Source organism: Gymnoscopelus braueri, assembly GCF_963280865.1.
Source record: "Gymnoscopelus braueri genome assembly, chromosome: 21".
In the NCBI taxonomy this organism is placed as follows: domain Eukaryota; kingdom Metazoa; phylum Chordata; class Actinopteri; order Myctophiformes; family Myctophidae; genus Gymnoscopelus; species Gymnoscopelus braueri.
In genome coordinates, this window is record NC_137623.1 from 33,092,070 (window position 1) to 33,236,248 (window position 144,179).

Genomic DNA, 144,179 nt, shown 5'->3' on the forward strand with positions numbered 1-144,179 from the left:
GATGTGGTTTGTCCCCAATGCCCCATGATAACAAATACATCAAACTCTCCGTCTCTCCTGGCATTTGAGCAAGAATCCACTTCATCACTGCAATATGAAGAAATCATTACTCTTCATCAGTAAACCACATTACCTTCCATTTGCAGCATACTCATCAGTAGACAAACTATTGACTTATATTGAGAATAAACTCAAGTAAAACAATTGTATTTGTTTCTTGTTTTGTGGATGTGCTTTGTGTTACTACCAATTGCATGACTGATTGTCTCTTTGACCTTTTGCCCAAATGAATGTGTGTGTGTGTGTGGCAGGCTGTGCAAATCGCCTACTTACTGGGCTGCTATCCCCGTTAATCTGAAGGCACACCTGCATCTGTGCAGCATTAGCCTGCCCCAGCGCGTCTGATATCTGGCAAAGAGGGGCGGATTCAAAATCTCTGCCGAAAACATCTGTGGGCTCCGATTGGTTCACCGATCTGTGCACCCGCCCCGCGCCCCTCCTCGCCCCCCAATGTGCAGCATTGAGAGGCCTGACGTCACACCATTTTGAGCGACGCCCACTGCACTCTGGTTGGTTGGGGAAATGAAAGGTTGACTCCCACTTCCTATGCCAGAAACGTCAACAGCTTGGTCCAGGCTTTCTTTTTGAGCAAAAATAAAAGCCTGGAGATCGAGGCTAGTGCAGCATAGCCTCTACAAATACATGTATTTTTATTTACTAATGCCAAATGCAAAGTTTAGCCACTTCAATTGCATATTTTCGTAAATTGTTGTTCAAAACGGAGCACTCCTGCAGTCTTTGGAAGTCAATCTTAGCCAATCAGGATGGAATATGAAAAGACCTGTTTCGTTTAATGACTATAGAGATACTGTGTACTGATTTGCGTGACGTTTGGACAAAATCTGTAGGAGTACTGTCAATTATTTTGGTGCTCCTGGTGGAGCTAAAACAACACCATATGAAAGATTTGCGGCAGAGGTTCTGAATTGGCATCCAGGGAGTGTGTGTGCAGTTTCGCTGCGATCAAGCCAACAGTGCCGGAGATTAGCTGTTCACAGACGGACGGACACACGGTCACACACACACACACACACACACACGGACGGACTGATGGACGGACAGACAGGGTGCAAAACATACTCTCTCGCCATGCCTTCCGTTTTCAGCTTCACCCAGAGTAATGCCCACTGAGGAGCATGGAGGGGGGAGCAGTTAGGGGTTAAGTGTCCTGCTCAGTAATTCAACGCATTGCTGAGGGCTGGAATTCAGATTCTGGAGAGCGTTCTTAAGGGCGCTCTAAACATTCAGCTAGGGCCACCCCTATACTGATCCAACAATGTCACTTTCGGTCAAGAGATTTGGAGTAGAGAGGAAAAAAAAGGAGAGGACCGAGTATAGACGCCCGGAGACTCTGGTCAATGAAGTATACAGGATTTAATTGGTTAATAAGTCGTTTATCTTGTCTGCTGTACTTTGGAAAACCAGAGGCCTGTACAAAGCAGGATTTTGTTAGCAATGTAACTTCAGATTTAACCCTGTTTTTTTTGGTTACAACAGTTCACTTCTTACCAGGGTACAGCGTAGGGTAACTTTTGTTGCACAGGTCCAGAGCAGGTTATGTTTGAGATAATAGATCAATGTGTATAAAATGTGCCATCATCACTCGTGTGGCTTTAACATTGGTGGCCAATTGATTTGTGTGGCGCTAAAGGTCTTTCAAAGTCAACGGGTAATATAATACAGCCCTTCACTTTCCCAAAGTACCAGCACTTGTCTATATATTGGCAGAATCAGCTTTCTTCACATTTGGTCATGTGGTAAAAGTGTAATTTTGAGACTGCTTAACCAACAGAAGCAACTGAAGAAGGTGCATTGACTATTGTTGACTTAACATAGCAAGTGGAACCTGTTACACCTAGATCATACCTGTACAACCCAAATTACTACCAACATCTAACATCACTTTAATCAAAGCATTTCCATCAATGAAAACAGTTGAATTACCAGATAATTAAAATAAACATAACTTGAATTGGAAATTACCCAAGGAGGTAACAATTCGTTTCCCCCCCCCCCTGCTCTTGTGGTAAGATGCCACCATTGATTAATGTCTTAATTATTGCTTAACACTTGGTAAACATGTCCTGAGAGCGTGGCTGTCATTGCTGTGTTTACGGACATGCCTACTTCCCAAGGTTAGTCCGTAAGTGGCTGCACATAATTAGCAGGCCAGAAAGGTTTCACACGCACACAATTATGCAGGCTCCCCTATCAAGATCAGCAAGATTTCTGCAAAGCAAAATTGTTGGCCCAGAGAACTGCAAAGGAACACCAGCAGTGACAGCTCCATTTCCATACACGTAAACACCCCTGTAGAACAGACTGAGATGCGGTGCATTGCAAAAGCAAGTGTTCTTAATTAAACCACACATTTAATATCGGTTCATAATGCCTAGCAACAGTTGTGTCTAAGGGCTTCATAAGATAGTGAGGCTGCTGAGGCACATTTACAACGAGGAGCAAAGGATGCGTTACTTGTGTATTTGGTTGGCTACTTATTTACGTTACCCTTTGTGTGCTCGCTTCATTGTTCTCTCAGAGAATCGTATGGTCTCTGCAGCGATCAAAGGGGTGATTTAAGGATGCTGTGGGGTTATTTAAGGATGCTGCGACAATATGTCTCTGTGTGACTCGATAACTAAGTTGCCAATCACAAACTCTCATGAGCAACAATGCTAATATATAGGCTCTGTGAACTGTTCAGTCTATTATAAGGGAACATGCTGCATTACCTAGTCAAACATTAATTAATCTTGAAGAAGGCAGAGCAAATTTAGCTTTGTCTTTTTCAAGATTTCACACTGAGTGTAAAAATAGACCCAAATGGACCAGTCAGAGTCAAACTAACACTGAGGGTTTATGTTGGGGTTAGCTCATGCTGCTCATGATGGCATGAAGAGAGCTGTATGTCTTCCAGTACACGCAGATACACTCCGATCATTTGCTAGTCTGTCCCGCTGGTGCTGACATCTCTGTTTGTACCAACTCCTGCCGTTAGACAGGGTGAATCATCACTGTCTGCGGCAATGTTGAGATTTGAGAAAGGCCATGCTACAGCAGGGGTGCATGGTGGTCCAGTGATCACGACGCCCCCCGACTGTTAGGAGTTCAAACAGCACATTCGACAGTGGCAAGCTGCCCAGTCATGATTGATATGATGCGTAAAGGGTGAAAGTGCAGGGCAGGAAGGGAAGATTCCCGCATCTAGTCAGTCTCACAATTGGTACATCGGTGAGTCAAGGAGGGAGAGAGAAACTGACAGAGCGAGACTCATACATCTATCTATAAATTCCGGGAATCTCATATGTACTGTACTGCATGTCTGTCTGTATGTCCTTAGCATATCTCAAGAACCGTTCATCTGATCAACTTCCCACTTGTCTGTCGGGTGTGTGGCTGAGGACACAAGGTAGTGCAGTGCCAAGTGTGAAGTCGATCGGATGAGTGGTTCGCCACAACGTTGCAAGCAGCCATCCCGCAAGTCTCGACAAGCACTGTCCGGGGCAAAGTAATTGGCCCGCTGCGACCGGGCACCTCAATAGTAGCCTACAGACAAAGACAGAGAGGTAGAGCCTACAATAATATGTGTTTTTTTTTGTTTTGTTTTCGTGCAACACTGTCATACGACAAAGTATAAATCAGGATTAAGAGACAGAGAGGACCACACTGAAAGAGAATTAGGGGATTAGGCTACTGACTGTGAACAGTATAGCCTTTGTGTTGCTCGTAATTCTTTCTACCTTAAATGTGTGTTCTCAGAACAGGAGACATTTAGCTGATGGTGCAATTCTGCAACCAGTCCTCTCGGGAAATGCATCTACGTCTCGGCTCGTCGGTTGTAAATCAACTCGTTTCTGGAATAATTTCTCCCCTTCTGGAGAGAGACTATGCTGTTGCATGGTCGGGGGGCTTGGAAAAGAGACACGCACAAGCAATAAAACAATGTGTCAACTGGCGGAGACGATGATAAGTGGGGATAGGAGAGGGGTTTAGGAGCCTGTGTTGTGAAGGTTGGGCTTAACAGGTGAATTCATTGCAAAGCTTGAGAATTTGAAGGGGCTAGGTCATTGGTTTCCATCCTCATCCCTCATTTGCCCATCACAGCGATTTCCAAGTAGGTGTGTGGAAAGTATTCAAAAGTTTGAGAAGCCATTATAAAGTACTGGGGAAAGCCCTATGTCCTTCATGTTTTATGCAGTTGAACATTGGCATACCAGTGAGGAATAACTACTCTTGAGTCTGTGTTAATTATTTCCCAACATATGACATGTTGAAGAGACAAAATCTTCAAGTCCGACCCGGGCCGCTGGCCTTGTGGTCCGGGCACCTAGGCTCAAAAGTAGCCTGACAGCGCACCGCAGGTTCGAGTCGCGTTCCTGACAGTCTTTGCTGCATGTCTCTCCCCCAATGTTTCTTGTCCATCTTTACTACAAACAATAAATAAAGGCAGAAATACACCCCAAAAAATGTTACCACAGAAATGTAGAAAGTATGGAATTTTGAAATTATAAATGTGGAAGAACACTCAAGATTGGCTGGACAAGACTACGTGGAACCTGCAACCCAATGTTATTTCTCAACAAATCAGAAAGGTAGGCTTTGTCCAAGTGTGGTTTATTTAAGAAAAGAAAACAGTGTTTATTACATGACTAAACTGTAGTATTTAGCCCTAAATTATCCTTCTTTTTTTCTTTCTTTTTTCACCCTTTTTTTTTGTACAAGTCTAGTAGAAGTCTATTCACAGGGCCCACCCATACAACAGGAATGCCCATTTTTCACGTGGATCTCGAATAATAATTACAAAATTCCTCAAGTGTCTTCAAAAAAATAAAAAATACAGTTTGATGATTTAGAGATAAATAGATAAATACGCAAACAGATCCAAATCAAAGCTCAATCAACCAATAAATAAATAGAACAATAAATAACATTCATAACCTCTTTGGCCAAACATCGGCCACTGCACTGTTTCCACAGAGTGGAAGTTGGTCGGTCGTGGTACACATCTCGACCAAATCAGAGCACAGTATGCTGAGTGAGCATTCAGCTGACTTTTGGGGGTTCCAAGAGATACAATATGGGATATGTTGTCTGGAACAGCAAAAGAGAGAACAATTATATTGAGGCACTTTCAAGGACGTCCAAGGAAATGGCGGCATTTCCTGTTTTTGTGTGTCTGTCATTATTCCCCAGGTAGAACATAAGATGATACATGACATTCAGTTGAATGCTAAATGGCTACCTTTAGAATCAAATCACATAGTATTCCTAGTAGTAGCGTGTCTACTTACCGTCCGCTTGTACAATCACAAGATTGAGTGTGGGAAAAAAGTACTAGATGCACCAGAAAATGCTAAACCAAGGAAAACATGCACAAAGAAAGCTGAGAGATTGGGGGGGGGGGGAATAAATAAATAATAATAATGGTAAAGTGAAAATGCTACTAGACGTGTTTGACCTACCGAAAAATAAACATTGTGTCACAATCCAGGTTCTGAGTCTACAAACAAACGTCATTGCATGGTGTTGTCCCCGGTTGTTGTCGACGTCACGTCGGACGACCGGCTTCGCTCCGACGCCCGGCTTCGCTCCGACGCCGTTTCCCCAAATATCCCCGCCAGGGTCTTAAAGCGTGGCCCCCACTCTGTGAGATAATCGTAGTTCTCCTCCGGGTCGGTGGCCAGCGACTCGATGGAGCTGAGGGACTCCGCCACGGAGCCCTCGCCCTCGTAGGCGTAGGTGGCCAGCGAGTCGTACGGCGGCGCCGAGTTGTCCACATCGTGCTCCTTCAGCCGCTGCTCAATGAAGTCACGGATGTCGGCGCTGTGGTTGCTCTCGTGGGAAACCGGGGGAGGCCCCGCGTGACGCTTCGCCTCGGGTTTGACGTCCCTCCGGCACAGGCCCTCCTTGACCTCCACGACCTTGGGGTTGCGCAGCGTGCCCATGTCGAAGGCGTGCGTGTCCTCCTCGCCGCCGCCCTCGTCGTCATAGTGGATCACGTTGTCTCGTATGTCCTCCTTGGACGACATAAGGCTCTCCTTCTTCTTCTGCCGTCGCAGGCCCACGTAGAGGACCACGATAACTTTGGAGGAGAAGAGAGTCACATGTCACCACAATGTTTTATGTGCATTATTCACCTCTGTAAACTTCATGCAATTTGTAACAACTTATTGTTCTTATTAAGTCTTTACGTTCCTGAGATATGACTGATTATGTAATTTAGACCTTGAACTTAATTTTGATCTTAATAATGTCTTCAGGGCAGCCTATTGATTGAAGTTTAATGTCGAGTTATTACTATGCACGCACGCACGCACACATTCACACACACAATAATAATACACATTGATCTGCGATACAGGGATACAGAGCAAAGTTACAGAGTGAGCTGGCGTTTCTGATTATTTCGGATTATTTCTTTTTTCAGGGTCTCTGTGTTCAGACATCGTCGCGCATTGTGAGCATTGTGCAATGTGAGCTTGTAGATAGGCAATTGTAGCTATTTAAATAGGCCTTAAATGGCTTCATCTTCTGTTTGGGTTGCAGCTGAGATTCAACTGGGTATAATCCTTGTACAAATGTAAACAGATGTTTTGGATGTGAATGAGCTGATCTTCAGTCTGTGTAATAGAAATGACTAAACACTAAATAGTGCACATATAACAGTGCAGGACTCCACATGGCAACTTAAAGCAAGAAGATCCTGAACACCAATCCCGAACGTCCAAAAATATGTAGGTAAGTATGAGTTAGGGTTAGGTTTAGATAATGTGCAACATTGGACCACTGGTACTTCAGAACAATGGACCATCAGACTATGGCATGGAACAGAAAATCCTATTGTGGCGATAGGACTTAAACCAGCCCAAAGCAGACACAGGGATGCCTACCTGCTCAAGATGGCCAATACGTTATGGAATGAGCTACGGTATCAAATGCCGCACTAAGATAAGATCTCGAGGGGGCCAAGTAACGCAGCGTTTCCAGTGTCAGTTGATGTCAGCGGACTATTCATCACTCTGAGGAGGTCAGTCCCAGTACTGTGATGACCTCTAAAACCCCATTGAAACCAGGTCGCAAACAGACAATTGACACTACATACATGTCACTATTAATGTATGATTTGCATTTTCATATTTTGTATTATTGCTGACATGTTCTCCATCTTACCGATTACACCTAAATATGTGTAAACTAGACTAGACCACCGGTATGGTCCTTTGAGTACACGTCAAGTATTCTGCATATCCTTTAGGTTGTAAATCCTCTACAGTAGGCCTATATTGCATACAATATATAAAAGTACTGCACATACTGTAGCATAAATCATGGGCATTTCTTGGTCACTGGCTACAACACAAGCACACAATTCATTCCATCTGTGATAATGTATTGCTGATGTGTCTAGGAGACAGAAATAAAATAGCAAGTACTGGCTGCACTGCATAGTCAGACATTGGGAAATAGAATACTGTAGACAGCTGTAGTGAAAAATGCAGTTGTGTGGATACACCAATTCAACAGTTTTCATTCTGCTGTGGAATATCTGGTTTAGCTCCAATCCCAGGGGCTGCCCGAGGTTGTGCATACTGTACATAGCACCAGAGTAGATTAGAATAGAGAATAGATATTTTCAATGCATAATCCTCTCTCTCTCTCTCAAGTTGGTGTTACTGCCATGCGAAACATACATTTACATTGCCAAAGCAAATGTCAAATAAAATGAACAAGAAGCAAATGTATGTACAAGAACATAGGCCTTTACAATAGAAAATCTCTCTCTCTCTCTCTCTCTCTCTCTCTCTCTCTCTCTCTCTCTCTCTCTCTCTCTCTCTCTCTCTCTCTCTCTCTCTCTCTCTCTCTCTCTCTCTCTCTCTCTGGTAAATACAGAAAAAATAATATCCCCGTTGTCTTCAGTATATTATACAGTATAGAACTCTCTAAGAAGGAGAGCAAAGGGGAGAATACCCAGACATTATTCAACTGAAAAAGGAGACTGTAAATAAATTCAGATAAATAAAAAATAAATAATAACTAAATGCATCAAGTAGGCGACTTCCTTCCTTTGTTCTTCTCTCCCTTCCTGTTTACCTTCATTGCTTTCCTTCTTTCTTCCCTGGTGATTTGATGTACGTGTAGAAAGTGTGCTAGCTCCCCCTAGTGGTATGTATCTATATTTCAACATGAGGCCATTTTAATGGCAACAACACCACTCCAATATGCCCCATGTTAACAGAAGTGGCTCAGAAATTAAATGTTCTCAGACAGTGCTAGTTCCTAATATCTCCAGCGCGTAATTCTATATATTTTTTCACACTCTTACGGTGTGACAATTCTGAATCAGCCTCAGGTGCAAGGCATGTCTACTAGATCCCCTGAAAATGAACTAAACATCTAACAAAACCACACTAACATTACCTTCATCTACAGCAGTGGTTCCCAGGGGGACCCCAGATGATTAGCTTAAAGGTGTAGTCCACCCAAAAAAACGACTTATTTTCTATCAATTGCACACCCCATGAAGCCTTGAATTCATGGCAATGTTTTTGTTTTTGTCACATTCCTGAGCCAATAATTTGATGACCGGAGGAGTCTCCGGTTGATAGAAAATAAGACTTTTTTTTGGGTGAACTACTCCTTTAATGTGCAACATTGTTTTCTCACTCAACAGCAAACAAACTAACATACAGTATAAGTGTATACAGGATATCTGTACATTTCTAAAGTGACAATATAATGACTTTTAAGAACTTTTGAATGCCAAATTGTCAAATATTACGTGAGAAAGAGGCAAACATTGTGAAAATATGTATCTGTGGAACCGAGTCAAACTAAATGTAATGCCTACAATTCCAAGAGCTCGTCAGGGTGGGGTGGTCCACAGTTCAAATATGATTATTTTGGGGGGTCCCGGCCTGAAAAGTTTGGAAACCCTTGATCTACAGCATTGAGGTTGCGTTTGTGGTTACATTTCTTTAGACATCACTGAAATGATCAAATGTAATAAAGTATATTCAATGTGTGCACCATGGGCGAGCCACACCTATGCAATGATATGAAATTATATGTAATAATGGTGTGTGTGCAGTCCATGGATCACTATGGAGACCATAGATTAACAGAAGGCAGCGAGTGCCCTATGGATGCGATGGAATTGGGACAGGGTTTCCATGGCCACACACTGAGCCGCCTCGTCCTCAAGCACTCAAGAGGTCACGGTCTTACTTAACCTATGCTGTAAAATATAGGAACCTTCTTCTTTTATTGATCCAAGCGGCGCCCCCACACACAATCTTCCTCAAACGGTGCCATAAATCGACATTTATGTCCTCCCCCACCATGCAGATGAGGGGGGCCTTTAACAGCAGGCTGGGGAGAAGAGTTAGCGGGGAGTTTTACAACCGTGACCTTGTGGGAGGAAGTTAAAGCTGAAGCCCTCGGAGGAAGGTGGGCGGGGGAGGGGGGGTGTGGATAGGCTGCACTTTACGGGGCCAATAAGGAGATGCGGCCCTCCCTCCAATCTACCACGGCTCATCGAGTGACAGAGTTTATTAAGTGTTTTATAATCAGCCACAGTTCACACCTCCAGGGTAATGCCAGAGGCACCACAGTCCATTATTAAGTGACTGTTTGATGTTTGGAGTGAGGAGTCACTGGAGGATTTTAAAGTGATTTGAAATAAAAAAGGCGTGACCCTCGAAGTGACATAAATATATTTCCCCCTCCCCAAGTGATATTGTGTGTGTGTGTGTGTGTGTGTGTGTGTGTGTGTGTGTGTGTGTGTGTGTGTGTGTGTGTGTGTGTGTGTGTGTGTGTGTGTGTGTATGTGTATGTGTATATATACAGTACAATATATATGTGTGTGTATGTCACACACACACACACACACATGTAGAACTAATGTTAAATTCAGTCTGTGAGCTTCCTGACGGTCACTTTTGAAAAGAAGTGTGTAACGCACAATTAATTAGTTACAATTTTGTAGGCTACAATATTTTAATCATTCGTATTATTTTAGTTATTTCTTATTTTTTTGTCCTAAAGTGATTGTATTAAAAGATTGTGTCTGTATGTACATGGTTAACGTTTAACCATTATTATTACATTATTACCACTATTCCACAGTGCATCGTTTTCACATTGTCAAAAATTTAATTAAGCCAACATCTAACTTTTAATCCAGTCTTATCCTCTGTTCTCATTCCATCAGCATCCAAACAGATCCGCTTTAGTAAAAATCTGACTTTGTGTAGACACTAGTCGGTCTTCAAAATAAGACTTGCAGTGATAATGTTATGTGAAACATGTAGTATCATGATTAGTCACAATACAATAGTATTATTGAAGTACGCCTATACTAGAAGTCCATAAAGTCTCTATCTCTCTTTCATAATGACAGTTAGCCTAACAGCTTTTACGTGCATTACCAAAATGTTATTTTACGTTTATAGCAAGCAAAATCCCTCAGACTATGACCCTCCCCTGTATTCCCTCCAGCGGACTGCTCCCATTAATATTGAAAGGTCCCTAATTGCTTTGAGGAACAGTATGTCCATAATGGACTAATACAGTAGGCCTAAGCTGTATACACAGATATAGGCGTGTAGACCTGGTTTGCCTACATTTAGGCCACATTTAAGGTGAATATCGACATACAGCATTGCATGCAGTTTATTGTCAGTAATTCAGTTAATATTACTACCATGGCAACTCACCCAGTAGAATGATGATACACAGGAGGATGGCGATGAGAGCGCCAGTGCTGAGGCCCACCGGGAGGAAGATGGCTTCGGCGCTACATGTCAGGAGAGCCCCGTCGGCCTCGCAGCCACACACGCGGATGGTCAGCGTGCCCGTGCTGGTCTTGAGCGGGTAGCCCTTGTCCTCAATGACCACTGGCAGGAAGTAGATCTCCTGGGACCGCCGTCGGAAGCCACTCCGTTTGGTCACAATGCCGGCAGTGTTGTCTAAACGGGCACAAGGGGAGGTGCAATGGTTTGAGACTTAAACCAACGCAAGGTGACTTAAAGGAACTTCCTGAATTTCCCGGCACTTATTTAAAGCAAACTTATTACACAAGAGGGTGTGCGTTACCGTGATTATTGGCACGACAGTGATGCGGTCAGGAATGAGGCGAGTTCCGCAAACATCACTGAAGTGCGAATAATCACGGTAAAGCCACCCTTGAGTGTAACAAATTACGATTATACAACAGTTACCATCAAAATAAAACATGTTAAATTGTTATTCATATTGTGGGGGCATTTTCCTCTCAAAATAACAACCTTTCTGCAAGTGTTATCTCTGTTATCCTGGAAATAGGCTACATGGGCTCTGACAGAGACAGAGTCCCTGTTTACTCAGCCAGTCCAATCAGCGCAAAACAACTTTCTCAAAACTGTACACATTGACACGCTCTTCAAACACTAACCTCCTCAAAACCCCCAAGACCAACCTATTCCATGGGCGACCGGGCCTTCTGCTCGGCCGCCCCCGAACTGTGGAACAGGGCGTTCCCTGCCCACCTGAGAGCACCACAGTCTTTTCTTTTCTTTTTTTAACATAATCTTTATCCCACGATTTTTTTAACCCATTTTTTCACCCAGTGCCAATTGCCTATTTAATCCTGGGCGCTACACTCCCTCTGCCAGCCTAGGGAGAGCTATACCAGATATACCAGTCCTCGTAAGAGCAGTGAACAAGGAAAGACTGCTTTCATGTATTATACTCCACACAAATGAAACAAACTTCAGGACTCTCTGAAACTGGTGCGATTGGTCTCAATTGAGACATTTAGGGTGCTTCTCGAGGACACACTACATAGTGACTGCACCTGCTTCATGTAACTCTATGTTTATTTGCATCTGTGACACTGTAATATGATTCAAATGTTTGTTATTGTTTTTCATTATGTATGTATTGTATTTTATATGCTGTTATCAGGGCGTCCTTGAAAAAGAGAGCTTGCTCTCAATGGGCTTACCTGAATAAACAAATGAAAAAGAAAGAAAGAAAAGAGCCCAGAACTGAGCTCATGCCTCCTTCAATGCATGAGGGGGTAGCAAGCCGCTTCTTATCACCTGACAGGGGGGAGTTTCCCCTGTAGGACCTAGCTCGTGGAAGGAACACTTTATTCCAACCAGTTCCTTTCCCCTCCATCAGACGCCCCGGCTGACCAGGGGGAGGCAGTATAGTGACCAGGATTACTGCATGTTTTTTGTGAGGGTACCTACCCTAGGGGACACGGGGAGAACATGCAAACTCCACACAGAAAGGCCCTTTCGCCAACCCCACCTAGGGTATGGGCACTGATGACGTGGAGAAGAGGACACGCCCCCAGCGCCCGCAGCGTCCCCAGCGGGAATCAAACCCAGGACCTTCTAGCTGTGAGGCGACAGCGCTACCGACTGCACCACTAAGACATGAACTTAAGACAGGACTAAAGACCTACCTTTTTAACAAAGCTTTTTTTTTTTTGCTACACTGGTTTTACCTCTAGGCTTTATGCCCTCATGGTTTAAATGTTTTGTTTCAGCTTCTTAGATGTTTTTTTGGTGTGATGATTCTTTTTTTATGCAATTTCTTATTGTAGCACTTTGAGAGATTTTCACAAATGTAAAGTGCATTATAAATAAAATCCATTATTATTTATTATTATTATCATAGAGAAACAAAACTTAACAGTTAGCTCAATCTCATTGTAATTAAGATATTCGATAGAAAAAAGGAAACAAATATATATATGCCAGATTTAGCTACTATGTACAGTGTGCAAACTGATCAGCACAGTTGATTTTTATCTTTTGATTTAGTTTCATTTGAGAACGGCTAGGTGTGCTGTCATGCTCGTTTCACGGGTAGAGAGCCTATTTCAACCAGTCAGATTGCTTGGTCGGGACTTCCTGTTGTATGGACCTTATTATCCCTTCAGGGATCTTTTGTTAGTTGAGTGGCATGAAAATGGGACACGCGGTACAAGTAATAATTATACAGCTGTAGCTAGAATAATACCAGCAGGCAGCCAAAAATATCAGATTACAATTGCAGGAACAGAGGAGGCACGGTGGCGCAGTCGGTAGCGCTGTCGCCTCACAGCTAGAAGGTCCTGGGTTCGATTCCCGCCGGGGACGCTGTGGGCGCTGGGGGCGTGTCTTCTCCTCCGCGTCATCAGCGCCCATACCCTAGGTGGGGTTGGCGAAAGGGCATACTCTGTGTGGAGTTTGCATGTTCTCCCCGTGTCTCCAAGGGTAGTTAATACCCTCACAAAAACATGTAGTAATCCTGGTCACTATACCGCCTCCCCCATGACAGCCGGGGCGCCTGATGGAGGGGAAGGGAACTGGTTGGAATAACGTGTTCCTTCCACGCGCTACGTCCAACAAGGGAAACTCCCCCCTGTCAGGTGACAAGAAGGTCAGTTGGCTCTCATGCCTGAAGGAAGCATGAGCTCGGCCCTGGCCTCCCTACTGTGGGGGACTGCTGTAATGCTGGTGTAGGGCTGGTGTAGCGCCCAGGATCACTTAGGAAATTGGCACCGGGTGAAAAAAATGGGTTACAAAAATCGCGGGATAAAAAATTTAAGAAAAAAAACAATTGCAGGAACAGTGATGGCAGCAGCGTCAGCTGAGCTGTGTAGTTCACTATTGGTCTTTTACTTTCCTTGGGACAAAGGGAAACTCATACAGACCAACTCTGTTCTAGACGGCAGGCAGGCACCTTCAGTGCCACGACGTAAAAAAACCCCACAAAGGTGACAATTTGGGCAGGCAGTCAGAGAGGTGTGGCGAGAATTTGACAATGCATACGAGGCAGGTGGGAGAGTGTCAGGTCGGAGCCGCCCGCTGCTGTCTGCCATATCGGGGTGGTCTGACCCTGTCGAAGCAGGTTTGTTCCCCTGACAAGGCCAGGCACTTGACAGAGGGTCACACGTTTTAGCACATATTGCACAACCCTCTCATTGTTGTTCGTTCGCTTTGCCTGCAACCACACACACACACACACACACACACACACACACACACACACACACACACACACACACACACACACACACACACACACACACACACACACACACACACACACACACACACACACACACACACACACACACACACTCCTTTCTTCCCTCATTTCTTTTTATATTTCCTTCTTTTGTGTGTTCTCGCTCTCTCTCTTTCTTGATTGCCTCCCTACTCCAATTTTCTCTCCGCCTTACTCTCTCGCCACAGGCTGAATCTGTCACTCTGGAGCTCTCTCTCTCTCCCTCCCTCATTACTCGTTATCACTCGTTCCCTTTATCTCCTGCTTGCACTGAACCTGTCCTTCTGTGACCCCCCAACTGAACCTGTCCCTCCAGAAAAACATCCCATCCTGCCAGGGCTGTCGGTGGGCACTGCTGCCTGTTGTGATAGTATACCTGTCCCCAGGTGGCAGTCAAGTCAGTGATGAGGAGAGAGCGAAACAGTGCGTTTCCGAAAAGGTTTGAAAAGAAGAAACACACATCCGAGGTCGAAAACTGCCCCTCATCAAGGTTGCATAATGCAATTGGCTTCCCCCTCAGCTGCATCCTGTCACGTCCCACTTTCCATTACGCTGCTCTGTGGGGCAGACTTCAAAGGAGCCTATGGGCCTTATTACGGGACGATGTATGATCATATGCTTATTAGTCATTTGTCCTGGATGTGGTGCTGGTGCATTGCTCCCTTAAACTGTGAGCCTCAAACCATACCTTGAAAATAATGGACATTGTCATTTTCCTGATTATTCGTTTTATTATTGTTTTATTTCCCCCAACAGGGGTGTGCGGCTGTGCATGTGTATTTCATACTGCTAACCCTTTTTTTCTCTCTCTTTAAAAAAAAAGAAATACGAGAGATTTACAGGGAAAATATTCAAGAGAGAATCCCAGGAACAAACTGGCAGGTACAGTATTCCGTAAACTGTTACAACAAAAACTGTCAAACTTATTTGAATATTAAGTTTGGCATGCCATGTATTCCAATTTAAAACTAAACTTGATTGAACAAACATGTACTGTATTCTTGTTGATTCGGGGCAAAACCACAGCTTTGTAGCTGAGCAACCATGCAGTAAAACAATATGGATATTCTATAAATTAAAACAGTGTTTGTAACAAAAGAAGATGACTCACTCCCAAAGTCTCGGATGGTGAAATTCTTGTTTTTCAAATCATCCTTCGGCGATTTAAATGAGAACTGTTGGCCGGCATTTGGTAGATCTTCATCTTTTGCACTAAAGCTCTGAATCACCTATAAAAAAAGAAGAAAAAAGGGGGAAGAAAAAAATAGGTTGAACATCTCTCATGCAAGACATCAACCACATCAATATTCTGATATACTAGGGCAGGGGTCTTCAACAGGGGCTCCGGGACCCCTAAATGATAGTAGAGTTACTACAGGGGGTCCGCCAAATAACCACTTGAACCCATAGCATCTCTATTCTGAGGAGAACTTAAGCTGAAAATAGCAGATCTACAAGCTCGCGAGTGAGCATGTAGATAGGCTATTTTCGACAAAGAGGTTTGGTGTAGAGGGAAAAAAGAGAAGACCAAGTACAGAGTGAAAGGTCAAGTTTACTAAGTATTGACAGTGTAAGTGTTTAAATGTCTGAAAATACACATGAATCCAACATGAACTGATGATGCTGTCAAACAAGTCTATGAAGCTATCTATGGAATCTGTGAAAAAGTTTAATCTGCAACACAATTTTATACAATATGTAGTGGGGGCGTCCCTGCTTCATCTCTCTCTCAGCTAGGTAGTCCTTTTGCTGAAAAACATTGAAGACCCCTGTGCTAGGTTTGGGGAAAATAGGTGAACATTTTGTCAACATACCCAGGCTCATTAAAACAGTATACTGATAATGGAAAAGCTATGTTACCTTACAGTAGCCACAAGGTCCTATCAGAAATATAATATCATGGCTCATTTTAAGTTTTAAGTCTCCAGCAATTCAGAGTCAGTTGACAGCTGAATGCTCACTTGAATTAAACAAAAAGTACTATTTCAACCTTTAAGGAAACTTCAAATATTATCCACATATAAATAACATGCCTTTGTTCCTGGCTGCAGACAGAACTGCGTACACGTGTGGAATTGAAATGAGGGGCAAAGCAACTGTGGATTTTCTACACACAGTCTAGTACCAATATTTATTATATATTTTCTTTTTCACTAGGCAGAGGAATATGAGGACAGGAAACTTGAAAATAATATGATGCAGCATAAGTTTGACTATTGATATCAACATTAATAGTTACACATTGTATCCTATCCCAGGCTTTTCTTTTATAGAAATACTGTTTTTCTTACGCCCCCAGTCAGACTCCCTAGAGACTGAGAGAGATCCTCTTTGGTTAAAAACAAAACAGAAAAGCATTTAGTTTGGTCGTTTCTATCTTTGGGGTAGGCCTATTCACTCAACATCATCACCAACTACATGAAATGATCATTATCATCACTGGCTGCTTACTCCTCTGAGTCACTTCCACCCACTAGATACTATCAATGCAGTTAATACTTTACATCAACCCATCAGTCCATGCAGAGTAATGGAGTTGCTGGATGTTGTCAACAAATATAGTTTGATGGATCAACCACTTACACCGAATAGACTTTGTTGACCCGAGTTCCCCAGGGGTCTACACTTGGTCTGCTCCTTTAACCCCCTCTACTCCATATCTCTTTGCCGAAGATAGATGATCTACAGGCTCAGAACATTGGCTTTTGAGCCTGTAGATCAGCTTATTCCTGCTGAATGTGCACCTCATAGCAATGCTATGGTTCATGTGGTTAAATGTGTTCGGAACTACTTCAGCTTGCTGAAGTAGTTCAGTAGTTCAGGTCACGACACAGTGTAGAGCTGGCCAGATGTAGGCATTTATAATACATCAGCTACAGGAGCAGAATTGGACCAGCGTTTCCTTACCAGTGTGGACAGACACACATGAGAAAACTAAGAAAGAAAAGTCTAGTTTGACCATGAATCATGATATACAGTAAATAAATGAATAGCGGGCAAATTCTACTAAATTGAAGCACTTTTGCTAACTTATTTTAAATAAATTGAATGATTGACATCTGGCCATTTACTGTATGTTGACATGTCATGGCATGCATTAGGCTATACATTTTAGATTAAAACTTGGATGAGGTGAGTTGAGAACTTTCTGAAGTGATCCTTATATTTTGTACACAAAATGTACTATCATAATGTGTGCGTGTGTGTTTTTTTTAAAATACTTTTTTATATGCTTTTCCCACAAATTAAAATGTTTTTAAACAGAGGCGATGCATGGTCACAGGCCACTGAATTCAGTCGGTAATGTGCTCATCTACTCTCGTTTCTACTCAGGTTTTCGCCTCCCGGCAATTTCATGCTCTAATGTTCACCTCTGCCATTTCACATTCATACAGGCTGTCCCATATAGGAAGGTTCCACATCTATCTGTGACAATGAGGGTGTACTCATTATTGCGGCATAAAAAAATGAATTAGGTCGTTTAATACTTAGAAGGAAAACTAGAAGGAAATGGATGAGGATATGACTGTTTCCAATGAAATGGGACACACAATGGATAGTGTCCATCCAACCACACTTTTTATATAATATGTATAGGTACAGTATAAAGTAAACGGTATATTCAGCTCTAGAATAGCACAATAGAAACCACATCTTTTGAATACATCTATGAAACACACTGTAACATCAACATCTATATCCTATGTATATATTCTGTATAACATCATTCTTTATGTTGTACCATTTTGTCTAAACTCTTAGTATACAAACAGACAATGTACAGCCATGTTATGCTATGTATGATTTTAAGAACTGTAATCATTCCCATGCCAAGACCCTTTTGCACTATTGTGGAAAACAATGGAAAGATAGAGATGATTTTGACACTTTACTTTTTATCACATTGTTTTTAGATTATGAAGCTATTGAAAAAGACTATCTCAATATTAGTTGTTTGCATATTGATTATTACAACATATCATACATTTTAATGATATATATATAATATAATTACAGATATCATAGCCAATACATCCCCCAGAACTAGTGTACTGTATATTGTATGCAACTTGCAACCACCAGACCGGTCACATAGGATAGGACTATTAGAACAATTGCATTTCCCATGTTTAAATCCTAAACTTTTACATTTCAATGTGCCACAGTTCAATGTAGCCCAGTTTGATGTCCCCCTTCCCCTATCTCTGATTCACTCGTAAGAGGAATCAGGATACAAGCCCTCATTGTAAACAGTATAAAACCAGGAAACGCCACGCTGCGTATACGTGCACTTTATCAAAGCGTCCCAGTTTGAACCCGGCCACCTCCCCCTCTAGACACTTTTACATGGAAACATTGCCTGCCGTTTTATCTTGCTTGGCTGGATCTCGGTTATAGATTACTTTCCATGGGAGGTTTGTGCCACAACATGGTGTGCTTCAAAAACAAGGGTTTTTGTGTGTTTTAGAGCCGCGTGAGCACAGCTAATCACCAAGGGAGACTTATGATGGCTTTTTCTTTTTACAAGAGAAGACCCGCACTCTTTTATCATCCACCAGCTGTGTGCAACACATGGTGGAGTCACACTGTGGAATCTTCTGCTCTGAAAACATGACGGGGAGGGCGTTCTCCTCAGCACCACAGAGCAGGAGAGGAGAGGAGAGAGGCCAATAGGGGAGAAAAGGAAATGAGGGCAAAAGGAGACAGGAAGAGAGAGGATGAAAAGAGGAGACACAAGGAAAGGAGAAGTGAGTGAATAGGAAGGACAAGAGAGGACAAGATAGAAAGGATGAGCGATTAGAGGGGAATGAGCCAAATAGGAAAACACTGTCTGCAGCTGATATAGGTTCCTTCAGAATAGCTCAAACGGCATCTGAAGTAAGCTTTAACCCATTAAAACCGACGAAGCATCTGTGTCAATTAAAGTTTAGCTATATATACAGCAACACATTTTTCGGAAAACTCATAGGATTTAGAACAGTGGTTTAGAACAGTGGTTCTCAAAAATTGCAGATCTACAAGCTCACAGGGCTTCACTCTGTGTCGCACTGCGAGCTTGTACATCTGCTATTTCTTTTATAATTTTTGAAAAATCTTCACATTTTACATTTTCTTAACACAAATCTTTTCTTCTGGGGTCCCTGGCAAAATACATTTTCAGATGGGGGTCCGCGGCCAAACATATATCAATGTACTGGGTACTTGGCATGAAAAAAGTTTGAGAACTACTGACTTAGAAGGCATTTGTAGAATCGGGCTAAAGGTCTTAATGGTTTAAAAGACAGTTGTCAAACACAGTGGGCAGGCACAAGACACAGACGTCGCTATGATCACATCCCGGCGTATCCATGCAGCAAACGGGCTGAGGACATTGGACTCCCGGCGAGCCGTGCTCAGTGTAATGAGGAAAACCCGCAGCTATTTGATGGACCGCCAACGGAGCTCTGCGCTCCAAAACGGCGGCTGCATATAGATGCTGCTTAATGGGCTAATTTACAGGCACAGGTGGTTTACGCTATACACAGCGGGGCAGACACTCCACCGCATCCCAAATACATCATCCCGAAATATACTGTACACACAGGCTGCCGAGTATTACAGCCCCTCCCCTCCCCCGCCCACACTCTAACTGGTGAGTATGAGCTCCATATAAAACAAGTCATCGTTCACCTGAAGTATAGACGGCTGTCTCCGATTGCAGAGGTCGTCCTATACCCAGAGGTCATCTTGCTATCATGTCAGCAGGACTGTCACGATTATGACATTTTACCTGATGATTAATTGTGAGTCAAATAATTGCGACTTACGATTTAATTGTGTTTCTGCTTGGCTTTTAGGCGTCATAAACAAAAGTTGCACAGGGCAGATACGACAAATAACATACATAATTTAATTAATTTAGACTTAAAAAAATCAACATTAATAGTGGACATTTCCACTATTCTTGAAAATGTATGAATAGTTTTAACATGGAAATGATTATGACGATTATGCAAAACATAATTGTGATTATCTCAAATAATTGCAATTAGGCAATTTTACTTTACTTGAATATTTCCATTTTTTCAATACTTTATACTTCTACTCCACTACATCTCAGAGGCAAATGTTTAACTTTTTACTCCACTACAATTATTGGACAACTTAAGTTATTAGTTACTTTGCAGATTTCGATTATTATTACGAACCGCATTGACACGGAAGCTTTCCCGGATTTAATGGGTTAAATTGTTGTGGTGTTTTTGGCAACAACCATGAAGGATGGTCAAATGAGGTGGCGGGGTAGCTTATGTTTTGTCGAGAGACTGTCCTTTGACCTGAAAAGTCACAGATTAACTTCCCCAGCAAAAGGAAAAAAAAAATTGAAGTGTACAACCCGGCTTGACGTGTCCTTGAGCCAGACACCGTTGGCCCTGCCAGCTGTTTGTACACTGCCCCCGTGTAGAAACCACTGCGCTGACATCGGCATTTATGTCAGAGAGTACAGTGCGTGTATTTCATAACAACATGGGTAGTAAAAATGTTCCCACGGTCGTTTGTTTCCGTCAACCCCCGCACAAAAACCCCACAAGGCTACAACTATTCCCAAATAGACATTTCATGGCCACTCTATGATTGGCTTACGCTTGTTTTTCTTTAGGCTTGTTTTTTTCTTCAGTGGTGGAAAAAGTACTCAACATTTTTACTACTTTAAAAGTATCAATACTCCAAATCTCCAATATAGAAATAAAAAGTAAAAGTCCGGAATTCAAAGTGAGTAAAAGTACAACATTATTGGCATCAAAATGTACTTAAAGTCCAAAAGTAAAAGTACTCATTATGCAGAATGTTGCATTTCAAGTTTTCAAATGTATAAAAATCTTTTGAAAATAGCAGATCTACAAGCTCACAATTGTGAGCTTGTATCGGCTATTTTCAAATGGCCAAAATGTATATACTGTAAGGCTGAAGTGGTTAATGTATGTGTTGTAATAATAATAATCAAAATCTATAAAGTAAAGTAAAAGGTTTTCAAATAATTGTAGTGGAGTAAAAGTACAATATTTGCCTCTGAGATGTAGTGGCATAGAAGTAAAAATACCTCAAATTACTTACAGTAAGCACAGTACTTGAGTACATGTACTTAGTTACTTTACACCACTTGGTTACTTTACACCACTGTTTTTCTTGACCACAATGTTATATTACATTTTTATAGTAGGTTATTTAGCTAGGTTCATTGTTTACCTGTATCCTATAGTTTCAATGTAGCCTACAGATTATTATTGTGTTAGTAATTGTTTAGACTGATGCTAGGTTATTGGTTTACTCGTGATCCTAGTTTACTGAGGCACTACATTGTCTCTCTGCATTTGATGCATGATTCCTATGTTGAACAGGTAATCATTCATACATTCAAGTGGTCTGATTAATAGATGTGTTTGATTTTGAAACAAGAGCCTTGTTGTGTTATTTCGACTTTTTTGGTTTAAATCAATTATTATATAAATGTTATTTCATGGTCAGTCACTTCATCCTGGTGCTGCAGCTGTAGGCTATCCACAAGTTTCCCAGGGCGTTATGGGCATCACTTCCTGTCAATTTGATCAGGTATCAAATCGACAGGAAGTGATGCCCACAACGCCCTAGGAAACTTGTGGATAATAGTTGGTCAAATATTAGCCTTGTGCCTATGCACACAGCCTGATGGATTAAAATAAGCCTCCTGCTGTCATTTGTAATTGCTGAAGGATTGATCGCTTTAAAATGCTAAACATGTTTAATATGGCTCTGTTGCACTTTGTGCTCTAAACCAGAACTGAAATGCTTGCTTCTGTAGCCATCTGTTTTTGTTTTTAAAGAAACCTTTATACAGTATATAAAACAAATTGTCAGATAATTGCTATATTATGCTTGTTGAACATTTGACATTAAGGCCTAATTTCAACAAATGCTATAAAACTGTGGATATCATTATTGCATAAACAATAAGTTGAAGAGTACATTTTGCAGGGTTCAAATCATGTATACTTTACATTATTTCATACCATTTTTCCAAAGCATACTTTTATTATTAACTTTTTCACATATTGGAAACAATTGCCAATTTGCAAAACATACTGGTGTATGGTTGAAGCATTGTATTTCCTTGTGATTATTGTATAATTAGGACTTGTTACACCCATGTTACAGAAGTGTAATGCAGTAATGCAGGTGTAAGACCTGTTGTGTTTGTATTGTGTCATATGGTTTCAGGTACTGTATGTGAATCCGCAGCTGATAAAACTCTTAAATTGACTTGACATTTTCTCTTAGCTGTAGCCAAACTACTGTCCTGACTTTTATTATTACTGCTGTTCCTGCTGTGACACCTGAATCTCCCATGGGGATTACATTACTTTTTAAGGGACTTCAGGGCTTGATAATACTGCTTGAGGCACCCCAGAGAGCCTATACAGTTGTATTTCTGTAGGTTTTTACATATTTGGTGAGAGGAGAGAACTTTGTGATGACTGATGGGGCCAGGAGGAGAGTTGTTGATGTGGTTGATTGGTGATTTGTGTGGTTTATTATGTCATTGGAGATTCATGGCTTCTGCATCATAATCTGAACAGCGACATCAACAAGCTGCTGATTAGACCCTAAGTGATTGTATATCAATTAATTACGTGTGAAACCTGTTCTGGGCAGAACAAAAGGAACCACCAAAAAAAACTGTCCCTCTATGGCCCTGGGGCTAAGCCACTGACCTAGTTGAGAGCTGCCTCCGCCCCTGCTCTCCAGCTCTTTATTAATCAGAAAATGCATTTTCCGGTCGGGATACCAATTTTATCCAATCAGGATAGAGATACAGGATACAGATTAAACAAGTGAACTTGGAAGTGATGACACAAATAAATGAGCAGACAAAATAGGAACTGAAACAATATCAAATTGAAACTGATAAATGGGTACTCTATCCTGATTGGCTGAAATTTTGCAACAACACATTTCTATTTTGGTGATGGCTCGTTAATACAGGTTGGCGATTGTCGCTTCATCACGTCAGTTACAATCGCGCTCTGTGTGCATGTACTCATCACACAAACAGCAGTTTCAATGAATGTGAATAAATTGCACAAAATAAATGCTGTATTCTGGGGGAAACTTTCGCTGAAAATAGCAGATCTACAAGCTCACAACGTACCGCCACGTTTATCGGGCTATTTTCAGCGAAGATAAATTATTTAATGTAGACTGAAAACAGAAAAGTCAAGTAGTATAGAGCCCGAGGGTCTCTGGTCAACCAAGGATAGTGTTTAAGTGGTTACATTGAGTAACTGGAAAGACATAAAAAGGGGAGGCAAGCATGAACATACCTGTCCTATTTTTGCATTTTCACACACAAAGGTTTCATGAGGGACGGCCAGCTCTGGAAAGTATTCGTTGATGTCCAACACATGAACAGTAACGGCCACTCGACTGGTCAACACTGGACTGTCTGTAAGAAAAGGATATTGAAGTCGTTTTATTGTCATGCTGTATACAGACACACACACAGCATGCACAGAGTAATGCTTGATTTGTACTTGGTTGCGGACCACGTCACACAGAGAAAATAGCTCATATACAAGCTTACAACGCTTCACATTTGTGACGTTTTGTGATCTTATAGATCTGCTATTTTCAGTGGGTGGAAGCGGCGTGCACACTACGTATAAAACATCCTTAAACAAAGTGCAATGCAATACTTGTATGCTGTGTCCTCCAGATATAAAGGGTGAATAATAATACAAGAAAATATAATAATAATAGCATAAAACATGACATCGAGTTTAATAATTGTGTGACCTCCCTATCTAATGTTTAGCCATCAATAGTAAGTTAGAGTGATAGCCGAGTTTAATAATTGTGTGACCTCCCTATCTAATGTTTAGCCATCAATAGTAAGTTAGAGTGATAGCTAGTGTGCAGTTTGTGAACAAAGCCACACAAATCACAATGCGGAATTCACTGGCAAAGCAGGTTGGCTGGATCTATCCTCTTTAGCACTTTTTATAGCGTGGCTCTGTAGGAGCTGAGCTGTCTAAAAGAGGGAAGGTCTGTGAGTTTGTCTGTGTCTGTCTGTCTGTCTGTCTGGCTCTCTCTCTCTCTCTGGCTGTTTGCCCTGGACTGTGTTCTGCATTGTAAAATAAATACAAAATAAAACAAACACACCAACATCTCTTGCATTACGTTCCTCTGATCCTCAAATATATAACAGATAATGTAAACGGCCTTGACCTTGATCGTGCCCTTGACTGAATTGACTTTTCCACCCCAGACGTTAAGCATCTCTTCGAGATTCACACCAGGATTCATGAAACATCACTCAGCCGCTCTGGAGTTTACAGCGCTCTGCCACTGCTGCAGGCAGGGTAATGACTGGTGAAACCTTATTACACTGTACTACTGACATCAGGTGGATATCCTCAGTATTTACATTTTAAGGGTCGACGTTAGCAGATAGTAAATTGAAGTGTCCTTGAGTAAGAAAGTCTGCACACCTCATTCAGAATTTCTCTAGATAGGAGAGTCAGCTATATGGCTGGAAACCCCCGAAAATTTTAACAAACAAACAAGCAGTGTTGGAAAGTAACTAAAGTAATATGTAACTTAAAGTAATATTATTACTTTTTTCCAGTAACTAGTAAAGTAACTAATTACTTTTGGCAGGGAGTAATAAGTAAAGTAACTATATTACTTTTTAAACAAGTAATATGTAATAAGTAATATATTACTATGTTTTAGTAACTTTTCCAACACTGCAAACAATCAAACATTAAAGTACCCACCCCCCCCCAACAACAAAAAAAATGAAAAGAAAAAAAGGCAAGGTATAAAGGGCTGCTTAAGTGGTTAATGCAAACACAGTGTGTGACTGTATTATTAAGCGATGATGGGAGGGACAGTGAGGTAGAGATGAAGCATCTCCTCACGACATTAAACCGTTCACAGCGTCCCTATAGGAAGAGTACAAGCTATATATATTTTTTCAGGTGCTGTCATGGGGCTGTAGCTTTAAGAAATGCATCCCATATATTATTAATTACAGAACTAGAGCCTCCCGGGAGCTGCTAAAGCACAATTATACACGTACACTCCTACCAACGTCGGAAAATCTTCCGGTTTGGAAAGGTTCCCCCGAACTATAGTGTGGAGAGTCAGGACACCTGGAGGTGCACGGAATTCCGAGGAAAAGTTCTTGGACCGCCGCTCTCGAAGCCTCGGAATGACGTCAAGTTGTAGTAGGAATTAAGGAGTAAGTCAAAACGTACTGATTGTTTGCAATGACTGTAAGGGGGAGATGTTCCTTTCCTTGTGCCAAAGCCGAACGCAAGGTACACTTTATGGATTTGATGCGGGACTAAGGCTCTATAGTGTTGAAGGGCTTAGTGTGCACTGTGCGTGCGTGCGTGCACGAGGATGCATGGGCGGTGTGAGTGTGTAGACTCGGTGGGTGGTGGAGGACGATACAGGGGACAGTTGGGGGTGGGTGTATGTCTGCAGCTCAGCCTCACAGGGGATTGGAGATGCAGCCATGCCTCAGTTGTCAACCTGTCAGTGACCTTGATAGAAAAAGCAATCTTCGACACTGAGGTAAGAAAGAAAAAAAAAAAGACGGACAGAGGTTTTCCTTTTTGGTGCTGTGCACCAACTGAAAGACTAACATTGATGTGAGGCAAGAAAAAGTTGTTTTTATTTATTTTGGCATCGCATCATCATATTTTCTGATCTCGATTTTAAACGGCTTAACACCTTCTGGGTCTTCAAAAAGCTATAAACGCTGTCTTTGAAAGTTACAGCTGTTTAAGATAGCTGGGTACAGCGGGTTATCTTTCCCATCATCCTCTATCAGCTGGGCTCCTAAATGGGACAGCTCATCTCCATAAGTATCTGCTGAGGTTGCTTGGCCTGTGGTGAGTAATATATCTTTCACTCCACTAGATGGAGCAATGGTATAGTGGTTTTATTGAAATTATACTGGAGTCAGCATTTCAACAACACCATTATGCTCGTTTTACTTTATTGACTCTGTCCAGCATTGCTTGAGTGGTCAACCCTAAATATGGCTGTCCGATATGGCTTTTCTACTGGATGTAATGCGATAATTAAATTGTTTTTATTGAAAACCTTCCAGCTTTTTATGGCATCAACCACAGGCCTATTAAAAAGGCTGCAGACATGGGGATAGAAAGGTACTTCAAAGTGTGGACTCCATGAATTGATGGTGTAATTAAAAGGAGAAGTTACATTACACACATGCAAGCACACGCACACACACGCACGCACAACTGCACACAAATATGCACAATATTGGCGAGTTTAATTGCAATATTTAACAAATCAAACAAACCATCACCCAAAAAAAACATTCGGCTACTTTTTTTTCCTTTCCACATTATGGTTACATATGTGCATCTCCTTAAAAGCACCACTGTATTTCAAACCCCAAAAGACACTGTTATTCGTACAAGTACAAGTCCTCCAGCTCTGTATGACTGCTCTGTGTCGTGAGTCGTGACACATGGTGCTCTAGCTTTGCTGCATGGCTGCTCTGTGTGTACAGCAACACGTATGCTTCTCCCTTTGCTGTATGACTGCTCTGTGTAGAACATCACACAGTTCTCTCTCCCCGTGCAGCATGACTTCTCTGTGACGAGCATCACACGGCGCTCTCCCTTTGCTGCATGACTGCAGTGTCTGGCTGTGTCTCAATAGGTGGCTTTGTGTGTGCAGCTCTGAGATACAGGCTGGGGTCTCCAGACTCAGAAAAGGCACTGTGTACTGTAAATGACCACACTAGGAGGTGGCTTCACTGTCACCCAGTATTTTCATTCCAGTGGGGCAATAAACAAAATACATGGGGGAAAGATATTGTTGATGAGGATTGCGGGACATTATTATTCCATGACTTTGCCCTCTACTCAAACGAGCCATTATTAATGTGGGCTTCACGCAGCATTGCGTTTGTATATTGTTTATCCGTTTGTTGCTCTTCATGGTTTGAAACCTGCTGCGTGGGAAACAGAGACGACACCCAGCCATACAAAGTTTTAAATAAAATAAGATAAAATACAATGTTTCACAGGAGGATCCATGACAGTCAGCCAAGACCCATAAAGGGAAACTCTGGCAAACCTCAAGCCAAGGTCAAAAGAGAATCTGAAATCAAACGCTGTGCAATGAAACTGCTGGGTTCTGAGTGAACATATGAAAAGATGAGAAAGATACTCTCCCTGCAGGTATCACTGCACCATGGAGTTCATCTGATATATATATTTTACCAACTAGCCCTGTATTTGTTTGTGGGGGTGTGCGTGTGTGCATGTGTGTGAGTGTGAGTGTGAGTGTGTGTGTGTGTGTGCTGCTTACAAGGACAATGGTCTAAAGGAATGCTGGATCTGGGCTTGCAAGTGATCCCGATCGGAAGCCAGTGTGGGCAGGTTGATAAGAAAGGAGGTTAAAAAAAATGCACATGGGTGGGGCTTGGGGCCACTGATACGGCCAGGTTTGCACAAAATACAGTCCTGCTGTGAGCCCTTCGTTGCTCGATTCATGTGCCAGGCATGATAGGCTCAGCCATCGGCCCTTCGCCACCACTGCCATCATCCCTCCTCCTCCTCCTCCCTATCCCAATTCCAATACAACAAACCACCAACACAAAACACACACACTGACTTTTGACTGCTTTCCATGAATTTTTCCTAAACTCTAAAAGTTAACCATCACCACTATGCTTAATCTTAAACCTAAAATGTTCTCACTTTCCATAATCTTCCTAATCTTTCTATCCTGATGAGGACAATTGATCTCTCACACACACACACACACACACACACACACACACACACACACACACACACACACACACACACACACACACACACACACACACACACACACACACACACACACAGTACAAGTGCATACATATCGAGAACAGTATTTAGATTTCATCAGCCATGACCTTGAGTGGAAGTGGCTAATACTAGTTTCCAGGGCGATAAAAAGCTTCAAGTTTTGACAGGCCTTATTTCACAGCCAGCCCTAATGAACACACAGAGTGGGTAATTTTGATTGAGCACCAGCCAGCCTCCAAGATAACGACTTTGACGGCTCGTAGCAGATCTGACGACTTGATGACGATGGATTCGCTTATTTATCTGGGAAATTTGCTCCACTTCCTTCATAAAAAGATAATTAGCTTGATGATACATCTTAAAGTCACAGCTACACTATTTAAAGCTCACTCTTTCTTGGCATTGCTTCACACGTCTCTGCCTGGCGGGTTCTGCTTTGTCAACAAGCTCTCGTCGAATGTTTACTGCATCGCAAGGAGGTGGTGAAACAAGAGACGCACCACATTGACATTGCTTGGGGGGAGAAAGCAACAACTTCTCTTATGTTTTCCTTTTATTTAAATTGTGTTTTTTATACTTATTCCTTCATTAGGGTACCCTTTTATCTTCTGTGTTAGAGATACTAAATGAAACCTTTATGATTGCAATTATGTACGTACATGTTGTTTTGATCAAACCTGTGGAGAAGAAGCTGTTAATAATTCAAGCAGGGCAGGGTCTAATAACAGCCGTAAAAATAGGCGTGGCATATTTGGACAGACAGACAGACAGACAGGACCACAATGGAAACAAGTCCCCAAGACTTTTTTGGGTTATCCTTTTGCTTTTAGCCTAAATGTCTGACTGTACCTCAATCAATCAATCAATCAATCAATCAATCAATCAAAAACAGACAGACAGACTGCACAGTGAGACGTTGTTCTAGATGGCGGTACAGACAAAGCAGACAATGTCCTGAACGTAAACCCTGCAGGAGAGTCATCATCATGGTTTATACTTTATGGTCACCCATAAACCTTTCCAACAAAATGGGATTGGAGTATTGACGTGAGGTAAGAGTGTATTAAATCCGTCATACAGATTACGGTGGACGAAGGACAATAACACCTACCGTGTACATTCATCACAATCGATGATGTTGTCATACTTACTAAGTTTGGTTGCCACGATGGAGATATTGTGCTGGGCGATGCTCTCTCTGTCGAGGGGTTCATTGGTAGAGATGGTGCCCTCCACCGGGTCGATGTCAAAGTAGCTGTCCAAGTCACTCTTCCAGTCAATGGAATACCTACACAGAACATTGGGTTAATGGCAGCCATTTCGCGCACAAACAAGATAATTAAACCAGTGGTGATTTCCCCCCTGGGACTTGTGCATATGAGTTGAGGTGTAATATAACGTGGCGTCGCCTTCATTATTCACTCTGAATGGCAATTTCAAGGAAATATGCTGAACTTTGCATATACTGTACATACTCTAGTACTGCGGGCACATGCACACACACGCATGCACGCACACGCCTGCACCCACCCACGCACACGCACACACACGCACGCGGCAAACGCTGAGTAAACGTTTTGCCAGGAGAACATAAATGAATTTAACACGCTACTGTATCAAACAGTATCAATCTCTCACAAGCTACAAACGACAAAGAACGCCAGACGGATGGTGCGGCACGTCCTCTGTGAAATGTGGCCAATACCCCAAAGCTGGACCATAAAACACTCGTCACAATCTTGAAATCACGTGGCATACCACATCCCACACCATTTTCGCTGTTTAAGCTTAAAAGACAGTTGCTCATAAATATGTATGGTGTATGTTTTTTTTTCCTTCACTACACTGCCTGTTGCCCAACCTGAGTCAATCATTATGAGACCAGAAGTCCAATGCAATATTCATGAGAAACTCAGCCTAAGAAGACCTCAGTTCCATCCAATTCTACCATTTCAATTTCCAATTACCCGGGTTCATTCTTTAACCCTGTTTGCTGGGGAGTCGTGAAGCCGAACATGATCTTGTCCAAATAGCTCAGTGTGAGTGTCTTTGATGAATATTACACAAAGGGTTGAAAGGGTCGATACATTGAAATTCCCTCTTCAGGGCGGAATGCAGCTTTTTTGCGCTTCAGGAAACAAGCCTTGTTTCATGGGGTTTAGTTCGAAAATGGAATTCTCAAATACACATTGATAGGGAAGGTGGTCTTGTATAGATCAAGAAACTGTCTAGGAGCCCACACACCACAGGTCTGATAACTCCAGTTGCTGTTACTATGACAACTCAATTTCCCTTAAGGGATCAATAATGGTCTATTAACTCATTCAGTGCCACATGACGTCTAAGACGTCACGTTTTATCGCCATTGTTAAGCCCTGAGCGCAGTGGCGTGGGAAGGGGGGGGCTATGGGGGCTGCAGCCCCCCTGGTGATGGGAAGAAAAAAGAAAAAAAAAAGAAAACTTTTTAATTTTAATTTTAATTTTTATAATATATATATTTTGGGAAGACCGCATGGCTAATTTGGATCATAGCGGTCTGTTACGGTCATGGATGAACTTCAACCTGGTGTTTGCACTGTCTTTCTGCCTTTTTGTGTGGGGAAAAACACAGAAAACCCCCCAAAAAACGCAAAAAAATCGAGTCCCCCCCACGCACAGCCCCCCTAGGTATTAAGGACTTCCCGCGCGCCTGCCTGAGCGCCACGTGACGTCTAAGACGTCATGAAAAAAAAAAAAATGAAAAAAATATATTTTCTTTTTCCTTTTTTTTGGGGGGGGGGGGAAAAAATGTTCACAACCCAAGATATCATGATTTGAAAATGTGCTGCTCCATTCACTCTTGTTTAACTTCTTACTGAAAAAGGCTGTATCTCGGCTCCTAAGCACTTTTCTTTTACAATGAATTTTTGGCTCTGGCACTGGGACAACACAACCAGAAATAAGTCTGGCACTGAATGAGTTAATTTCAATCTATAAATGCACAGAATCTCTGTGTGTATCTGTGTGTCCCCCGCATATCTTGAGAATATTCCGACCAATCGACTTCAAACTTGCCGTGGGTATCGCCAAGGACTGAGGGATTGATGGTTGTATAGAAATCTATATTGACAAATCTCAGTATCTTGTCTGTATGTGTGTCTGTATTTCAATGTCCCATTTTCTTCTTCTTATCATTTTTTTTGTTGTTGTTTACAATAGAGGACAAAATGCATTTACTCAATACAATCTCCATATTTTAAAACAAGATAAAAGACTACACACATCAACGACTTAAGTACATCACAAATCTAAAGTCTGCCTCAGCATGCACTGCCTACTGTAGATATGAAAATTAATTACCGTGCTATCTACTTGAATCATAATGTGATGTCAGGCCACTGAACATTACTGACAGACTTTCGTGGTGAGAAAGTCAATCTTAGGGTATTTAACACTCTAGCAATTGTTTCTAAGACACTACGGTTTTACATCCTCCCAAATGTCTGAAAGTTAGTGACCTCATCGCTTCTAATAGACTGTGCGGAGGCACAATCTCTCAAAGTGGTGTGAACTTTAGGGCACTTAGAAATCAGTCAATGATGCAGTATTCATGATGCTATATTCTGTTTGCTTCAGTGACGGAAAACAATGCATCGTCGTACTAAATATCCTTGTCTTCTCCAAGTGTAAAAGCATAATTCCCTATGCATGATGGGTCATTGGGTCTATTGCTGTATGGGGAAGAATGCGAGGCCAATCTCGGATGGCACAAAAGAACAAAGTCTGCTGTTGTACTGATGAATATTTTACATGCTCGAGTCACAAGTGGGGAAACACACAACAAAGTAAATCAGCTTTTGTGTTTTACAAATCTCTTTCTTGTCCATTCTGTTGTTTCCTCTGTACTATTAAATATTCATGATAAAACAAATAACCCATTCTGCAACAGGTATTTTTTCCATTTGTGTCAAGCTCTCTGAGTGGGGTGGAGAGTACTCAAATGCTTTAAAACAAAAGCCAAAGGATTATAAAAACAAGAACATGCATTTTTTATCATATACCGTTTCTGCATTTGCAAGTCTATTGTTGTCTTCCACTCTATATGTATTTTAAGGCAAGTACACAGGATTACGTTTGTGTGCACGTCAATGCGTATGTGAGAGAGAGACAAAGACGGGTACAGCGGGTACTCGCAATTTGTATCGTTCCCGACTTTCATCGTTCGCGAGCAGGCCAATTTCCAAGTATATGTACACATAAGTACCTGACAGGGCTGCTGCTGGCATCCAAGTCCTGGGCCGTGACGGCACCAATGATGGTGCCGGCGCTTGTGTCCTCATACACATCCATCAAGTAGGCGGGTTTATTGAATACTGGGGGCTCATCCACATCCAAAACGTTAATCTTCACGGTCGCCGTGTCTTTGAAGGCCCCGAAGGTTTGGAATCTCGGGTCCATGTGAGCGTTGGAGGCGTCCACCTTGAAGGTGTACGACTTCTTGGTTTCGAAGTCCAACGGCTGAGGGGGGAAAAGAAAACAAATGTGGAGTTTAATAGTAGGCCCAGTAATAAAAGCACCGGAAAGATACTGTAGATGTAAAGATGTAAATACTCTGTTGTGCAAAGAACATATTTTCAAGCCAGTAACATGCAACACATAGTTAGCTTGAAAGTTACGCTTTCTGTATTAATAATTAATGAATAATAATGTTTATTGTCCCCAAAGGGATATTTGTTTGTTCAAAAACACAAAAAAACAACACATAACCAAATAGCACAAAACAACATATCACCAAGACAACATGAGGTCCCCCACTGTAATAACCTTGAGGAGTTCTCAGTTGACTTCACACTGCACCACAAATGTTTACACTGACCATGTTCAGGAAGAATTATAATAAATAATACAAGTCAGGTACAGAGTTTTTGAATAACCCTAATACCAAAGGTCATGCAATGTTTCATTCCATGTATGTATTCAATTCAATTCAATGTATTATCATCCTGCATTTCATCACCCACACCTGCAACCCAGGACCTTACAAAAAGGATGGAAAGTGTAAATGTGACTTTTATTTATTGGAATGCCTGAGGGCAGCATTTAATTACATTGGTTATCCCGGCCGTCCAATCAGTGCCCTCAGAAGGCAATCCGATGAATATAAGTCACATCTGCATGGAAAGCAAGATTAAGGTGTACAGTAAGGTGTAGAATGACATGCCAGATGTTTCAGAGTTGTGCCATTTATTCATAATCCAACACCGTTTACAAACATTTCCTCATGACAGTGGCTATAGCCTCTGTAGGGCTGGCAGATACAAAAACAGACCCCTCCCATTTCCTCAAGCTGGTACATATAGACCCTGGACTATACCACCACCTCCACAATACAGGGCACTGTCAAATTCCTAACTCTAATACACCCTTCAACAACAACATCTACAGACACTCAATACCAATTACTAATACAAGTAAAATAAATAAGTCAAAGTAACCAAAGTAAAGAAATACCAAACAAAAACCCAAACCAACAAAAATCCTCCAACCACACGCCTCTGTCTTCCCTGGCCCCAGCGAGCTCAGACGAGCGAGTTCAAGTTACGTCCTGATGGGGACAGAATCGTAAATCATGTTTTCGGGTGAGCGTTCTTGTATTCGGCACAGTTGCCAATCAAAGTGACTACTTTGACTAATCACAGCGCGTCTTTTTCCGGGACTTGGAACTACACTGCCGTAGACAGTATTTACGCTCCTGGGCGTACATTCCCCTGAAACCCCCGTCGCCAGGAAGCAGACCTCAAGAGAGGCATTATTAGTTGGATGCTCACAATCACAATACAACATAACCCAGTAACAAAAATAAATCATGTATTAGGCACTGCTAACATCACCACAGTCAATATACATATACGTTTTTCACCTTTGTTCATCAATGCTTTCTCATTTGCTAACCGGTAAAATGTGTGCTTGCAGGGAGTTACTGTCTGTATACTGCCATTCATTCTCGATAAATCAGACACTGTTTCTCATTTATTTTGAAAAGAACATAAGCTAGCTCCATGGTTGAAACACAAACAAGCACAGCTAACTTCAGTTGGTAGCTAGCCTCTGTAAAATTATCACATTTGGAGATTGTTTTTCCTCCAACTTTGACCAAACTGAATATTTGGCTGAAGCTGCCCCCATAAAAGTACTTGAATGGTCTGCCAAAGGGCGAATCAATGTGAAGGGTTGCACATAATACATAAAAGACAGCCAGCAGAACCAGAGCAAATTTGATGCCCTCCCCTATACTGTACCTCCGTCAGTGTGTGAGAAAAGTCAAGTTGTAGATTTTGTGGTTCAGTGAAACTTCGCCCTTGACAATAGCTCTCAGAACAACAGCTTAAGGGGTGTTCTACATCCTCCGCCTCTGACACACCGGCTCAGAGTCAATTAGTCAAAGGCGAGGGGAGGGATCGGCGAACCGGCCCGCATCTGCAACGGGTGCTTGTTCTTCTGCCGGTCTCCTGCCCTCTCATGTGTGACCAGGCTGCGGTTGACGAGCTTGCGCTCGGTCATGCTCCACTGACCACGGAGTCACATGAGAGACATTCCTTTCTGTGTATTTCAAATTGACTAACACACACAACCGCTGTGGCAGCAATGCTATCTGTCCAAGCCAGGCCCGTTTTGCTTCTCCGGCATGTTAACAGCTGGTGAGAGCTTAGCAAAAATATTCTTATTTCAAGAGATGGTGAAGGCAAGGGGAGAGGTGTGCGTGGTGGAAGTCACAGGAAATGGGTTATTCATGTGCGTGCACAGTTTAAAATGACCACCCTACTTGTAGTTTGAATGCATGCACATGGATTAAATCCAATCGGATCCAATCAGAGACCCAACACTTGAAATCATGATGGGGTGGGGGAGAGTGGGGGCAGTCAGGATTTCACAGCAATTGCAGATGTTACTAAAAGCCAGTGCCTCCCTTCCATCTCTTCTCTGTGGTGTTGTAGGTCTCTGCTAGAGCACGTGTCTATAAAAAGTAAAGGAAAAATGTGAATCTGAGTCAATCTGAAAGCAATCATTGACCATCAACCACTGTGACAGTTTTGATTACAGTGCACCAGATACAACTGAGTGGGCACAGCAATACAATCCTTCAACAGGAAATACACTCTGCACTCCTTCAATCTCTGGCTGAGAGGAGACCAAACTCCCTTCATCCAACAGTCATCCAAAATCCTAAACTCAGTGTGGATACTCGCCACACGCCAATCTCTGCGACCATTACCGGAAAGACTTCACACCGACTTCAGGCTTCAAAGCAGCCTAACAGCAAGCTGTATGGGAGCTTGTTCGACATTTCAAAGTTTCTTTCTTTCTTTTTTCTTTCTTTTTTTCAAATAACTTACACAACATCTAAAGTCACCTTGTAGCTACAAAAACAAAAGAACTCCAGTGTATCTTGTGATGCTGACATAAATGCTGGCTCTGTAATCAAACACCGAAACATTTCCTAATTTCAAATACCCACAAAGTGAAAGCACATTGTGTGGGTATTTGAAATGAGGACATTTTAATATTGGAAGTTGATTGAGATTTAGTTTTAGTCACATTTTATGCGTTTGATGTTTGCTTTTAATTCATGAAATCTAGTTTTAGATATTATTGACAGGTAAAATTATACCTAATGGAAACAAATAATGATGCTGCCTCCGCCTGTCCAATCTTTAACTATTAGTTACTGTGTGCAGTTTGTGCATGAAGCCACACAAATCACAATGTGGTGTTCAGTGGTATAACCGCACTAGCCTATACAGGCTGCTTGTGTGAATGTCCTGTGGTGACGGTCTATTCGGCCAAATAGAAATACTTGAAAAAAAGTGCCTCACAAGAACAATGTTGGTGTAACTAAGAGATTCGCTGGAAGAAAGTATTTATTACATGCATACATTTTCAAATATGACCCAAGTTCCACACTCTTCTTAAGATTCACTTTCACTTTAAGGGATATTTTCAAACATGTTGGGGTCATTGTAACATCTACTCATCTACGCTTATGTGAGCACCCCAGACAGTTTTTAAGTTGCTTGATTCAGTATTTGGATATTTGATATTCGTTTTAATAAGACATGTCCGCTTCATATATAAATGTATATGATTGAGTTTTTTTCCACACACAAGGCCCTGCTATAACTAGCATGGATATTTAGCAAAAAATATGTTTTGCGAAAATATCTGTTTAGAAGAATATCCATATATGTGTAGTCAAGTCTGACTATGCCTGGCACATTTATTAATTTATTTTAGGAATTCCACTAACGATTGTTAGAAAACACATTAGCCAATGATGTGCTGGAACTCACCTTGCAAACTCAGCAAAACCATATATTGCATGCTAATGATTGGTTGATAGGCATAACACCTCTTTGACTACCAGAGTATACAATTTGCATAATAAAGTGTTGGCTGAGTCAGCTGTCCAATCCATCTGACCTTTATTTAATTTGTTGACATAAAGGAATTCAAATATTGTATAGAGTTCAGTTTTAATGTTTTATTTATTTTTACAGCGATACAGCAAATTAGATAGCGTCCCTTTTGCGTTGCGATATAAAGGTCACACAATAGGTGGTTGTGTGAAAGTGCAGTGTTTTGGGTAAGCAAGAGAGAAATAAAGAAATAAACGGAACGACTATCATGGCGTGCTTGGAGCCCCGCATGCATGTGCAGACAGCAATGCATAGCTCAGCTGAAACATACACAGGTGGAGAGCGAAGGCAATGGCACATACTGTAAGTGGACAGCAGGAGGCGTACACTATCGGCCTCATTAGCCACAGTCTCACCATGGGAAAACGTCGCTCTCCAACTCCACACATCATTACAATTAGGATGGAAGCCCAAGCCCTCACCTCCATCCGCCACCTCTCCCCAGTGATAACCACGTCTAATCTTCACGTAATTGGCTAGCCGGAGATGGAGACGTGCTGAGCTTGGCATACACTGAGTGCTGAGCAAACACGAGGAATTAATTTCCTAAATGGCCCAAACATTTATTTTGGAGAAGAAGAAACAAAGTAAGTTCATTGTTTACTCTACAGTATCTATACAGCAGACTGCAGCCTGTTATGGTGTTTCTCTTTTGTCAGTCTTCAGTTGACACTTTCTTTTAATTGTGTGCCAATTTATTTTAATTATGAGGAGGGTGCTTCACTTAAAATATCACCATATCTTTCCCTATACTTATCATCAAACACTTAGTTCTATGGTCCAAAGTCACGTCAGCCGACTCACTGTTCCATTCATTACTGCTTCTTCCTTGTGCTCGATCCATTTCATCCAGTCTGGTACACGCAGTAGAGCTTTACAAAAGCGTCAGGCTGTATTGAGGATCTTACATCTGCACGGCCAAGACGAGAAGCTCTGTCCCGTGAATTATACACCCCTCAGCTCCTCGGCAGATGGAAAGGAGAGAAGTCATTTTGAACCCTACTGAGGGATAATTCACTATGATTAAATGTCAGGTGAATCCCTCAGATTAACATAGGTCTTCTGGCTGAGGCAGGGGCAAAAATGAAGAATGTCAAGAGCTCCGGTGCCCTTTATAATTTGTCTGACTCACGTGATGCACCGAAGTACAGTCGCAGTAACCGGCGTTAATGTCTCTCGCCACAAAATCCTGCAAATAGGGTTGGAAATGGGGGTGATAAAGGGGTAATGAGAATTCCTGTGCTAATGAGAAGTGTGGCTAATGTGTCAATTCTTGAATTAGGGGAGAAAGTGAATCAGATCTGGAGGTCATATCTGATGGTGGCTGTCTGACTACATGTGTAATTGTACCTTCACTCTGAACCACTTATTGGCTATACGCCACGGACTGGTGCTGCATAGGCAAATATTACCCATTAGATAATGGCTTTTGTTAGTGCCAATATAGTTATGTATAGCCAGGTGTATCGGAGATCTAGCCCCTACGTTGAATTTAGATGTCACCAGAAGTATTGGTGGAGATCTCCGATATGCCTGACACTGAGACTAGGGCCAATGTGTCTTACCACTGAATCAATCATTTCACTCTCTCCCTTAAACATGGCATTGTAAAGCATAACGTATATAATACATAATTTGTTGTAATGGATATTGGATAAATGGTGTGTAACTGAATATCGAATCTCACCTTCCTATTAGCTATGTATAAACCACATGCAATGAGGACAATGAGTTTTGTAAGTAAATATCACCCATATCCATGCATCCCATTGGTCATAGAAAAAGAGGCAGAAAAAACGTTTGTGTGAGTCTTGAGTACACCAGATCGAATGCAACTCCTGTCATGTCTCACATGTCTTCGCCCCTCTCTGCCCTTGGTCTCCGGTCTCTATACAGCACACTCTCAAAATGTTTTGTCTACTTGCTTTGTGTCAGTAAGCAGGTTTAGTCATTTCAAACAAAAACATGTTCTCCGCCAGGCCGAAAGGCATGGCGAGAGAGTATGTTTTGCACCCTGTCCGTCCGTCCATGTGTGTGTGTCCGTGTGTGTGTGTGTGGGCGTGTCCGTCCGTCCGTCTGTGAGCAGCTAATCTCCTTCACCGTAGACTTGATCGCAGCGAAACTGTGCACACACACTCCCTGGATGCCAATTCAGAACCTCTGCCCCAAAATGTTCACAGTACTCCTACAGAATTTGGCCAAACGTCACGCAAATCGGTACACAGTATCTCTATAGTCATTAAACGATGCGTCAAATCATGAACACAGCGTGCAATTTTGCACGTACATTCCCACTAGGCCGAGGAAGAAATGCTACTTGAACTTTTTCAAATCATCCGTTTGATTTTTCATATTCCATCCTGATTGGCTAAGATTGACATGTAAAGTTTGCAGGAGTGGCCCGTAATGAACAAAATGCCGCAAATCAGGAACGCAGTGTCCAATTGCCGTGAAACAAATGCCACCCTTTCAACATTGCCCTATTATAGCGCCACCAGGAGGCCGTTTATTACAAACAAATTATTTCATCACGCAAACCGGTACACATTATCTCTATAGTCAAGTGATCAAGACGGATCCGTCCGATTTTTCACATTCCATCCTGATTGGCAAATTCTCTGAGGAGCAATTTTTTTGAATTGATGCAAGCACAATGGGTTCTACTTCAGCATGCAATATTTCCTGTGTGTGTGTGTGTGTGTGTGTGTGTGTGTGTGTGTGTGTGTGTGTGTGTGTGTGTGTGTGTCACATACCCATAGACATATTAATTAACCAAAACAATTTACATGAACTTACATTTAATAACTAGATTTACATATCAATGAGGAACTGTCCCTGCAAATAAACTGGTAGAGTACCCGTTGGATTTACCAACCCGGGGAGAGAGTTGACTCAAACATGGCTTGCTTCGCCATTCTGTGAACTAACGTTTTTCCACTTCATTATACCCAGACATACTATACCCAGACAAATTCCAGTATATCCTCTGCTGCGAATTTTATCAAATCCTATATGCAACAATTAGGTTTGAGTTTCATCCCTATTTGACATGGTGAGTTCCTTCAGCGACGAGGTCACGTACAGTGCCACTTCAGTGTGTAGGCGCTTCAGCTTGTGCTGATTGTCCAGCTGCAACATTATCCACAGGGCTGATATTGCAGCTGACCAGCCATTGGAAGCTTACAGTATCACCCGCTTGGCCCTTTAAGCACTTAAATCCTTAATTGACCGGGGTTCCCCAGGGGTCCGTACTTGGCCCTCCTACTCTACATCAAATCTCTTCACACAAAATTGCTATTCAGCTATTTTTGCTGAAAGTTTGCCTACTTTGACATGCCCAGAATTGGGATGCTAGGATTCAAGTAGTTAACCCATTAAGACCGGGAACGGAACGCATATGTGTCATTTTAAGAAGTCTTTGGCTATTCAAAAATAGCAGATATACAAGCTCATAGTGCGGCACTCTGTGCAAGCTCATAGCGCGGCACTCTGTGCCGCGCTATGAGCTTGTAGATCTGCAATTTTTGTTTAAATCATGATTTTTTTGCAAATCTTTGAATATATATTCTTTAAAGCGAACATTTGTAACTCAAAAGGAGTCCCTGGAACAACATATTTTACAAATGGTTGCTTTAAAAAATATATATTTAAAGACTTCCACAAATCTTCAAAAGATTTCAAAAATAGCAGATCTACAAGCTCATAGTGCGGCACTCGGTGCCGCACTATGAGCTTGTATATCTGCTATTTTTGAATAGCCAAAGAAATCTAAAATGACAGAGATGCGTTCCCGGATTGAATGAGTTAATCACCCCTCATCCAGGCCCCCAAAAAATAATGAGTGCTATATTGGGTGCGGGGTGGGGCATTTATCCTGAGCAAGCACACATTCCTAGCAGCCTTGGTTGATAAATGAATGAACTATTGAATATTCTGTCTCATGGGCGAGCGAGTCATTTGCCATTCTCTCTTAATCATGACCTACTTATCCAGGAACTGTCATGTCACATAGTTAAATATTACCCGCATGTCATTGACATCCACAGTATGCTTGGATCCTTGACATCCATACATGCCCATAGTTATAGTCGTGGAATTACACCTCCTCGTTATATATAGGGCCAGTGATGGAAGTACTCACGTGTTTTACTTAAGTAAAAGTATAAATACTGCAATGTAGATATACTCTGTTACAAGTAGAAGTCCTGTATTCAAAATGTACTTGAGTAAAAGTACCAAAGTATCAGCATCAAAACATACTTAATGTACCAAAAGTAAAAGTACTCATTGTGCATAATGTCCCATTTCACAAATCAAAATAGCAGATCTACAAGCTTGTAGATCATTTTTCAAATGGCTGAAATATATAGGGCTTAAGTGGTTAATGTATGTTTTGTAATCAAAATCAAAATCTACAAAATGATTAGTAACTAGAAAATGTGCTCCTCGGAGCACAAGTCTCCGCCAGCAGACCCGTGCTATTTTAATAGCACGGGTCGTCTTGGTAGAACGGGTCGTCTTGGTAGAATGCGCGTGGTTTTTGGTGTTCTGCAGGGGCGACTGAATATGTAGTGTCTGCATCTAAAAAATATTCTTCTTGAAGCAATGTGTCATATGGGAGTCGTCGTAATTGACTGGTTTGTTCAAATGCTTGTCTGTCTTCTTCATCTTCATTGTCTTGAACAGTTTCAGCAGTTGATTGGTGTGTTTGATCTATGTCAGTTTTCTCTAGTGCTACATAATGTCAATGGTCAATGATCTATGTCAGTTTTCTCTAGTGCTACATAATGTCAATGGGACAATGACTTGGACTAGGGACAATGACTTGGACTTAGCTCCCCCTCGGACACACCTGTGTACTACAAAATGTCTTTTTGTTGCACTCCCTCATGGAGCTACTTGCGGATTATACTAGGGTCAGTCCACCCTAGGTGGACACGCACTGACCTTTTGCACCTTAATCCCATGTATAACGCACTGACTTTTTTTGTCTTTTTTATTGTGCTCTTTTTTTCTCTAAGCACCTTAACGTCCATATGTATATCATGCACAGTAGAAGTATAACATGCACAGTATACATACATTGCTGCTATGCTCAGGCACCTTAGTTTTTTATTATCTCAGGTACTTTGTAAATATGTAGATAACTTGTCTGGCCTTCTGTTGCTCTCTTGTTTTGATCTCCTTCCCACTTGCCCCCCACCCTCTTCTTCCCCCCCCCCCCCTCTTCTTTCTATGGAAATTAACGTTGCGATGGGAACGATGTACAAAAACGAATTTCACCCACTTTTTACCTTGTAAACCTGTGATGTGACAATAAAACTGATTCTGATTCTGATTCTGATTCTGATTCTGATTTGATCAAGGTGGCCAATTGTTACAGTATTAGACCTTTGGCCTTGTTGTGGGATCAATTCAACTCTATAGTCCTCTTCTGTGTTACTGTTGTAGATGAGTATGCTTTCTTAGCTTTGGCCTTCTGCGCCTTTGCTTGACCAATGTTAGGTGTTCTCAGAGGGACACACACACAGCACGGACGGGTGATTTGTACTGGAAGGTACTGTTCCAATCAAGACTGATTGATCCTGTCTTACCTCACTTCAAAAAACATAAATGGCTTTTTGAAGTGACACTTTTACATTTTATTTCGTCATGCGTCCCTCTAGCCAATCAAAGGCATTGGTGTCAACATATTGACAACGTGTCACGTGGAGCTTGACCAATGTTAGCTTGGCTAGGAGGGAGGTGAACACACGGCGGGACGAAGCGAAAACATACTCTCCGCCTCCGGCGGAGACAACTATAGTTTTCCATGTAATTATAGTTGAGCAAAATAACTAATATGTGCCTCTGAGATGTAGTGGAGTAGAAGTTAAAAGTATTGAACATTTGTAAATACTGAAGAAAGAACAAATAAACCCTCACAATTGTACATAAGTACAGTACTTGAGTATATATACTTAGTTACTTTCCGTAACTGTATAGGGCACAACCACAACAAGGATGAACGTCAGCCGGGTTGGATTTGTTAAAAGAGGACAGGCCCACTTCCTCTGATGTCAGCGGTGGTGCTCTTCAACACCACAACAAAACATGCTTGAAATTCTAGTTGTGGTGCCACAGCCTTTGATATGTAAATGTGCACCTTCATTGCACTAGCAGTCATGTTGAATGGAGGAACCAGGGTGCATTTTTGGAGGGGGTTCCAGGGTGAGGTGATTTGAGGTTCTAAAGATGATTTTTGCAAATACATAACCAGAGACTAAAGCATAATTTATACTTTGTCTTGCAACCATGTCGCCAAAAGAAGCAACATGATCCATTTTTTGAAGTATATATTTGGTTTAACAGGGTTTGTGGCAATCTCATAGGGAACACTCCTGTGCATATTCTACACACTGTATTTGACACAAAATGTTATTTGAATGTGTGATGACAGGAAATACAAGACATATTTGTCATAGATTTACAATGGAAAAAAACTCAAATGTTACTGCAAATATATTGAGCAGAATTTTCTTTCTCTCTCTCTCCTCTCTCTCTCTCTCTCTCTCTCTCTCTCTCTCTCTCATCTCTCTCTCTCTCTCTCCTCTCTCTCTCTCTCTCTCTCTCTCTCTCCTCTCTCTCTCTCTCTCTCTCTCTCTCTCTCTCTCTCTCTCTCTCTCTCTCTCTCTCATCTCTCTCTCTCTCTCTCTCTCTCTCTCTCTCTCTCTCTCTCTCTCTCTCTCTCTCTCTCTCTCTCATACAGATCCCAGATCAACGTCCCCAGACCCCTTGTATTGAAATGTCATGAAGATGTTTTTATTTGATTCATTTTCAAAGAGGAAGCAGGATGGTATGTATTTTTAATAGCCTCTCTACTTCTTATTTTTTGTGAATGTGCATGTGTGTAGAGTTCAGTGTGATGATGACATAGCCTTCTCTTCTCTCCAAGGGCCCTCTCCCTTCCTCTTTTACTCCACTAATGAGGGGGACTCTCAGCCACCAGCACCAATGGGTGGGTCTAGTTTTCTCCATTTGAGGAGGCTTTATCGTGTCCGAGCAGGTCATTATCATGCTGATTCAGCTGTTTCTGCTGAAATGCAGGTATTACCCAAGGTAACAGGCTGAAGATTAAAGAGGGTTAGGAAAACAGTGCCGTTTTAATCTTTAACGTGTCGGGGCCTTAAAATCTCATTAATTTTGGTGTTGTATATTTACAATACCACTTATTAATCATTAACACCCACTTGTGTGGTTTATCCTTTGAGAGCTCATCAAGGCTGAGCTAATAAGGCATAATGCGGCGCGCACCCCTCTAAAGCCTGATTTCGATTTTGTTGTGCAATCGGTGTCACACACAGAAAACAGCCAATTTACGTTGATGGGTCCCATTTTGTACCGTTTTCAAATGGATCTAAATTGTACCATTTTCCATTTGTATGTCAATATGGTTAAAATTGGCTGTGCCTCTAGGAGCCATATTGTTTTAGTTTCTGCCTTTTTGTTATGATTTCGCTTGTCCTTGTAGCAGCCATGGGTCTGAACTATGGGCTACAGAACCCCCGTATCGCCAGTCTGTGTTAGACTGTTTAACATTTCTTCCCCTGGAATTGTCTGCCACACGGTTTTGTTGTTATAAACATTGTGCACAGCATAATGTCACCACAACCCTGGTTGCCCAGGAAACGTAACAAGTTGAGTCATAACTGACGCTGACGTTATGACGCCAGGCGTAACCCCACGTCATACTGTATGTATATTACTCTGTATCTCTGTTAGAAGAATATATCTGGAACCATATGCTTTTCCGACGCTTGTAAGATCTCTTCTCAGGAATAAACAAAAATACAAATAACAAGAAGTTTCCTCCGTTTATTGATTAAGGAAATGAATTAAATTAATTCCTATCTGACCGATAGATATGGACTGGTATTAACTGGGGGAAAATAATTCTAACAAGCTCACAAGCGATATTAACAAGTGTGACACCCATGCATCTAAGTATGACTCAGGCTCCATTTTTAGTCTTTTCACTGCAACTCCCACACACGATCCACGTTTTTATTAAAGTTTGATTTACAGTCAAATCAAACATCTTCAGCCAAAGAATGACCACATTAGTTCCAGCAGTTGTGCGCATCAGCTCAGACACCAAATTAGTTCCGGAACGCCAATCTCAATCTCAATGTCAAACGTATCTACCGGAAATTCCTTGCGGTGGGCCGTCACGCGCCATCAGCGACTCAGTGGTTTAGAGAGGGAGGCCCAGGTCTAATAATCTCTTTGTCGGGAACCGAAGCAACTTATACTGCCGCCGGGCTGACTGACAGATCAACGAGATTCTGCCACATGGGAGATCGCTAAAGACAAAACCCCATCGTGTCCCCCACCTGCTCACTGCCGTGACATCACTGGTCAATCGAGCGGCGAGCACAACGAGCATATCATCATCACACGCATGCTTTCATGATCCACAGAGCTGTTTGATGTCCCATCACATTCCAGGGATGGGAGGGGGGGGGGGTCCTCTTTAAGGCCTCAGGGCGAAAAGGACGTGAACGCTAACTTGCTCGTGCTGCCATCAGTCACTTTGGTTAGTGTCCTCGGCTGCCTCAAAGATCCCCCCCCCCCCCCCCCCCCCCGCCACAGCTCACTCACAGAGATGTGCTGTCCTCACTCCCACTGCTGCAGTGGAGAAGTCGCAGTATACTGCTCTAAAGGGGACAGTGGGTTAGGTGTCAGTGCTGACACACTCTTTGAACCACTTAAACCCTCTATTAGTAAAAAATAGACCTGAGTCACCTGGACCGTTTTTTTTCCCCCGTCTACAGCAAATCTCTTTGGCAAAAAAATACCCGATCTACAAGCTCACAACGCACCGCGAGGCGTGTAGATCTGCTACTTTTTGGCGGTTCAAGTGGTTAATCTATTACACCCCCCCCCCCCCCCCACACACACACACACACACACACCTCGCCGGGCCTCTGGGGAGACCGGGCCACCCTATTGACTCCTGAGTTCAAATCTTCTCTCGGTTTCGCCCTGCTACGTCTTTTCTTTTTCTATTCCTTTTATTTATTGAAGCACTTTCTGGATTTTTGCACTTTTGGGCATGCACAGGGCAATATGCTGACGGCGGAAAACGCCAGCGCATTTGTCAATGAGCAGGGCACGGGCAGGCACTGAGATTTACATGCGGCATGGCAGCCACACACACACACACACACACACAGACGCGCGCGCGCGCACACACACACAGAGTTTATGCATGCAGACACAGGGTGATTTCTGCTTGGGTGTGAAGTTATGTTATAAGTCTGTGTTAGGAGCTCTGTACCCCGTGTTGTTTTGATGCATGTTCTGCTCCTCACTTCTCCTCCTCCTCACCTCCTCCTCCATTTGGCCTCTTTCCACAGCAGGACCTAAAATAACTACTGTAATTTCACCCCCCTGCTGCAATGATCGACTCACCTCAATCTATAGAGCAGCTTCAACCTCCATCTCTATGGCAACGCGGAGACGAAAGTTCTGTTGGCGAGCAGAGGTCTTTGACACCATTTTGTTGAATCGTGCCGTTATAGTATGTCGAATCAAAAGCAATTGCTGAAGGAAAAATCTGTTTTATAAAGTTCACAACGTGTCTCATGAGCTTATAAATCGGCCAGTGGTGGACAAAGTACTCAGATTTTTTAATTAAGTAAAAGTATCAATACCACAATGTAGAACTACTCTGTTGCAAGAAAAAGTTCCGTATGCAAAAGTTACTTGAGTGAAAGAATAAAAGTATTGGTATCAAAATGTACTCAAAGTACCAAAAGTAGAAAGTATGCATTAAGTTTTCAAATCTATAAAAATCTTTAGAAAATAGCAGATCTGTGAGCTTGTAGATCAGCTATTTTCAAATGGTCAAAATGTATATAGGGCTGAAGTGGTTAATGTATATTTTGTAATGATAATCAAAATCTACAAAGTAACTAAAGTTTTAAAATTGTTGTAGTGGAGTAAAAAAGTACAATATTTGCCTCTGAGATGGAGTGGAGTAAAAGTAAAAGTACAGAAAATAGGAAATACTCAAAGTACCAAAAAATGTTACTTAAGTACAGTACTTGAGTAAATGTACTACACCACCACTGTAAATCGTCTATGTCTGTGATGCCGTCATACGGTGGAGCATAAATTATGCATTACACAGGCATCATGCACGCATACGATCCACAAATCTGCGAACGGATCAGTGAGCGGCTTTGTCACCCGTGGTCCATCTTTACGAGAAGCCCAAATGCCACGGGATTGATTCCCATCGATGGCAACGCTGCCTGTCAAGGTGTCATTTGTGCGTAGGGTGGGGCCTAGGGGCCGCATAATTACAAAAACCTGTCCCGCTGTCAAAGTGTCCTTGAAACACAGAGCCAACTACCTGATCACAGACTTTATGTCCCACTGGGTGAGAGTGTCAGCTCGTCTAGATCGCTCTGTCCCCCTCTGAAGAGTTATTCAATTCCCAAGCAAAAGGAAATCACCTCAATCTATAGATTAGTTTCTAAGCTCTTCTCATGGCTAAATTAAGATGTTATGCTAGTAGAATAAAGTATAGTCGACAATGGAACCTGAAGCATTTTATTGTGTCATTAATACAGATATCCAGAACCCAGACACGAGTCACGACTCTGGTTTGAATTTCACGACGCTAGTGTGTCCATCTCTAACGGCGCGTCCTATTGATGTCTGTTATCTCTTTGAGACGCGATGATCTTGAAACCACAGCCTTGTCCCGCGTGCAAATGTCTCCTATTGCTGTGCCCCTGTTCTTTCCTGATAGCCCACATCCAGTGGTGGACAAAGTACTCAACCCCAGTACTTGAGTCAAAGATACTCAAATATTACTCAACTACATAATGAGTGAAAGTTGCTCCGTCAATTTTGCACTTGGGTGCTGGAGTACTTGCTTTTAATAATACGTGAAGTATTCAAAGCATTCAATTGTACGTGTTTTCTTCTTCTTTTTTTAATACTTAAGTATTCAAGAGTACCAGGGCCTTAAAGTCCCAAACTTCAAAGGTAAGCTCAAAACGTGACGCATCGCGACTCATTGTGAGCTTGTAGATCTGCTATTTTCACTACATTTGAAATAGGGCTTAAGTGGTTAATTTATATTGTACTTTTTCCCTTCCTGGAAATGTAGTCGAGTCAAAAGTACAATATTTGTCTATGAAATGTAGTGGAGTGAAAGTAATAGGTATCCAAAAATCCCAAGAACAGATACTAACAAAATGTACTCGAGTACAGTACTCAAGTAAATGTGCTGTTGTTCGTTAATGTCCAACACTGTCCACAGTCAAGTTAGTGGTGTTGGGGTTAGCGGCCTTTTCATTACCAGTAGGAGTTGCCAGTGCAGAAACATGGACACAGTCCCCTGCTGGCTTTCACCCACATTGTCAATTAATGTTGGTCGGAGCACCCGGCCAAGCTGGAGGCACTACTGCAGGGGAATTGAACCCAGGTCTCAACAACCCTTCTACATAATTGTGAGCTATAACATATTGTTGCTGTTTGGGTGGAAACCTTGTACTGTATGTTGTTACTTTTCAGGAAATGGAAAAAAGAAATACCTGCGTGCCACTGGATCCAATGTAGTAATGATTAGTCGCAAGCTCTTGTTAATCCTTTTCACTGGTTCAACCCATAGAATTAACCACTTCCAGTTTAAAAATGATAGCCAATCTACAAGCTAACAACGCGTCACAATTCGACACGTTGCTAGCTGTGCTAAGTAGGTCATTCATTTACGAAAAGCATAAAAAGTTGACAGAGATACAAGGTCTCTGCTCCCGACAGCTAATAATGTTCTGTGTGTCCGGTATGCACTTTGCTGGTTGAAGGCTACAGTTTTTCTAAAACTAATACCGTGAACATATTTGACAATAGAGGTCTGATTCTGTCATTTGCAGGCAATTAGTGTGATCTGTGTATTGAATGTCTGCGCTTCCACCATGGCCCACGCCTTTGACTAATGGCATAATGTTATGAGAAGTGCTGTCCAATAATCTTTAGAATTGTCCACAGAGTGAAGAAAAATGTTGTTTTGCTTGCTGGGTGAGTTATCATCACACAAATAGGAGCCACATTGGTAAACAAAGAAAATAAGTCAATGTTAATTAATTTAATCTGTTCTTGTCTTAATGCTATTTTTCTTCTAACGAAAAATATTATAAAAAACAAACAAAAGATAAGCCCATAATTTAATTAAACTTTCTCAACTATGCTCCACTTTTCAAGGCTATGTGCAGATCATTTCAAGTGTTTGAAGGCAATAACAAGCAGACAAGTTAATTTGTCTCACTAGACGCCTTAACAGACAACGTCACACTGCTAAGAACCAGTATGCGCGCGCAGGTCGGCAGCAAAAGAACCTCTCATAAGATGCAATGTAAAAGTGGTCACAGCCTCACATGTAAAAATGCATCCCATCAAACTTTCAGATGCTGTTTTTCTCCCAGTATGGAGGAAGAATGCTTAGGATTTTTAATGTGATCTCTCGCTCTTGAAATATATAATCCTTGGTTTCTGTTGTGTGTAAACAATAATAAATCAAAGCAGTTGTCCCCCAAACCCCACCTCCAGTGGCTGTCATAAGACTGGAGGGAGCGCTCTATGATCATGGCACCAGAACCTGCTTGGCTCGCGCAGCTGCAGCCCGTCAAGCCTAATTTATGCTCCGTCCCGCGAAGGTGTTGCGCGCAGAGAACGGACGAGAATAGCAGACCTTAAAGCTCACAGAGTTCGCATCCGCGACGCGGTTGTGAGCTTGTTCGTCAGCTGTTCTCGGTGCGCATTACCGTTGCGCGATGACGTATACATCTCTCGCCAGGGCGCACCTCACTAGCCTACACACAGAGGAGGTTGAATGAACTGAAACCAGCGCACCCCAAAACAGGAGGTTTGGGGATCTGTTGGGAATTTATTACATGAAACAGTCACCTGTGCGTCCAGTCTCAATGTTTGTAAACAAATAATTGGTCTATGGGCAGATGTTTCTCTCTTTTCTGATATCATAACCCAATATTAAAGTAATACTAGGTAACGTTTTCAACAAAACTAAAGTTAAATTGTATATCTTTTGTGAGTGGCGAAGGTTTCACAACACCCAATCCATGAATTTCACCCCCGGAAGCCTTTTATTTATATATTTTCTATTGAACGCTGTCGGGGGGGACTTTCCTGGGAAAATGACGTCATCTGTGTTTGGCCAGGAACTACCGCAACGGTTTCCTGTTTGGCCAGGAACTACCGCGCTAATAACAAAAAGGAACCTCGCGCTGATTTGAAGAGAATGTAGGATTGGAAGATCGAAAAAGAACAGAAAAATAAAGCACAGCTCATGGTAACTAATGCTCCACTGGCTAAGAGAAACGATCCGCAGATAGTATAAAACAATTAAAATAACGCTTTTTGAAACGCTTCCGGCTTCCGGTGAAAACAAATGGAATTCTGGGTAATCGAGGACTACGGAAATTGTATGCAGTGACGGTAGTGACCAGCAGAGGTTGCTAAAAATCGTTATTTGTACAACTTTAACAATAAATAACTTTACATAGACCTGTTTTAACTGATTACCGGTAAATTGACTTACGGTACCCTAAATGCCCTTATGCCACTCTAAAGGAATTTGTGGCGAGCCGTGTCAAACATCTACAGCATGTAGCCTATATTAACCGTACACTTGGGGGTATTCGGTTTCTATAATGAGATGGTCCTGACTCCTGTATTTAAATGGCTTCCCATGGATTTAAGCCAGCGAGTCTAACGCCGCACATGTTGTCATTAAACAAAGTCATGTGGAACACATTTCATAAAAAACGTAGCAGGCAAGCGTGTCCTCCCCCCTGTGTGCTTAGAGGCGCTGGACTAGACGAGGGGACCTGCACGTGGACAAATTGATGTAAACAATATTTAATCTGACTGTAAGCCGTGTGACTAACACAGCCCCGGGATATCATGCTATATGGTCCTGTGTGTGTGTGTGGGGGGCCATTTTGATCACCGTGTGTGAAGCTGTGTGCGTGTGAAGCTGTGTGTGTGTATGTGTGTGTGTGTGTGTGTGTGTGTGTGTGTGTGTGTGTGTGTGTGTGTGTGTGTGTGTGTGTGTGTGTGTGTGTGTATGTGTATGTGTGTGTGTGTGTGTGTGTGCACGCGTACACATTACATATGTCTCTGTGGTGGAATCCCGTGGTGGATGTAATCTATTGTCTCTCATAATCTTGTGGGTTGCAGATGGGATGTAGAAAGACCCTCCCCTCCTCCATCCATACCCAGGCTTGCTCCCCGTTCTACTATATCCACAGACAGACCATCATCCTCTGGACCCATTATCCTGACTGATCCTCTTATCACAGCGAAACCTTGCTGAGTCCTTAATTTGGGGGTCTGGCAAACCCAACAACCCCCCCCCCCCCCCCCAGAGAGAGAGAGAGAGAGAGAGAGAGAGAGAGCGCGTCAGAATGGGTGAAAGGAGGGCACATACAGTACCACATAAATAAGGCATCTGACCTCGGTTCAAATCCGACCTGCAGGCACTCCTCTCTCTTCCCCCTTACCTTCCCTGTCTCTCTCAGGCGCGCAAATCCCGGGGGGGACGGGGGACGGGGGGGGGTTTCGTACCCCCCCTAGCTGAAATGCCCAAAATAAATCTTATATAAAAAAAAAGAAAGAAACAAGTAGAAAGAAAGGGAGAGAGGCACACCATTGAGAGCGGCAGAGACAGAGAGACATTATCTAAACAGATTCTGCTCTCCCCCTCCCTGGGGGGTGTTGGGGGGAGGGTGATGCAGTGGCAATCAGAAACAAGACAAGTTCCGGGGCGGGGGCGGGTCCAGCTTCTGGAGAAACACAGCTCTTCATCTCCCCAGTACCTACAGAGTTTCTCTCTCTCCCTCCCTCTCTCTCTCTTTCCATCACTCAAGCCCACGATGATGGAAAAAAAGTACCCCCTTGTCTTACTTGAGTAAAGGTAGCAATACCACAATGTAGAAGTAAAAGTCCTGTATTCACATTTTACTTGAGTAAAAGTATAAAAGTATTGGCATCAAATTGTACTTAACGTACTCATTATGCAAAAGTACTCATTATGCAGAATGTCCCATTTCAGGTTTCAAAAAGTATAAAAATATTTTGAAAATAGCAGATCTACAAGCTCATTGTGAGCTTGTAGATCAGCTATTTTCAAATGGTCAAAATGTATAGGGCTGAGGTGGTTAATGTTTGTTTTGTTATAATAATCCAAAAAGTAACTAGTAACTCAAGTTTTCAAATAATTGCATTGGAGTAAAAGCATAATATTTGCATCTGAGATGTAGAAGTAAAAGTATTGAAAATAGTAAATACTGAAGAAAGTAAAACGTACCTAAAAATTGTACTTGAGTACAGTACTTGAGTAAATGTACTTTACACCACTGCCTACAAGCTCACAACATGTCGAGGATGCGACGCGTCGTGAGCTTGTAGGTCTGCTATTCTCGGCCTCTCTCGGTGCGAGACACCATCCCGCGACGGATTATAACTTAGGCTTCAAACTACTCACACTTTATTTTCGCTCCCTGTCACTTTTATTCCCCTCCTTCTTTCACTATTCTTTTTCACTTACCTCCCCCCCCTCACTTCCTCACTCCCTCTACCTTTCTTTCACTCTCTTTCTCTCCCACACATCATCCTTTTCCACAACTCAGCAAAAGGTTTGAAGGTGGGAGGCACTTGTCGTTTTAGTAAATTGCTCTAAAGCAGCGGTTCCTTTTCTGGAACAGGGCCGGCGTTTGGAAAATCTCGCAAGTATCCGCGTATTTATTTTTCTAACACAAGGAAAACTAATTTTTCAAGATTTTAAAGAAAGAAATACCATGGCATTTGTTTTACATTATGTTTTATATCGTCTCTTTCGGGTGGAAACCTCAAATGTCCAAAACGGTTACTTTTCAGGATTCAAATTCAAAGTATCGCTTTGCGCCACGTTTCAAGCTTGTTTATGTTCAATAACGTCTTAGTAGTGTTTGCTAATTATTTGGGGGCCCACTTGCGATATCCTCAAGACCAGGGGTCTTCAACAGGTGCTCCGGGACCCCTAAGGGGTCCTCAGAGTTACTACAGGGAGGCCTCCAAATGTTTGTGTGATATTTTTTTTACATAACCACTTGAACCCTAGCATCCCTTTTCAGAGCACTTTAACCAAAAGATAACAGATTTACAAGCTTGTAGATTGGCAATTTTTGGCAAAGAGGTATAGGTGTAGACTAGAGGGAAAAAGGAGCAGATCAAATAAATTGGAAAAGGTTTAATCTGAACGAAATTGTATACAATCTAGAGGGGGTCCCTGCTTCATCTCTTTCTCAGCTACGGGGGTCCTTGGCCTGAAAAACGTTGAAGACGGCCCTGCTCAAGACCCAACCAGTGGGCCCCAGCCCACAGAATGGAAAATCACTGAATTACCCAGAAGGTCCCCTGCTGCCAGTAGCTTTGTGCAGCAGCGTCCACGAAAGGGAAGCATCCCCCCACAGCCCCATTGTTGTAATGGCAGCATATCAAAGGCTGCAAGTGAGACAATGGCGGCGCAAAAAGATGCCTCCTCGCCCATCTATCTTGGGTATTCGCCATATAAACAAATAAATGTCCTCATTTACATCATAATTGTGCCGGCGTCGCATTCTGTGCCGCCATTACTCCTCGTGAGAAGGTCAGCGACGAGTGATGTAGGGGCGCAGACGGAAGTCGGCGCACCGTCGTCACGCAGGCATATACTAAATGCGTGCATGAATGCGTGTGCGCACGCACACACTCGTGCAGAAAATGAGGAAAGTACACATGTTCGCACACGGAACGTTTAGTGTTGCATGCACACGCACAAGAGCATGCACACACACACTCACAAGGGAGTGAGGTGAGGTTTCATATCGTTGTTGTTGTTGGGCAGACAACTCCTATCTCCATATTTCAACTGTGTGTGTTTTGTGTAAGGTAAGTTGATGCCCTACTTTGTCGTACTACAGTGTCACACAAAAGTAGCAAATAATAGCCAATCTACAAGCTCAAAATGCACAGCGATGCGACCTGTTGTGAGCTTGTAAATTGTAGGATGTTTTGCTTCTTTTTTGTGAAAAGTTAAAAGTGGTAAATGTTGAACAATGGAAAGATTAACAAGAGCGTGTGACTAAATGATAACTACATTGGATCCATTAGAACACAGGTTCTTTTTTTTCCATTTCCTGAAAAGTCTCTCTCTCTCTCTCTCTCTCTCTCTCTCCTCTCTCTCTCTCTCTCTCTCTCTCTCTCTCTCTCTCTCTCTCTCTCTCTCTCTCTTCTCTCTCTCTCTCTCTCTCTCTCTCTCTCTCTCTCTCTCTCTCTCTCTCTCTCTCTCTCTCTCTCTCTCTCTCTCTCTCTCTCTCTCTCTCTCTCTCTCTCTCTCTCTCTCTCTCTCTCTCACACACACACACACACACACACAGCTGAATCTTTTGGGGATCAAAGCATCCACACTTTGAGTGCTACAGTGTGGCAAGTACTAAAAATGTGTCCATTAATGAAAACGAAGAAGGATTTGCACGGGAAAAAGAGAGAAAGGAGCGCATCTGTTTGGCTGGAGTAAAAATCCTCAACAAGGTGCTCTTTGGTACAACTGGGTGACAAAATTGATTTACAAAAAAGGGTTAGAGACCAAGGCACTCTTGTGGAAAAAATTTAAAGCCCTTTATAGTCTGGCTAATGCATGGCAAGAATTAAAAAAAAATACATCAATGTCTTCATCAGGGTGACTAAACAAGATTGCGGAACAAACATGGCTCATTAACATACAGAATTGGTGACTAGTAGGCAGGCTACCCGAACCCGTGTTGCGGGTCCCGACTCCCCATCTCTCTTCCCATTTCCTGTCAAAACCCCCCCCCCCCCACAAAAAAATGTAGAGCCTTACAAAACCCACCATGAAAACCTAACCTATACCACTTAAAAGAGAAAAAGAAACAAAAAGAAAACGGTAAACAAGAAAAGGCTAAATGTTTTACATCACTGCCTTATAATAATAGGTTCAGTAGTAGAAGTGAGGATAGTCAAGCACAATATACACAAACAACAAAATCTCCAATACTATAAAAGAAGGATTTGCATTCCCCAAAAGAACATTTAGAATGCACCAGAAATCCACTGAAAAGCACATCCCTTTACAAACGGAACTGTTAATGTAAAACATTACAGTACGCACTGCATAAACATTGCAGTAAGCACGCACTGCATACAAAATGAGATGGAAACTGAACTACACTTCCAAACCACTTGTCCACTGTACCAAGACATCAATAACACAAACTTCCCAGAAGTTCCCACAGATTACAATCGCCCCTGGACAGTTTGAAAACATGGCTATTGACAAAAAACTACCATATCTGCTGGGTAAAGTACAACAATGTGCAAACACAGCAGCAGGATGTGTGAGCTGTTGTGATGGGAGAAGAATGTCAAATGGAATACAACCACCTTAAAGACACTAATTGTGTGCATTCCTGCACTGTTTGCACCGAGTGATCTGGGTAAATAGAAATACTGACACGAGACTTGAGACACCTTGAGACTTTTGTTGCACACGGCCCAATAAAATCATGAAACTGAGAAAACAGCCAGCAGTCAATAAATATCCTTTTCACATAGTTTCATTTACCTCTCGTTGTCAATGCAGAGGAAGACCCATTAGGTTGATATGTGTCGGTTGGTCTGTCTGGGAGAGGTAAATAAAACTATGTGAAAAGGACATTTATTGACTGCTGGCTGTTTTCTCAGTTTCAACGTTTAAACATTGCATTTGAAATAAAAAACGCTGCTATTTGTGCACAGTTTTACACTAGAGCACACCTACATTGCACCGCCGGTTGGACTGTTATGCCCACATTATATGGAGATCTCTGTATCTGTCAGTCCATGTCCCTTTTATGGCCATATATGGAGCTGACTGTTTTGTTTGCGCCTGATGGCATGACGACACATTGAGGTTGGACAACACACTCCATAATTGGGCATAGCTGTATTGGCAACGCCTTATATGTTTATGGCTGAGTCATGGTGACATGAGCGTGACGACGTGGTCCGCCCACCAACCCGCCGGCCAATTCTCTCTTAAGACAATTTTAATATAGGATAGGATTTAAAACATTTGTCCCAAAGGGAAGTGCATGCAAAACGCTGAAATACTGCTGCCATTTGTTTCAAAAGTTTATCCTCAGCTAACCTTTCCTACGTGGATGTATAACTATTTCTGACAGCACATGCACACATGGTTTTGTAAGATAGTTTTCTCTAAGTTGCAATGTATCACAGCTCTCTTTATACATTTATTTATTCAGATTTTAATTGCACATTATTTTGTGCAATTATTTTGTTTTGATTGTTTTGTTCCATTTTTGTTTTGGCAATTTAACGTATGTTTTCTCATGCCAATAAAGCCCCTTTGCAATGCATTGAAATGCCGAGAGAGAGAGAGAGAGAGAGAGAGAGAGAGAGAGAGAGAGAGAGAGAGAGGCTGTCTTGATATGTAGTGCGCGCCATGGTGTTGCGACATACAGTAGTGTGAACCAATCAAATTAACTATGATTACGACTATAACTAGTAAGTAGCCTTGGAAACCAATGTTTCCCGAGCCATAGGGGCAGGAGCCTATCTCCTGTTTCTGTAGCGTGAGGCAGCTTGATGTACAAGTACATTGCGCCAGCCAAGCTGTCCAACCCCCTGGACATGACGCTAGTAGTATGTCGCAGGGACCCAACCCCAATCCAACCCTTGATGCCGAGTGCCAAGCAGGGAGGCATTGGGTCCCTTTTTTGGGACCCGGCCGGGGGATTGAACGCCGACCTCCCAATCTCAGGAAGGACACTCTAATCACAAGGCCACTGAGCTGGTTACGACTATTACTAACTAATGTATACTTAACTATTGAGAGGAGAGGAATGTCTCAGCTTCCCCCAGCTACCACACACACACACACACACACACACACACACACACACACACACACACACACACACACACACACACACACACACACACACACACACACACACACACACACACACACACACACACACACACACACACACACACACACACACACACACACACACACAGTCTCACTATATTGTTTGAACCATCCTCAAATATAAATACAAAGTCATTAGGGTCTCATTATACCATTTGATGCTGGTTTGAACAGTCCTGAAATATAAATATGAAGTGCAATAGGAGGAAAGTGAAATACAGAAGCTACCGTGTTGTACGTCCACTATGCAATTTGAACATCCAATTTCCTTTCCATTTCTAAATTAAGGTTCTGACAGGAACAGGTGCAAAGCAGTGCACAGATCTTGCCAAAAAAAGGAAAGCAAAAGTAGTTTGAGGTGGGGACACATGCAATTCACTCAAACATAACATTGACACTTTTTTTTCACTAGCTTGCTCGCGCCGCTGTATGTCATGATGACCCCCTATCGGGATGATGGAATAATGGGTCCTCGGACTAATGGGCAGCCCCCACCGTCAGAAGCAGACTGTAGAGCTCCGTGACGCACGGGGCAAAGTCAGCTTCTGTCGAATCAGCGCTGTTCGAGTTGCTTACTAATAGGCCTGGAACCGTATCTCATCGGTCCTCGTCAACGTGCGATGTGACAGGAACATTTCATCGTGTCAACATCCGACGACAAAACGGACGCCGCATGGTCGAATCCTGTCCCGACTCATCACCCGTATGACACGGCACATGCATTGCAATTATATTTTTTTTACAAGAAAGGCACATTCTCCACTAGAGAACTGCATGCTTTAACTGTCTCTACTGTAAAAAAAAAATAAAAAAAGACAAGAGTGTCCTATCAAGAATAATATATATAATATACTTAATGGCATACAACCTATGACTACTTAGACATAAAAGGTGAGACACTTTTATGTTTGGCTTAAAAGAGATATTTGACGTATGGAGGATATGCATTTTTCATTTATGTGCACTTCAGGTTCTTTTGTTCAATATATCTTTGAAGTCAAGACAGCAGATCACTTATCTTCCCAGAATAAGTCATTTGAAGCACAAATTAGGCTTCAGGAAAACCTGCCACTTCTTGAAATTCATACTTTTTTTTTGGTCCACCTTTTGTGAGGAGGCATTTTTGATGATGTAGCCATTGCGTTATGCAAAGTTAGCTTTGCTCTGCCATTTCCTATTGAACCTCTCACCCTCCCGCTAAGGAAATGGCATTTAAATTCACCACGGGGGGCCACACTGCTTTCTGCAGAGAGTGGAAAGTCAACGGGGGGCTCAGTGTGGGAGTCAGTGTGCTAGGCACTGCACCGCATGAGGGTAAAGGTAGTTAAGGCAACTTGTACAGTGTAAAGGACAAACATTTTTGTCGCTGTCGGGTAGAAACATCGTATGTCCAAAATCAATACTTTTCAGGTAATGGGAAAAAAAAAGAACCTGTGTACAAATCGATCCAAAGTAGTTTATTTAGTCACAAGCTCTTGTTCATACTTTTCATTGGTTCAATACAGTATTTATAAAAACCCACATACTGTCACACTAAAAGGGAGATGCCGCTCATTTTCAACATTACACTATGTCATTATGCCTTAGTGGTGTTGTGTGGAAATAAAGGTCCCCACTTCTCAGTAGCCTATGGAACTGGAGAAACAATATGCGGGGTCATGTGATCAGTGATGTACAGCCGGTGTATTCTCTGGCCTGCCCTCTAGGCTGTCTCATACATAGATATATATAAACTAGGGCTGGGACTCGATTAAAATTTTTTATCTAATTAATTAGAGGCTTTGCAATTAATTAATCGCAATTAATCGCATTTTAATCGCATATACATTTTTGACCTGAGAACAGTGAAAAGCAATTTTTTCAAATGGATTTTGGCATACGTCTTTAAGTACATGTACTCAAGAAGGTATTTGGTATGAGGTATTTGCACTTGACTCTCGAGTATTTCCCATTTCTAATACTTTTACTCCAGTAACTCCACTATATCTCAGAGGCAAATATTGTACTTTTTACTCCACTACAATTTTTTTAAACTTTAGTTACTAGTTACTTTGCATATTTCGATTATTATTATAAAACATTACAGTAACCATGTGAAAATACTAGCAGATCTACAAGCGCAAGGCATTGTGAGCTTGTAGATCTGCTATTTTCCACCACTGGAGGCTGGTAGAGTGTGTTGTTGTTACTGTTGTTTTATAGTAGTTTAATTAATTATTCATAAAAATCGCGCGCATGTGATCCGCACCGCATCGTGGAATCCCCCCCCCCCAGCGCACCGCCGCCCCCCCCCCCCCCCCCCCTCCTAAACGGGACAAACGCGCGCGTAGGGGGGGGCATCCATTACAGATTCTGATTTGCCCAGCCAACATTATCAAGCAGGCATCATGTTTTCATGCACTAAGCTGGCTGCAGCTAACTTTATTGTTGTCTGTCATGTCTGAGAAGTGAGCACCACCGTCTGTTGGTGCGCTGTAATATCGGTCCGTCTGAAACTCGTGCAGTGAGAAACGTTCCACGGTGCAAAAATAGGTGCGATTAAAATGCGTTAATTTTTTTTACGCGATAATTTTTCTGCAATTAATTGATCGAAATTAACGCAATAAAGTCCCGGCCCTAATATAAACACTAGATGACTCACCCGCGCTGCTGGCCAATGGAGAACGACGTTGCCACATGGCGGCCATCTTGCAACAGGCATTCATACCATTAGGTCTATGGTGCATGTATAATTGAAATAACCATAGCGTGCTCAATTTTCATGGTTTGGTTTGTTGTAAACACCAAAGACGTAGTTATGATACTGCATACTTAATGTTATTTTCATATAAAATCCATGATTATAATTATAAGCATGCAGTATCATAACTACATCTTTGGTGTTTAGAACAAACCAAACCGTTTGAAAATCGGATGAAAATTGAGCACGCTATGGTTATTTCAATAGTACATGCACCATAGACATAATGTTATGAATGAATGTTGCAAGATGGCCACGGTTGAGCTACGCTTGCAATGCCCCCTTGAGCCATCTAGCCTTTCTTATATATATCTATGGTCTCATAGACTAAAATGGAGAATCTCATCTCCAACTGAAATGGCACTACTTGAATATAACATTAAGACTTGTTTCAGCCAATTCAGGTGTATTGTGTACAAGTGCCTTGTGAAACAGAATATATAACCATTATAAACTACTTTAGGATTTACTCGCAAAGCGGTTATTAATTCCTTCGCTCGGAGATTAGAAACGCGGAAATCAAAACATTTCTAAACAAACGGCACCAGAACGTCATCATTTTAAGCTTGTTTAGAAATGTCATCAGGTTCACAGCACGTCACATTGCGACGCGCTGTGAGCTTGGAGATCGGCTATTTTCCCTATAGGGCTTAAATTGTTAATTAATGATGTGTTTTTGTAAATTTGGGTCCCAGGAGACACCAAACGGGTCTTGAGATAATAATAATATCTCACATTTATATAGCGCTTTTCTGAGTACCCAAAGACGCTTTACATGTGTGAACATTTTTGGGAACCCCTGCTTTATATTACACATTGCTGAATACCAGCGTCAACGCCTGCAATCTTTTTAGGATTAGATGCACCATTTCTCAAAAGATGGATCGCTTCATTTGGAAACGGATGTCTCCGTTTGTAACAGGACCCTCTCAAGGAAAGTGTTGCACATATTACTGAGCACTCTGTCCTTGGAACATAGTCATCGATATCCACATCTCATCCACATCACCGGGCAATGAGCCAAACGGCTCCTCAATGCCCAAATACAGCAAAATGGAGCCGTATTGGCTTCTCTGTCTGAGGTAGTTATTATTTTAGCTCTTTGATATTGGATGAGTGATCTTTTTTTAACCTTTTTCTCTTGCATTTTTATGCAGTAGAGGTCGGTGTAGTGTAGAGAGACAGAAAAACCAAGGGCAGAGGGAGATAAGGAGAAGAGACATGCGAGACAAGAAAGCAGACATATTCAAACCTCAGTCCCCGGGATTCACAAGGAGCATAATGGTCTGTGCAATAACTGGCAGAGCCACCAGGCACCCTGGATGACTGATCTTATGTCATTGCCGCAAGAGGCCCAGCCAGTGAGTGAGAGGAGCTCAGAAACAAGGGCAATTCTTTTGTGGGGAATGGACAAAAAATACATAAAAGATGAAAGGATCAGCAAGCTACAGGGTTTGTGGCCTCCTTGTATTATTGACAAACAGTCAATAAAACATGATGATAAAGGAATTCATGACTGTGCATGTTGTGAATGTGCAATAAACAGTTGTGCAGCTCTTGTTTCTGTGGTTGCAAGAGAGAATAGCTTGCACATGTGGGTATGTATACGATGTGCGTTTCCGAATGGTGCATCCACCAACAATAAAATGCACTCACACTCAGGTGAGTGCATTTGAGTGCAGGTGGTTTATCGGAGACGATTGAAGTCAAAAAATTTATTTTGTAAACATTGTTTGCTAACTGGGAGCCAATGATCAGTTTGGCAGTCTTTGTTCAAGTTATAGCAGCGTAGTGGGGTGAGCTGTGCACAAACGTCTGCGAGGGATAATAACATTGGCAGCATTTTTGCACATCTTAGTGCATCCTTTCCCCAAATGCAGTTTTGGAGTCATGCATTATTTAAAAAGAAAAAAACTATTTTAAATAGAGCCAATTGCTGTTTTAAGGACAGCAATTAACATATATCTGTGGTTTAGAAATCACTTTCACTGACTGGGCCAATTATATTTTAAACATGTTACAGCACAAGCTAAACATATTATTTGTTTGTTTGTTTGTTTGTTTATATACTGTACTGTAAGTGCAGTTGAGAAACTCACTTTTTGCTCTGGAAACATAGCCTGCAGTTAACGATTTAGATTATTTAAAAAGAAAAAAACTATTTTAAATAGAGCCAATTGCCGTTTTAAGGACAGCAATTAACATACATCTGTGGTTTAGAAATCACATTCACTGACTGGGCCAATTATATTTTAAACATGTTACAGCACAAGCTAAACATATTATGTGTTTGTTTGTTTGTTTATATACCGTACTGTAAGTGCAGTTGAGAAACTCACTTTTTGCTCTGGAAACATAGCCTGCAGTTAACGATTTAGACTATGTCTTTTTATAGCTTGGTTATTTAGTGGATGAACACTCACTGCTATGGCTTCGACCGCTGTATTCTATTTGTCTCCACTAAATTTAGCCAGTGACTGCAGAAGGCTTTCTTCCTCCTTGCCAGCAAATAAGTGAATATCCCTGGCATTTAGCCATAGACAACAACGAAATTAAATGACACCATCGCCCTACAAGGCCTATATTTGGATAAAGTGGTGTTAATAAGAAATGGGACAGATCTGCTCTGTGGATCAAACAAGCCATATTCATATCCAAACACTCAGGGCCTTTCTGCCACAGGTCACTTTGCCCCGGGTAAATTAATCCATTTGGCATACTGAGTGTATGGCATAATAAATTAGCCCCTGGCGTGGTCAGTGTACAGACTACTCAGAGGCTTTTAGCGCATGCTTGTCCACAGCCCACAACTGTACTTTAAGGTTTTTAAACCTTTAACTTTAACCCATTAAGACCTTGAACGCATCTGTGTCACTTTAGATTTCTTTGGCTATTCAAAAATAGCAGATATACAAGCTCATAGCGCGGCACCGAGTGCCACGCTATGAGCTTGTAGATCTGCTATTTTTGATAAATCTTGATTCTTTTTTTTCTTTTTTTCAAAAAACTGTTTTTAGAAAACATTTTTAAGAATTGCCTCAGGTCTTAATGGGTTAAAGGACCCCCAGAACTCTGAGAGTGTACAGATGGAACCAAATGGACCCATAAGAGCACAGGTGTGCATGTCAAGGACCCCCAAATTGTGCACCCCCATTTGAAATGTTTTGGTGCCAAGGAGAAAATATTTGTCAACGCTCTTCAAAAAGAGCTCATGTGCAAGCTCACAATCCATGCATATTCACAGGGATGTTGAAATGTCCTTTAGCATGACACTCAGCCCTTTACGTTTCATCCACTGCTTGTCATAAGGGGCTGCTATAGAAAGTGGAATAGAAAAAAATGGCCCCAAAGAGACTGTAAACCATAATCAGAGGATAAAGGCTAATCCGCAGGCCATGAAGTGGTGAAGGTTATGGTTGATAGCCGAGACAAAGACTATAAGCTAGGACCTTGGTTCTCAAAGTGGGGCCCGGGGACCCACAGGGGTCGAAGGGGTACCAGGGGGTCCCCAGCAAAATTTGTTAATATAGTGTCACAATCATTTTAACCACTTTAACACCATATTTTATAGTTTGGCTATTCAAAAATAGCAGATATACAAGCTCATAGCGTGGCACAGAGTGCCGTGAGCTTGTAGATCTGCTATTTTTGAAAAATCGTGAAAACTGCAAATCTTTGAATATATATATGTTTTAAAGCGAACATTTGGAACTCAAATCTTTGCTTCTGGGGGTCCCTGGAACAACATATTTTGAGATGGAGGTCTGTGGCCAAATACATATCATTTTGGCAGTCCTTGACATGAAAAAGTTTGAGAACCACTGAGCTAGGACATGGAAATGTTCAACCCCGTTCCCCCCTCCCACCGCCCAGGGTGGTGTAAAGAGACAGTGGCGACAACAGAAGTCCAAAATACTTCACGTCACTCATGTAGACAGTTCCCGGAAGTCCTCTGGTGGAATTTGAATGCACTATACAGAGAGACAGGTCATTTGTATGGAGTTACATTTGTGTCTTTATTAACCAAACAAAAGAAAAACATTTGAGAGAGAAAAAATATAAACAGAGCAAAGAATAGTTTTGAAAGAAAATGAATTAAAAAAGCAAGCAAAAAATAATAATTTGTAAGCAAAGGAAATTATATAAACAGAACAAAAAATATTTTTAATTAAAACAAATTAAAAACGCAATCAAAAAAATATATTTGCAAGCAAAAATATAAGATTTGAAAGAAAATAAAAAATAATTGAGAACAAAACTTTTAAAATTCAAGAGTAAAAAAATAAGGAAAAACGGTTTAAACTACATAAAACAAAATACTTAGTAAAATGTTTGGGTAATAAAATGTGTTGTGCTAAATAAAATGTTTTTAATGTTTTTTTTCCTCATTTGCGAATGAAAGTAGTTTTTTTCTGATTGCAAAATGCCTTCTCTCTCAAAACCTATGTCTTTGGTCTCAATTTTTTTTTTCTCTCTCTTGGATTTGTTTGTGTGAGGGGTTAAAGTTCAGAAGGCGGGTCCTACGCTGATAGATGTAAGACACCTCTCCATTGGTCACTTGGAGTCTGAGTGACAGCTCCCCCTTCCTTATGTAGCTTGTTGAATGCAGGGATGGAGGTGTGTTACGGCCAGCATGGTTTTTTGATTATTATTATTATTAGCAGTTTGCAAAAAAAACTAAAAAACATGAAAGTATAATGCAAGGTTCTTGTGCGCTTGTAGTTCGGCTATTTTCACAATATTTATCTGTGGAACCGAGTCAAACTAAATCTAATGCCTACAATTTCAAGTGCTTGTCAGGGTGGGTGGTCCCCAGTTCAAGTATGATTATTTTGGGGGGTCCCCAGTTCAAATATGATTATTTTAGGGATTCACAGCCTGAAGCACACTATCAGACGAAACGTTTCCAAAGCAGTCTATCTGGAATGGGCCTGGCCAATAGGCCAGTCACTTCAGCCTTGCCTTAATTAGAATAACAAATATAACATAAAATAATGTAGCTTTATTTTATAATTTCAAAGGGTTCCGAGGCTGTGAATCCCTAAAATAATCATATTTGAACTGGGGACCCCCCAAAATAATCATACTTGAAGTGGGGACCACCCACCCTGACCCAGGCATTAGATTTAGTTTGACTCAGTTCCACAGATAAATATTGTGAAAATAGCCGAACTTCAAGCGCACAATGCCTTAAAAAGGTCTTAAAAGTCATTAAATTGTCACTTTAGAAATGTGTTACCCTGTATACACTTATACTGTATAGGTTGGTTTGTTTACTGTTGAGAGAGAAAACAATGTTGCCCATTAAGCTAATCTGGGGACCCCCTCTGAGGGTCCCGATCCCAAGTTTGGGAACCACTGGCCTACTATAACAGTAACAACAATACAACAATTTTAAATACAGATCACAAACTGTAAGTAGAACAGAAACCTAACATTAGGGAATCATCTGAATTGCTAATAGCCTAAAATGAATAGTGTAGCGTCCAGAGCTGGAATGGAGCTCTGACCTCAGTCCCAGAGGACCACAATGGAAACAAGCCTTTTTGTGTTATCCTTATAACAATCATTGTACAATTGTACCTCTGTATCCTACTGTTAATAAAGTATTCCATCAATCTGTTTACTCAAACTGTTTACTGTACATATTTTTTTTGTTTTTGTTTTTATGATGTTTTGCATAGTAGTGTATATCTGTCTGTCATTAAATGTCTCTATGAATTGAGTACAAAGGACCCCAATGGAAACAAGTCATCTTTCTTAGGTTTTAAATACTCTTAGCTGACCTTGCATTATACTTTCATGTTTTTTAGTTTTTTTTGCAAACTGCTAATAATAATAATAATCAAAAAACCATGCTGGCCGTAACACACCTCCATCCCTGCATTCAACAAGCTACATAAGGAAGGGGGAGCTGTCACTCAGACTCCAAGTGACCAATGGAGAGGTGTCTTACATCTATCAGCGTAGGACCCGCCTTCTGAACTTTAACCCCTCACACAAACAAATCCAAGAGAGAGAAAAAAAAAATTGAGACCAAAGACATAGGTTTTGAGAGAGAAGGCATTTTGCAATCAGAAAAAAACTACTTTCATTCGCAAATGAGGAAAAAAAACATTAAAAACATTTTATTTAGCACAACACATTTTATTACCCAAACATTTTACTAAGTATTTTGTTTTATGTAGTTTAAACCGTTTTTCCTTATTTTTTTACTCTTGAATTTTAAAAGTTTTGTTCTCAATTATTTTTTATTTTCTTTCAAATATTATATTTTTTTGCTTGCAAATATATTTTTTTGATTGCGTTTTTAATTTGTTTTAATTAAAAATATTTTTTTGTTCTGTTTATATAATTTCCTTTGCTTACAAATTATTATTTTTCGCTTGCTGTTTTAATTTGTTTTCATTCAAAACTATTCTTTGCTCTGTTTATATTTTTTCTCTCTCAAATGTTTTTCTTTTGTTTGGTTAATAAAGACACAAATGTAACTCCATACATTTGTAGTCAATAAATGCATTGATTTGATTTAGATCAATCAAGATCAATATGTTTTTTTGTATTAAACGTGCTAAGATTTGAGTGTGAACAGCTAATGTTACCTGCCTTGTTGACACAATTTTAAGCCAGCGTTACCTTGTTGACTTGGATGATGAAAATGTTGCTGTTATCTAAGCTTTTAAAAGTGCACCACAAACTGTCTGTTCTGCTAAAACTCTACTGCTGTTTACGGCTAATTTCCGGGAACTGAACCAAAGCTCCGTGATCCGGAAATGCCTGTTAGAAAAAAACAGAAAAATTGTCCACTGTAGTGAACGTTGTTGTCGCCACTCTGTATTTACACCACTCTGGGGAAAATGAATTACAGTCGCGCTCTTCAACGAATCCTGCCGGGGCATCCTGATGAGAACACTTAACACCTAACTGCTATAGCAGCGCCGGGAATAGCCAACAGTAGAACACTGTGGTTGTACTGGTCAGCTCCCAGGTGTGAAAGAATGGCTGTGAAGCGGGACGGCGCTGTAAACACCAGTGTGTGCTCAGCAAAACTACGGCTAAAAATGGTTTCGTAGAGTTGGCAGTCTTTTACCAGCGGTTCTCCGTTTTTTTTTTTTTTTTTTTTTTGTTTAATATTTTTATTAGGGAAAAATTAGAGTACATAATTATGGGTACATAGGTACAGTTGTATTCCCTTTTTTTTTTTGCTTTTTCCCCCCCCTTTATCTCTGTATACATGGGGACATAATGATAGTAATAGAACATTTGCATGGTATAAGGGTTTAGACTTATGTACAATAAAACAGAACAGGTGAGTGAGAGTAATAATACAACAAATAACATAAAAAAAAAAAAAATGAATAAATAAATAATAATAATAATACAAATGTATGTATATATGTATATATATGCAAGGAAATAATGAGTGGAAAGGATAGTAATAGAATCATCCTTAAAAATAAATAAAAATAAAATAAAGACAAGGAATGAAGGGATGGGAAAAGAGGGGGGGGGGGATTCAGTCAGAAGGTAGTGTTTGTAATGAATTGAAATAATCAATAAAAGGGTTCCACTTATGGGCAAATTTAGCAGGGGTGCCGTTCACCGAGAAACGAATCTTTTCCAATTTTAGAAAAGACATGACGTCCTTTAGCCACATAGAGATGGATGGGGCCTTGGAGGATTTCCATTGCAGTAAAATGCGCCGTCTTGCCAGGAGAGATGTAAAGGCTATTATGTCTAGTTGTGTGGAATTTGCCTGGAGGGGGACACTTGAGACCCCAAATATTGCTATGAAAGGATTTATCTGTATTTCAAAGCCAAAAACCTTTGACAGGGTGGCAAAAAGTTCGCTCCAGAATTTGTTAAGTATAGGACAGAGAAAGAACATGTGGCTCAGATTGCATGGGGAGGCATGGCATCTTTCGCATTGGTCTGTAATAGATGGGTATATCTCGGATAGGCGGGATCTAGAGTAGTGAACTCTGTGAAGTACTTTAAACTGTATGAGTTCTAGTCTTGCACAGGGAGTACTTGATCTTATTCTGTTTAAGGCTTCATTCCAGCACTGGTTAGTAAAGGCTACACCGAGTTCCTGCTCCCAGGCCGCTCGGACCTTGACAGCCGGTTGGTAGTCAAAGGACATTAGTTTCTCATATATGTTAGAAAAGAGGGATATCTGGTTGGGTTTCAATGTCAAGAGGTCTTCCCATTTCTGAATGGGAGGGGGAGAAGGATAAGAGGGAAAAAGGGAGGAGACACAGTGTCGGATTTGAAAGTAGCGGAACAAATGCGATGTGGGTAAGTTGAAGTCTAAGGATAACTCCGCAAAACTATAGAACGTACCGTGTTTAAAGAGGTCTCTGAAGCATTTGATTCCTTTGTTCTGCCAGGCAGTGTAAGTAACATCTTCAAAAGACGAGGGAAATAAATGATTCCTCGTTAAGGGCATCAAAGAGGAGGGGGAGACCAATTTGAAATGGCGCCTGAATTGGAACCAGATCTTAAGCGTGGAGCGTATAACAGGGTTGGGTGTAATTTTGGAGGGGTTTATTGTTAATGTAGAGGAGAGAAGAGCCATAGGGGAAGGCGAGGAGCTTGGCAGCGCCTCAAGCCTGCACCATAGAGTCTCTGGGGAATAAAGCCAATAAGACAGTTTTTGGATCTGAGCTGACCAGTAATAGAGCATAAAATTGGGTAAGACAAGGCCACCGTTGAATTTGAATTGTTGCAATAGGGATTTCCTCACTCTAGGTGTCTTCCCATTCCACAGGAAGTTAGTAATGATTTGATCCACAGATTTAAAAAAATGTTTGGGAAGAAACAAGGGGATACACTGGAACAGAAACAGAAATCTGGGCAAGACATTCATTTTGACCACGTTGATTCTGCCTATCAATGATAAGGGCAATGAGTTCCACCTCTGTAAGTCTACTTTGAGTTGAGTGAGTAAAGGGGCATAGTTGGCGGAGTAAAGAGAGGTTAAGGTTCGTGTTGTGTTGATCCCCAAGTACCTAAACCCTGATGGACTGAGTTTAAAGGGGATCTCAGATTGTGTGAGTAACAGAGCAGGTGGATTTATGGGGTAACATTCACTTTTAAGAACGTTTATTTTGTAGCCTGAAAAGGAACTGAATGTGTCCAGTAGAGACAGGATCGGCGGGATGTTAGTGAGTGGGTCTGATATGTATAAAAGCAAGTCGTCCGCGTATAGTGATAGTTTGAGCTCAACGCCAGCACGGCGGACTCCACAGAATGACGGGAGTGATCTTAGGGCTATTGACAGGGGTTCGATGGCCGCGGCGAAAAGCAAGGGAGATAGGGGACATCCCTGTTTACAACCACGAGATAGTGTGAAGTAGTCAGAGTAGGTGTCGTTGGTGTGAACGCTAGCTTGAGGAGAGGTATACAGAAGCTTGATCCAGGATATGAATCTGTCTCCGAGTCCAAATTTGTGGAGCACTGCAAAGAGATATTTCCATTCGACACGGTCGAAGGCCTTCTCTGCGTCGAGAGAGATGACTACTTCTGCTGTTGAGGGGGAGTGTTCAGAATATATGACGTTAAAGAGGGTGCGGACATTAAAGAACAATTGACGTCCCTTAATAAAACCATTCTGCTCCTCCGATATGATGGTCGGAAGGATCGATTCAAATCGGGTTGCTAAGGTTTTGGCCAAGATTTTTACATCTACGTTCAGTAAGGACAGAGGTCGGTAGGAAGCACAGGAGGTGGGGTCCTTGTCCTTTTTTAATAGGAGAGCTATGGAAGTCTGAGTTAAAGTTTGGGGCAATATACCAGATTCTAAAGATTCGTTAAAGACAGAAATAAGTAGAGGGGCTAGTTTGTTAACAAATTTTTTAAAAAACTCAACAGAGAATCCGTCAGGGCCGGGAGATTTGTTATTTTGCATCGTTTTTATTGAGGCTATAATTTCTACCAAAGTTAAAGAAGTGTCAAGGTGGTCAGCTGCGATAGGGTCGATGGAGGGAACGATTAGATTCTGAAGGAAGTTAGACATGACTGTGGAGTCTGACGGTGATTCTGATTCGTAGAGTGAGGTGTAATAGGTCTTGAAAATCGAGTTAATGGTGTTTGGGTCGGAGGTAGGGTTACCAGTAGAGTCCTTAATGGTGGAAATCAATCGGGAGGAGGCTTGTTGTTTCAATTGGTGGGCTAGTAGTCTGCTCGGTTTATCGCCATGTTCATAATAGTTGGAGCGCGACTTTAATAAGAGGCGTTCCGCGTCTGCCGTAGCGGTTCTCCGTTTTGACTGCTGGGTACAACGGCTGCTGCTGGTTTTCTAAGCCACCAGGTGTTCCCAGGTTATAGGATTAGATGACTAGATGAGCTTGTGCCCTAGGTCCAGACTGTCCAGCGGTCCATTACAGATCTATAATACATAGATACCATACCCTAGGTGGGGTTGGCGAGAAGGCGTTTCTGTGTGGAGTTTGCATGTTCTCCCCGTGTCCCCTAGGGTAGGTACCCTCACAAAAAAACATTTAGTAATCCTGGTCTCTATACTGCCTCCCCCTGGTCAGCCGGGGCGCCTGATGGAGGTACGCTGTGTCCTACCGGGGAAACTTTCACACATGTTTTTAAAACTGTCGCCTATAATGACATGGCCAAAATAGGGGATGCCAGGTTGAAAGTTGTTAAGTCTGTGTCCGTCTTTGGGTTTTATGAATATTTAACAAAGGAAAAGTACTAATAAGAGCTTGTGACTATTATGATAATAATATTTATACATACATTTCCTGTTTTGGACGTATAAGGTTTCCACCTAACAGCATTTCACCATTAGTCCATCCATGCACCACTTAAGTATTCTATTATTGCTACTTTCGATTTATTTTTATAACTTTTTTGTGATAGTTAAAGTGTGTCTGTGTGGGTTTTATACATATTGAACCATTGAAAAGTATAAACAAGAGCTTGTGACTAAAACAATAACTACATTGGATCCATTTGGAACACAGGTTATTTTTCCCCCCCATTTTCTGAATAGTAACAGTTATGGACATACAAGGTTTCCACCCTGACAGCCACGAAAGAGTAACTTAACAGGATAACAACGGGGCTTCCGGTTCGTACCCTTTTCAGAAGGATGATCCCCTCTTGGTTGTGTTCGTTGGTGGTAATGTCAAACATGACGCCTCCGTCACCGGGCACGATGCTGTACTCCACCTCTGCATTTCTCCCGATGTCCAAGTCGTGGGCTTTGATTCTGCCCACGGCGGACCCCACCGTCGAAGACTCTGGAACTCGTAGGTGAAAGAAACCTGCAACACAAACAGAGAGGAGATTGGACTCATTTGTTATCTTTGTGTTGTTGTTGTTGTGTTATTCCCCAAAAGGAAACGAGGGTTCATTCTCCTGACAGTTTAATGTATTGAGATAGATTGTAACAAGGCCAATAGGGAGACTGTAAGGGGCCAGCCAGCCACACACAGAGGCAAGTAGGGAAAAAACAGCATACAGTACAGATATAGTTGACTGGACCCATGACACCATCAACTCCATGAAATCAACCGTCAGGGTAAAATGCTCATTAAACACATAAGGGCATCGCCCGGATCGCTGGCGTAGCGGTCCGGGCACCTAGGCTACAATGTAAGCCCGACAGCACGTCGCGGGTTTGAGTCCCGATCCCGACGGCCATTGCTGCGTGTCATTCCCCATCTCTCTCCCCATATCCTGTCAGCCTACTGTTCTATGTATAATAAAGGCATAAAAAGCCCCCCCAAAAAAAAAAGAAAGCATAAGGGCGAATATATAATGAATAAATGAATGGAGGGAAAAATAAATGTATACATATTTACATAAAGAAATCTTTTTTTTTTTTTCTCAATTTTTATCCCGCGATTTTTGTAACCCATTTTTTTCACCCGGTGCCAATTTCCTAAGTGATCCTGGGCGCTACACCAGCCCTACACCAGCGCTACACCAGTCCCCCACAGCCTAGGGAGGCCAGGGCCGAGCTCATGCTTCCTTCAATGCATGAGAGCCAACTGACCTTCTTGTCACCTGACAGGGGAGAGTTTCCCTGGTTGGACGTAGCGCGTGGAAGGAACTCATTCCAACCAGTTCCCTTCCCCTCCATCAGGCGCTCCGGCTGTCATGGGGGAGGCGGTATAGCGACCAGGATTACTACATGTTTTTGTGAGGGTATTAACTACCCTGGGGAAATCTACATTTCAACACTGCACAGTTACCATCAGAGGAAAATACTCATTAAAATCATAAGGGCGTACACAATTACTTGTGTGAAAAAAAAAAAAAAAAAAACATGTACAACACTGAATACACAAATTTATGCAAAGGTGCACATTGCACAAATGGAGGTAAATGTGCCGATATGCCCAAGCACAGCTAGACTGCACAGAGACTTCTAGCTGGAGGTACGGAAGCTGGAGTTTGAATCGGAGGGAGACTTGTATGCCAGTGGCGGCCTCTGCGCACACGGCTTCCTCCTGCTGTTAGTACCTACTTTCTGTGAGTCTGAAGCAGATTAGTATTTTAGTGCATTTGAGCGTATTGCCTCTAGTATTTTAGTGCATTTGAGCGTATTGCCTCTGCACTTCAGTGGCCATATACTATGTATCTTCGAAACCGTTCAAAATCCATGGTTTAAGATGTATAGTGTCAGCCCTCCCCCTCTGGAGGACGGTTTGAAATATGATCAAATGAACAGCTAATTTTCATGCACTTAATTAGTGCTTGAGGCATGTAGACAGAAGTTTACATTATCATAAAAAGTAGTCCATTTTGAATCACTGTGGGAGTTGAGCATACTTGAGGAGCTCAAGGAAGGTTTAGCTGAATGCATTGTGTAGTGCAGTGGTTCAGGATCAGGGCTCATTTGAAAATCTCCAAAGCGTCATCATAATTGTTGTACATGATTTAGTTTTTATATTAATGTCATATCATTAAAATCTTAGCGTTTTGCAACCTATTGTGGTTCACCTACCATTGATTCCAGCTGATGAGTGTGTTCTCACACACAGGTCTGTATTCACTGCACCGCTCAGTGAAAAATCTATTTCTTCCCTCACACTTTCTTCCTGCAGCTCATAATGCTACCAAAGTCCCCGCCTCCACCAAAAGGGGACCAGGAATGTTATTATTGTCGCACGCCGCAGGGCATGTTATTGAAAATTATTTGCAGCAGCAGTCTTCTCAGACTGCAGGTCAGCCACAGGGAATTGTGCTAATTACTTGAAACAGATCCTTGTTAAGTCTTTGATGTCAGTTCTGATTCTTGTTTTAACCACCCTGATATACTTTGGTGTACGATGAATAGCAAAAGTTGCCGATCTACCAGCTCACAATGCACATCGTTTTTGACAATCCAGCCCATCACTGTCGTGTTGTCAGCATACTTGGTGATGACGTACAGTAGGAGCTGTGTGAGGCTGTGCAGTCTTATGTGTACAGGGAGTATAGGAGAGGGCTCAGCATACAACCCTGAGGGGCACCTGCATTAACTCTTTGACTGCCATGGATGAGCTAATTTGTCGGATGGTACTGGTCCACAGTGCCACAGACGAGTTGGGCGTTTTCAGTGGTTTTCCACCAGATGGCGGTGTTACCTTATGAATGATGCTTTCACTGCCAGATGATGTCAGAAAAAAAATACGGCTTGGTTACTTCCTGTTTATTTCCTGTGGAAAAATGCCTATATCTGCGTTCCTCTTGCGTTACGGCCAAAACAAGGCACATTCAACAGGCTACAGCTATGCAATGCATTATCGCGAGCGGATATTCCGCCCCCCCCCCCCCCCCCCCCGAGACTCGCGTGCTCCGTGCGGACAGCGATCACGGAAAATATTCCATGTTTTTTCAAAGGTAGGTAAAAACACTTTTCGCTGGCACTGGGGTGACACTATTACACTTTTACTCTGGCAGTTAAAGAGTTAAGGGTCAGGGGTCTGATTTGATGTTGCCCATTCTAACCTCTTAGTAGCAGCTTGTCAGTGAAGTCCAGTATCCAGCTGCACACGGTTGATTGCAGGCCTAGGTATCTGAGCATTGTGTTGAATTTGGCAGGAACTATAGTGTTGGATGTTGAGCTGTTAGTCCACAACGGTGGTGTGAAGAGCCATTGCAATTACATGGCGGATCTGTTTTGAACAGTATGCAAATCGCCATGGGTCCAGCAAGGCAAGGTAGCAAGGAACAGATGTAGTCTCAGCAACCTCTCAAAGCATTTACCGTCAATAGAAGGGAGGGCGACAGGTCTCCAGTGGTGCAGACATGATACCTTGGGAGTGCTTGGAGCACCGGCACAATGGTGGACATCTAGACTGTTTTGGTGTATGCGGGCATCGAGGCTGCGCCAGCCCATTGGATCGAAATTGAGACCAGCTGGACAGCCGATGGGATTTGATCCTCCCACTGCAGAGAGCCCGGGAACAGTGTGGCATATAAGAACCCGTTTGAAAGCATCCAAACAGCAGATTAGATTCATTCATTACCAGCAACCTGACACGAGATGGAAATTTCTCTGCGTCTCTCATGTCACCCCCCCGAAGATGGCAGGTTGTTAGAGTTGAGGCATCTGCTCATTGAGGAGTCATTAGTTCTGTGTTGTGCATATGGGGCCGGATCATGTGTGCGGGTGCAGCTTCGTTGCTCTGCGGCGGTAAACCTTGTATCTCCAAACCTTTTAGTTGAGTTTTCTTGTAAATGACTGCCCTACCTTGCAGTGGTGTAAAGTAACTAAGTACATTTACTCAAGTACTGTACTTAAGTACAATTTTGAGGTATTTGTACTTTACAGGAGTGTTTCCGATTGTCTGTACTTTTACTTCTACTCCACTACATCTCAGAGGCAAATATTGCACTTTTACTCCACTACAATGATTGAAAACTTTAGTTATTATTACAAAACATACATACAGTAATCACTTCAGCCATTTGAGAACAGCTGACCTACAAGCTCACAATGCGTTGTGATGCGACACATTGTTTTTAAATCTAAATTTGAAAACTTGTGAAACGGGACATTCTGCACAATGAGTACAGTCTACTTTTGGTACTTTAAGAACATTTTTGATACCAATACTTTTGTATCTTTACTCAAGTAAATTTTGAATTCCGGACTTTTACTTGTAACCGAGTATTTCAGAGTATTGATAATTTTACTTAAGAAAAAAACATCGAGTACTTTTTCCACCACTGCTACCTTGTCGTATTACAGTGTCACACAAAAGTAACAAAAATAGACGATCTACAAGCTCACAACACAAGCTTGTAGATGCAACTTGGCATCACAATGTAAGTACCAAAACTAAAATCTATAAAAGTAACTCGTAACTATAATTTTCAAGTAATTGTACTGGGGTAACACTGCACTGGAGAAGTATATAAAGTACTGAAAAAAATGGAAATTCTCGAAGTAAATAAAAGTGCCTTAAAGTAAAGTACAGTACTTTAATGCACTTGTAATGTAATTTTCCACCACTGCAGAGAGATTCAGTGTAAGAGGCAGAGAGATGAGGGACAGAGAGAGAGGGAGAAGCAGAGAAGAGGAAAGGAGGTAAACACAGGCCATGTACCGTCTACCTGTATGTTTACATTCACGGAGGCTCTCCCGGTGGCTCCTGAAATCAACCCAAGAAGAAGAGGAATCGAGGGCAACTGTTTCGACGTTGCTTCCCTCTAAGTCTGCCTCATACACTTTTGGAATACGGAAGAAAACCTGCACAGACTAATTTTTGTGCTGAGTGCGATATAATGTGCTTTCACAGATGAACAAGTACACTGAAGAGGCACCGGAAAGTTTCGGGGTGGGGGTACCTTGCTACGTGACCGTACAGGAACCAGACAACACGATTAATCTTGTTTAGTGGTTTAGATGAAAATAAAAGAGATGAGATACAGGGTTTTAGTACACAGACTCGAATCTTGTCTGCCGTACTGATACTGCTGCCTACTGCCACTGCCTGATAAATGTTCAACATAAGCCACTGTTGGTCGGGAAAAAGTCTAAAACCATTACTTTTCATGATAGTAATCATGAAAAGTAATGGTAGAAACTAATAACATTATTATTAGTCAGAAGATTGTTGACACTCGCATGACGGAGAAATCGCTTGGCCAGATTCCGAGCTGACAGTGAAATGCAAATGATCCCATTAACTTGAACAATGACGGTCTCCAGGTGGGAGAAAGGGTGAGAGCGGTCTATTTTGCCGCTAATTAACGTCAGGGATGGTATGATGCCTAATTTCATATTTGGAAAACGTTTCAGATGGGGAAAAAAACTGATGATTTGAACAGAACATTTTGGAAAAGTCATGGAAGGGGAACCTTCCGAGAGCTTCATGAGCAAAGATAATCAGCTTCAAAATCTAAAAACTGACTGCTTAGACACCCAAGTGTTAATACTTTTCAATACGAAAATATTTAAAAAAACAGATTGCAAGGTCACAATATATGACACTATGACACGTTGTGAGATCGGCAACTTTTGCTATGGTTTTGCACAACACTGTCATACGAAGTATAAAATAGGGCACGAACCACTCCTGTACTTGGCCCCCTCATTTTTTCCCCCTCTGCATCAGATATTTGCTCTGGAAATAGCGGATCTACAAGCTCACAGCTTGTACACCCGGTATAATTGTTTGTGCACTATACTAATATTTGCTATTTTCACTGTCTATTATGACAGTCCAAGAATACACTAGGGTTCATGTGGTTAATTAAAATAATATGATACAAGGTTTCTGCCTGACAACCTTGGTATGCTTAATACAAAAAGTGAGCCAATGAGCGAAATGACAAAACCCTCCGTTTATTTACCCAGATAGTGAGATGCAATCATCGTAAATAAATAGGTCCCTCTGCTGATAATAATGCATGATGACAAATAATAAAAAGCAATTACAAATGAGGGGTACTGATGGATACCCTTGTAATTGGATGGTGTTTGCTGTCTAATATGTGATGTAGCAACCAGTACACAGTTATCAACGTTATTATGAAGGGGGAAAAAAAACTGGAGTGAACACAATATCATTACAATTTAAATGAGCACATTCTAAATGATAATTTTATTTTCATTATCGTTTATGACAGCATTTCAACCTGCTGAGTACAGTGGTATGCACTGTAGCCAGAATGCACATGTTTGCCCTTTGCAGAATTGCCCGTTATTGAAAGTTGTAGAATATTTTTTAATACATTTAGAGAGGCCAATTTCTACCCCTATGTTTACCCTATCCTTCTTCTTTTATTTTTTTGTCATTACGCCAATCAGCCCTTGCCACACATTTCTGTGGTTTGCCACTGCTGTTACAAGCGCAGCGACAAAGATCGCCAAACTTGGTCAATTGTGCTCGATCTCTCAGCAACCCAGGTGCACCGCATTACTTCACCCCTGGGCCACACGGGCGCTTATGATATACAACCAATTGTGTATACTTTACAATGGATCAAACCTTTAGTCCTCTCTTTGTATTGTACCTTCCCTTTGTTTTAGTTTTTTGCAGTAGTAACTTCCGCACCAATTCTGTTCACACAGGGAGACAGAATATTGCAGCTACCATGATGTTGGAACACAATATAAATAACAAAACATCATTGAGTGATACAATATTCCTTTAATGTTAACATTGTCATTATTATTGTCATTATTATTGTCATTATTATTATTATTATTGTCTCCGCCGAAGGTGGAGAATATGTTTTCGCTTTGTGTGAGCAAACATTGTTAGCCAAGCTAACATTGGGCAAGCTCCACGTGACACGTGTCAATTTGTTGACACCAATGCCTCTGATTGGCTAGAGGGACGTGTGACGAAATAAAATTCTATAAATAGGTGTGTCACTTCAAAAAGCCCCTACTTTTTGAAGTGAGGTAAAACAGGATCAATCAGACTTGATTGGAACAGTACCTTCAGTAAGTCCAAGTCACACGTCTGTGCGTGTGTGTTTCCCTCTGAGAACACCTAACATTGGTCAAGCAAAGGCGCAGAAGGCCAAAGCTAAGAAAGCATACTCATCTACAATTGTAACGTAGAAGAGGACTAGAGTTGAAATGATCCCACAACAAAGCCGAACTCTTAATACGTGTCAATATGTTGACATCAATGTCTCTGATTGGCTAGAGGGACGCATGACGAAATACAATCCTATAATAAAAAGGTGTGTCACTTCAAAAAGCCGTTTACGTTTTTGAAGCGAGGTAAGACAGGATCAATCAGTCTTGATTGGAACAGTATCTTCTAGTCCAAATCACCCGTCCGTGCGTGTGTGTGTCCCTTTGAGAACACCTGACATTGGTCAAGCAAAGGCGCAGAAGGCCAAAGCTAAGAAAGCATACTCATCTACAACAGTAACACAGAAGAGGACTAGAGTTGAATTGATCCCACAACAAGACCGAAATCTTAATACGTATTAATATGTTGACACCAATGCCTTTGATTGGCTAGAGGAATGCATGACGAAATACAATTCTATAAATAGGTGTGTCACTTCAAAAAACCGTTTACGTTTTTGAAGCGAGGTAAGACAGGATCAATCAGTCTTGATTGGAACAGTATCTTCTAGTCCAAATCACCCGTCCGTGCGTGTGTGTGTCCCTCTGAGAACACCTAACATTGGTCAAACAAAGGCGCAGAAGGCCAAAGCTGATCAAACACACCAATCAACTGCTGAAACTGTTCAAGACAATGAAGATGAAGAAGACAGACAAGTATTTGAACAAACCAGTCAATTATGACGACTCCCATATGATAGATTGCTTCAATGTAAACAGAGCATTGCTTCAATTAAACAGAGCTAAGAATCTCTGATTAATTTCATTCTTTCTTTATGATTCTTAGCTCTGTTTAACATACACCTTTTTATTTAACTAAAATATATATCTTTTACTCTACTGTATCTCATTAGTTATTGCTATGATAATATAATTGCTATAGTCTGCTGGCGGAGACTTGTGCTCCGAGGAGCACATTTTCTAGTTATTATTATTATTATTATTATTAATTAGTCATATTTTTCCTTCCCTCAGAACACCTCACCTCACTGATTTTAGGTGATAGAAATAAATTACCAACAAAAACAGATCATGGGCCCGGGCCACTGGTGTAGCGGTCCGGGCACCAAGGCTGCAATGCAGCCTGACAGCGAGTCACGAGTTCGAAACCCGATCCCGGCGACCTTTGCTGTTTGTCACTCCCCATCTCTCTCTCCCCATTTCTGTCCTATCAATAAAGGCATAACAGCCCAAAAACTATTCTAAAAACAAAAACAGATCATGGGCACTCACTTTTGGAGAAGCGGGGCGGGTTGTCGTTGACGTCGCTCAGGGTGATGTTGATGGTGGTCGTCCCCGCCAGCCCTCCCAGCTGACCCCCCATGTCCTTGGCCTGGATCAGCACCTGGTACTGCTCCTTGACCTCGCGGTCCATGTTGGGCAAGGCTGTCTTTATGACACCTGACCAAGCAGCCCGAGAGATGAGGGGAAGCAGGTGACATGAGAGAGAGAGAGAAAAAGAGAGAGAGAGAGAGAGAGATACAAACAGAGAGATCGGGTGAGCATTAACACTCTTAACCCTTTAAGACCTGAAGCCGATTCTACAAATGTCTTCTAAAACCCAACAGTTTTCTGAAAAACTTATGTTTCTATGTCAGTGGTGCTCAAACTTTTTCATGTCAAGGACCCCCAAAACTATATGAATTTGGCCAGGGACCCCCAGAAGCAAAGATTTGAGTTAAAAATGTTCGCTTTAAAAGAATATATATTCAAAGATTTGCACACTCGCCGTGCTATGAGCTTGTTTATCTGCTATTTTTTAATAGCCAAAGTGTAAAATAATGCTTTTTAGCTCAAATCTAAAAATGACAGATGCGCCCCAGGTCTTAATGGGTTAACCATGTGTACATTAGCCAAAAATTAGGTGATCCACAAGCTCGCGACTCGTCGTGAGCTTGCTGTTTGTCTTGGGCTCTGTCCAAGTACAGAGCCCACCCAGGTCCAGTTATAACTAAGTCTAGAGGATTTAAGTGGATAATGCTCCTGGAAGATGTTTAGCGACACAAAATGACCAATTTGCCGTCAGAGCCCAGTCAGAGATCGAGGGCCACCTGCATCAAGGAGTCCTGACCGCTGCACTGCTGAGCCACGCAGAGGTCATCGTCAAACCCAGAGACGCTTGACATTCAGTAGAGGAGGCACCGTAATGATTCACTTGAGGATCAGAGGCCCCGGGATCAGACAGCGTTTGTACTGCAGATTAATAGCTAGGTCATTAGGAGGTTGCTCGGCTATAAAAAAAACTGTGGAGGGAGACAGCGGAGGCACGGCCTGCAAGCCAGACCACCCCCACACATATTCACACACGCACAAACGCACTTACTCCACTTGTTCCTCGTCCTCCACACGGCGATCAAATTGTGTTTGATCTGCCCCAGTGTGCAAATCTACAAACCTGTTCTTTCATGGCAAGAATAACAATAATCTCTATACCTATATCTATCCATCCGTCTATCCATCCATCATATATTCCAATAACCTGTTCAGCCCCTATTAGAGGGTCTGTTAGAGGTCCTGCTCTACTGGTTCTTCAGCTTAGTTTAGGCACCTTTAATGGTTAGAGAGCACCATTTCACAACAAATGTATACTGTAGCAATACATCAAACAAAAACATCTATGGTATAACACACTACAAACACAAATCTAATCATGTGGATCTCGAGATCCACCATTTTTCATAAAGTATAATTATGTGACGAGACAAATTAGGGGAGGTACCTCAGTGACCAACTGGAAGCGTGCACAAGAAATGTGGCACTGATGGTGCAGTCAGTCAGACAGACAGACAGACAGACAGACAGACAGACAGACAGACAGACAGACAGACAGACAGACAGACAGACCATCTTCTAGACGGCTCGCCCTCTGGGGAGCTACGCCAGAGCACATCTCTGGTCGGAATTGGAAGTCCTCTCTTTCTCTTATGATTGCTTCCTTTGAAAACCTCTGTGAATGTCACCGCAGCTAAATTGCTGCTAGCCATGATATGCCAATTTAGCCGCTGCCGCCGCGGTGGGTTTCTAGTTGCCGTAGTCTGAGAATGTGCCAGCAGTCTCCTAGCAGCAAATGTACAGAAGGTCACTGACTGGGGAGATGGCAACTCGCTGCCTGGACACACGCTAACACATGGAATGCTGGCTTATGAATACAAACTTCCAATAGAGAATCCAACCAGGCACGCGTCGCTGAGTGTCAAGTGCTTCATTCACATTCTGCCCTCTTCCTTTTCCCCACTTTTTTTTTTTTTTTTTAACCCATTCAATCCGGGAACGCATCTCTGTCATTTTAGATTTCTTTTGGCTATTAAAAAAATAAAAATAAAATAGCAGATATACAAGCTCATAGCTGCGGTGCCACGCCACGAGCTTGTAGATCTGCTATTTTTGAAAAATCGTGAACATTTTGGGCAAATGTTTGAATATATATTTTTTTTTAGCAAACATTTGTAAAATATTTTGTTCCAGGGACCCCCCAGAAGCAAAGATTTTAGTTACAAATGAGCTTTAAAAATATAAATATTCAAAGATTTGCACACATTTTCACGATTTAAAAAAAATAGCAGATCTACAAGCTCATAGTATATCTGCTATTTTTGAATAGCCAAAGAAATCTAAAATGACAGAGATGCGTTCCCCGGATTGAATGGGTTAATACCTGTTTTCGGGTCAACAGAGAAGTATGGCTGGCCGTGGAGGATGCTGTACACCACCCTGGCGCTGTTGCCGTACGTCGGGTCGTCCGCATCCGTAGCCGTCACTTGCGTCACGTATGTACCTGAAATTTGGGGGGTGGGGAGGGGGGGGGATAATGGGAGGCAAAAGGGTTGTGTTTAGTGTCATGTCATGACTTGTTTCCTCAGCAGTCTGTATAGATGTGATAAAAGGGAAAGAAAAAAAATCCTTGCATTTCCAATTCTTTGTGCATCACATCAATGCAGCATCGTCCTGTGTGAGCCCTTTTCAGACAATGGTTAGCATTCAAAGTGGAAAGACTGTTAGGTATGGCCGCATTGGCCGGTAATGGAGTGTAAGAGGACAATAATATTTAGTAGAATAGCTTTTGTACTTTCCTGTGGTATGTTTTGTATATCATTGCTTTTGTACTTTCCTGTGGTATGTTTTGTATATAATTTATATTAGTAACATTATGTGGCTGTTGGTGGGAAAAAATCAATCAAGGCCAAAAAAAAATGCTCCCTTTGCCGGCCAATTCATTAAGCAATGTTACCATTTAGAAAACAAAGAGCCATGGTGAGCATAGAAGCAAGATGGCAGCTTTCCAGCCCCCGCACAATAATAGGGACAGTAATTACTTGTTGTCCGTACGGTTCATCTCCCTTTAAACTAGCTGGCAATCCTGAATGCAACCGTTTTTTTAATCCGCATCCTCACCATTGTATCAGAACTTTGACAAACAAACTTTAGATTTCGGGAAATTGACCAAAAAAACGGCAGTGTTCTGAGCCAGAATAACTGGGTTCATCATTGCGAAGAACCCATGAGAGCCCAGTTTTGCAGTTGGCACTGCTAAGATGACGGCTGGGCAGGAACTCGAGTGTCCCAAAGCTCCCATAGTCAATCCCATTAAATACCTGACCTACTAGGCCAAAAAGCAAGAGAGAGAGAGAGAGACAGAGCAAAAGAGAGAAAGAAGATAGAGGGGTGGAGAAGGAGAGATACCAACAGAAAGATTGGGTGAGCATTTAACGCTCTTAACCACTTGAACCCCAGCATCCATATTCTGAGGGGGCGAACATTAGCCAATTATAGGTGATCCGCCAGCTTGTGGATCGCCTATTTTTGGCGAAGAGAGTTGGTGTAGGTGGAGAAAATCAGTCCCAAGTACAGAGCCAACTCAGAGAGCAGCTTAACCACTCGAAACTATGGAGTCCCTGTTCTGGACATTTAATAATAGGTGAATTCACCTTTGGTCCGTGTGAGCTTGTAGATCTGCTATTCTGGGCAAATAGATTTGGTGTAGCTGGGGGAAAAAAGGATAGACCGCTGGGGGACTCCGGTAAACTAAGTATATAGGTTTTAAGGGGTAAAATTGCAGGGTTTCTAGCCTGCTGGTCTCCTAGACCCTCCGTGTAGGGATAGCATTTAGATGGTCATTGCTGCATTGCAGTAATCTCCCAGTTGTTTGTAAAGAGCTAACATGGCTTTGTAGTCTGAGCAGATGGTGACTGTTGTGTTGAAACATTAGGTTTCAGAGATTAGAGTCTAAATCCTCCTTAACCAAGCCACACGTATGCACAATAAGGCAGACGGTAACAGCACAGACCTGCAATGTGTGCAGTTGACACATACTTTGACATAATTAATCGAATGCGTAATAATGGTAATCAATCAATTAATCAAATATATTTGTTTAAGTTATGTCTCAAGACAAGCTTTGTGTAAAAGTATAATGCTATGGGTTATCAGTTTGACATAATTAATCAAATACCTATTTGTTTAATTACGAGTTATGTCTCAAGTCAAGCTTTGTGTAAAATTTATATTGCTATGGGTTATCAGCATTCAGTGTGTGAGATGCAAAGAAGGCAACTCTTTGGAGTCGGTCTGATTTCAATCCATTTCTCTGAGGAAGGCCCTTTCCGCTCCATTTGTCTCATTAATGTAATTAGCAGCGATTCCAAGTTTTTAAGCACACACTCCATCACGGCAACGAAGCACAATTTATTCTGCCCAAATAATGAGAGAGAGCGTCATAATTCTAATATACACTCCATTTAACCTCCACTTCAAGAGAAATCGGTTCATTTGGGTTTTTTGAGTGTGTGTGTGTGTGTGTGTGTGTGTGTGTGTGTGTGTGTGTGTGTGTGTGTGTGTGTGTGTGTGTGTGTGTGTGTGTGTGTGTGAGAGAGAGAGAATTGGAGAGCCCACGTACAGAGCCTGGCCTGTTTTGTTCCTGCCTCTCTGCCAGTAATACTCTGGAGAGGCCTGATTTGCAGTTCTCTTCTATGAGAGCTCTCATTGCCATTCAGATCAAGGGGGAGCCATACACCCAGTGAATTACCTTGATCTGCCCTCCCCTGGGGGCGGGGGCAGCATAAAGACAAGCCTGTGAAATATCGCCGCAGCACTCTGAGCATAACCAGCCTCTGTGAAAAGTGAAATCAAGCTGAGTGATTCCTGATTTACACTTTGGTTGCGCACCGCGGTGCTACATCGAAAATATACGATCCGCAAGCTCATGTTGCAAGCTTTTAGATCGTCTGTTTTTGGTGTGCGAAACTGACGCGCAACTAAGTATAAATTGCCCTTAAGTGCAGCTGCTTTATATATCCTGTGTGATGCCAGTCCTTCTCTAGTCCCGTTATTATGTTTACGTGCTCCAGCTGGACATAGATGTAGATTTCATTGAAGAGTTGATAGCCATTGTGAAATGTATTGTTTGTAAGTTACAGGAGCGCTACTGGTATCCCTCTGACCACCGCTCGTGGAAGGGAATACTGTTCAAGAGAGAGGAAAAAATATATCAAAAGGGCATAAAAAATCCAGGTCCAATCACTCAAGGTGGATTTTGTTAAATTGTATTAAATTTGGGCTACAGCCATTAAAAAACACCAATGCATGTCGGCTTGCACCTTCTTCAGGGTGTGATGAGACAGATACATTTAATAAGGGCCTTTTACCTACAAAATCCACCTTGAGTGTCTGGACCGGGACCTTTTTATGCCTTATTGTTTGTTTGTTTGTTTGTTTAGTTGTGCATGGATGCCGAACTTGCACTTTTGCACCCTTCCCAGGCTGCTAGAATGCTGCTATAGAATTACTGAGGAGCGGAATAAAAATAAATCGTCCTCTTATGTACCTGTACACAAGGAGCAACAGTAAACACGGCCTTGAACCGTGAACCTTGCCAGACAGAAAAGCAGTCTTCCAAAGAAGGGAAAGGAATATATTTGCAAAAGTTTTATTTCTCACTCAGCAAAAAGACATGGTATGGACACCTACTGTGACTGAATGTTGTTTAATTTATTTACTGCTAAATGGTTCTGCCATTTAGCAATAAATGGCAGAACCATGCACGATGCAACGTTCCTCTTCTACCCCGGATTTGAACCCTTTTTCCTGCAAGTGCTGACATTTTTACCATTGAGCTTATAGAGCCTAGAGAGGGGATAAATTGAATCTCAACTAGCAGGTAAACATTTGTGTCAGATCGTGTGGCTAGGAGAGACATGACCTTTGACACAATCTAAATGTCTCAATAGAAGAGCAGGGAGACAAAGTACAACCACCCCAATTGTATAAGTTACTTTGTAACATACTTGATACAGATTGGACAAAATTACACATTTTCTGGTTCCACTCCAAAATAGTCAATGCATTTTCCCATTGACATTTCCAAAAATACATAGTATATCATATAATTAAATATAAAAAAAGAAATAAATGTTTTATGGTCATGATTCACCAGGACCCTGGATGGCTTGATTCTAGGCTTAAATGAATTGATATAAATATTTTTGGAAATGCCAATGGGAAAAATGCATTGACTATTTTGGAGTGGAACCAGAAAATGGCCGCCACTGCTATGCCCTATAGTGCTGCTTTAATGCAGGCTGGCTGGCAGGCAGGCAGACAAGACAAGACAAGATACTGTATAATATAAAAGACTGTATAAAGATGACTTAACACCCGACCTGGCCCTCTGCGTCTGTAGTGGCGCGCATGGTTTGTAGGCCATCAGTATGGCCCCTACTGGCGCATACACAGTAACGTGCACGTGCACTCACCTACAGGTGACATCTCCGGGACACTGGCAGTGTATGGCCCCTCCAGGAACTTGGGCTCATTGTCGTTGATATCCTGGACCTTGATGACGAACTCCGACTCGGGCTCCAGGGGCCTGTTGGTGTCTATGTCGACGGCCTGGGCGCGGAGCGTGTAGTAAGGCTTCTCCTCCCTGTCCAGGCTCCTTAAGGCATGGATGTCCCCCGTCGTCTGGTCGATGGTGAAGATAGAGCCGGCTCCGTCCCCTGACAGTGTGTACTTCACCGCATTTTCTCCGCCATCCATGTCAGTGTGCAGCTGCGAGGCGAGAAAATTCAACAAAACAAGCATTTCTACTTTAATTGAACACTACAGTAAAAGGGGGACAGGTGCAATTGAGAGGAGTGTGAATTGGCTAATTGGCTGAGACACTGGGAAAAGACGGGTCAAGTCCACGCAATTGACAGAGATAATGACTGGATGAATGCAGTGGGGAAGATCTTTAATGAAGCACATTGCGAGGAGTGTCGAGCAGAAGCAGAACGAGCATCAAAGAGCAGACTCTCGCCTCAGTGGAGACGTGCAAAAACCAAGTTAGTCATAAAGAAAAAATAAAATGATCAGATGTTCGAGAGCGTTTTGCACATTAATGAGGCTAAATGTGTTCATAAATAATGTATTTTCCCTGTGCAATTACTGTTGCCGTGATAGCCGTTCGACATTGCAGTCTAAGCGCACCTCCAAAATCGCTGTATTATGAGATTGTCCCATGCTGTAACAAACCTCAGACCAACACATTCAGGCCTGAAAGGTTTTCCACAAGAATCACACTACAATTTCAGGCTGCTATGCGGCCTTCAGATTGAGATTTTCCTGAAAATCTACAGCTGATCAGAGCACTATATCAATGGGAAGCTTGGCCAATCAAATCACGTTTGTGACATTTTCCGTAACATCTGTTGGCCAGTCATGGTTGTAAATCATGGTCATGAAGATTGACTCAACACGTCATGGCTCCAATGTGGATCTCGGACTGGACTTTATGTGGCCAGTCTGTGACATCACTCATCTATGTGTCAGTCTATGATATATCTCTGAGTCAGAGGTGACATCATAGGGCGGGGGGGTTAGGCATCGGCTTCCCTGACTAGCCAACCCAACGACTTCACAGATTGGCACATTGACCTTTCGCTACGCTAGTGAGGCTGCAGTCGTCGCAATACAGAAAATGTCTGTATGTATCTGTGTGTCTGTCTGTCTCCTATGTATGCCCGTGTATGTTATCAACACGACTTTGATTAATTGATTGAATATTATATTAGTAGTTTACAAAAAAAAGCAGAGGAAAATACAGTTTAATACACGGTCTGCTAAGAGGATTTTAAACCCAAGAAAGCCTATGGCTTGTTTCCATTGGGGTCATTTGTACTCAATTCATTGAAAATCGACATCAGCAGTTTTTGCTGACATCAGGGATCCCTGTACCTCCATATTTGTTTGACCGCTCGTATGGTAGTCAGTACCGCACTGGGTACTGTGACAACAGGTACAACAAGTATAACGCATATTGACAAAACAGGTGGGGCATGCATTCCCCATCTGACATTCCTGACTTGCATCGTTCCCGAGTAGGTAGGTGCCCGTTCATAATTGGTGATTGTAATATCCAACGTTATTAGTGCCGTGGTAACGGGTACCGTATGGGGTACTATAACAACAGGTATAGCGGCTATTGCATAAGTGGGTGGGGTATGAATTCCCAACTTGCATCGTTCTCAACTTACATCATTCCCAACGTGAGCATTCCCAGAGTAGGCCGGTGCCTGAAGGGTTAGTGAAATGATTAGCTACAGACAGCTACTAGCCGCTTGCGAAGCCAAAATGTGTCAGGTTGTCAGAACTTGGCATTGGCTCCAATGTGGATCTCAGCCTTTATGTGGCCACTGGCCAGCCTGTGGTGTCAATTATCTATGTCAGACATCTATGATATATCCATGTATGACGCAAAATTCGGGCAAGGTTTCAACCCGAACAGAGCCCCTTTGACTTCCATAAAACAGGCCTACTGATCGGTCCAGTGGGTTGTGAGATTAGACAGACAGACAGACAGACAGACAGACAGACAGACAGACAGACAGACAGACAGACCGACCCTCTTCTCGACGGCTCAACTCTGAGGAGCCGTGTTTTACTTAAGTAAAAGTATCAATACTGCAATGTAGAAGTACTCCGTTACAAGTAAAAGTCCGGAATTCTAAATTTACTTGAGTAAAAGTAGGAAAGTATTGGTATCAAAATGTACTTAAAGTACCCAAAGTAAAAGTACTAAAATATTTGAAAATAGCCGATCTACAAGCTCACAATGCGTCGCGATGCGACACGAGATTGTAGATCTAAATTGTAGATCTAAAGTGGTAAATGTATGTTTTATAATGTGATCATTTATATAGTAACTAGTAACTAACGTTTTTAAATAATTGTAGTGGAGTAAAAGTACAATATTTGCCTCTGAGATGTAGTGGAGTAGAAGTAAAGGTATTGGAAATTGGAAATACTCAAGTAAAGTACAAATACCTCAAAATTGTACTTAAGTACAGTACTTAAGTAAATGTACTTAGTTATCTTACACCACTGGGAGCCACGCCGTAGAAATAAATACACACTTCATCCGGCACAGGAGGAAAGATCTGCTCTGACCTAGATCTAATGCACACTGCAGCTTGTCCCCGTACGGCATCTAAAATGAACACTTCCCCGGCCTGTAGCGGTCGGTACACCTGTTGACACGACACACTATCTAAAACCCTTTCAGATATTCAAGGGAGGTAATGCAAGGCGATGGCGATGGTCACCACATAGGGATTTAATCCCTCTTTAATTCTTTATTGAATTCATGAATATCATAGTGCAGAGAGAGGCATGAAACAGATTTAGGGGGTGCTGAGGTGTCATCTCACTATCTGCTTGAACTACCCATGGCACTCTGAGATGGATTCCTTTGTACTTCACTTCAGTGGGGAACTAAAATGAAATACGTTCTTTTGCTCAAGAGAGACAAGAGGGCATACAGTATACTAAGGAGTGTGCTGCACGTCTTAAACAGGCACTCAACTCTAAGGACTGTAGCTGACCCCATGATTTAGCCTACTGTTCTATGACCATTCAGAGCAAATGCAATTGTCCAATTAGAACATTGGAGGTGCTAATATGTATTCAGTGGTTTTGGAGGGCACTCTGAGGAGAGTAGGAAGAGGACAATTACATTTTCTTCCTTACGAGCTGGAAAGTCTAAGGCGAAGTAAGTGAAACAGTAAAAATACAAAATGGAATGAATTATCCCATCCGTTCTAGGTCATCACTCGTGTCCTCAAGTAACGACAATTCAGTACGACATGAATTGGAAAACGATATTTTTTAAATTGCATCACTTTGCACCACCACCACTAAAGTTTCTCCCATATATTTACCTGCTGCACTTTTGCCCGCAATCTGTTCTTTCTTGTTTCTCCATTCGCTATTAGCACCCACGGGTACACTGACCTGTCCGCCCTTAAGCTAAACACATATCCTCATACATTTTCATATATATACACTGTAAGAAGCACACTAGACTGGGGAAAACTGCATATTTGCGCCTGCTGTATCTTTCTTTGACTATGTGCAGTAAATAAGTCAGCAACATTATTGTGCCATATAGCCTACCTTTACCTTTATCTTGTATGCACATTTTATTAACTATTTTATCAAATCTTATTCTTTATGTAACACTTTAACTGTGTCATAGGAACCTTGCCCAACATATTTTCACCCACTCCTTTATACTTTGTGAGTGAACTTGTGATGTGACTATAACGCTGAGGTGTGTAAATATGGCACATCCCAATGTGTCCATTTAGATGGCTCTATAGGCGTCACACCTGCGATGCAATTGCACACTTTTGCCTGGCGTTTTTTGTTTGTTTGTTTGGCCATACAGCCAATTACGGACATTTGGCCAACCCACCAGGCTATTGGAGGTAAACAACAGTATGCACGCAATGCCGTGATGCTTCTGTCACTCACTGCTGTCAGGCTGTTTTGATTATGCAAATCAGATATGGTATGAAATGGCAGTTTAACTAGTCATGTCAAACTTGTTGTGCGATGTGTCACCTAAAATTTGTCATTGTACATAACTAGATTAATTCGAATACATTATTTTGCTTTTGTGTATTAGTTTTAGTTTGATATACAGTTGACATCCACCAAGTTGGACATTGTCCAACAATGTCATTTTTTGTTGCACAAAATGAAAGGGCAGAAGACTTATTCATTTATCGAGCCAAGTGGCCATGTACTTAACTGGTCTTAGTGGAGTTATAGTTATGGGCTTGCTTGCTAGCCCTTTGCTTTGGAAGGAAAAGCTAGCTTGCATTCTGTGATCGCGATCATTATATTTTATAGCACTGCATTAATTTTGTTATTGTATTAACGCTGTGTAGGAGCTCATTCAAAAACATTAAAGCTATTTGATTGAGCTTACACCCTGTAAAGGAAACACCCCACAAAAGTCCCCAAACTGTCCCAAAAATGCCCCAAGGGCCCCCCAAAAACCGGCACACGCTGGGTACGCGCACACATCATTTCCTTGCTAGAACCCCCACACCTTTGACGCCCCCTGGCTGCCTCCATCTTGTATTCAGAGGGACCAACGTATGAACAGATCAGGCTCCAGTGTCTTACTCAAGTTCACTTTGAAAGGAGACCTTTGTGTAGATTGCCACACTTTACATGGGTAGTCAAACTAGCTAATCTAAAATCCGTAGTGTGAATATAGTTCTGAGAGCTCAGAGATATTACTTTAAAGGTTGCCACCCACACTGCTGGTGGAACGTTTTGTTGAATGAATGACTTTGTTATCACAAAAGGAAATATAGTATGACACTGATATTATTGCACTCTAGGGGCTGGCAGAGCGGTGTCGTGCTTATATAGGCTGTGATGTTACCAGGATGTCACAAGCTAAAGCAAGTACTCAGATATTTCACTTAAGTAAAAGTAGCAATACCACACTATAAAAATACTCTGTTACAAGTAAAAGGCCTGTATTCAAAATGCTACTTGAGTAAAAGTACAAAAGTATTGGCATCAAAATATACTTAAAGTACCAAAAGTAAAAGTACTAAAATGTTTGAAAAAAGCAATCTACAAGCTCACAATGCGTTGCATCGCGACGCGTTGTGAGCTTGTAGATCTGCTATTTTCAAATAGCCTAAAAAAATAGGGCTAAAAATAGGGCCAAAGTGGTTAAGTGCGTTATATAATATAATAATCTATATCTGCACAGTAACTAAAGTTTTCAAATAATTGTAGTGCACTAAAAGTACAATATTTGCCTCTGAGATGTAGTGGAGTAGAAGTAAAAGTACTGAAAACTGGAAACACTCCAGTAAAGTAAATGTACCTCAAAATTGTACAGTACTTGAGTACATGTACTTTACACGACTGCAGCCTGACCCTAACCCATTCTTTATCTCGTCGTCATAATCATCATCATCATCATCATCATTTCACCTTGAGAAAACATCTACGTATAGCGATACGCACATCGCTGTAGCGATATGCGTATCTTGAACAATGCCTACACATCATCATTGATCAGCTAAGATGCTAACGCAAGCTTAGCTTTGTCCGAAAATGAAGGAATAATTCATTTTGAAATAATCTAGCGAGTTCCTGTTGTTTCTACTCAATACTACTGCACATGCTGCTCTGAGTAAAGCCTAATTTATGGTCCGACGGTGTCGCACGCCGAAAACAGCACACCCACACGTGTCGCATCCGCGTGGCGTATATGAGCTTGGAGGTTGGCTATTTCCGATGCACGACACAGTATGAATTGGGCTTTCCCCTGCTTAAGCTGCCTGCTATGATATGTGCACGCACTCGAAGTATATGACTGACAAGTGGTACAATCAGTGAATGAGCGTGGACCGATTGAATCAGACTTTGATAGGCAGGCTACACTGGAGGACTGATTCATTGAATCGGACTTTGAACAACAGACAAGCTCACTGAACAAGATCGAACGAACTGTTCACTCGAACGCCCTTGTTAGAATGAACTTCAACATTTACTGGTAGACTGCTGGCCACTTTCAATGTGAATTTATTGTATTCCATTTTTTTCCCTGCTGGAAGTTATTCTAGGTCAGGAAACTGACTTATATTGGAGGAAATAAAGTTTCTACTTTTGCAAAAGTCTTCTTGATGTATTGATGTAAATAGCGATATTCATTTGAAAAACTATAGGAACGCAAAACAATGTGCATTCATTTATGTTGATTTACAGTAGTTAAGATTAGATCTATGCACCTGCTCTCTGCAACACCTTATTATACATAAATCGGCAGATAAAAAAAAACAATGCACATTGCAAATGTACAAATTAGTTCTCACCACACAGGAATAAGATCCAAACTAGAGAAGATAAAACAACCTGTCAAGACAGAGGCTTCCTCTGAGTGTGGGTGGGGATGGCAGATATATCCTGTGTGCATCGAAGCACAAGTGGATTGTCACACTCAGACAGCTGGCCGTTCAATGCCACGCCATACAAGATAACAAAGAAGAAGATTGAAAATGAACAAAGACAAGAAAAAAAAAAGATCTATATATCAAAAGTTACAAAAACTACAGTCAGGTTAAAAAAACAAGCTCTGGAATCAGGCTTTTTAACTGCTGTAGCGGAAAAATAGTTTAAAGGGATACTTCACTTTAGGGCCGGGGACACATTTAAAAAAGATATTAAAAATAAATGAAAAAAGTTATGGAAAATTCATGGCCCCCTCACGCATTAGAGTGTCCTACTAATGCGTGAGGGGGCCATGAATTTTCCATAACTTTTTTCATTTATTTTTAATATATTTTTTAAATGTGTCCCCGGCCCGAGAGTGAAGTATCCCTTTAAGTTCAAGGTCCTCTGTAGTAGTACAGAGGACACTTACACTAAACCAAAAAAAAATGCAATCTCAGTTCTAACAAGTGGAACATAAGCCGATTGCGGAAAGGCAATGTCCTAGAGCAACACAATGAACCCCTATAGAAACCACTTCTGGGCTGCCAAAGGTACTCTGAAGTCTGAACCCTCTGGTAAAATGTCTGTTTTTCTCAGACGTGTATGTCAAGAAACACTTTCATAATTACACTACATAACAAAGTCAAATCTCAAATATTGATATATATTGATTGGCCGGGGTTTTTTCTTTACTCAACTCCGGGGCGGACGAGGCCTCGAGCTACCGGACCCTCGAGCTACCGGACCCTAGCTCACGTTTCGACCCGATTATTTTGCTGCCACTTCTGTGTTTAGCCATTGGCCGCAGGCAGAGCGCTCATTTGTTACCGCTCGTTCCGTCCGCCCGTGCCGAAAAAAACAAGCTTATTTTCTATATTCTACTCATTGTCTCCGCCAGGCCGAAAGGCATGGCGAGAGAGTATGTTTTACCCCCTGTCCGTCCGTCCGTCCGTGTGTCCGTCCGTCCGTCCGTCCGTCCGTCCGTCCGTCCGTCCGTCCGTCTGCGAGCGACTAATCTCCGGCACCGTTGGCCCGGCCGCTGCGAAACTGTGCACACATACTCCCTGGATGCCAATTCAGAACCTCTGGCCCAAATTTTTCAGATTGGCCTGTTATAGCGCCACCAGGAGGCCTATTTGTGCAAAATCCATTTTTTGATATTACTCCTACAGATTTTATCCAAACATCACGCAAATCAGTACACAGTATCTCTGTAGTCATGTGATCAACACGGATCTGTCTGATTTTCCATATTCCATCCTGATTGGCTAAGGTTGGCTTCCAAAGTTTGCAGGATTGGTCCATTTTGAACTAAATGCCTCAAATCATGAACGCAGCATGCGATTTCTGTGAAATTTCACACGCACATTCCCACTAGGCCGAGGAATAAATGCCACTTGAAAATTTTCAAATCAGCCTCATGGTGGCGCTATAAAAGGCCAAATTGCGTTTTTAACTGTAACTGCACCAATCTGCGTGAAACTTTGCACGCATACTCCCTAGAGGCCAAGGAAAAACATCTGCCCTGCATTTTTCACATTAGCCTTTTATAGCGCCACCAGGAGGCCGACTTATGTAAAATACATATTTTGAGATTAAGCCTTCAGATTTTATCCAAATGTCACGCAAATCGGTACACATGATCTCTATAGTCATGTGATCAAGATGGATCTGTTTGATTTTTCATATTCCATCCTGATTGGCTAACATTCACATCTAAAGTTTGCAGGAGTGGGCCGTTTTGAACAAAATGCCGCAAATCATGAACGCAGCGTCCGATTGCGGTGGAACTTTGCACGTACATTCGCACTACGTTGAAGAACGAACGCCACCCTTTTAACATTGCCCTATTATAGCGCCACCAGGAGTCCGATTTTTCTTTTTTATGTTACTCCTACAACTTTTGTCCAAACATCATGCAAATCAGTACACATTATCTCTTTAGGCAAGTGATCAAGATGGTTCCGTACGATTGTTTATATTCCATCCTGACTGGCAAATTCGGAACATTGCTGGCCCACAATAACCTACCTGACCTGGCGGAGACCTGTGCTCCGAGGAGCACTTTTTCTAGTTTACATTGAAATCGCTTTCAGTTCCAAATATAATGCTTTAACTGTTGTTATTGGCCACGTTTATGCACCTACTTGTCATACATTCATTACAAATTATTGCACACACGCACACGTACACACACATATGCCTACTGCTGTTGACTATATAAGTCAGTCAACAGCAGTAGCGCTGTCCAGTTTGAGGACCTCTGAATTACATGGTGATACAGCTACTGTGTGAACATATTTACAGGACATTATGTTTGACAGTCCCACATTGATTGACAGTAGCAACAGCCTGCCGTTTGTTCAACACAGCTGCTACCGTTTACCAGAAGTACCCTGGAGAGACACCTGCAAATCTATTAAAAATAACACAATTAAAGATGAAATAGAAGCATAAATGCAATAAAAGGGAGGGCGAAAAATAATACTGTAGGCACACAGACTCATTAATTAGAAGCAAAGGTTGGCTGGTACTAATTATAAATTCCATTACTGCAACAATGGTAATCAATTATATAAAGAGATTCATTAATGAGAGAAGGCAGACGTTTTGTCTCTTTTTAAACTGTGCCACGCACCCCATTGGGCCCAACAGAACACAGGCAGAACTGGTTTTATTCTTTATAGGAGAGAAAAAGCATCTCTGATTAAACAAATGCCTTGCGGCACTTGTTTCCAAGTTATAACATGAATCAACAGACATATTGTATGCCTATGTGTGTGCTGAATTCAGATGGTGGTATTACTGATAACATTATGTAAATCCAAGAAAAGCGAGAGAAAGTGACTCAAGAGAGAAAGCCAGATAAGAGTGTGATATGAGTGTATGTACTTTAGTTAAACAGAGAAAAAGCTGATTTGCAAACTCTGCTTGGCAGAGGCAGACTCTTGCTTTACATAGTGTTTTTCTCCTCTGTATCATCCTCTATTTTTCAATAATCAATCAACTTAACGCGTGGATTATTCGGTTTGGCCAAGAGTACAAGACTAATGACGCCATGACTTCCATGTGGATCTGGGACATTATGGCCAGCCTGTGACGTCAGTTATCTATGATGTATGAACCCATATTTGGGCCCATATCCAGCCTGATCAGATTACCAGTGATGTCCATAAGGAAATTAAAGTTAAATACAAATAAAACAAAATGTGTGAAAACAAATGTGTGGAGTCACTTCCTTGACCAACTGGCAACGTGCACAAGCAATGTTGCGCTGATTAGTCCAGCGGTTTGCGAGATTAGCCCAAACAGAAAGACCCGGCCATTTCTAGACGCTTGGCTCCAGTATAGCCATGCCATGAAAATACAAAACATATTCTGGAGCATTTTCTATTGAAAATGTTAACTTTTTGCTAGTAGGCTATTATCTACGACAAATATACATTGTTATTCCCACATCTTATTTTGCCAGCCTTAGAAAGCTTTGTCAGATTGCCCCAAAATACATAAATGTGCCGCATATCAACAGTAAACAGTTTTGCTACAGTAGCCCTGTCTTATTATTCACACACACACACACACACACACACACACACACACACACACACACACACACACACACACACACACACACACACACACACACACACACACACACACACACACACACACACACACACACACACACACCCACCCACCCACCCCGATGGATATATTTTGCAGCTGCGTACACATATTATACTTTTTTGTTTGTTTCGTTTCTAAGCTGATGATGATCTGATGTCAGTTTTGTTTTGCTAGTAGAATGTACAAATGCTACAACACACATGCACCCCCTTTAGCACTGACACTATGCAAAACTCTTGCACAGGTACAGCCAATACTAGGTAAGCCTCGCCTTGTTTTGACAATACAGGAGAGTAGCAATTAGAATGTTCCTCCGTTCAAGGCACAAAAATACAGCAGCTATAAAAAGACAGACTGGCAGAGTGCAGCAATACCGTCATAATTCACACCTACAGTACTATAAATGTTACTTTGCTCAACAATGCTCAACGACAAGCAAAAGCTTTTTAACATTTTTGGTATTTACTGTAGCTGATACTCAGTACAGATTATCTTAGAGCGGAGCAGATAGCATATCAGCTCATTGCCTGGCTAAATTCTGTGATCAATAAAATGTGTGGTTGTGGGGATCAGACCGGTGACCTTTTAGTTACAGTACAGCAGCAAGTGGGCCGCCAAATAATTGGCAAAACACTAAGATTTGACTGATAATACGTTAATAAAATAAGGGGAAAAAATAAGATAAAAGGCATGGTATTTTTTCTTTAAAACCTTGAAAAAATTGTTTTCAGTGTGATATCGATAACAGGAACATAAAGTATAATATCTTAGTTCCATTGATCCAAGCCTGAACACATGCAGTCGATTGATTGATCATTAAAATAAGCATGCTCTGGAAACACGACCCACCCATCTGACCACTTAACACAGCAGCTGAATGGCTGCTGTGTTAAGTGTAACTTCTAGAGTCTAGAATTTGCACATACTTATTATCCCATTCAAACAGGGGAACGCATCTGTGTAACCACTCAAAACATTATTTTATACTTTAAATCATGAACATTATTGCAAATCTTTGAATATACATATTTTTTAAAGCAAACGTTTTTGACTCAAATCTTTGCTTCTGGGGGTCCATGGAACAAAACATTTTCAGATGGGGGGGGGGGGGGGGTCGGTTGCCAAATACATATCATTTTGGAGGTCCTTGACATGAAAAGGTTTGAAAACCACTGATATAGAATCATTAGAAGGTATCTGTAGAATACAAATGTTCGCTTGACATTTTTTTCGCAGTAAGAAACAAGAAAAACTGTTTTGTTAATGTGTTTGTCGTACAGAGACGCACGCCCAGTGAAAATACCACCTCTCTGTTTCATCTTAGCATTAATATGTATCTATGTGGGGTTTGCATATTAAAGGCAAACCTTGTTGTGAACCAATGTTCACCTCAAAGGGATCTTGAGATTGAGGATAAGTGGAGTAAAGTGAACGAACAGAATTCAATTGACAGAGGTTGTGAAGTACCTTGGCTTAGAACACTGTTTATCAACGCTTGGTCCGAGGCCCAACAGGGGTCCAAATGGACCCTTACGGGTCTGTAACTCAGAGAACAAATGGAACCTTTTTTTGGTAAGTCCTTTGAACCCGTATCTACACTGTAAAAGTCTCAGTGTCATTTTAACTCTAACTCTGTAATCGGGGTGCACAGTGGTGTAAAGTAAGTACATTTACTCAAGCACTGTACTTAAGTACAATGTAGAGGTATTTTTACTTTCTTCCGTATTTCCAATTTTCAATACTTTTACTTCTACTCAACTACATCTCATAGGCAAATATTGTACTTTTTACTCCACTACAATGATTTGACAGCTTTAGTATAGTTATTTTGCAGATTTAAATTATTATCACAAATCATACATACCACTTCAGCCCTATGTATATTTCTGCCTTTTGAAAATAGCCGATCTACAGCTCACAATGCATCGTCATGCGACACATTGTGAGCTTGTAGAGCTGCACTGTTCAAAAGATTGTATACATTTTTAACTTAGGACATTCTGCACAATGAGTACTTTTACTTTTGGTACTTTGAGTACATGTTGATGCCAATATTTTGTACTTTTACTCTTACATTTGAAACACTGGAATTTTACTTAACAGAGTATTTCCACAATGCAGTATTGATACTTTTACTTAAGTAAAACATGCGAGTACTTCTTCCATCACTGGTGGTGCAGACCGGTTCTGGATTAGCGCTTATCCGACTGACTTCACTCTCGACACTGCACTGCTCACTTGTGACGTTAGCAATACACTTGGCAAATTTGAAGGCGATTCGTTGGGCTGTTCATGAGATATGTGGAGGACAGACACGCACACGCACACACACACACACACACACACACAAAATGAGTGACTAACACACTTTCATGCAGCCCTGTGCCTCCCTGTTCACGTGGTAATCATGGCTCTCATGCCTGACCAGCGAGTCAACAGCTCCAAGCCGAGTTGTATGACATCTCACGAGGCCCCCCTCTGAAGGCTTTCAAATAAGTGGGCATCCCCGGGGTCGTCGACTGTCAATTGCCACTTGACAGTCGCCCCATGACAAGCCGTTCCTCAAACTCTTGGGTTGTTACATGAATCGGGTCAGACATTATGCACCTTAATGTGATAGGCTACCACCACACCCAATTTTGGCCAGTCAGCATGAATAGTTGATCAGTTCTTCCTTGGCCCATGCCCAACCTTTCTACAACCTTTCTACAAAGTCGTGTTCAAATCCATTCAGGACCCACACACACACACACACACACACACACACACACACACACACACACACACACACACACACACACACACACACACACACACACACACACACACACACACACACACACACACACACACACACACACACACACACACACACACACACACACACAGGGATGAAAATATTTACCTTCTTGGCGGAGGAAATATATCCTTTTGTACCTCTGTGCGGTAGGCTAGTTCAAAAGATTTAGCCCCTTTCTGTAGGAATTGCGGCTCTCTGCCCCTCGTTGGCTATGCAGTCGACCTTGTATATTGATTAATTTGAGTGATTAAAGTGGCGAATGTAGCCAATCTCTGTAGAAAACGCAATAATTGGATCCTTGAAACCAGGATTATCTTGGTTTCATGTTGGGAATGCATATTGTTGCTGTTGGGCATAAACCTTGTATATCAATATTTTTTTTCTCCATAAATTAATGCCCTACTGCATCGTACAAGAGTGTTGTGCAGAAGTAGCAAAAGTAGCCAATCTACAAGCACGTGATGCATCACAAAGCGTTGTGAGCTTGTAGATCGGCTATTTTTGCAATTGCAAAATATTGAAAGTGAAAGTGGTTAAGTCTGTGTGTTTTATATTGAACCAATGAAAAGTATTAGCAAGAGCTTGAGACTAAATAATAACTACAATGGATCCATTGAAACACACTATCGTACATAGTAATTGCCTAGAGAGTGGGTCGACTGTGGACGTCCCAAACTTGACATCCGGTCTTGCGTGGCGCACAGTTGCTCCAATCCGCACCAAACATGGCACAAACATTGTTCAGGTGACTACCATCAGAATAACCACACCAGGGACCACAGGTGCACCATGTCTCCATTTCACATTAAACTTGGCAAACACACTGTTCAGGAGTCTATCATGGGAATAGTCACACCAGGGGCCACAGCTGCAGACAGATACTTCAGAACCATGGACGGCAGCTGCAGTTACTTCAGAACCATGGACATCAGCTACAGTTACTTCAGAACCATGGACAGCAGCTGCAGTTACTTCAGAACCATGGACAGCAGCTACAGTTACTTCAGAACCATGGACAGCAGCTGCAGTTACTTCAGAACCATGGACAGCAGCTACAGTTACTTCAGAACCATGGACAGCAGCTACAGTTACTTCAGAACCATGGACAGCAGCTGCAGTTACTTCAGGGCCATGGACAGCAGATATCTCTGCTATGTTCAGGGTCTGTCTCTCTCTCAGAGAGAGAGGGTGGGTCAACAAACGTACCATCCAGACTTGCAAGGTGCACTGTTGCTCCGATCTGCACCAAACTTGGCCCAAACATTGTTCAGGGGACTGCCATCAGAGTAGCCACACCAAGGACCACGTGTGGCCCCCAGGGGCCACAGGCGCACTGTTGTTTCAATATGCATCAAACTTGGCACAAACACTGCTCAGGGGTCTGCCGTAACAATGGTCACATCAGGGGCCATGAGTGTCCCCCAGGGGCTACATCAGGGGCCTCCGGGGGCTACGTCATGGGCCGAATGCCACCATTGCTCCAATCTGCACCAAACGTGCCACAAACACTGTTCAGGGGTTGGCCATGAGAATAGTCACACCAGGGGCCACGTCAGGGGCTAAAGGCACACTGGTGCTCCAATCCGCACCAAGCTTGAAACTAACACTGTTCAGGATCTGCCATGAAAATAGTTAGATGAAAAATGTAATTTGAACATATATGGGGCGCTACGCTCCTGCAAGAGAACGTCCAACCATGTTATCCATATATGGTCATGCGCATATATGGGGCCGACTGACTTCAAACTCAGGCCGTACTGTAGTTTCACAGACAAACTTATTATGTTTCTGTGCAGCAGACCACATATTTAATTAATCACTCATCATGCCTTTATTCAAAACTGGGAAAAACGTTTAAAAAGGTTGAAACTTGCATAACGTTTTGAATCTCTTTAATGTATAGGAGGGGGGGGGGGGGGTCTCCTTAAGGCGGGGTATTTGAAGTCCAGTCCAATCGCATGTTGTAGTTCCGACAAGTGACTGGACATTTCAGAGATTCTGTTTCGCACTTGCTAAACTATCTATCTAAGCTGCTGAAACACTGCCAATAATCATGTGACACACAAGCTTGTACCGTGTGAGCAAATCTCTGAAAAGTTGATGAACTCAGCTCTGAAATATTCTGCGATAATTCATGTACACTCTACAAAGTTTCAAAATAAGTATTCACACTTTCAAACAAAACTTTCAACATTTCAAAACGTTTTTCTCTACAACAAAACTATAGTTTCAACTTTTGAAACTTGTCAGTGCCTTGATGATATGTATTTTTGGTGGTCTGTGCCAATGCGTCAACGACACTCAAAAATAGAAACATGATCTCAAAAAAGAGGCGTTGGCAGGTTTTGACACGCCAACTTGACGCCTCCAGTTGGGCTACAGATGTTGAAAACAACAGGTGCGTTTGACACTTTCAGTGTGTCAAGGTCTTCACAGAGCGGTGCTTAAAAAAGACAAACGTGCTCAGTCACCCATCACCTGACACACACACAAACACACCAACATCACGTGGATTTGCAATGCATCAAATAAACAACATAAATAAAATGCATTACCAGGGATATAGTAGTCGTCCCTGTTGGCTAGCTCTGAATTAAATTTTGTACTATCCACTGTTTATGTAAGACTATCTGAGATCAGATCAATGGACAAACATATAATCTGACCTGGGTAAATACAGGAGTGGCAGCATTCTAACGGTGAGGTTCACCCACCTCATTCACCACCTCTCCCTCCCCTACCCCTACCATGCTTATGCATGTTAAAGGTGCTTTATGTCAGTAGAGTTCTCAAACTTTTGTTGCCAAGGACCCCAAAATTGATATACTGTATATTTGGCCGCGGACCCTCATCTGAAAATATTGTGTGCCCGGGACACCCAGAAGAGAAGATTTGAGTAAACAATTAATCAAAATTATTCAAAATCTTCCAAACATTTACGAAACGTTGGCTATTAAAAAATTGGCACAAAGCTTAGCTCTATATTCTAATAGTAAGCATTGCTATAGAGTGTTTGTTCAGTAACAGGGTTCTCCCCGCCTCTCCAGTTCTTTATTAAACAGTAAATACATTTTCAAGTCGGTATACCAATTTCATCCAGTCAAGAGAGAGAGCTCATACAGGATATAGGATAAACAATTGAAATTGGAAGCAATGGAAAAAAAGGGAGGGAAAAAGGACAATATTGGAACTGATCCACAAATGAAATTGAAACTGATACGCGTGTTCTCTCTCTTGATTGGATGAAATTGGTGTCACCTGGAAACGTATTTTCTGTTTACAAAAGAGCTGGAGAGACGGGGAGACCACTGTTACTGGAAAAACACTCTATAGCAATAACTAAATATAGAGCTTTTCTCTGTGTGTGTGTGTGTGTGTGTGTGTGTGTGTGTGTGTGTGTGTGTGTGTGTGTGTGTGTGTGTGTGTGTGTGTGTGTGTGTGTGGGTGTGTGTGTGTGTTAGCTGATGGACAGTGCCGACCAAATAGGAACCACTTGAACCCCAGCATGCCTATTCTGGGTCCGTTTCCCAAAAATAGCCAATCTACAAGCTGTCTCTGGTTTGGTCTGAACACCATTTTGTGTGTCTCCTTCCCTACTCTGCCCCCAGTCACCTGGCAGGCACTCTTCACTTCCCTGTCTTAAGAAAGCAAAAACCATTGTAACTTTAATCCTTAAAAAGACACAGTTTGCACAGTACTTTAGTGAGAATTACACTAAAGACTGAATTAAAAGTAATGATATTTACTTCTTCCTGTTGTCCTTCTATGGTTTGGGTTTGTCCTGGGTGACAATGTAACTTGTCAAGTCTCTGTACTGTTACTTTAGCATAGCATCCAATCATTCTGAGGAGTTAAAGTAATACAATGCAGGTCCACAAATAAAGATTTTTAGCAGCCTCTGCTGGTCATTACCGTCACTGCAGGCCGTTCGTTTATTCCTGCATTACCCAGAATTCCATTTGTTTTCACCGGAAGACGGAAGCGTTTCAAAAAGCGTTCTTTTAATTGTTTTATACTATCTGTGGATCGTTTTTCTTAGCCAGTGGAGCTTTAGTTACCGTGAGCTGTGTTTTCTTTTGCTGTTGTTTTTCGATCTTCAAATCCTACAATCTCTTAACACATACAGTGCCAAGATCGCATCGATGCGTTCTTTCAAATCCATCGCTTGAGTGCCAGGATCGCATTGATGCGTTCTTTTGAATTTTCATTGTTTAATCTGTGATCGCACGGCTGTGTTTATTTCTCATCAACACTTTCGTTTTCGACTTACGTCACACTCACCCGGAGCCGGATGTAAAAAAAAAAATAATAATCCGGGTCACGTTGTTTTTCTCCGGTGATTTTCGGCCAGAATAAGGAAAAACACGTTTTTTCACACGGTATAAAAGACAATCGGACAGCTCAACTTCTATTTTCTTTGGTCCGGGTGACTAACAGTCATCGTCGTAGTGTATCACATCGTTTTCAGGCCGATCAGCGGGGCAGGGATTATCGAAAACGTCACATCCTTTGAATGACCGGATATGACGTGGGCCTGTTTGGGAGGGGGTGAGCGAGGTGATCAATGTTTGGATGTGCTGCTCTCTACTGGTGGAACAATCGTAGGTGCTTGACAACACAATCAGAGAATGTATTTGAATGAAAAATTACAAAACAAAAAAATTAAAAAACACGCAAATTGCTGGCACAGGGGAGAGTACATTATGAATAAACTCTGGCAGTCAATGTGTTAAAAACAGGGTGATATTCCTTTTTGTTATTAGCGCGGTAGTTCCTGGCGAAACAGGAAACCGGTGCGGTAGTTCCTGGCCAAACAGGAAACCGGTGCATTTTCGCTCATGCTTTCAATTTGGTTTATTGAAAGCATGACTGTTAAGATACTTTTATTGTGTTCTGGCTTTTAACATTTGTTTTAGATTATCCCTGACACACACACACACACACACAAACGGATAGTGATCCATGAAAAGATCTATTTTGTCCCTATCGGTTTACAACTCGGACGGCGCTGATTTGACTAGCAGAGCATCGGCCGGTCGGCGCGGGCGCGCCTCCTAGGCCTCAAGCTCTGCTGAGTCGGCGCGCCTCCGTCATGGACAATAACTATTATCACGTGTGCGTGTGAACGCGTGTTCAGCGTTCCCCTAGCGTAGCTTCCTGGTTGCTATGTGGGGGGAACAACAAAAGCCAGGTCCGCGTCCCATCAAAGCCCCGCCTCACGGCGCCGTCTCCTCCTCCTCCTCCTCCTCCTCCTCGCCTGCCTCGCGGAGCCGCGTCCTCCTTCTCCTCCTCCTCCTCCTCCTCCTCCTCCTCGCGAGCCTCGTGTAATAAACCCTGTCCCGCCTCGCCCCGCGCCTAAAAACGAGCGCTCCGTTTTCAATTTCCCTGGTTCTCCAATTTCCCTGTGACATATATACTCTCCACTTCCTTGTGAGTTTAGCTCCCCACAAATAATGCTGCAGTCTCTAAACTGGTAATGGAACGTTCCACTCATATGTCCTTCTACTGTCTATAATCCCAATCTATTTATATTTCAGCCATGTTTACATTATGTGAAAACATTGTCAAATTTGGAAAGTAAAGTCTACCATCTAGATTATTATATCTATTTATCTGCAATGAAAACTCTTCATTTCACTGGCCGTTTATGCAACTCCCCCTCCTCATAACTGTACTTCTCCATTTGTAATTTGCTCTATGGCTATAAGGGAAATCTGAAGCAGAGGTCTGTCTGTATGTACTGTATGGCTGTCTTTTGCATATCTCAAGAATTGTTCATCCGATCGACTTCACACTGAAGTGGGTGGTTTTTCTGAGAACCCATGGGAGTGCAGTGTCAAGTGTTAAGTCGATCGGATGAGCAGTTCTCCTGAAGAGACCCACTCCAGACGGCCACGCATGTCTCAAACCGTTCATCCGATCAACTTCACACTATGCAGGTGTATTGCAGAGGACCAAAGGGAGTGCATGTTGAGTGTAAAGTCGATCGGACATCTTATTTAACCCCTTACACCCTACACTTAGTTGACCAGAGTCTCCCAGGGCTCTATACTAGGCCCCATCCTGTTTTCGCATTACACTGAATATCTTTGCAGAAAATGGCCAATCAGATCTGCCATTTTCGCCGAATGTTCGCCCCATAAAATTTAGAATTAAATGCAATATGCTGTAATGTTGATGCTGTAATCTGAACATAAATGATTATCTCAACTCAAAATATCTATTTTACTGATTGACTTCATCATAAAGTATGAACCAAAATAACTACTTTCTAGGACGACATATTTTACCAGATAGTGACACGGGCATGAAGAGCAAAGTAACTAACAGAAATAGGCTGTTTAGGAGACATGCAGAGGTGGCTTATGACATGATGGTTGATGCAGATTAGATCAGAGCCATGTCACACCGCAGCTTAGCTTCAGGCAGATGTCAGGTGCTTCCAGTGAGTCAGGACTTTGGTTGGTTGTCCATCGAGGAAAAACAAGGAGGAAAAAGAAGAAGAAAAAAAGTAACACCGTGGCAGATTTGGGTTGCTCGCTGCAGAGGATCAATACTGGCAGGCAAATCACCCTTTTACAGCTGACAGCCTCACTAGGTGCTTGCTGTTTGGTTTGTGGCATGCCTCAGTCAGTTAACAGGGATGGAAGCCAAACATACTGTACATACAAATCAGGGGACTACTCTTGTAGATATGCGACTGCTCTGCCTGTGATAACCATGAATGTGCAAGACTTGGAAATGTGCGTGCGTGCATCTGCTGGAAGTTGATGTTTGTGTGTGTGGATATCTGGTGTGTATGTGCATGTGCGTGCCTCTGCCTTGTGTGCTTGAGAGAGAGGAGTGAAATGGAATAGACTGATAGATGCATCGTTGCCTCACAGCAGATAGCGGTTGGGCTACATTCTGCTCTGAAAACCTATTACATCTTTGCACAGCTCTTGCCACATCTCACCTGCGGTCGTAAACACATTCATCAAAACTCTGACAACTCGCACTCTGATATTTAGAACAAATAACCGACTTAATCTTGCCCATATAGGTTAATTGAATAATCTCTCTCTCTCTCTCTCTCTCTCCCCCTCCCCCTCTCCCTCTCTCTTTCTATATGTCACAGTATGATTGGAAAACCAGTCAGATTGAAAAAGGTGCACTCGTTTTCACCGACGGTCTGAAGGTGACTTGACTTGACTTGCCACGAGACACCGGCAAGCAAGCTTAGGCGAGCGAGTCGCCGCGCCGGGCGTTGCGAAGTCACCTTCAGCCGACTCAGCGCCATCCGAGTTATGTCCCGATAGGGACAGAATTGTAAATCATCCCGCCCGCCGCAGGGGAGTGTGGGAGGTGAACTCGAAGAAAACAAGCACTCCTTTTTCAATCCGACTGGTTTTCCAATCATAATGTAACATATATATTATTCATATATATATATATCGCCCAGCCCAATCTCACACACTCACTGGTTGTGGAGAGGGGTGAGGGATGAGGGATTAGGAAGTTGTACCCACACTTGTGGACAGCGTTATTAACCAACACTACCATCTAAACATGGCAAAGAAATGCAATAAGCAGCAATATCTGTTCATAACGAGGTGCAGCGAGTTCCTAGAATTGATCCAAAATGATAATCTTACTCGGGTGAAATTACCGATACGTTTGACTCAGAAAATGGCATGGCACTCGAGCGATGTCAGACACATCACATTAACGTATGTGATAGTTATTGATCTTGGATCTACGATCCCCCATTTCTCATATCACACTTGATTAAACAATATAGAATTTATTGACTCAACATACAGGCATGTCACTTTCTGCCCAGAATCACTGACACATTGCACATCACAGCCGAGACACGAACAGGGGCCAAATAAGTGATACTGATTGCAAACATTAGCTGAACCATTTGGAAATATCTTTCAGGCAATTCATGGCGAGGCATATGGGGATGGGGTGGAGGTCCATTATCAAAGAGAAAGAAAATTTATGGAAAGGTATTCCAGTGGCAGGACAGATGGACGACATCATTAGATTTCATTTCGGGCTGTAGTACTTTTCAGGGCTTCTCGAGGCATTCATCATCAACATGCATTACCACTGTAAATGGTCCTCAAACTTCTTAACATGTTCTAACGAGTGCCTGGCAAGGCTCATGCATAATTCTCGCTACAGCGATCCGTTCAAATTAACTTTGCGTCTGCAAACCATGAATTATTTTTCCACAGGCTTTGGAGCTTGGGCGCCGCAATGAGATGGACGTTATTTTGCAAGACTGTTTATATGTGAGCACGTTATTATACACTTTGAACTTAATCCACGTTCACTACCGCATTTTATCCTGTACGCAAACATATTTGCATAATTCAAAATGTAACGGCTGTCGTGAGATAATGTCATTGATATTGATTCGACTAATTGCTGAACATGCACGTAAAAACACACAGTATTACTTATACACATCCTGCATGTGCATATTAGCAGAGAGGCAGGCACACACTCACGCATGCACACATACTGTATGCACGCAAGCGCACACACGCTCTCGCACAGACACACACACACACAAACGTTTTCTGTATCAGTGAAGGTGCACTTATGCAGTGTGAGACACCCAGCTCCTGCATTAGCCATGCTTCATGGCTAGATCAACAGGATAATTATCTGCCACTTCGCTTGGTCTCTGCTCGCAATAACCTTGATTGGCTCACGGGTCACTGAGTTTGCCCCCTCCACGGTACTGACACGGTGGGTTACAGATATGAAGCCTGCGAGTCCCGGAGTAAAAGTTAATTAACTGCCCTGCCTCCATGCAACCACACTGGGGTACAGCAGTGGGCATCATCATCAAAGCACTTGCTGGGTTAAAGAGGCTTTTTTCATTTTATTTTTAATGGCCCCTTGCATGTTTGGAAGCGGTTTACAGCTAAATGCCACAATATTTAAAACCCGGTTGTCTTTAATGATGCGGAACACAGGGTAGTTATCCGGCTCGGGCTGAATGAGATGAAAGCTTTCTTTGTTGGTGGGCGTGGCAATCAATCAGGGCATAAGTCTTGTTGAAAAGGTTTTATGACCTACTGATAGGTTCCCGTTGAAAGATTAAATTACGTGGCCCCTCGTGCCGGTGATAAATCTATGCCAAGATGTTGGACGAGGCCATGAGGCAGGGCCATCAATAAAAAAAGGAAGGGATGGCCGCTGCTTGTCAAAGGCAGGAAGCGAGCCGGATAAACAAAGTTGTTGGAGTTGACCTCATCCGCAAAAGCTGGTTTATTGACTTTTATTCAAATGAGCAACCTTTTCCATTAGAGGTCAGGGGCGGTTTATTGGGCTGTACAACCTCACACCGGTCACATGTCTTTAAGTGTCACATCCACTCGAGTAGCTCAGCGCTGCCTCAGACTTTTCTCCTCTCCGTTTCTGGGCCTCAGCATCACACTTTGCATTTACAACCTCCACTAAAATTTATCGGTTTCTCAGTTATCTACACAATGCATAATTGGTATGGCTATGGGAAGACGGTTCAGAACACAGTGGCCCCAACCTTGGTGACTTGAATTGATTCTCCCTGACTGTGTTTGCCCACTGACTGAATAATTTGTTTAGTCCTTGTGAGTTTACAAGGCTGCCATTCCCATGTCTAAAGAACATGCTTGCAACAACCCTGTAGTGTTGTTACTTTTGAGAGTGGATACAACACGGTGGAGCCCTGCTGGGCGCTGCCTTTTCAAAACAGCCCAAAACAGCCACAGCCTAGAGATGGACAGAGTGTAGACTAGAGACCAAAAGATTCAGCTTTATGTGAACAAGGCTTTATCGGACGGGGAGCGGAGTGGATTCCATATAAAGGCTGTGTGATCGCTCTTGTCTTTCTCTAACCCTCTATTCCTCTGTGTATCACACACACACACACACACACACACACACACACACACACACACACACACACACACACACACACACACACACACACACACACACACACACACACACACACACACACACACACACACACACACACACACACACGGTTTGAGCCCCTTCCCCCTCTCCAGACCACAAATGCAACTTTTACTATGGTAAACCAATTGCAAATGTTGAAGTTCAGGAGAGTTTGGTAAACACAATTCTCTTAAATGCTGCCTTAATTATACAGCATGGAGAGGGGGCTCCATGCTATATACCGAAGGCAGCATTTAAGATAATTGTGTTTTCCAAACTCTCCTAAACTTGAATGCAGCATTTTATGTTGGAAGAATTGGCCTCTGTGCAGAAATCCATGCCGTACACCGCATCTCAAGTAAAGGCTTGATTGCATTTAGTTGAGCGTGGCGTCGCGCCCGAAAATAGCCAATCTACATGCTCACAACGTGTCGCAGCGAGACGTGTTGTGAGCTTGTAGATATTTTCAGGCTAGAAATGTCAAAAACAATTCTAGGCAAAAATGCCCTTTTAGAAATATTAGCCCCTGCCCCTCTAACATTATCTGCACGTCCCTGCGCAAGCACGTACACAGCTACTCCCAACATCTACTCGCTCTCACTTTCTTCATTCTTTCTTCACTCTATGCCCCCTAATACTATTCATTACTTCTCCTTATGTTCTGCCTGTCGCATGCTATTTCTTCCTCCTCCACTAATATTACTCACATTCCGAACGCAACATGTGGTTGGCATCTTCATAAGCCTTCAATCACAATAAAAGAGCCATTGAATAGACAAGCGTAGTGTGGAATTGTTTCTTTTCTTTTCTGCGAGCAGTGCAAGCAGCTGTGTCCGGGAAGCATCCTCCCGCAACTACAGGAATTATGACATTGACACTGTATTGCAACATTGTCAGGGACTGCGACATGAGCCTGGCTGGAAGTGCTGCTTATGATTAAAGGTCTTTACACACCAGGGGCATGACAAATAACTTATAGTTGATGCCTCATACAGGTTTATTCACGGTGCGGAAGCTCAGAAAAAAATCGACCTTGTTCCGAATAAGAATTACGCTTTACCCACCTGCATTTCTTTAGGTTCTGTGTGAAGGTACTCATGACATAAACAGCTGGAAAAATATGTTCAGATTAATTAATCACACACAGCAAAACGACCATGGTGTGTACGCCCTGAGTTGTACTTAGTTGCACACTAGTAGATCTACTATGTTCGGTGTGCGGCACCATCACACAACAAGTGTAAAACAGCGCCTTAGTCTCCAGTGAATTCTAAGTGGTGATTATGTTTATCATGCATCAAACTGTCACAAACTTCCTAAGTAAAAAAAATATTCCTTTTTTGTATCAAACATCCATTCATATCTATTACGTGCATGGGATAGAGGCTTATACGTCAGTAGGGAGAAATGCTGAGGAAAAGGGATGCTGACCTCAGCAAAGAGTAGCTATAACAGTGATTGAGAGCAAGGAGGCTCGGCTTGATGTATGGGCAAACCAGCAATGGCAGTTTTTCGTTGTCGATTACCAGTGCTGGGAAAGGCTAAAACATTATCTAATTGTTGAGTGCATAGCCTTGTTACATTATTCCCCAAGGCAGTCTGGGATTTAATTGCTGATCTGCTGTGAAATCCTTGCTTCATCTGAATAATGGCAAAAACAGAGAGAGGAAAACTAAAACAAGGTCTCTGCACAGAGACACGTTTTTATAACGTGGTGCAGCAATTGATTTCTAACAATTTATTTATTTGTATGAAATGATGGAGTTACATAACAGGTTACACACCTTTACAAGTGCGGATATGGGAATACATAACCGTGAGTGTGTAAAATGCCTTTGAAAAGGTTGTGTAGTGCTTTGTGCAGTTAATAGCAGCATGGCCAACTTTTACCCATTAATTTCATTTAACCTCAAAGACTCCCACTTACAGTGTTTTTATGTTCAGTTAGTGGAGCTATTTTTTGCTTCTATTGTATTGCATTCCATAGTTTAACATGTATGAAACATTGAACAAAACGTTTTGAAATTTGTGTTTGGCTTAAATAAATTGTAAAATGCCAGTATGTCTTGTTTCTTCCTTGTAACTGATGTGACAATCCATCAAACAACACCAAACAAGAGTCAATAGCAACAGCAGAATAAGCTGTTTGACATCGGCAGAGAAGAGTTGGCAACATTTCCATGGGCACAGCCCACATACTCAGCTGTGCTACTCATTCCACAAATGGTGCATGTTCCTTACAAATTGGTCACCCATTTACAAGGACAATAAAAAGGTTTATTTTTCTTTTTGTCATTCACTATAACTTACTATCAATATACAGTAACGCAAATTATAACTTCCACATCTCTGATTTCAAACACAATAATTGCCTTGGTGAATATAAAGGTAATGGTTGTTGTCAATAAGTTGTATGTTCAAATCCCTGACCTGGCTAGAAACTGCATCAGAGGGAATAAAAGCCACATCCTTCCCTCCCTTAAGAGCCACTAAACTGGCCTGCAGTAAGGCAATAAAAACCAAATCACTACAGTACAAGAGTGTGATTGTACTAGGCAGGTCCCAGGTGTGAGTATGAGTTTGTGTGCAAACCGCCATGACTTTGCAAGTTCTATCACCATAGCCCCAGTCTATTGCTGCACAAAGGGTTTACTGTAAGCCCTCTGTCAACTTGTCGTTAAGAAACGTAAGAAAAAAACACCATACTATGCCTTTTGACGAGAACATGAAACCCCAGTAAATAAAATAACAATAACACTGATATGAATAGAACATTCTGCATGTCATTACACTGTTCTATTAAAAAAGCTGTCATCCTTTGAACGACATCAAAACTCAAGTATTCATTCTTTCAGTACCTTGTCCCCCCCCCAACAACACAATGGCGAGTAAAACTGTCGAGGCTGCACATTTTCCCCCTGGTGCCGCAGAAGAAAAGGAAAGTCTGCCTTGTTTGCATTCATTAACCAAAAATAGACAAGACGAGAGAACTCGTAACAGCACAGCAGATTCATCACAGTTGTCCCCCTTCAGCCCATTCCCTGTTCTTTGGTGACACACAGCTCGTATGTACAGATGTGACCTCTGTGTTCTTGACATCGCCGCAGTGTGAGAAGACAAGGTGTGTACTTGGAACGTGATATTAATTTTGGAGGGTTAGAAAAAAAGATATCTCGTGCGCCGCATGACAAATAGGCAAATCCTGTTCCGAGGCTTCATGTGAAGTCTTCTGGATGATGCTCATTCGGGCAGGAGGTGGATAGCTATATGTATTTTTTTAGTTAATGTGGCAGTGTGTGAAAGTATTATGCCTCATTAAAAGGTTTTATTTAAACGCCGTGGATGAGGCTCTTAGGGACGTTGTCTCTGTTGTGTTCAATGGTCACAGGTTCTAGGTTTTCACTGTTTTTGTTTGGCACAGAAAGGATTCTCAACGTTCTCCCGCTTTTGCGTTATTAGCGTTGTAAAGCAGTCAGAGAACAAAGCCCAATGTGTGCATTTCTGTGCATGTTTCACTCTGTTTGTTGTATTTTTGGATCCATTAACACATTTTTTACCATCAGAAGATGCTACAGAGGAGAGTAATGAAATAAGAGTATTGTTGGTGGTGCCATGGGAAGAAGAGCTGAAAGTGTTTGATGGAATTACTGTACTGATCCAGAAGGCCCGACAGAACAAAGTCTCCAATGAGCACATACTGTAGCAGGCAGATCTGAGATGTGCCGTAGGGGTTAGATAAGACAGATTTATGCATATATCTCCTCTCCTCCCTTTCTATCCTGAAATGGATAGAAGTTATGTCAGTGTGTGTGTGTGTGTGTGTGTGTGTGTGTGTGTGTGTGTGTGTGTGTGTGTGTGTGTGTGTGTGTGTGTGTGTGTGTGTGTGCGTGCGTGTGTGTCCATCTTGAAGGACAACATTCAACCCCATTCAACATACTGTATACAGCACTTAATAACAACATTAAAGAAGTTGCTTGATTTGGCATTCCGATTCCGACCATTCCCACATGGTCAGAGCCACCGTCATCAATTCCAATGAGGAACTGAGTCAAAAGTCAGCATGTCCGGGTTTTGCCAGATAAGAAGTCAAAGTATCTCAAAGAGTGTAAGTTTCACAAGACACACAGACATTGTTTTTTAGGGACACATATAGTTGTGCTGGGATCCTGTCCGGGGACAGTCAAGTCAGTGATTCTCAAACGAGTGTACAGTGCTTGAACCCTAGTGTTCGCTATTCTGGTCATGCCATCAGAGAGAACATTCTGCAAAAAATATCCAATCTGCAAGCTCACAGCGCGTCACAATATGACGCGCTGTGAGCTTGCAGATTGGATATTTTTTTGGCAAAGAGATTTGTTGTAGAGGGAAATAAGGTAGTATAAATGGTTTAAAGGAGGAGTTCACCCAAAAAATGACTTATTTTCTATCAATTACACACCCCATGAAGCCTTGATTTCATGGATTTATTTTTGTTTTTGTGGCATTCCTAAGACAATAATTTGATGACTGTGTGTATTTCCGGTAGGAGACACAAATAATCTACTTTGTGTCTCCTACCGGATACATTAGCCGGTAGGAGACGGGAATCAAATTATTAGCTTAGGAATGTGACAAAAACTAAAAATATTCCATGGATTCAAGGCTTCATAGGGTGTGCAATTGATAGAAAATAAGTCATTTTTTGGGTGAAGTTCTCCTTTTACGTTTTTTTTTTTTTTTTTTTTGAGTCGCCAATTATTGTTTACCCCCTAGTCGTTATGCCAATTAATTCCTCACCACACACATTTCTGTGTTGTCACTGCTGTATCCTACTCACCTGCCAGTGAGAAGCCCCCACCAGGAGGACGTAGAGCCTTCGTTCTACTCCTCCCGCTGACAGGTGCCGCCCCAGCCTGTAGGATTACATGCAGTGACACATATCTCCCTCCCCCGCCGGCTTCCCTCCCCCGAACACCAATTGTGTTCGTGTACACGCCAGGCAAAAGCCGGACGCACCGCTGTGGATTTGAACCCACAACCTCTGTGGAGGTGCGCAGGGATTTAACCACTGCGCCACCCGAGCGCAGCCTATGGTTTAAGTTGTTAAGTGAGCCCTGTGTATCCATGCCTCTCTGCAGAGACCATACCTGGAAGCAAAATGTATGCAGTATGTAGCCTAGGCTTTATATCCGTAGCAGCCAAAGAAAAAAAAAAGAGCCATTTCATCACACGGCAAGCTGTTGAAGTCTTTTCTGGAACTAATGAATGGTAATCATGTTTATGCTCTGGAGTGAATGCATTGCCACAATTAGGCATTGATGTATTATAGGGATGGGCATTCATTCCACAAAGGCGCACAGCCCATTAGAGATCATTTATGTGCGCCGAAAACAAAACTGTCACCATTACGGCGCCCTCCGTGGCTGCTGCTTGATACGTTCCCCGGAGAAAATGTCACCGACACCCTGCAAACCGCCCAGCATGCAGGTATTACCTGCTCACGTCTCATCCGGTTAGCTCTGTTATTTATTCACCTTATTCTATTTAAGATTGTATTAAGAAAGGGTCATGTCCAAATGCCTTTCGCATGGGCGGGGGAATCAGTCAATTATTTTGAAGCGGTGCAGCAGTCCGGGATTAAGTGACTTAAGAATGCCACAGACAGCGGGCCTCTCTCCCTCATTTCGCCTTCAGCCTTCAGAGATTTCCACAAACAGCGAAGCTCATCAGGGCCGATTGCGGAGGCGCTGGGCCTGATAAGTCACTCTTACTGTTATCCCGCGAAAGCGAGAAGTGCCAAATTACAACTGCAGCCTTAAACCCCTGCAGAGGTTAGCTGCACATGTCTTAACCCTTTAAGACCGGGGACGCATCTGTGTCATTTTAAGATTTATTTGGCTATTCAAAAAAAGCAGATATACAAGCTCATAGCGTGGCACTATGAGCTTGTAGATCTGCTATTTTTTAGAAATTGTGAAAAAAATAAAATTTAGATTTTTTCCCAAAAACTGTTAGGATTTAGATTTTTTTTAAAGAATCTCCTCAGGTCTTAATGGGTTAAGCCACCTGCTGAGAAAGAAGAATATAAATAAATAATGTGCTGGAGGGAAAAAAAAGGAAAAGAAAAAGGAAAAGAAAAGAAAATTATGGCATAAGAAGACATGTCTTCCCTAGAACAAAGGGAAAAGGTGGCTTTCAGTTTGAAATTCACTTCTGGCTACAGGGGTCTGGCGTTTTATCTTTCTACTGCTGTCAGCATCTTCCCCTGGCTCATAACTGTGATGTTCTGACAGCTTTACAAGAGCCATAACTTAAATTTATTCCTGCCACTGCATCGATCCTCTCTGCACCGCAATGTGTGTCTGTGTGCCATGGAGATGCAAGTGAAATGCACAGAAATGTTGGCAAGGAACCAAATGCATGTATAGATTTTTTTTTCCTTCTTACCCCTCCGCACCCCAGTCCATTAATAACGTTGAAACACTCACAAAATATATATGTCTTAAAAAACAGACTATCATGAGATTAAAACGGCAACGAAGCGAAAGTAGTGACGGTGCTGGAGTAGACCCGACCATATTCTACTTTACGCCGCAGTCCATCCCTACCTCCATTGACTATTTTATCTCCCTCATGTTCTATCGCTCCCTCCATTTACCACCAATTCAATTTCTCCCCGGGCACTTTACTTATGTGATTTATGTCATCTCTTTCCTGTGCTTGTAAATAACTGTAGAAATAAGGCGTCTCTTTACCTTCCCCACGTACTGTGGGTCCGACCCCATGTACTCCTCCAGCACAAAGAACTGGTTCCACACCCAGCCTCGCTTGACGCGCTGAAACGCGGCCAACGCCCCATTGCTGCGCAGCGGGCCCACCAGGCTCCTGGGACGTTGCTCCCTCCCCGCCCGGCTCCTGCTCAGCGTCGCCGCCGCCGCCAAGGCTGGGCGCGTGCAAGAGACCGAGCCTTCATCAAAGACAAACCAAAGGAACGGCAGCAGCAGCAAACAGTTCCTTGTAAGCATTGGCGGGCTTTGAGGTTCGGAGTCCCCGAGTTCAAAGTCCAACGACGGGAGCCGAGCCACTCTGACGGACCTTGGGTTCTTCAGATGGAATGCGTACGAGAGGAGCGGTCGTTGGGGGGGGAGGGATGGGGGGGGGTGGGGGGGATGGGGTCTGGGGGAGGTTGGTGTAGGGGAGTGGGCCCGGGCCGCGCGAGCAGGCAGGCGTGGCGTGGCGGAAAGACGAGCACCTGCGTCCGTCAGTCGGTCCCACTCACCGAGGAATGAGGTTCATTACCTGTAATGATAAGAAAAGACATTTAGCCATCTGCTCATCTTTACATTTCAGGCTACTGCTGCTCCAAGTCTTAAATCGCCTGTTTGTGGAAGATTGTGTTTGTTATTTATTTCGTTTAAAAAGGACAGAAGCCACTTTAATGACAAAACATAGATGTATTGTGACTTGTTTTTGTCTTCACTTTCACCACACGTTTACAATGACGATTGTTCATCATATATATGCTTCTGGTTTGCCATCTGTTTTCGACCATTAAATAGATTTAATGCAGCCACCTGATGGTGCTTCTTGGTTATAAGTTAGCAGTATAGGTAAGGTAAGGTAAATGTATGTATAAAGTGCCTTTCAAAACAAATGTTACAAGGTGCTGTAGGCTATAATAAATAAGCAAAAAAAAAAAGAAAAAAAGAACTCACAATGAAATATAGTAACAATAAAATAAACAGCCAAAACAATGCATAGACATAAACAACATTACAAAACAAAAAGTTTGCGAAACAAATGAGCTTTTTAGCATCTTTTAGGGCATCGACTGACTCTGCATTTCTTAGGGACGGTGGTAAGCCATTCCAGAGCAACCCGATCTCCAGAGAACTAGTATACATTGCACGGATCCAGTGCACTTCATTCCGTGGATAGTCGCCTAGAAACCGTGGACTCGCCGTACATATGCACGCAATTTCTGGGCTTCTAGGCGACTATCCACGGAATGAAGTGCACTGGATCCGTGCAATGTATACTAGTTCTCTGGAGATCAGGCTGTCCAGAGAGTGGTAGGGAGTTTGGGAGCTTTATTGGAGGGGCCAAACCTATGGACTTTCGATTATAAGATGTTCTCTAATGAAATGTGAACTCCACAGCTCAACATTAGAAGTTGGAGCAAAAAAAAAAAAAAAAAAAAAAAGCCGTCCAAGAAAAAAATGCAAACTACTGTAATGTATTCACAGTTGTCCACTTTAATGAGATATTATCGTGAGAAATGTATAAATTAAAAGGTGTTGGAAAAGGCTAGTTCTTGGCAGTTTTTTTTCTACACCGAGTTATTCTTCTGATAATAATGTCAGCTTTCTCACCTCCAATTAACCAGCAACACATTGGTAAAAAAATATATATATATATTTGCAAATGTTTTGCACAATGGCATGATGAGCACATGTCAAATCAATCTAAGCAATCTAATTAACTGGAAACTCTCTTGGAGAATAACCAATATAATAGTATTATATTCAGCCCCCAGGTATGCATCTGAATATCTATTTGTTGTGCCTTCATGCGATATTATCGAATGCACAAGAGCAGTTCAATCTATGCACTTATGGGCTTCACAAGATGCCAAATAACCATGTCCTTGAATTGTTCATCTGGCTAGAGATTCAATTTGATGTTGGATGCATCAAACAGGAGTGCAGGATGCATTTCATTTGCCGAAACAATGATAAATATGATCAAAACACCATGTATGAATCTGCTTTTTTTCCCTTTTCAATACATTATGAAATCAATTCTTAAATATGCACTCCGCAAAAGGCTTTAGTAATCACATTTTGTCCATGCATGGCAGGGTAAAGAGTTCTCAAGGCAACAGCTTATTTCATTTTTTAATTATACTATATACATGCAGCAACGATCAATAGGATATAAGTTATTGCATCATAATGAATTATTCCAATCTGAATTTAGACAGAAACAAAGCCTATCCATTGAAGCTACAGTACAATCCAAATGTGTTTGTCTGATCCTCCAACAGAGAGAGGTAATGGCAATGATGTCCAAACTACACTAAAGATGTTCAATCCAATGTGCCATCTGCTTCAAATAACGTACTAAAAATAACTACCAGACAGTACAGGTGTCCGAAAGCAGTACGCATATGCTTACTGGACATAACTTAGTGTATATATATATATATATATATATATATATATATATATATATATATATATATTGCCAACACTGGACTAGTTATTGCACACAGAGGACACTTGATAGGGAGGACGCTTGCACTAATAACACTTAAAAGAACACTCAGATACTTGTATTGCAGTTAAAAATGGTACCATGTATTGACAAGTGTAAGCAAAAGTAAAGAAAAAACATGCATAACAGAATATGGCCATTCACAGTTGAATCTATTCAACCCAATCCAAACTCGTTTTTCTTTTCAATAAAGCAACCAGAAGATAATAGCCTGGAATCTAATCAAAATGCTAAAGACAGCTCTTGTTTCCCCTCATTATGTTTTTGAGCTCCTGATTATTTTGGTTGCTGATGGCTGTGACTAGTTAGTGATTGCTGGCTGTGACTATAAGTCAGTGACTGCTGATTGCCAGTTCTGGAATCCCCTTCCTCAGGAATTCACATTCAGAACAGGCAACAGTGAACTCAATACAATTAATACAGCATTGACACTGGAACTGTAGGGAGACCACCTCCAACCACTGTAAATGTACTAGTTATAATGTATTAAACCATACAGATCCGCATCCATATCCGGAAGTCCCAGATTGTAGCTTCAACACTCTGCTAGACAAGAGAAAACAAAGATCATAATGCTGATCATCATCATCTGACACCTGAGAGCCATGCAGGTGAACCAGTATTTATTTTAAAGCCGCGTGAGATAGCACCTGTCGGAGTGCCTTCACCTCGTTGCCTACATCTGTATAGAGGGTTTATAGGAATGTGTGTTGTCATCTGTCACTTCTCCTCCTGCTATCTGTATTTTAGATGAAGAAGAAATCATAAAGCACATTTTTTAGTGTGTGTGGACCTTCTGTGTCATATATTCAGAGATTATTCAGATAAATCTAAATTCAATAGGCTATATAGCTTGAGGAATCAAATATAACACGGTGCCATTTTCTCCATTGAACTCAATAGACCTAGCTGCCCATGTTCTTTTCTGTCGCCCTATTACTTTGAATGGTGTGTATGTTCTTGATGGGGGCTAGAACAGGAGAGAAATGCTCCGCTAACAAACCTACACCTACTGCTTTGGCAACCAATCTCGATACTGTCCCAATATGAAGGACTGCCTTAAAGTATTTGCATTGGTTCTGCAATACTGTTATTTCTTAAAATCTCAGAATTGTCTCCACCCAGATCAAGCCCCTACATTGAATTTAGATCGTTAGGCGCTACTACCTTCTATGCCCATTGTCCATCCTTCACTGAAGATGGATGGATGAAGGATGGAGGCGCACATAGAAGGTAGTAGCATAATACTACATTCTACAATGTGCTTGTATGAATACATACATGAATTATTGAGCACACATCAAGCAGGGTGTTGCAGAGTAGCAGTATGTACATTCACACGTACAGGCCTACCTATAATGGCTCTGTGGTTAATTGTATGCAACCTTTTGCCAACAGAGGACATTTTCTTAACCACTTTGAAAATGGTGTCTCTATATTGCAGTGGTTCTCAACCTTTTCAGGCCGTGACCTCCCAAAATAATCATATTTGAACTGGGGACCCCCCACCCTGACAAGCACTTGGAATTTTAGGAGTTGAGGCATTACATTTGATTTGACTCGGTTCCACAGATAACTATTGTGAAAATTGCCGATCTACATGCTTACAATGTGTTGCGTTGTGAGGCGTTGTGAGCATGCAGATCAGCTATTTTCACACTCTTTGCTTCATTCTTAGGTAATATTTGACAATTTGGGCAATGTTTGAATGTCTTTTATATTTTAGTCGGTTGATTACTTTTGACATTTGTGCCGATCTACAATCTCACAATGCGTTACAACCTTGAACATTTGTCAAATAAATATTTAGGGCTTAAGTGCAAGTGAGGTTATGCCGTTGATATGGGAATTTTCCCCCTTAAAAGTCAAACCTGATGAGCAAAGTTTTGAACACAACCAGACATGCCTCTCCCACGGGGCCGCTCCTCATTTAGCATCGACATTAATGGATAATGACCGCTCCCATAATTTCTGTGGAATCACGCCCTGCGTTCTCGATCCGCCAGGCACTCCTTGTAGGATGCCTGTGATGAGAACGGCTCCACGCATACTTGATGAGGTAGTCACATTAGCATGTGTCAGGGCAATGGGCGCGTGCGCCCTGACCCTGCCATGTCTTGGGTTTCAGATAACATGACGGTGGCGGGGCTGACAAGCGCTCTTGCTTGCACGTCACCCCCAATAATCAAAGAGCATATGGCTCGGCCAATCTGCTGGTGCAGATTAGCCATATCCCCCCTGCACGCACGCACGCACGCAGGCACACACGCACACACTTCCGTAAGAGACTACCTCTGAAAGTTATTAGTTGTCAAGGCTTGCCATAAATACGACAAACATAAATAGACGTTGACTTCTGGAGAGCAGGGAAATAGGGGGAGAGGGAGAAAGAGCTCTTTAGCATATTTATTATATTTTACACGAGAGACATGCAGAGGGCGACGTTTTAATTATGTCCCAGGCACAGGTGTTTTACCTCGTGGACTGACGTGTCAATGTGAGGCATTAAAAATAAGTCAGAATCACTTCATTAACGAGGTTAAGGATGTGATTTTACAAGAGGCAACAATCGACTAGCTCTTTCTGTACTACAGTATTTTTACAACACAGGTACAACAGGCCCACGTTGTCTTTGCTATTATGCTATGGACAATTTTCTCATGTTTGTAATTTTCTCATTAAAAAGTTACTTGTCGGAGACACTGCTATGGTAAGAGTTGTTCAAGTACCTAATCATGAAAATGTGTTCTCAAGAATGAAAATGATGATGGTCCAGGGAAGGAATGAGTAATGCTTAGCAATGTGGTGAATACAAAAGGCTGGATTGTGTAACTGATCGCAGGTGCTAGATTCACTTAAATCATGCCCTAAATGTTCACTAAATGTTCCTAAAATATACCGTACCGAACAAATTGAATTCCTGAGAGGAAAGTTCTCAGGTTTTGTTCTTATTTTCTTAACTTTAAGTTCCCTCACACTTGTTTTATACAGTATATAATGTCTTATGAAAACGAAGAATATAAGAAAAGAGTACATCCCCAGAGCTTTAAAAGGGTGTGGAAGGTGTGGAAAAAGGTGTGGAAAGTGACAGGGAAATAGTGAACCATATAACATATTTGGCAATGTAAACGTATGTTTTCTCATGCCAATAAAGCCCTTTGAATTGAATTGAATTGAACAGAGGTGTTTAGACTTGTTAATGAATATTACGGCTGTAGTGCTTTTTTTCTTGTTTCCTCTTTCCTCCTGTGTCTCTCCATCAGGTACTGGCCATCCCCCCTCCTTGTACTGTAGCTGCATTGAGCGATTAATTACCCCAATGTTCACTGCTCTCATCAGCCTGGTGGTTAAAGACCTAGGGAACTGTGCAGACTGGGCCAGTGGGCCATTCAGCAGAGTTGAGGCTGCGTGTTGTTTACCCAACTGAGCAAGTGCTCGAGTTGTGTGTATGCACCGTTATAGGGGGCAAAACCATTTAGAAGGAAGGGTGTTTGTTGTTATTTTATGTTGTGCATTTGTCTGCATATACTGGTGTTATTCTTTGTTTAAAAGTGGATTTCAAGTGTTAAGTTGGAGTCTGTGGAATCTCTGTGTGGTGGGAATTAAAGGCAACAGAGCAGCAGCCTGTCAGTCCTAAAAAAAAAAAGTATCTAGCTCATCTTCACCTGGAAACTCAGGAGAAATTGCTTGTTCTCAGGGAAGAGAACGAGCAATTATTTAAGGCAGAGGTTAAGGCAGATTCTGGGAGTTCGATGATGGCTTCTATTTCTGTTGGTGCTTTTTATACGATATATATATATATAATATATTTCCATGGTCCCCGTTTTCCTACAGACTGAGGTTGAGTCCTATTTGTGCATGTTTGAGTGCATTGCTGCTGCTTGATCTTACCAAGATATGTGTGGGCAATACTGTTGAAGTTTACACTGACTGGTAAGGCTCAAGAGGCTAGAGGTTAGACAGCTACTTTATTGTTGCCGAATACCAGCTTTATATGGGAATATTCCTCCAGACCAGTGGTTCTCAAACTTTTTGGGGCACAGGGCAGGGGGGCTTTCCAGTTTGAGGCTGGTTGGAACAGATAGTGGCGTGAGGAGTTCAGATCTATAATCTAGTAGAGTAGTAGAGTAGTTCACCCAAAAAGTTACCTATTTTCTATCTATTACACATCCCATGAAGCCTTGAATTCATGGAGATTTTTTTGTTTTTGTCGCATTCCTGAGCCAATAATTTGATGACCGGGTCATCGGTCAATAGGAGACTCAATGGAGACTCGTCATCAAATTATTGGCTCAGGAATGCGACAAAAACAAAAAACTGTAATTGATAGATAATAAGTAATTTTTTGGGTGAACTACTCCTTTAAACTGCCCGCTCAGACGATCGCACCGCTCTCATAATTATCTGATTGATTTATTTGGATGATTATGTCACTAAAGTACAAGTGGGACGGAGGGAGTGGCACGTGATCACGAGAGACCAGTCTACCAGGAGACAGAAGTGAATCAGTGAATTCACATTGAAGTGAATGAGAGGACGTTTGACATGGTGATGAAACATGTCATGTCAACGTGTCAACATGTCGAAACAACCTCGCTGAGGCTAGGTTGGGCAGCTGAGGCTTGTCGACATGTGGCAAGAACACAAAAAGGTCCATATAATATGTCTCCCCAGACATATTACAACTGTTCATCCGTTACCGCAGCAAGTTTAACCGGCTCCATTGCTTTCGTCTGCCTCTGCATGTGATCATGTGAGATGCTGTGCTGTTGAAATTGTTTATTGTGTGCATGTTTAAGATTACAGAGAAGAGAATCTTAAAAGATTATTCTTATGCGTTTGATAATACAAGATTCAGAGGATTTTAAAAAACGCCTGTAGTGTGAGCCCAGCTTTACACACTACAATAGTATCTGATCCAATATGTTTGTGCTTGAGCTCTCATGAGTAACTGAAAATAAATCTTTGAGGAGGGATTGTTGTTGTTTATTTATTCATTTTTTAAAGTTTTCAAGTTATTCAAGTTCACCGTATGTTAAGCCTTGAATGTTTATTTGTGTCCATGTCTGTCTTGAACATTGAGGTCTTCAACAGGGGGTCCGCGACCCCTAGGGGGTCCGCGGAGGTACTGCAGGGGGTCCGCGAAATTGTTGTTTGATTTAAAAAAAAAAATTATTATTATTATTATTATCATTATTTTAATGTCAATTTGTCTTTAAACATAACATGACATATTTCAATAGCCTAGTATTGAATGCACAATAACATGGTATGTTTAAACAAGTAGCGCCATGACCCAATTGTGACAGACGAACATCATGTGAACCATGGCAACCATTTTTTTCATGTTTATGCATATAAAACAATTTTATACATAAATATACAATATATGTGGTAGCCCCCCCTACCCTACGAGGTAGGGGGTCCCTGCTCCATCACCCCATCAGTTTGGGGGTCCCTGGCCTGAAAAGGTTGAAGACCCCTGATGACGATCAGGAATGACACTGTTTGTTTTCCCACCTAAAACAAAAATACCAACGACAGTTTCTTTTTTCATGAATAAATCACAGGTGCATCCGTGCAGCACAGAAGACAGGTGTACATACAGCTGATTTAACACATTTGCCTCATGATGACAACAGATGTTTCGAGGTTTAGTATGCTCAGCACGATGCGTGAGTCAGACAGGGGTGGACCGGGGTCACAGAGGGAGGAAAACAGAACACCATTGCAGGCCAACGTGCAGGTACAGTATGACAGACGCAACAGAGTAAAGGAATACAAATGTGTGTTTCACTCCGTCAAAGAAGCTGACAAGCCTGAAGCAGAACCCACTGTGACCCTTTAGTGGAAAGGGTGGGTGGGACTGTGAAGTAAGTGCAAGTGATGTCATGACAAAGAGGATTAACCACATGAACCCTAGCATCTGGGCATGTCACTATACACGAATCCACGGAGCGCTGCCCTGGGCGCAGCCACTGCTGCGGTGTCAACGCTCCACGGACGCGACACCGCAGCAATGGCCGCCTACAGGCAGCTACAGGCAGCGCGTCTGTGGATTCGTCTATAGGTGAACATTTGGCATGTATCTATTTATTTATGTATTACAAAGTAAATAGAGTTTAAGTGATTAACAGGCTATATAGCACACCTGAAATGCCTGATCTCAATAACTTTTTGGTAACTGTTTACAAGCCAATATATGTCTGAAAGGAATTAATTGTTGGGCTTTGCTCCATATGTTGCACAAACAGTAATTGAGCCAATGATAATCTGACTCATCGCAGAAGGCATTTGAAAGACCTTGTAACTGGAATGAAAATGAGCACTTGGATTTTGGAACCAATACCTCGCCCCTGCAGAGGATCACCCTTATCTCCCAGTGAGTTCATTATATTACCGAGATGGAGAGCCAAATGCTATTAATAGTGACGAATGGCAGACCAGTCTCATTGCCAAAGCTGTTTCTGTGATAAATCTCCACGATATTTACTTTACCAAAGTGCAATGTCTGCACAACAAGAAAAGTCACTAGCAGCGAGGGTCCTTGGAGAGAGATTTGAGCACTTTGCCACACAGTAGAGTAATTAAACAGCAATCAAGTGTCTTTGTTGATGCTCATTTGCGGTCGGAGCGACTCTTATAACTGGGGTGGGGATTTGTTAGGAGTGGGGCGACAAATGAGAGCCTCTTTCTCCCCGCTAAAGTTTCTGCCTTGCTGATCTTTGGGCACTCGGCTATCTTTCATCATGACTCTGACATCTGAAGTTTTGACAAGATACAAATATTCGGAGTCAGGAGACATGCCTGATCTCATTCTGGAACGCTTGAAAGACAGACAGCTACCAAGATGAGCTAAGTCAGCTGTCTTTGCCCCAAGGCAGCTGAGGAGCACCATCAGCGTGTATGCAACTGTTGCCATCAAGCTGGACAGTTCTGCCAGTGTGTGAAGCCAAACTTTTTTTTTTAAATAGGAAAATCATCTCCCCGTGGCCGCTCGTCTGGAGGAGAGTGGACTAATAATGATTGGTGATTACAGGCCCTTGTTGGACTGCTGGAGAGGGGCTGGAATCGAAACATTTTAGGGAGTTAAGCTTTCTCACCTACAGTGACTGAACAAATAGAGGTTTGACCTCTTGTGGGGAACAAACTGTAACCTTTCCATTAAGACTTCAGGCAAAAGGTAAATTTTTTATAAGAGAACATAGACTAGAAGTGAAATGTCTTAAGTCTTGGGTTGACTTCTTGCCCATACACACCTCTAAAGTTGTTGAGTATGCACACTCGGTATGGCACATCACCTTGAATATAGTGATGACGGGTACTAAATGAGATGCATGTCCTACTGAACGAGGGTGCTCTGTAAGAGACTGAACTTTTCCCCCCCGAAGATAATATGGAAGGCTTTGCTGTACAGACAGAAACGGCCTGAGGCGGAAAAAAGGAGCATCACACTGAGTCAGCTCTCCCCTGCGTGAATGTGTCTGGATCCACTTCCACCGAGGTCTCTGATGAAACAGATAGCGTTCCGAATGAAAGCCAGTGATTAAGAGAGAAAAGGAGAGACACTTCTGTGAGAGCATCGAAGAATGCCTGCAGCACGGTGTGAATTATGCATTTGTCTTTCCAAATCCGAGATACCGTGAGAGTGACATATGGCACATGGAATATGAAGGTATAAAAAGAACGAAAACGAGTCCTTGATCTGATCATGGGCATGGCTATCTCAAAAGCACTCAAAACAGACATACGTATATACCCCACTGTGTGTCAGAGCGAAAGCTGTTATGGTTAACTCTGATCTGAAGCAAATAGATGTGTTTGGACATGAAGGGTCGTGGAGGGGGAAAGGCTGTCAGAACACAGCTTTGACTGCACACCCCGCGAGTCAAACTTGACAGAGAGAAGGAAACTGGACTACCCACTGCTGGAGGCTGTTACTTTGAATAAAAGAAGAGGCTTTACCATGCTACCACTGTACCACATGTTTTGGACCCTTGCTGTTGCGCTGTAACTTTAGTGAGTTATTCAATTCCAGCTGTCGGAGGTGTGGGGGGCTTTCAGCCGTGGTTATACAAGGCGCGTTTGATTCTAACAAGATGGATAACATTGAGCAGGAAGCCCAACACCTGCGATTGCACCTGCTCCATTCCGAGGTTAAAAGATGAAACAAGAATTAAAGTGTTGAGTCATATTGTACTTTGCAAAACAAGGAGCAAAAACATCGACCCTGTTGGACAAAACTGTGTGCCCTGACAAAGACAATCTCAAAACATGTCAACTTTGCATTTAAACTGATGTAATTTACCAACATAAGCATTACAATGCTTCATTCATGTTTGTCAGGTGTCACTGTCATGTCAGTCTTATGCACACACCTTTAAATAAAGGTTATTTATCCTACTATTATTGGTATTGAACTCTAAATGTATATGTACTAAAAATCTGATATCCTTTATACCTTAGCTATTTGAAAATAGCAGATCTGAACAATATGGAATCATTTTTAAAATGCATACACAAATGTCCCTGGCACCAAATGTTTTCAGATGGGTTCCGGGTCAAAAAACATATACATTTGGGGATCCTTGGCGTGAAGAGGTTTGAGAACCACTTATCTAGCCTACCAGGAAGCTGATCACATTCAGATGGTGTCTCAAGGGTAAGTGGGTATCTGATTGGATGTGGTCTCTGAGTGGTAGTTAGCCTGTATAAGACCATCATCTAAAATGGCTAACTGTGCAGCACACTGGCTAGTGTGTTGATAATAGCCTCTGTTCAGCATGTTAACATTACAAAGCTATCATCTCCTACCATTTTACAGTCTATGGACTGCAGGGACTGGCAGCTAAATTGAAGCCAATATTGCTGACATTGCCATTTCATTGAGGCCAATGAAGAATATCAAATGCATATAGATTTGCTTCACTATTGTTCTTATTAAATATAGATTTTTGAATGGGAAGACGAGGTGATTGCCTGCCTGGCTGATATGCATGTTTCTGTCTCTGTGTGATTTCCCTAGTTTGTGTGTGTGTGTGTGTGTGTGTGTGTGTGTGTGTGTGTGTGTGTGTGTGTGTGTGTGTGTGTGTGTGTGTGTGTGTGTGTGTGTGTGTGTGTGTGTGTGTGTGTGTGTGTGTCCATGTTCGACATTCACACTGAAGATGGTACAGACAACCAGTGGTGGACAAGGTATACAACCCCAGTACTTGAGACAAAGTATCCTGCTGGTCAATTATTACTCCCACTACAATTCAAGGTTGGTCAGTCAAATGTTTACTTGAGTACTGGAGTACTTGCTTTTAGTCTCGTTTTAGTATCAATGTATTTATTTTCTCCCCCTGTCACCACTTTTTCACCTCATTTGACCAGCCTCGTCAAACTATTCAAAGTGGAAGAAGTACTTATTTAACTTCAGTAGAAGTTGCTTTTGAAGTTGTGTGAATTATTTCTTCCCCTTCTCGGGCTGAAGACTAATTAAGCTGCAATAAAATGCCTTTCAAAGGGAGCAGAGGCAGGTAGGGCTATATTTAAATTGAGCAACAGGTACTGTATGCATCCGTCAAATATTACCACTGATTAACGGGCTGATGGCAAGTCATTTCAGTTGAGAGCTTTTATGCATCCATTGCTGAGAGCGGGTACCGTGATTGGTTTCCTGCTGAGGAACAGCATGTGGCCACTGCATTTTAGTTTAATTGAGAGTAGGTAAGGTGATTGGTGCAGTGTCTCCCTGTGAAGAACACAATTTGTGGACATCACATTTTAGAAAAGAAAATAAACTAGGAGTGCTCCGAGGTCTCTGCCAGGGCAGGCCTCCTGGTGGCGCTATAATAGGCTAATGTGAAAATGGTGGCATTTGTTCCTCAACGTAGTGGGAATGTGCGTGCAAAGTTTCACCACAATCGGACGCTGCGTTCATGATTTGAGGCAGTTTGTTGAAAACGGGCTACTCCTACAAACTTTAGATGTCAATCTTAGCCAATCAGCATGGAATATGAAAAATCTGACAGATACGTTTTGATCACATGGTTATAGAGATCAAGTGTACAGATTTGTGTGATATTTGGATGAAATCTGAAGCCGACCTCCTGGTGGCGCTATAAAAGGCAGATGTGAAAAATGCAGGTCAGAGGTTTTGCCATGGCCTCTAGGGAGTGTGCGTGCAAAGTTTCACGGAAATCGCATGTTGTGCTCATGATTTGAGGCACCACTCCTGCAAACTTTAGAAGCCAATCTAGCTGTCCACAGACGGACACACGGATGGACAGGGTGCAAAACATAGTCTCGGCCATGCCTTCGGCCTGGCGGCGACAAAGATAAGAAAATAATAATTCAAGAGGTCGCCGCTATGGTCATATAGAATGCACAAATATAGAATTTGTCGCCGCCATCACGGCTTGCAGCCTAGAAACTGAGGGCGGTGCGGCAGTCAGACATAGCCTGATGTACAAAACTTTGCCGACCTGTCAGGGGTGAACTGACGGGCACAGCTATAAAGCGACAACAGGATTGCCAAGTCAACCGACAGTGCCATAGTCTTCCCTTTTACACATCAGAAGAGACACACAGGCCTCTGGTGGGACGGCCAACAGACCCTTGACCACTCTGTCTTCCTCCCATTATGTCACCCTGTCACCTCAGTCTCAGATAAGATCAAGGGGAGATATAGACAGCTCAAAGCTCCTCCTCAGACTGAGGAAGAGCTTTGAGCTCGAAACGTCAGTTTTTTTTTTTGTGGTGCAATAAAGCATCTGTCGCATTGGAGCCCTCAGTGTGCGAGTGTGTTTATTTATTTGTTGAGTTGTTGACTTTTGTGAATGTCACGTGTATTAGTGATGCGCGGGTTGGGTTTTTTCATGACCCGCCCCGCCCCGCCACGGAACCGAACCCGCCTCAACCCGCGCCGCAAAACGATACATAAATCAACGACTCCACCTGCCCCGCGACCCGCGGTGGAAAAAAATAAGATAATCATGTGTGAGTGTGAGTGAACTGCTGCGCGACACCGTAGCCTACATCGTACATCAGTATAAACAAATTAATACATGTTTTGGCCTTTACATCTCATTCAACCTTAATATGCAAAACCTACAGTTTGTGTTTAGTTGAATGATGAATGATGGCGCAAGGGAGGTTGATTACTTGCCTTAGTTGCCTGCAATGTGTGTCACCAACTTTCGCCACTAACACTTTATCCATTGCAGACAAATAGTCACTGTGCTTGCTTGTATAATATCCACGACCCATACGAGTTCTGGTTTTGACAGGTTTTATTATCGTCAAGTGGGTCCGGCTTGGTTCATATTCTATCACTTCGGGACCCCGGTTCTGTTTATCATTACACCCGAGCGAACCACCCGTACGCAGCGCTGATTAGGAGGAGATGCAGCTGTGTAAAGCTTCATTTGTGCTTCGCCGTATGGCGGTGTTGTTGCGTATCGAAAATAGCAGACATACAAGCTCACAACGTGGCGCGTTGCGACGTGTTGTGAGCTTGTAGGTCTGATATTTTCAACGTGGTACGAAGAATAGGCTGATCTATCGGATAACTGCAGCGCTGTGAGACACAGCAGCACCAGGCTGTCGGGAATGAACCCACACTGACATTGTCAGATCATGATAAAAACTTTAAATAATTATGATGGGTTTTAATGGTAGTTTTATCCAAATATTAATATTAATAATAGGCTTAAATGTTGTTTTTTTTGCGTGTGAGAGTGGTGTTGATGACCCGCAACACCCGCAACCCGCATAATTGCCTCTTAAATCTTGACTGTCCGTCCGCGCCACGGGTTGACCCGCGGGACCCGCAGGTAACGGGTCAACCCGCGCATCACTACCGTGTATGATAGCAGAAGGACCAAATATGTACTAGTAGAAACCTAGAATATCACACTGTTTATTTTCCTTTTTACTAACATTAATTAATATAACGCATTTAATGTATTTGGTATCATTTTCAATCCTTTTTTCAGTGTGGATTCTAATCTTTAGTTTTACTTACTTGTACTTGTTACTCTTTTCTAAAGTCATAACATTACTTTACTCCCTGCCAAAAGTAACTAGGTACACTACTTTTGGTTAATTGCTTTTTTCCTGTACACACTGCGGAATCCTGTTGGTCCATTTGGTTACATTTGCACACGCCTATCAGAGTTAAGGACTTTACTGTGTATTCATGCGACGCCCAGGTAAAAACAAACAAACAAATACATTAATTTGCAAGCTATCTGGTCCATACGCTAGACAAGAAATAGGCTTGCTTGATGTTTTGTTTTAAGCACATTGAATTGCCTTGTTGTTGAAATGTGCTATAGAAATAAAATTGCGTTGCCTTGCATTATACTTACATCAAGTTGAGCTGTACATTTGAACTGCTAAACAAAAGCACATTTGGATCGAGTAGAGTTTGAAGCATTCCTGATTAACAAAAATAGTTGACCCGTCGAAATACTACCTCCGCCCGGTGAGCTTGTAGATCGGCCATTTTCAGTCTACTATTTTAGCCTACTACCGTATGTACACATAATAATGTTGTGGGTACAAATAGTGAAAAGTCTCTCATTCATTCAGTTTATGGACTTTAAAACAAGGTAAGGGAAATTGTAACTTAACTTACAATGTTACAACACTTGGGTAGGGGCTGCGGGGAGTTAGACTGGAGTCAAATTGACTGTGCTGTTGCCTGAAGGCTTGTAGCTTATCGCTGCAACACAGCATACTTCCAACATAATCCAAAATAATGACGACAAGTTAACAAACAAATCACACTAGCCTACATGCATTACGTCTCGACCTGCATTTCCACCAAGGCTCGCGGAAATTACAAGTTACTTTGGGGGGAAAGTAACTGTAATATTATTACTCAAAACGTTATCGTAATTTGTTATAATGGAAAAAGTAATACTATAAAAAAATCTGTTGCTTTACCCTCGTTTTGCCTATTTACCAACACCGGTGGTTAAGTCGGGAGAAAAAAGCACTGCTGATGCCCTTGCTTCAGCATCTTTAATCATAGTCGAACAGCTTCTGTGTATTATAGCTGTTGTCTTCTAATTGCCCTGATCTAATGAGTTAATTTGCACCGTGTGACAGAAACACATCCGAAACTATTATGACTGCTATTATCCGGCCAGCACATTTTTCAGCCAACGCGTTCCTATTTTCGCTTCAATTAGACAAAGTGAAATGTTAACAGATAAAGCTTGGGTGAGCAAGTCAGTACACTTTTAGATTTACACTCATGCTGCAGCTGTACAGATGGCAATGAATTCTTAACACACACACACACACACACACACACACACACACACACACAGAGAGAGAGAGACAGAGAGAGAGAGAGAGAGAGACAGAGACAGAGACAGAGACAGAGACAGAGAGAGAGAGAATTGGAGTCAGAGGTCTGGCTCCATTCATGTGTAACGGTGGCCACTTACCTTCCATTCTTTATGGTTTTTGAAGATGCCACACTATGATCTAATCAACAACACTGTATTGTAGTAGTAGCAGTAGTAATCATTGATTGATTGATTGATGTAGTTTATTTAGAAAGACATGAGAATAGTACATGACAGTACATAACAGTACATGGAAGTACAAATTCACAATACAAGGTCTACTAAACTGGAAACCCTCATTAAGCATAACGCTTGTTTAAGATGAGAACCCCATGCACACAAATCATGATGAAATATAAGAGGCAGGCAGATATACACACACTACTATACAGAATGTCATACAATCAGCTTTCAGGTTACTGGTATGACGAGAGAAAAAAAATATATAAATATATACAAAAGAGGAAAATGAAGGAGGGGGGGGGGGGGTAGGGGGGGGTAGGTTAAGACTTAGACAGGGGCCATTTTCGAATTGCAGCCTCCTGAAGGTGTATCTTTAGGGCAGTTTTGAAAGTGAGTAGGGTTTTACACTCCTTTACTCCTTTTGGTAGGGCATTCCACATTTTTGCTGAATAGCATGAGAACGAGTTCATACCCTTAGTTGAGCCAAATCTGGGTTGAACATGATCAGTGGAGCTGCCTCTGGTGTTATGATTATGGACTTCATTAACATTTTGGAAGTATTTTGACAAATACAGGGGGATCCCAATGTTGTGGTGTATCTTGAAGACCAGGCCCATAGCAAGTTGCTGTACTCTGTCCTCAACCCTAAGCCATCCAATCCTAGCAAAATGAGCAGGGGTTAGATGGGTTCTGTGATTGAGGCCAAGAAGTAGCCTTACAAGTTTGTTTTGGGATGTTTGGAGCCTTGTTTTTAAGGCCTTGGAGGTGTTGTGATACCATGAAGTGCATGCATAATCATAATGACCTTGAATGAGGGCCCCTGCAAGAATCTTCAGAGTATTCTTACTGACTAGGCGATCAATCCTCCACAAATAGCGTGAGGTGTTGTGATACCATGAAGTGCATGCATAATCATAATGACCTTGAATGAGGGCCCCTGCAAGAATCTTCAGAGTATTCTTACTGACTAGGCGATTAATCCTCCACAAATAGCGTGTTGTTCGGTTGACATTTTTGATCACTTTTTCGGCGTTTTTGTTACCAGAGAGGTTTGCCTCCAAGATGGAGCCCAGGTAGGTAATTTCATCCTTTCTTTTGATGACATCATCACCCACTTTGATCGTGAAACTCTCTGCCTTGCTAAGGTTAGGACTGGACCCAAAGAGGATGGATTCAGTTTTACCCAGGTGTAATGAAAGTTTGTTATCAGAGAGCCAGATGCAGATCTTGTTGAGTTCGGAGCTGAGAGTTTTCTCAACCTGCAGCCTGTCCCTGTCCGAGACTAGCAGGGCCGAGTCATCTGCGAACAGGAACAGCTTGCAGTCGCAGGCCGATGACATGTCATTCACATATATCAGGAACAGTAAAGGTCCTAGTATACTTCCTTGTGGGACACCACAAGTCACAGGGAGGGGGGGGGACTGGATGCCGTTTACTTCCACCACTTGCTCCCTCCCTTCCAGGTAGGATCTCATCCAGTTCACTGACGTATCATCAAAACCTATTGCTTTGAGCTTATTGATCATAATTGGGTGATTGACGGTGTCAAAGGCCTTCCGGAGGTCCAGCATGACCATGCCGCAATATTTGCCCTTGTCGACATCTTGTTTGATAGAGTCGTTCAAATAGAGAAGGCATGTGTCAGTGGAGTGGTTTGTTCTGAAACCAGATTGGAATTTGTAGATTAGATTTTTTTCGGCAAGATACTTATTGACCTGTTCATAGACTATTTTTTCCATGACTTTCGAGATGGAGCTAAGAATAGAAATAGGGCGGTAGTTGCCAGGGTCTAATTTGTTTCCTTTTTTGTACAGGGGGGTCACCCTTGCTTTTTTGAAATCGTTAGGGACCCGTCCCTGTATGATGGAGAGGTTTATTATGTGGGTAATAATTGGAGCAATGGAGGCGGCCGAGTCTTTTAGAAATTTGGCGGGGATATTGTCGAGGCCTGTGGCTTTGTGTTGATGAAGAGCACTCAATTTTTTAAACACCTCTTCTGTTTTCACAGGGGAGAGTTTAAAATCATCTTTCCGTACACCCTGTTTTTCGTAAAATGAGTCAACATGCTCTTCACCATAGCACCCAGAGTGAGGGGGTAGTTTTTCAACCAAATCTGAGGTTATGGTCGTGAAGAATATGTTGAGGATTTTACTCACTTCATGTTTGGATGTGATGAGAGTGTCATTCACCTTAAGGCTTATGTTTGTAAACCTGGTTTTCAATTTCTTGCTGCAGCCTAGTAGGTTGTTGAATAGCTTCCAAAGCTCTCGTGGTTTGCTTTTATTTTCCTCAATTTTGTCATCGAGGAAGCTTTTTTCTGCTAATTCGAGCATGCGATTAACCTCGTTTCTTAGCTTGTTTCTTTCTTTTACAAGTTTAGCTACGTGGGATTCGAGACCTTTGTTAAAACACCTGGCGAGTTTGATCCTACCTTTATGAAGCTCAGAACACTTTTTGTTTCTGACCTTCATGGCAGTAAGGATGTCTGAATTCATCCATGGTACCGGGCGGGTTTTGACCCTGATGGTTTTCATGGGAGCCACACTGTCCAAAATTTGAATGAATTTGGTTTTGAAACCAAGCCAAGATTCGTCTACCTGTGTGCTGTTTAGTACGTCGGACCAGTCCAGTTCCTCTAGCCTGTGATCTAAGTCCTCACTCTTATAGTTTTTGAGGTCTCTGATCGTGACTGATTTGTGGTAACCGTTCTTAGGTTTACGTTTCTTTCTGGTGCAGAAGATCATGTTATGATCAGATATGCCACAGGTAGAAACACCACTATTGAGGATTTTGTCCTTGTCCGTTGTTAGAATGAGATCTATGGTAGTTTGAGTGGAAACACACAGCCTTGTGGGCTGGGTGATTAGCTGGTGGAGTGAGTGCCGATGACAAAACCCCTTGAATGACTTACACACTGACGCTTCCTTACGGAGCATGTCTGTGTTAAAGTCACCAAGAAGTATCGTCTCCGCACACTCCACCTTAGCTAAACACTCCTCAAGTCTTTCATAGAAATCAGTCTGGTTAGGAGGTCTGTATATGGTACCGACTAGCACAGGCTTGGCATTTTTAAAAATGATCTCGACCCACACAGCTTCAATGGCTGCATCCTTCAGGTCTTCGCGAAGGATGCAGTCCTTATGTACATACATGCATACACCACCACCGTTTCTCCCATTAATGCTCCTATCATTTCTGAAGAGTTTGTAGTTTTCAATTTCAATCTCAGAGTCCTCTATCGTATGATCAAGCTTAGTTTCAGAGAAAGTTAAAATGTCAACCTTACCATCATAAAACATCTGCCTGATTTGTGTTAGCTTGCTTCCTACAAGGGAATTCACATTGAGGTGAATCATGTGCAAGCCAACACCAAACGATTTGATCATTTGATCAATGGAGAGGTGTTTGTCCACAGAGATATCAAGTTGAGGAGCAGTATCGGGGGGGGAGGGGGGTGTTGTGGTGTTAGCGTCCATCAAAGCATCTGTTCCGTCGTAGGCAACTAGCTGTGGGGGTTGGGGGGCGGTGGGGGGCCTTTGTCTGGTTCTCGGAGGTAAGCAACCAGCTGTGGAGCTTGGGGGGTGGGGGGATGGGGGGGGCCTTCGTCTGTGTTCTCGGTGGTCCATCCTGGTCCCTGCGCCGCCTGAAACCACCAGAAGATGTGTCCGTGGATCGGCTTCTTCGGTCGCGCAGCGTCTCTCCGTAGGACGTCGTGGTGCGTCGAGGACGGCTGCGGTGTCGATGTAGTCCGAGGGTGCGTTGGCTTGCTGGGACAGAAAGCTTGCGGTGTTAGCCTGGCGTTGTTGTTGTTCCCCGTTGCCGTTGGCAACGTTAGCAACGTTAGCAACGCTAGCTACGTTGGCAAAGTTTTCCTCCCTCGCCAGACGGGCAGAAGTTTGCCTGGTGGTAACTGGGCCTGGATTAACGTGGATATCACCCGACAGGAGAAGAAATAGGATGATTATATATCTTCGGTCCATGCGTCCTGTCGGGGGCGCGTTCTTCTTTCTAGCCGAATTCATGGCCAGGAGCGTATGGAGAGCTCCAGCTGCGAATCCCAGATGTTTCGTTGATTCTGTCAAGCCGATCAGATAGAAGTCGGAGTGTTTTTCATTTTTCATTTCCCGTGGATTCCCCTTTTCTGTCTCCATCAGGTGTAGATTCTGTGGATATTCGAGGAATGAATCCGTCGTCCACAGAAGGATGAAGATGAGAAGTAAATCCAGTGAAAAACGGGCAAAAATGTTGCCGTGAGTGCGAGAGCTCGTTCGCCCGAGAGCTCGTTCGTGAGAGCTAGGTCGGGAGCTAGTTCGCATGCGACCGTCCATCTCGGCGTCTAGTACTACTAGTAATAATAATAATAATAATAATAATAATAATAGTAAATTAACCAACTGGTACTGTACTGTACCATAATGTACTGTATACATTATACTGTATACATTTTGATGCCAATACATTTGTACTTTTAATCAAATAACATTTTCAATACAGCGCTTTTACGTAAGAGATAGTGTCTCTACATTGTCCGTCTTTACTAAATACACAGTAGAAACTCTGGTCTACATTAAAATTTTTGATACAATGTTCGGAAATGATTCAAAAATAGACCACAATTCTGGCAATGCAATGTGGCTCATGTGAGTCACCCAGCGGCCCGGAGCTACAGTGAAGGGGAAGGTCAAAGATAGGTATTCCAAAACCGTCGTATCTGCTGGACTAAGTCATATTTGGTGCAGCAGTTGACATTGCTCGCCGGTGCAGTTGATGCAACAATGCTAAGTTAAGTTATACACTTGTAGTCCGATTGAGCTGACACATTGAGCTGCGAGGTCAAATCTCTGGACCTTATTTGGAAATCTTCACTTAAATCTCACTTTTAGTAACCAAACACAAAATGTGCATGTGGATGAGAGGCCCAAATGTTGAGGAAATGACATTCTGCAAAATAGCTAGTGTGGACAGGGCCTTAACTATACAACATTATATTTGCTTTACAAGCTAGGACAAGGATGAAAGGAAAGCAACATGGAGACATAGCCTACCTCCCCCAACGCACCCCACACACACACACACACACACACACACACACACACACACACACACACACACACACACACACACACACACACACACACACACACACACACACACACACACACACACACACACACACACACACACACACACACACACACATTTAAACTTTATCTCTAAATGTTTTCTTAACCAAGAAAAATGACCCTTTTCCTCATGGGGACCAGAAAAAAATTGCCCGCGAGGTCCATTTCCTACAAAGATTGTAAAACAAAACAAGCGCACGTACACACACACATGCAAGCACACATTCCTTGCAGCACAAATGTTGATTCTACCACCAGATAAAACACAGCACCTCTTGCACACTATGTGGTGGGTATAAGCAATAATACAGACTTGTGAATAGAATCACCCAAGCATTCTTTCAGCCCAATTACAGGATTAAAAAGTATGAGAATGCGAGAAGTAAACACCTCCACAATGTTACCCCGCCAGAGCTTAAAAATAGGGCCAGCATCTTTCATCTCAGCAAGCGGCTGAATGCTGACGGTGTCTGGCACACATTTACATGGATTTCCATCGTGTAACAGGTCTGGCTTTTCAGTTTCCCGTCGAGAAATTAATCACTCCATCACCCCCATCTGACACTGCAAACGAGTGTCAAGCGCTAACTAGCTTGATAGGATGTCACACAATCCTACACTGACGCCTCAGTTTCACAACAAAAAGGCAAAGCACAGGACGACAAGTCACCACTGAACAGATTAGCCCCAACTTAGTGCAGAGTTCTCTTTCCCCTCCTTTGGTGGACATTTATTCCCGCTGTTGTGATGATTGACGCCAAAGAGGGATTCAACATCCGACGGACGCCTCATCATTAGATTTGGTGACAGCTCAACAAAAAAAAAATTGTGTGCGCAGGCTTGGCTGGTGGTTAATTAAGTGCCTCTGATGGTGAGGAGCTATCATTTATAAGATTGGAGGGGGGAAAGCAAACTGAAAACAAATTAGGGCCTCTCGGCATGCGCTATTGACAAACAATGCGGCACTCATGAATATGAAAATCAACACGACACGTGGTGTGGCAAACGCCTAGCTCAGTTCCTGAAATAGGCTTTTGCAACTCCTGTGTGTGTGTGTGTCAGTGTGGTCGCACATACTGTAAATACGTTTAGATTTTTGTGTGGGTTTCTTACATTATGCGCAGATGTGCTGTACCTGAAGGTGTTGTTTTTTTCCTGCACCCGCCAAAATAGCATCAATACAGTACATCAAATGTGTTAAACTGAATTGTCACTGTTTATTGGAGGTGTTAATAGCCTACCTCAAGTTTGTAACTGTTTACTGAAGGGGATATGATGGCTGATGGTGTCCAAGAAGGCAGTCCAGTGTTATGACATTATTTGATGTGATTATTAATGTTTGGGGGAAAAAAAGGTTAGGCTTAAGGCTTAATTTCCAGGAGCTCACCCACGAGACCATGAAGCTACATGGTATGGGCTTGCAACAAATAGAACCTCCGGCAATTACTGCTTACACTAATCTGTGTAATAGAACACATTAATTATCATAATCTCTATTTATGTGTTGTTGTTTTTGTTTTTGTTAATATATAATATAATCCCCTACCCCTCCTGGTCCCTGACTGTTGCTAATACACTGTACCCTCCTTAATATTGACTCAGTGTGATGGATTGACTACGATGATTCAATTTCATTGTCTTTTTCCCCCCCATACAGACTATCCCCAAGTGTTTAACTTTCATGATTTCATTCAGAATACAAGCACATTAGTCTCCTTTTCAGAACAAGATTCATCGCCATGGTTTTTCTATTACCACAGTAATCTAAATGCAAATTTTAACTGTCCCTTTTTTCCACAGAATGACGCTTCTGGCTCAGGATGTGCGCTAAAATTGAGATGCAATTTATTTTTCTTAGATTTTTTTGTTTTTCTTTTTTTTGTTTTTCTCTCCCAGACTCTGTCCTATCTTGGATGTGTTGGAATTTAATCAACAGTGAGGGTGACTGCTTATGAAGTTGACATGATGCTAAAAAGGTACTATTAATTCCATAAACAATAACCTCATGATATAAATTCTGCCACAGGGCCTGATCTAAGAGGCATTTGTGGGTGATTTATTTCATGGGGGGGGTGCTATAACAGAAGGTGCAGAGTTATGCTATTGCTCAGTGATGCAAACATTGCCTTTAAACACTAATCAAACAACCTCCAGACCATGAAGATATAAATATTTATGTAAGCTTTGGGGATATACCATATCTATATGTCACAGCGAGTTAAGAAGAGAGGCTTTTCTCCTCCTTGCGGTCGTGTCAGACTGATTTCTATGTTTTATTTGTTTATTTTTTTTATACTACAGAGGAGGATACAGGGAGGAATATACTGTGTTCACACCCCGTGATGCCTTGCTGGAAACGCCAATATGGAGAGGTGGCAGTGAGAAGGCTTCATCGTGCCTGCCTTTCCCTTCTGCCCCAGCCATCAATCTCACCTCGCACGGGTCGTGGGGGCCTGAGTGACACGGGCACAGTTGGCTTTCTCCTATCTTTGCCTCTCTCTTTCTGCACTGTAAACACATCCATAACACTGAGGGCTGAACCTTCCTGTCCACCGGTGTGACTGTAAAATGAGTGGCGGCGGTCTGATAACCAATAATCTCCCATAGCACATGGTGCCGCCTTGGCTCCAGCGCTCAATTCTTTTTTTCCGCTGTATGTATCGGCCAGGTCAGGGACACCTTGCTGGCCCCTGTGTCAACTTTCCATTCATTAGAGTGACTGAAGACTGAGGAACACTCCTACCCACATATACTGTAGGTTGTTCATCTCACTTTATACAGTCAATCGTTTCTTTAAAAAAGGGCAAAATAAGACCGTGTTCAAATGCACCACAGCCTGGATAACAGAATAAAGTAGCATGTAAGCCATTCCACTCACACGTTTAAACTGTAGTAATAGTGAGAATGAATAGCATTGTTTTTCACCTGCACGCAGTGTTGAAAGAAATGCGTTAATTCTCCGCATACTCACATTAGCATTGTCAACAAATCCTACCGGGAGATCGTTGTTGGCAATTTATCAAACGACAGAAGCTCGGTGTGAAAACATTTAGAATCATCCTATGAGGGAGGGTGTTAAGTAATCAACGGAATATGCTTCTAAAGGCCTAAAACCAGCCCTTAGTTTCAAACCACTTGGAGCAGAGAGGAAATCTGCTCTGTGCCAGCACAGATAAGGCAGTAGCCCCACAGTACTGTCTCTGCAGTGGCGTAGTTTTTTTCTTCTCTTTTTTTGCAAAGGGTATACTGTAAATAGTCCCTCCCAGCCTCGTACACACCTGTCCTGGAGTGACACCACATAAGCTGGGGAGATTTAAATGTGTTGGACTGATTTAGACTGGTTTAATGCAAATCACCATCTAACAACATGTAGAGTATGTGGATCATGACAGTTCAGCATGAACACTTCCCCATGCACTTCCCGAACTCATTCTCAGTACTGTCTTTTCGCATCGTCTCTCATTAGCGGCGGTTTAAAAGCAAGCGTAAAGTGCAGTACTTAACAGGTTAGCCTCACCCATTGATATTCAGCCAGGGTCATTAATGTTAATGATTTGTTGGGCCTGAGTGATTGTTTTTGACAACAGGTACACCTACTGTAGCATGGTGCATTTTGTCAGTGGTTATACGGAAATCCTGGAGCTTTCTCAGTTGTTACACTGCTTGTACCTGCGGGCAGCGCAGACTACACCACTGTGTCTTCCTCCTAGTTTCGTCTGTAACCACATGTAAAGTGGCTGGTTGAACAGACGTGTATTAGCCCCAATTTGTTTTATGCATCAAGAGAGCCAGCAGTGCATAAAAGCCAAATAGTGCATACTGAACGCATGTACAGTATACACAATCTTTCATGGTGACTGCGGGGATTCTCCTTCAGATTCAGTCACATTCAATTATTCATCGTTTGCTCTGCTGATGAATTCAATGCTGTCTGCGTGTCTTGTGGGTATGTGAGCTGTTCAGCTAAAAAGATTACTAATGTTTACATTGAGGTGTTTGGCTGACAGTCATATGCAGATGGCTTCTAATACCTCTCTCTTTCTCTCACCGCCTGACCTCTTTTAAACAAAGCAGTTCAAATATATTACGAAAGTATAGGATTGGAGCTGTGATGGTGACGTTAAGCCCTTTTCCCACCGGGAATCCACGGCATTGTTAGATAAAAATAGCCGGCATAGGCAGTGGATAGTCATTCCCACATTTGCCCTCCTTTATGGAGAAGTTCCGTATGGTGTCCGTTACCAATTTAGATGCATGTAATGAGTACAGGGAGTACTGTAATGCTTGTACAAGAGGTGACTCTAAAGCACGTAGGCATTTTGGGACGATGGAATTTGCATTTGCGGTAGACAGAAAATCATCCACTGCACTCAATACGTTCACAGCTGCATCTAACTTTACTCTGCTCCGGTCGCAGCCACACTGTCACGCACGCACGCACACACTAAAAAGTACAATACAGTGTTGTTGATTGGATCACAGCATGGCATCTTCAAAAGGCATTTTGCAAAAATGTTGAAACAAGTTTTTCAAATTCGTATTTACTTTCTCAAAGATGGCGGCTCGATATCTAACGTACAAGCTCGTAGATCGTCTATTTTCACTATTTGTCTGCGGCTTAAGTGGTGAAGATAATTATTTTGTGACAGGACAGACTGGAGAGACAGTAAAGTAAGAGCACAGAGGAGCCACATTTGAAGTGGAGACATTGAGGTTGCATGGGTGACAATCCTGGTGGAGCCAGCGGCACACCGCTGGCAGTGTGTTTTTAAACAATACTGTCACACCATCACAATTCCTGTAATATAATGATGTAACATTTTGCAATTGCTTTCAGAAGCGGTTCTTAGAGCGTTCCTCAGAATCCATCAGTCCTATAGCGACACAACCAGCCCTTGGATCGGTGTTGCAGATCCTGCCCTCTCGCTGTCCTTTCATCCCTCTCTCACTTCACAGCATCATCTAAATCACTAGTTCTCAACATGGGGTTCGGAGACCCACAGGGGTCCACAGGGGCCGTTCCAGGGGGTCTCTAGTCTAGCTAAATGACTGATTGTTACGAACCTAATCGACCCTTGCAGGTCTGTAACTCAGAGAGTGTACGAATGGAACCAAATGGAGCCTTACGGATCTGTAACTCAGAGAGAGTACAAATGGAATCAAATGGACCGGTTCCATTTGTAGACCGAGTTAAATTAACACAGAGGATTTTGCAGTGTAGAATGGGGTACCGGAGATAAAAAAAAAGGGAAAAAATGATGAAGATATTAGTCTAATAAAAGGATGATGGCCTAAATATAGCAGTGAGGTAGTAAAATACTTTCTCTATCATTGTCTCTGCCAGGCCGAAAGGCATGGCCGAGACTATGTTTTGCACCCTGTCCGTGTGTCTGTGTGTGTGTCCGTCGCCCCCTCCGTCTGTGGACAGCTAATCTCCGGCACTGTTGGCTTGATCACCAATTCAGAACCTCTGCCCCAAGAGTTTCACTTTTTTTGACAGTACTCCTACAGATTGTACCCAAACATCACGCGAACCGGTACACAGTATCTCTATAGTCATTAAAACGAAACAGGTCTTTCAGATTTTTCATATTCCATCCTGATTGGCTAAGAATGGCTTCCAAAGTTTGCAGAAGTGCTGAATTTTGAACAAAATGCAAATAAGCCGAGGATGGGTTCTCTATTATTTTAGAGATACTGAATGAACTTCTGCATTAATTAATTGTTTGAAAAAGAAATGCCACTTGGAAATTTTCAAACAGCCTCATGGTGGCACTATAACAGGCCGATTTGTGTTTTTACCTATAACTGCATCGATCTGTGTAAAACTTTGTATGTGCACTCCCTACAGGAAAAACCTTTGCCCTGTATTTTTCACATCTGCCTTTTATAGCGCCACCAGGAGGGTGACTTATGTAAAGCACATATTTGGATGTTACTCCTTCAGATGTTATCCAAATTTCACAAATCGGTACACATGATCTCTATAGGCATGTGATCAAGACGGATCTGTTTAATTTTTCATATTCCATCTTGATTGGCTAAGATTGACATCTAAAGTTTGCAGGAGTGGCCCATTTTGCACAAAATACCGCAAATCATGAACACAGCGAGAAACTTTGCACGTCACACTAAGTTGAGGAACAAATGCTACCCTTTCAACATTGCCCTATTATAGCAGCACCAGGAGGCTGATTTTTGCAACACATTTCTTTTTTTATAATACTCCAAACAATACAATACTCCAAACATCACACAAATCGGTATATATTATATATCTGTCCGATTTTTCACATTCCAGCCTGATTGGTGAATTCCAAACATTGCTGGCCCACACTAACCTACCTGACCTGGCGGAGACCTGTGCTCCGAGGAGCACTTTTTCTAGTTTTTTCTATCATTTGTTCAATATGTGACCATATAAAATGCTTTTTCCTTGTGGAAAATTAAAACCGTGTTTGTGAAATGACATTAAAAATCATATAAGCAAGCAAAAGCATATCTTTGACAAATTGAAATGAGCATTCTGCATAAATAATGAGGAAATTTCAACTTGGAGTGCACCTCCTTAATTATTTAACGCAACAAAATGGATTCGCCGTCCTAATTCAAATGGACTAACAAAAGAGCACTGCAAAATCAGTATTACGGTACCACTTTCAAACTGCCATCCACATTGTGTGCATGTCATTGTAGACAAATATGTTTTTTTTTAAATCCCAAAATACAAATCATTTAAAAAATGTCAAACATTTAAAAAATATATATATAAATAGCTAATCTAGTATGAGCTTCTTGATCAGCTATTTTCACTATTTGTCATAACTTGACTGGGGAGATGGAGGATTGAGGTTTAAGAAAACAGCATTTTCTAATGTCTATAGCGTGCTATACGGCATTAGAAATGCCATAGTAATGAATAATGAACAATATCTGCGGTCTGCTGTGTGTGTTTTTGCCTCATGTTTATTCATTCCCTTTGAAACCCCCATATGTGTACAACAGCTACTTCTTGGTCGCACAATGAATCAATCGGTACTTTGAATAATGAATTGAAGCACTGTGTGCACTGTGCAGTGCTCATTGTTTACACAACATAACGAGTGTTGCGATTGCAAAGGCTAATGAAAAACAGTGTGCTGACCAGAAAGTAAAAGAGGGAGGCTGCACGTGCGCGGTCATAGTGGCATCACCTGTTGTTGTGTTTACCGGTATGCCTGTTTCAAGATAAGCCAGAGGTGTTGCTCTTGTGCCACAGTTGAAGCACTCAAACCCTCGAGTACTTTGCTGTACATCAAATAGTGAAAAAAGCTGATCTACAATCTCACCACGTGTCACACGGGCAAGACGTAAAGGACCTTGAACCTATAGGAACTCTGGGGTAAGAGTTAGGGTGGTTAAATGGATCTAAATGTATATATAGCGCCGATATTCAAAGCGTGCGTCCCATGCAGTCACCAATTCTCTCACACACACACACACACCCCCACACACACACCCCCACACACACACACACACACACACACACACACACACACACACACACACACACACACACACACACACACACACACACACACACACACACACACACACACACACACACACACACACACACACACACACACACACACACACACACACACACACACACAATTAAAGTCTCTGTGGGTTTTGCTAATTTAATCAACGGAAAGTATCAACAAGAGCTTGTGATTGAATAATAACTACACTGGATCCATTGTAACATTGTTTTTTTTCCATTTCCTGAAAATTAATGGCTTTTGGACATTAATGTTGGTTTCTACCCGACAGCAAAGACATCAATGAAGAGTTCCATTGCAAAGGCTGTGAAGCCTTCTTTTTCAAACAATTAATTAATGCAGAAGTTCATCATTCAGTATCCCTAAAATAATAGAGAACCCATCCTTTAAGAGGGCTATCATCAATAATTAACCATTAATTAACAGAGGACTCAACCAAGGACTTATCTACTCTCCTTCAAAAATTACACTGATGAATTTTTAATTGCGTGCAATCAATCACCCCTTTGTACCAAAAGGCATCACAGATGTCATTTCGGAAAAAAATCTCTTTGAAACAAGACAAAAGTTGTGTTGAGATTATATGACTGATACCAAGAATGAGCGTGATGCACAGAGTAGTCGAAGAAACAGGCCTATGATGTCATGACTGTTGCGTTCCATTAGCTGGTCTCAAGCTGTGGTGGAAAAAGTACTATATTTTTTTACTTTTGTAAAAGTATCAATACTGCAGTGTAGAAATACTCTTGTTACAAGTAAAAGTCCGGTAATAAAAATTTACTTGAGGAAAAGTACAAAAGCATTGGCATCAAAATATACTTAAAGTACCAAAAG

The 144,179-nt window shown here is 42.2% G+C and overlaps 1 protein-coding gene across 1 annotated transcript; it reads right to left on the reverse strand.

Annotated features, from left to right (window-relative positions):
- Positions 1 to 5,573: 5,573 nt before the first annotated feature.
- On the reverse strand, positions 5,574 to 114,901 carry LOC308076967 (cadherin-12-like; the record flags this gene model as incomplete). Its single annotated transcript, XM_080417492.1, has 11 exons — positions 5,574 to 6,142; positions 10,776 to 11,027; positions 15,215 to 15,332; positions 23,442 to 23,563; positions 29,117 to 29,253; positions 32,209 to 32,462; positions 70,297 to 70,484; positions 78,482 to 78,649; positions 80,904 to 81,023; positions 84,997 to 85,291; positions 114,632 to 114,901. The coding sequence occupies 11 exons, from the start codon at positions 114,899 to 114,901 to the stop codon at positions 5,574 to 5,576; spliced, it is 2,493 nt and encodes an 830-aa protein (XP_080273618.1).
- Between the last annotated feature and the right edge of the window lie 29,278 nt (positions 114,902 to 144,179).